This window comes from Anomaloglossus baeobatrachus, chromosome 4 (assembly GCF_048569485.1).
Source record: "Anomaloglossus baeobatrachus isolate aAnoBae1 chromosome 4, aAnoBae1.hap1, whole genome shotgun sequence".
NCBI lineage: Eukaryota > Metazoa > Chordata > Amphibia > Anura > Aromobatidae > Anomaloglossus > Anomaloglossus baeobatrachus.
The window spans coordinates 87,580,773-87,724,951 of NC_134356.1; the positions used below are offsets into that span (position 1 = coordinate 87,580,773).

The window sequence follows — 144,179 nt, forward strand, 5'->3', positions numbered from 1 at the left end:
TGCCTTCTGCACTCTCTGCAAAGCCTGGGATCCCCCTTCTTTCAAAACCAAGATCTTTTCTACTTTTGCATAAAATCATATATCTTTATTAATATCAATTTACAAACATACATATAATCAAATACTAAAAACAATCAAGGTACAAGAAAGAGTAGAGGGGCCAAAGCCCTATTCTCTCCCTACCTAGTCAACGGGGGTCGGCTTCCTAAAAGTAGTGACGCCCCCGTTCCACGGTGGCTACGTCCTAGGTTATCCCTCCCTGGTTCTAGAATAAGTGCACTAACTCATAGGAGTGTATAACCCAAGGCGGTAAGACCACAGAGAGAAGATAAGTGCACAGTCCAGGGTAACTAACTGGTTTCCTTCTGTGCGTTACCTTTCAACGGTTTCCCTTCACCACAGCTCCTGGACCGTGGAATGGGTCACGGGTGCCTTCTGTACTCTCTGCAAAGCCTGGGATCCCCCTTCTTTCCTAAGCAAGCATTGTTGACCTTAGGGAGATCAACATATCCACTGCGGAGACACCATCACGTGTTTCTCAACGCAGTGATTCTAGAGCATTGCCCCCTGGGAAGTATGCAAATAAGAAAGCCGCGGAGACACCATCACGTGTTTCTCAACGCTGGCAGGAAACTAGCCAGGTCTTTCACCGGGAAGGAACAACCACGGGAAGGGCAGTCTCCAGTCAAGGAGATCACCTATACCAAACATGGTATCCATCCACAGACAGCCGTTTCGGGGTATTTGCCCCTCATCAGTGTGGAGTAGGAATCTGTGGATGGATACCATGTTTGGTATAGGTGATCTCCTTGACTGGAGACTGCCCTTCCCGTGGTTGTTCCTTCCCGGTGAAAGACCTGGCTAGTTTCCTGCCAGCGTTGAGAAACACGTGATGGTGTCTCCGCGGCTTTCTTATTTGCATTCTTTCCTAAGAACACGGGTCGAGCCACTAGCTCCAGACCTCGGGCCCCGAACTGTTTGTGTCCTTGCTTGCTTGTTCCTGTGTCCGACCTCACTCAGACGCTGTCCGGTGCTAACTGCCTGTTGTGTGTAAGATGATTCCTAACTTCTCCTGTGGAAGCCCCGCTTCCTGGATTCCTGAACTAGTGGGCAAGAGGTCCCATACCTCATGATGGCCAGCCCAGCCCCTACCCTAGCCCAGTCCCAGTGGAAGAGCTCCCGTGTTTATGTGTTCGATGACTGTTTTGGTGGTGGTTATCAGTGACGACCACCTCCGTATCCGAGATGAATACTGCATCTTGGGTGAGGCACAGTACTCTGTGGTGCCTGAAGCCACAGGGGCGCACATTTACAGGTGGCATGACATACTCCCATGTGACTGTCATCCTAGGCCTATTTAAGGCTCACTAAGACACACAGCTGTGTCTTGGTATTAAGACTTTTAGTGTTCTTGAGTTATGTCCATCTGCGGCCTCTAGTTATGTCCATCTGCTTCTACCACTTGCTTCCCGATCTCCTGTTCACCTGGGGTCTTCAGTGCTTCTACCATTTGCTTCCTAGCCTCCTTTCTGCTTGCAGCCTCCAGTGCTTCTACCACCTGCTTCCTGGTCTCCTATTTTCCTGGAGGCTAAAATGCTGCTATCACCTGCTTCCCTGCCTGTGGCCTCCAGTGCTTCTACCACCTGCCTCTCAGTATCCTACCTATCTGTGGCCTCCAGGGCTTCTACAACCTGCTTCCCAGTCTCCTGTCTACCTGTGGTCTCCAGAGCTTCTACCACCTGTTTCCAAGTCTCCTATCTGCCTGTGGCCTCCACTGCTGCTACTACCTGCTTCTAGGTCTCTAGGCTGCCTGCGGCTTCCAGTGCTTCTACTTCCTGTTTCCTGCTTATCTAACCTGCCTGCTGCACCAACGCCCATGTTGTCACTTGTACCTTGGGCTTGGAGGATCCACCTCAGCATGTAACCTAAAACAGGAATCTAACTGTACCTGCATATGTATGTGATATCAAAATGAGGCAAGCAGAGATTTCCATATGAATGTCAGAAAAGAATATTGATGTACTCCATCAAATAATTTATTATTGAGATATAATTTTGTATCACAACTATTGGAGCATCAAGTGGGGGTATGCTCACTACTGTAAATTAAAGGTAACCTGTCACGTTAGGATTCCCAATTTATGAAAGGCAAAGCAGGCAAATGGGTTAAAGGGAACCTGTCACCAAATTTGGTGACTATAAGCTGCAGCCACCACCAGTGGGTTCTTATATACAACATGTTAGAATGCTGTATATACTGTAAGAGATGAGGCCGCTGTGTAGAACAGAAAAATCACTTTATAATACTCACCTAAATGGTCGCTGTGGTGGAGTTGGTCATATGGGCGTCTCCGTTCAACAATGCTGGCGCATCATCTTTCGGCCATCTTCGTCCTCCTTCTGAAGCGTGTGCCTTCTCAGGGCAGATCAAAGTGTTGCTGCGCTGGACCTCAATACCAATGAGTGTGGATGACGTAGGATGCATCATGCACACAGGCTTCAGAAGGAGGATGACAAAGATGGCCGAAAGAGGAGGCGCCGACACCGGAAAACAGAGACACCCATACACCCAACTGCACTGCAGCGACTGTTTAGGTGAGTATTATAAAGTGATTTATTTTCGTTGTACACAGCGGCCTGGGCTCTTATACAGTATACAGCATGTTAGGATGCTGCATATAAGAGACCACTGGTGGTGGCTGCAGCTTATAGGCCCCAAATCTGGTGACAGGTTGACTTTAATTTTAGCACAGATGATGTCCATGTCACCACTAGCACTTATCAGTGAAAGAAGAAAACAATATCATCATTTCCCTGTGCTCTGCTCCAATTATGAAGGTAGGGTGCAGCAATGAGGAGACATTGCCATTGTCTAATTATGATTGCTATTCTGCCTGTGAATGGTCTGAGCAGAACATCAATCAACTTCTTGAACAGCTCATAGTTGAGCTCCAACCCAATGCCTGGAACAGAGCAAGGCACAGAGTGCAATTATTATGCTTTGCTTATATAGCGTCATCATATTCCTTAGGGCTATACAGATATCATTATTAGGGTAAGGTTCCATTAGTGTATAGCTTCCGATGTGAGAGCATCGGAAGCGATATGTTAAGGACCCTCTTCTGCGGTTGTTAGCCGAGGGTCATGTGACTGTGATGCGATCTTGCGATCGTATTACAGCCTCGGAGAAGAGGGAGGGAACACTTTCTCCCCATCTCCTCCACTGTCTCAGTGTATATCGCCCTGCAGTCGGATGATATGCGAGTTCAGTGCAATGTTTCATACGCACCCATAGATTTGTATGGGTGCATGTGAGCCAAGACCCGCTGCCAAACACAGCATGCTGCGATCCATTCTGCATGCCGATATGGCATGAGAAATCAATCGCAGATGGACACTGCCCCATAGTTTTTCACTATAGTGAGAGCAGTCTGATGTTTTATTGGATTGCACTCGCCTGTGCAAAACGCAAGTGGAATCGAGGCCTTACTGTCCCTATTGGGGCTCACAATCTAAATTTCGTATCAGTATGTAATTAGTGTGTGGGAGGAAATGTGTACCTGAAGGAAACCCTCACAAACACAAGAAGAACATACAATCTCCTTGCAGATGGTGTCTTTGGTGGAATTTGAACCCAGGATCCTAGTGCTGCAAATGAACCATGCCATTGTGCTGCCAATAATGTTCCCCCCCCCCACAAACTGTGTCCTACCCGTAAAAAGGCAAGATCTGGTTGCCCCATTCTGCTCTGCCACCACTTAGTCTAGGAACATTGATCTGACAATACCACTGTCATGGTGACATCTACAATGTGATCTCTACTTTAAATTATAATGGATTTTAGCAGTTACAGTTCTGCTGCCTGTACTTACACTAGACTTGGATCTTTGTGTCTTTATTTGGGGAAGTAACAAATTGGTTTGTTTTATTATTTTTCAAAAGAAACCTGTCAGATCCAGGTTCCCAGACTAAGTGATGGCAGATTAGACTAGTGGCTATAATTAACCACCAGATCTTTTCTTTCTCATAGGAGGCTCACAATATGTGTAAAAAGTACATACATTTAAATGTCCAAACGCCACATTTTACTTTCTGTACAGTTACTACCTATCTAGCATTTCTTGACATGTTTGGGTTTTTTTGGCAGGGCTTAAATGATTGGTGTTGAAAAGATTACCAAAAGGTAATTATAGTGTTTTACAAAATGAATAGTGAAGTGTAAAATAAAAGAAAACATATAATAGCTGAGAATGTGGGAGCTAGAAGCAGCAGAAGCACAATCACCATCACTAGCATCAGCCTTCTGGGAAGTAGTGCTACTAAACACAGGGCAAATTTGGCCTCCGGTAAACATACTAGTAGGGAGCAAGTAGAGTGTTTAATGGAATATATTGTGCATCTGAGACATAGCAAGATTATATTACTTCTGACAGCGACACCATCAGTTTGAGTCAGTGATCAGAGGGTAGGCCATCAATTTTAAAGTCCTGTAAAACCCAAAGTTCACAGAGCACGGAGAAGTTGTAGATTTTACCTGTTATTTTTTACACAAATTTAAATATAAAAAATAACCCCAAATATAAAAAGATACTTTATTCATCATATATTCACCCACAGAAAAAACAAACCACACAGAACATGACAAAATGATATACCTAGGCTGGTATTATCCCATCAATCCCCAAGGTATGCAATTAACCTGTCATATAGTTATTACCTCCGGGATAATATAGCTGTAGAGAGTAGCGCAATAGGGTCTTACCAGATAAACAAGCAATGAAGATTAGGTAAACTTACCTATAGGGGTTCTGACAGTCATAACTCCTATAACCACGTGGTACACAAGTGAAACAGCTGCAGCCCCGAAGGATTAGAAGAGATATAAGTGAGAAGAAATCAGGTATCTTGCCGCGCTATCACCAGTCAAACAAAGTTGAAAAAAATTATTCCATGTCTTTAATAAATTGCAGGGTCAGGTCAATGAATTTCGGAGGTTGCAGCCTTCTTCCTCAGGACATCAAGCAATGACACAAATAATCTCAATCTCAATGTGATTAATTGTGTCATTACTTGTGTCCTGAGGAAGGAGGATGCAACCTCCAAAACGCGTTGACCTGACCCTGCAATTTATTAAAGACTTGGAATAATTTTATCCAACTTCATTTGACTGGTGATAGCGCGGCGAGATACCTGATTTCTTCCCACTTACAGTGGAACCTTGGTTAACGAGAACAATCCGTTCTGGGAGTGTGCTTGTTAACCAAGTTACTCGTTCAGCTAAGCAAGATTTCCCACAACGTGTTAAATGTCACATCCTGGTCCTCTATTGTGCCATTCCACACATGCACAAACACACCCAAACACGTACAAACACACACAAACTCACACAAACACACACAAACACACACAAGCACGCACGCACATATTATGCTCATCTTACCTTTCGTTCTATCGCCGGCCTCCTGGGACTTACTGTTTGCTAGTACGGGCTGTGTATCAGGTAACCATCGTGACGAAGGAGGAACTTCCGCACCCAGTGTGCTGATGTCAAAGGCAGGAGCCGCTTGCCTCTGATTGGTCAGTGCGCTGCCTTAGAGTAGCGACTGACAGGGGAAGTCTCTGCCTCGTCTCGATGCTTGCCGATACACATCCTGGAGCGGCAAACTACAAAACCCAGGAGGCCGGCAATGAAACGGAAGGTACACATATTATGCTCACCTTACCTTCCGTTGCATCGCTGGCCTCCTGGGTCTTGTAGTTCGCCGCGAGGATTCCTCCCTCATCGTGATGTACCGGCGAACTACAAGAACCATGAGGCCGGTGATGAAATGGAAGGTAAGGTGAGCATAGCATAATACTGTATGTGTGTGCGTGCGTGTTTGTTTATGTGTGTGCGTGCATGCGTGCTTGTGTGGACTGCAAGAGCGGGTCATAGCGCGGTGGATGTACGGAACCGGAAGTGTGTGCGGTGAGTATTTTGCTTTCTCGGAAACTGAGGTACAAATTTACAGAAAACTTGGTTTGTTAAGCGAAATTCTCGTTAACTGGGTTGCTCGTTAAGCGAGGTTCCACTGTATATATATAGTTATTACCTTATAAGATTCCCTCTCATTTTCTTCCTACTTAAATAACAGAGAACTGCCTTAAGTTATATGGGTGTCCCCGCTTTAGGTATGCTATCATTAAGGTATGCCATATATCTCTCCTAAACCCTAAATATCTTAACCAAGCTAAACAAACAAGGTAGATAAAAGGAGGCGCCTATGCTCTGGAACACACTACCAAGAATAATCTGATTGATTCATTCCCATCATCCACACCTTTAAGCGGTCCCTAAAAACGCATTTCTTTAGACTAGCCTATCACCTCACCTGCCTGATCTATTCTAGTCCCTTTCTACCCTTTATAAAATTTACTTCCAATGCTTGTCTCCTGTATCTTCTGGTTCCTTCCTCTCCATGTACGTTTTTACACTCTGTACCTGTATAAATTCTGGTTGGCGACCGGTCCACGCAGCTGGTTTTGAATCCCCTATTAAATCGATGGCTTGACCATATATAACAAGTTTTTCTCTTGCCCCCCTCCCCCGCCTTGTCCCCCATTTACCTTTTGTGCCTCCCCTATTTCCTCATAGACTGTAAGCTTACGAGTAGGGCCCTCACTCCTCTTGGTATCTTAATTTTGTTATTTTGTATTGTCTCATATTGTCTGTACATGTCCCCTCTGAATTATAAAGCGCTGTGGAATATGTTGGCTCTATATAAATAAAAATTATTATTATTATTATTATTATTATTATTAAAGAGGAAAAATATGAAGACAGGGATCATTAGCATACAATTAACTGATTAATACTAACATGCATTTCCAGGAAATAAATATACACATAAAGGAACAATTACATTGATGAAATTATTATGTCCCCCATTTAGATACTATAATATATATAATCCCTTGATGTATTAAATCACATATACAAAATGTTCAGTTGGTTAATAAATATCCACAAACCTAAGATGATAAAGGTTAGTAATGTCAAAATCATTGGCAAAACTGCTCTAATTGCTTTTTAAAAAGACCAGCAACATATTTATCCATTTTGTCTTATTTAGATATCCTTAGGATATTTGTTACAGGTTAGTAGGGTTAGAGACATGAACATGTAACTCCAACTATCCTCAAAGTACCCAACATCGTGCAGAATTAACTATCCCACATTGGATATCCTTTAAATCTTCCGCCTGCACTAATAAAGGTGCATGCGGCTCCAGATACCCTCAAACTTAACCGACTTCATGCGGAATCAAATAACTCAGCATGCATATCCTTTAAAGCTTCCTTCTCCACGTGTTTCTCCCTGTCTTAAAGAAGGCACAGGGGTTCCTCAGGAGGCTTTATTAGCAGATACAGTGTCACGCTGAATCTCTTGCGCCAAGATAGCATGGCTGTCGTATTTGCTCAGGAATAGAGATGGGAGAACGGGTGATTAAGGCCTGGACATCTGGATATTGATCCACAAAGCTACAGGAGTATTAATTAGGCCGGGACCACACGGGGACTACTGCGATCCCCTTGCATGACACTCGGCTCGTGCTGGCAGTACAGCAGAGCCGAGTGTCATGCGTGTGTCCTTGCAACTGAGGTCCGTTCGTGCGAGCAGACCTTAGCTGCAGGGGGCGGCCGGCACTCAGGAGGGGAGGGAGGGATTTCTCTCCCTCTCTCCTGCGTAGCCGGCTATTGCCATTCTCGCACTGCACTAGCGGTACACCGGTGTACCACGAGTGCAGTGCAATTTTTCTCTCGCCCCATTCACTTGAATGGGTGCGACAGAAAGAGTCTCGCATTACAATCGCAGCATGCTGCGATTGTTTTCTCGGTCCGATTAGGGCTGAGAAAATAATCGCTCATGTGTGCTCACACACAGGCTAATATTGGTCCGAGGGGAATGCGATGTTTTATCGCACTTCACTCGCACTGTTTTTCTCGCCGTGTGGCTTAGACCTTATAAAGTGATCAGGATCCATGTATGAGAAACTGACATCTAATATACCCATGGACTGTATCTGCTAATAAAGCCTCCCAAGGAACCCTTGTGCTTTCTTTAAGATGGGTGGCAAACGCGTTGAGGCGGAAGATTTAAAGGATATGCAAGCTGGGATAAAAGATTCCGCATTAAGTCAGTTAAGGGTAGCTGGACATTTAGATCAGCGTTGGCACAGGTATGCACTTCACAGCTGATGACACTGCATTGAATAGCATGTTAGCTCGCCCCTGTGGGTGTGCTAACATGCTAAGAGGGTGGAAAAAGAACAGGAAGTAACACCCTTGTGACTAGTCCATGTGCTCATTAGCATCTCATAAAGGATCTTTAGAAATACTTTTTCTAAAGATCCCTTTATCTATGCTAGTGTATACAGGGATAGTTAGGCAGGGATTAACAATATGCACCCAAAAATGCTCTTGGTTCTGGGTGCATATTGCACCTGACAGGTTCCCTTTGAATTGTGGATTTTCACATTAACATGACATTAATTTCAGTTGCAATTTTTAACTGGAAATGTCACCCCTGTCAACAAGGCAAAGCTGAAATTGGATAAAAATTCATAACAAAATCAGCATGTAGCATAGCCACAGATTTGTGGCTGAAAAGTCCTCCATGTGTGCTCTTACCCCATTGCTGATGGCAAATGATTATTTTGTGGTCATCTTTTAGTATCTATATCCGGGTATCAGGGTCTTTTGAACTCAACAGCTCAAAACAACTAAACTTAGATCACCCTAGAATGAAGCTTAGGTTTTGGTTTCTGATATCTATTGAGTTCATGGTTTCAAATAAAAGCTGTAAATTAGTTTAGAATTTTCTAGAATAAATTATTTAAAAAATGTAAAATGTCTCCATTATTGAGGGGAGTAAGTATTGCTCTGAATGGTCATTCATAACATTAGAGTCATCTATTGGTGCATAGCCATAACTGATTCATATCCAAAGAATTTGCTCCCATGTTTTTATTACTACTGCTAACATTGGACACAAATTACTTTATGGTATTTTGTGATTCTTCACATTTTTATTCAATGTGATGTATTATTTGGAAAATCTAATATGTGTATTTGGAAATCTCTGATGCCTCATTTTGAAATAAATGTTTAATTTAGATTCATTTTATTTGACTCTTCAAAAAAAAAAACTTAGTATGTTTTGTCCAACTGAAGTCAGTGGGAGAAATGGTGATTCATGGCTGATTCGTCTCTTTGCCCAATAAAGTAATTGTAACAGACTGAAAAGCAGATTGCAAAATGGCAGCAAAGTAATGTTCTTTTGTGTCATTGTTGCAATCTGTTTCCCACTGACCTTAAGTAGAAGGAAAAAAATCAGACTGTGACAAGCCTATGTTATTACAAGATTTCAATATGTAACATATCTTTGAGTTGTACCTTGCTTTTCTATCTTCATCTCTAAAATGTAAAGTGCTTCAGAATATTTTGGCTCTATAGAAATAAATGTATTTTATTATTTTATTTTATATTTTTCAGCTTTAACACTTCTTATTTACCAGCACTGACTGTGAAGCCCTAATGGGTTAAATATTCTAGAGCCATGACCAGAAGGATCACTGGAATCTGTCCCAAAGCTATGGAGGAGAGCACATAAGCTGGGAGCACACATAGGCTATCCATTCACAGATAAGTGTGCTTCCTTACACCAATGTATTACAGGACTATTCCATCCTAGTAATAATTGAGAATCCCTTCAAAATATGGCATCTGATTAACCCCTTCCTAACTTTGGATGCACTGATATGTCCTAGATCAAAAGGTACTTACCAACCTAGGACATATATCTACATCCTAGCAATCAAGCGGGCATTGGAGCAGTGCCCACTGCAATCGCCATCGGGGACTTGGCGTTCCCGACAGCCGATCCCCAGCCCTCAAAGCCAGGGACAATCTCTCCAATATCCCTGTCTGTTTAACCCCCTAAATGCAGCGATCTATATCGATCAGGGCACTTATGGGATTGGGAGAGGGCTCATTCTCCCTCTCCCCTCTGATCAGGACCCCTGTGATGTAATCATGAGGGCCCGATTATCATCATCATGGTGACCCGAGGTCATCATGACAACCTGACTACAGGTGAAGCCTCTCACAGTGCAGCCCTGACAGTTACACTGTACTGCAGTGATCGAGCCTTGCAGTACAGTGTATCTGCCATCAAAGTACTGTAGGGTAATGTCCCATATAGGAACTAAGTAAAAAAGTAAAAAAAAAGTAAAAATGTTTAAAAAGAGATCTCAAATTAAAGAACAAAAATAAAAAATGTTCCTATATATAGTTATATTTGTGTAAAAAAAAAAAAAAGTACAAATATTTGGGGTCGGTGAGCCCGTAACAATCCAATCTATAAAACTGTCACAGTAGTTAGCTGCTTTAGTGAACACCGTAAAAAAACAAACGCAGCAAAAACTGTCTTTTCATTGAACAGCTGACAAAAAAGTGGAATAAAATGCAATCAAAAAGTCATATATATATAAATGAAAATGGTACATCTGAAAACGTCATCTTGTCCTGCAAAAGAACAAGCAGCAAAACAGCTCCATGACCAAAAAGTAAAAAAGTTATGTCTCAGAATGCAGCAATTCAAAAACTGTTTTTTTGTCTATAAAACAGTGTTTATGGTGTAAAAGCGGCAAAACAAGGAATGAACTATATACAGTACATGTGCTATCGCTGTAATTGTACTGACCTGAATATTAAACTGTCCTCTTACTTTTACGAGGCAGTGAACAATGTAAATAAATATTCATGAATTTCTGTTTTTTCTTCATGCTGCCAAAAAGTGGAATAGAAAGCGATCAAAAAATATGTGACACAAAATGGTACTAATGAAAACTCCATCTTATGGTGCAAAAAACAAGTCCTCACATGACTCTCTCAGCAGAAAAATAAAAAAAAACCTCTAGCCTTCAAAATTCAGTGATGCAGAAAACCCTTTATTTTGTAAAAAAGCATTTTTACTGTATTAGTCGAAAAACCTAAAAAAACCCCAATATAAATGTGGTATCATTGTAATTGTACTGAGTGGTAGAATAAAGCCGCCTAGTCACTTATATCACAAGGTGAAAAAATAAATAAATAAAGTCATTTTTTCACCAGCTCTTGATTTGTTCTTTCTACCTCTTAAAGATTCCAGATTGCAGGACAAATTATATGGTGCATTTTTCCAGTTACCATTGTGAAATAAAATATTTGTGCTTAAAGCAACAGTTTGTGGTAAAAATGTATTTATTTTTTTGACAGCAAAAACGTTATAAAATTCTGTGATGCATCTGGAGGTTCAAGATGCTCATCAAACATCTACAAATGTTTTTTGAGGGGTCTAGTTTCCAAAATGTCATTTGTCATTTGTGGTAGAGATATACTGTTTAGGCACATTAGGGTCTCCCCAAAGGTGACATGGCATCCATTATTTATTTTGGACAATTTTGCGTTGAAAAAGTCAAATTGCGCTCCTTCCCTTCCAAGCCCTGACATGCGCCCAAACAGTTTATTTCCACCACATGTGAAGTATCAGCATACTCAGGAGAAATTGTACAACAAATTTTATGGTGCATTTTTATACTGATACCCTTGTGAAAATAAAATATTTTGTGATAAAGCAACAGTTTTGTGGTGAAAAGGTATTTTTTTTATTTTCACTGCAAAAAATATAAAATTCTGCGAAGCACCTGGAGGTTCAAGATGCTCACTAAACATCTAGAGAAAATCCTAGACGGGTCTAATTTCCAAAATGGGAATAATTATAGGGGAGCTCCACTGCTTAGCACATCAGAGACTCTCCAAATGCGGCAAAGTGTCTGCTATCTATTCCAGACAATTTTGCTTTGAAAAAGTCAAATGGTGCTCCGTTCCTTCTGAGCCTTGCCGTGCACCCAAAGAGTTGATTTCTACCATACATGAGGTATCATCCTACTCAGGAGAAATTGTACAACAAATTTTATGGTGCTTTTTCTCCTGTTACCCTTGTAAAAATAAAAGATTTGGTTATAAAGCAACAGTTTTGTGGTAAAATTGTATTTTTTCATTTTCATGGCTCAATGTTATAAAAGTTTGTGGAACACCTGGAGCTTCATGGTGCTCAGCAAATATCTCGTAAAAATGTTGAGGGTCATGTTTTGAAAATGGGGTTATTTGTGGGGGGAGCTACACTGTTTAGACACATCAGGGGTCTCTAAACATGACATAGCATCCGCTATCTATTCCAGACAATTTTGCATTGAAAAAGTCAAATGGCTCTCCTTCCCTTCTGAGCCCTGCCGTACACCAAAAGAGTAGATTCCAACCACATGTGACATACTCAGAAGAAATTGCACAATCTGGGAAAAGAAGGTGGACAATGATGCAGTAAAGAAAAGAGGCTTCACCCATCATGGGCGTCGAAGCCTGCTAAAGGTGTGAAGATGTGTCCGGAGCGTGAAAAACCCTGTGTGGAGAGGCCATTCATTCTATTGTGAGTGGTGTCTGTTGCAGATGGGCACTGTGAAAGAAAATGCCCTGTCCATTACAGCAAGCTGATGGGGAACGGGCTGCAGCACTGAAGAAATGGGTGGAAGATCTTGCGGAAGCTCTGCCCTGGTAGGTGTGCCCAGTTGAAAAGGGTAAGTGAGATGGAAGAGATGGAACGTCATGAAGTTTGGGATGAGAGAAATGGGCGGTGAGGTGGAGTTCCAGTCTGCAAAGGCCTAGTACATGTGCCCTGAAAGAAGTGGCTTCAACTACAGGATGAAGTACTGCAGCCAGGTGAACTGCTTGAAGCAGAGGTCTCCCATGAAATACGGAACTCAGTACCTGAGCCGGGCCTCTGAAGCAGTGGTACCCAGGTGGCTGAGACCCTGTGACAGGGATGAATGGTCGAAAACCCTGGTGAAAACCTGGAATGTGAAATTGTGAATACCCTCATTATAAGACTGGCCGCAGTGTAAAGAATGTTGGCTGAAAGTTGGAGTCAGCGACACTAAGCTTTGGTCATGCTCCTTGCACCTGGAGTTGAGGAACTGTTCTGCGTTCCTGAAAGCTGTAGCTTAGAGGCTCCATGAGTTGGCCAAATGATTTTGTGTACACTACGCACCCCCCTGCTGTATTGCTGGAGTGTAAACTACAAGAGAGTTCTAAACCCTTTGGCAAGGACCCTGATTTTAGGGACATTGCACACAGCCCCATGGACATTGCCTTTGTCTCCATGGACGTTGACCTTTTGCCCCATGGACTTGGGTCCTGTCTCCATGGACTTTGTCCTTTGTCCACTGCCCGTAGGGACTGTGAGACTGCTACCCGGGCAGCATTGTGCAACATACAGGGACTGTTGATCAGAAACTCCTGAGATGTCCAGGGCAAGGGGCTTGAGTAGGGTGGCCAGTGAGGTACCAGTGGAGGAGTACAAGACATGGACCTGCGGGTGTCTGAGAGATGGGACTATTAAGGTTGTATGAACCCAGTGAGGGAAAAGGAAACATTGAAGTGTGTTGTAACTTAAAAAGGAAGCACAGGACTGTGCCGTAACTTGAAACAAAACCGTCAAAATGTGTGTGTACCCATTGTGACATGATTGCATTGGACAAACCCTAGGTCAACCTATTGGAGGTAGCAATTCTGAAAGTCAAAAGTGACCCTTTAATGAGCCTTGTCATATGACTTAGGATTTATGCCAGATCAAAACCTCAATTTGCAGACATGATGTTTCGGGATGGTTGTCCCTCATCAGTGCAAAGCAAGAGATCTTATCTGGCTGTATGACAAGCTAAGACGACGTCTAAAGGGGAAGCTATTCTCCTTGTAGAGACTGACACACCATTCTAGCATGCTAGTGGTGAGGAGACTTTAATCTGCGAATGGTGTGTCAGTCTCTGCATGGAGAATAGCTTCCCCTTAAGAACCCACCAGATCAGATCTCATACTTTACACTGATGAGGGTCAACATCCCAAAACAGTGTGTCTGCAAATTGAGGTTCTGATCTGGCATAAATCTTAAGCCATATAACAAGGCTATTTAAAGGGTCACTTTTGACTTTTAGGATTGCTACCTCCAATAAGTGGTGCTAGAGTAAAGGGGGCTTTACACGCAACAACATCGCTAACGAGGTGTCGTTGGGGTCACGGAATTCGTGACGCACATCCGGCCTCGTTAGCGACGTCATTGCGTGTGAAACGTACGAGTGACCGCTAAGGATCAAAAATACTCACCTAATCGTTGATCGTTGATACGTCGTTCAAATCCCAAATATCGTTGCTGGTGCAGGACGCAGGTTGTTCGTCGTTCCTGAGGCAGCACACATCGCTACGTGTGACACCCCAGGAACGAAGAACAACACCGTACCTGTGTCCTCCGGTAACAAGGTGGGTGTGTTTTTCCTTTGGCTTCTCTCCGTCCCTCCACTTCTATTGGCCGCCTGCCGTGTGACGTTGCTGTGATGCCGCACAAACCGCCCCCTTAGAAAGGAGGCGGATCGCCAGCCACAGCGACGTTGCTAAGCAGGTAAGGATAGTGTGACTGCTAAGCAGGTAAGTATAGTGTGATGGGGACTAATGATATTGTGTGCCACGGGCAGCGATTTGCCCGTGACACACAACCGACGGGGGCGGGTGCTTTCACGAGCGACATCGCTAGCGATGTCGCTGCGTGTAAAGCCCCCTTTAGTCTACTTCCTCACTGAAGAGACAATTTCCATAGGACATTAAAGTTGTTACCAAGTAAAAGTTTTTTTATAAAAAAATAAAATCAAGAGTCACCTAATTTGCGTGCATGGACTGTCTGAAATGGAGGAGACTGTAGGAAACAGTGAACTAGTGATTGCCACACATCACACACAATTATTGGAACACTGTATTTTCTGTTGCGTGCCAGGGTGTGAGGCTTCCGTAAAAGCTGGCCCATGACTAATGCCCTCTGGCACCCTACAAGCTATATTGGTAATAACTCCCAGCTCTTATACTTATGAATGTAAACTGCTCAATATAATGTTTTACATTGTAGGGCAATCAAGTAGTTTTATTCACTTGATAGCTTGTATGTTTGTAAAATTGAAAATTAAAGTCAAAGTTTGATTTAATTTTAGAAGATGTTTTTATTACTTGTTACACTTTACAGTTTATATACCAGTATTGATCAAAATCTCAAGACAATGTGTTTACTAAAAAAAAAAAAGTAAAAAATAAATAAATGATAAATTGGTTACCAAATCTATCCAGACTTCACCCCTTCATTCAGTGAGAATAGGGCAGAGTAAGCAAGAAATCTCCACCCTCCACACAGTGAGGAAATTGCAGTGAGTAGTTTGGTTGCTATGCATGTTAATGACTTTGCACCCTGGGCTGTAGGATCTGACTTAAAAGAGGACAGGCAAGGAAGGCTGCTTCACATTGGAGGTGGATTCTGCGAAGGCAGGACTGAGGCTCGGAGCAAGCCACCAGAGAATACACAGGAGGGCACCGTGCACCAAACCAGCACCAGAGAATACACAGGAGGGCAACCTGCACCAAACCAGCACCAGAAACTACACAGGAGGGCACCCTGCACCAAACCAGCACCACAGCTATAGGGACATGAAACCCTTGGGAGCAGCTTTCCTTCTCCTTCTCATAGCTCTGTGTACACTACACGTGGAAGGTGAGAGTTGTTATCCTCAGTGATACAATCTACAGACGTAGCAGTGCTGATTCTGTCAATGAAGTGCACTCAGGTATCTCAGCACTACTACATCTCTATATTAATGCGCTTGACCTGATTTAATGACATATATTTTATAAGATAATATTGATTATTCTGTATCATATTTCTTTTTTTTCAATCACTATATGTTTATATTAATATTATCAATTATTTATTGTACATGAGCCATAGTGAGAAAAGTTTACTCATATATTACTCTATCTTTGGTCTCTGACATTATATCCCATTCTAGAATTATTTGCCTTGCTGTTTGAGACAATTTATGGAAACATTAGAACAGTATAACTTCTTTTTTTTTTTTCTTTTTCCTGCATTTATGTTCTCATTTTTCTCTCTAGGGTCAAAATGTAAATGTTCCCGAAAAGGTCCAAAAATCAGATTTTCTGATGTGCAAAAGCTGGAAATTAAACCAAGGCATCCATACTGCGAGGAGAAAATGGTCATGTATGTGATGTCACTTATTTACTGCATCTAGATTGAACTTTGCTTGTCAATACAATCACTTTTTAAGATATATATTTACGTAAAATTAACTCTTTTCAAAATGATAAAGACAAAATGTATAATTGAAGGAGAAATGTTGCACTTGATGGACCTAGGTCTTTTTTTTTCAACCCATGTAACTATCATAGATCACTTGACAAACACATTTGTGCTATATTGCTACATATATATAGTGCTACATATAATTCTCATACACCAACTTTTCCATTATTTAATCTCTTGTTTGCCAAAGGTTTAGGTTATATATGGGATTAATCAGTATATTAGTATGTGATTACTTGTGCAGTAAAGTTCTTCTGCCTCCACATATGTAAATGTAGCAGAGCTGAGTTTGTTTTTTTTACTATTTGAGCTGTATGGTGTAAATTTTCTGAATTAGGATAACACCATAGGGTTGCCTGACATAAAGCCATCTGGTAACTATATATTTCCTGTTCTTCACATATGATATATAGTTACCATGATAAATATACCAAATGGCAAACTCAGCTCTGCTGCATCTGTACAATGAGTGAGTAAATGTGTGACATTAGACTGCAGGGATATGTTGTCATACTATAGTTCTACAGCATACTGAGTATACCCGTTGAATACTGATGATCTTGTATTAGTACTGAGATAGGTTCTGATGGCACTGTGCATGGGGACCGGTGAGGTGACAGGTGTCACAATGTCTCCTGTGATGTTCAGCTGTGAATAGGAAGAATGCATTGATACTCGGCTCTGTAATTATTCTGACATATGTTAACCCTTGCCCTTCCCCCAAAAAAGAAAAAAGTAAAGAGTAAAAAAAACTATAGCTATCTAACCCTAAAATTCTTAGCTCTACCTTTCGTCCCTCTCTGGTTAATTACTAGAAGTGGCAGCCATTAGTGGCTCATGTTACAGACCTGTTGAGGCTCGGCATCCAGCTTTCTCAGGCTCCGAATATAAAATCTGCTTAATTATGTACGGACACATTCTCTGCCTACTGATACAACTGGGAAAACTGGGCAGGAATCTGAAAAATCTGCATCACAATCACTGGGACAGCTGTAGTGAATGTGACCGCCGTTGCCAACCATTTCCTCTAGAACTGGATAGAATTGATAAAATGATACATATGAGAGTATTTTTTAATTTATTTGTTGTTTCACTATTTATTAAAGTTAATATAATGTATAATAACCTGACTGAAGAGGATAAAGTGTTATTTTTATAATTGCATTGTTTGTATATTGCTGCACTTGTCCGTTGTGACTGTACACCACGATGGCATGACCGGTCTTCATCAAAGTAGATGATAGCACCTGTCTGAATTTATAGATAGGGCAGTATGTCAATATACATGTGCAGATCTTAATAATATTTATCTGTGGATTCAGTACAGAGGGTAATCTCCCTGAGATTCCACAGTATACAAAATAATCAGGTAAAGGTATTGTTTGTGTTGGACACCACCCCTCCCATCTTCTCTGTTAGGGCTAATGTGGACAGTTGAGGTCTTGGGTATCTGTCAGTAGGATGGGATCTGGTGCTGCTTTTGGGTATCTGTCAGTAGGATGGGATCTGGTGCTGCTCTTGGGTATCTGTCAGTAGGATGGGATCTGGTGCTGCTCTTGGGTATCTGTCAGTAGGATGGGATCTGGTGCTGCTTTTGGGTATCTGTCAGTAAGATGGGATCTGGTGCTGCTCTTGGGTATCTGTCAGTAGGATGGGATCTGGTGCTGCTCTTGGGTATCTGTCAGTAGGATGGGATCTGGTGCTGCTCTTGGGAACCTGTCAGTAGGATGGGATCTGGTGCAGCTCTTGGGTATCTGTCAGTAGGATGGGATCTGGTGCTGCTCTTGGGTATCTGTCAGTAGGATGGGATCTGGGGCTGCTCTTGGGTATCTGTCAGTAAGATGGGATCTGGTGCTGCTCTTGGGCATCTGTCAGTAGGATGGGATCTGGTGCTGCTCTTGGGTATCTGTCAGTAGGATGGGATCTGGTGTGATGATGCTTTTGGATATCTGTCAGTAGTATGGCGGGATCTGGTGCTGCTTTTGGGTATCTGTCAGTAGGATGGGATCTGGTGCTGCTCTTGGGTATCTGTCAGTAGGATGGGATCTGGGGCTGCTCTTGGGTATCTGTCAGTAAGATGGGATCTGGTGCTGCTCTTGGGTATCTGTCAGTAGGATGGGATCTGGTGCTGCTCTTGGGTATCTGTCAGTAGGATGGGATCTGGTGCTGCTCTTGGGAACCTGTCAGTAGGATGGGATCTGGTGCAGCTCTTGGGTATCTGTCAGTAGGATGGGATCTGGTGCTGCTCTTGGGTAGTTGTCAGTAGAATGAAATCTGGTGCTGCTCTTGGGAACCTGTCAGTAGGATGGGATCTGGTGTGATGCTGCTTTTGGATATCTGTCAGTAGTATGGCGGGATCTGGTGCTGCTCTTGGGTATTTGTCAGTAGAATTAAATCTGGTGCTGCTCTTGGGAACCTGTCAGTAGGATGGGATCTGGTGTGATGATGCTTTTGGATATCTGTCAGTAGTATGGCAGGATCTGGTGCTGCTCTTGGGTATCTGTCAGTAGAATGAAATCTGGTGCTGCTCTTGGGAACCTGTCAGTAGGATGGGATCTGGGGCTGCTCTTGGGTATCTGTCAGTAGGATGGGATCGAGTGCTGCTCTTGGGTATCTGTCAGTAGGATGGGATCTGGTGTGATGCTGCTTTTGGATATCTGTCAGTAGTATAGTGGTCTCTGGTGCTGCTCTTGGGTATCTGTCAGTAGAATGAAATCTGGTGCTGCTCTTGGGAACCTGTCAGTAGGATGGGATCTGGTGTGATGATGCTTTTGGATATCTGTCAGTAGTATGGCAAGATATGGTGCTGCTCTTGGGTATCTGTCAGTAAGATGGGATCTGGTGCTGCTCTTAGGTATCTGTCAGTAGGATGGGATCTGGTGCTTCTCTTGGGTATCTGTCAGTAAGATGGGATCTGGTGCTGCTCTTAGGTATCTGTCAGTAGGATGGGATCTGGTGCTGCTCTTGGGTATCTGTCAGTAGGATGGGATCTGGTGCTGCTCTTGGGAACCTGTCAGTAGGATGGCATCTAGTGCAGCTCTTGGGTATCTGTCAGTAGAATGAAATCTGGTGCTGCTCTTGGGAACCTGTCAGTAGGATGGGATCTGGGGCTGCTCTTGGGTATCTTTCAGTAGGATGGGATTGGGTGCTGCTCTTGGGTATCTGTCAGTAGGATGGGATCTGGGGCTGCTCTTGGGTATCTTTCAGTAGGATGGGATTGGGTGCTGCTCTTGGGTATCTGTCAGTAGGATGGGATCTGGTGCGATGCTGCTTTTGGATATCTGTCAGTAGTATGGCAGGATCTGGTGCTGCTCTTGGGTATCTGTCAGTAAGATGGGATCTGGTGCTGCTCTTGGGTATCTGTCAGTAGGATGGGATCTGGTGCTGCTCTTGGGTATCTGTCAGTAGGATGGGATCTGGTGCTGCTCTTGGGAACCTGTCAGTAGGATGGGATCTGGTGCGATGCTGCTTTTGGATATCTGTCAGTAGTATGGCGGGATCTGGTGCTGCTCTTGGGTATCTGTCAGTAGGATGGGATCTGGGGCTGCTCTTGGGTATCTGTCAGTAAGATGGGATCTGGTGCTGCTCTTGGGTATCTGTCAGTAGGATGGGATCTGGTGCTGCTCTTGGGTATCTGTCAGTAGGATGGGATCTGGTGCTGCTCTTGGGAACCTGTCAGTAGGATGGGATCTGGTGCAGCTCTTGGGTATCTGTCAGTAGGATGGGATCTGGTGCTGCTCTTGGGTAGTTGTCAGTAGAATGAAGTCTTGTGCTGCTCTTGGGAACCTGTCAGTAGGATGGGATCTGGTGTGATGCTGCTTTTGGATATCTGTCAGTAGTATGGCGGGATCTGGTGCTGCTCTTGGGTATTTGTCAGTAGAATGAAATCTGGTGCTGCTCTTGGGAACCTGTCAGTAGGATGGGATCTGGTGTGATGATGCTTTTGGATATCTGTCAGTAGTATGGCGGGATCTGGTGCTGCTCTTGGGTATCTGTCTGTAGGGTGAGATCTAGTGCTGCTCTTGGGTATCTGTCAGTACAATTTAGTCCTTCTAGCCATCACCAACGTGTATTCCCTGACAGTGACAGATTGATCTTTTCTTTTCTGACAAATTTGTCATAATGAAGTAAAGTATGTTTGAACACTGTATTAAACAACACTAAGAAGCTACTGGGGTGGTTGGTGTCTGAGAGGAGGGGGATGTAAACATGAGCTACCGGCAGCAGAGTCTAGCATGCATGGAGAATAAAGATACATGCACATACAGTTAGGTCCAGAAATATTTGGACAGTGACACAATTTTCGCAAGTTGGGCTCTGCATGCCACCACATTGGATTTGAAATGAAACCTCTACAACAGAATTCAAGTGCAGATTGTAACGTTTAATTTGAAGGTTTGAACAAAAATATCTGATAGAAATTGTAGGAATTGTACACATTTCTTTACAAACACTCCACATTTTAGGAGGTCAAAAGTAATTGGACAAATAAACCAAACCCAAACAAAATATTTTTATTTTCAATATTTTGTTGCGAATCCTTTGGAGGCAATCACTGCCTTAAGTCTGGAACCCATGGACATCACCAAACGCTGGGTTTCCTCCTTCTTAATGCTTTGCCAGGCCTTTACAGCCGCAGCCTTCAGGTCTTGCTTGTTTGTGGGTCTTTCCGTCTTAAGTCTGGATTTGAGCAAGTGAAATGCATGCTCAATTGGGTTAAGATCTGGTGATTGACTTGGCCATTGCAGAATGTTCCACTTTTTTCCACTCATGAACTCCTGGGTAGCTTTGGCTGTATGCTTGGGGTCATTGTCCATCTGTACTATGAAGCGCTGTCCGATCAACTTTGCGGCATTTGGCTGAATCTGGGCTGAAAGTATATCCCGGTACACTTCAGAATTCATCCGGCTACTCTTGTCTGCTGTTATGTCATCAATAAACACAAGTGACCCAGTGCCATTGAAAGCCATGCATGCCCATGCCATCACGTTGCCTCCGCCATGTTTTACAGAGGATGTGGTGTGCCTTGGATCATGTGCCGTTCCCTTTCTTCTCCAAACTTTTTTCTTCCCATCATTCTGGTACAGGTTGATCTTTGTCTCATCTGTCCATAGAATACTTTTCCAGAACTGAGCTGGCTTCATGAGGTGTTTTTCAGCAAATTTAACTCTGGCCTGTCTATTTTTGGAATTGATGAATGGTTTGCATCTAGATGTGAACCCTTTGTATTTACTTTCATGGAGTCTTCTCTTTACTGTTGACTTAGAGACAGATACACCTACTTCACTGAGAGTGTTCTGGACTTCAGTTGATGTTGTGAACGGGTTCTTCTTCACCAAAGAAAGTATGTGGCGATCATCCACCACTGTTGTAATCCGTGCACGCCCAGGCCTTTTTGAGTTCCCAAGCTCACCAGTCAATTCCTTTTTTCTCAGAATGTACCCGACTGTTGATTTTGCTACTCCAAGCATGTCTGCTATCTCTCTGATGGATTTTTTCTTTTTTTTCAGCCTCAGGATGTTCTGCTTCACCTCAATTGAGAGTTCCTTAGACCGCATGTTGTCTGGTCACAGCAACAGCTTCCAAATGCAAAACCACACACCTGTAATCAACCCCAGACCTTTTAACTACTTCATTGATTACAGGTTAACGAGGGAGACGCCTTCAGAGTTAATTGCAGCCCTTAGAGTCCCTTGTCCAATTACTTTTGGTCCCTTTAAAAAGAGGACGCTATGCATTACAGAGCTATGATTCCTAAACCCTTTCTCCGATTTGGATGTGAAAACTCTCATATTGCAGCTGGGAGTGTGCACTTTCAGCCCATATTATATATATAATTGTATTTCTGAACATGTTTTTGTAAACAGCTAAAATAACAAAACTTGTGTCACTGTCCAAATATTTCTGGACCTAACTGTATGGTACTGGAGGTGGCTTGTGATACCATACCTGACCTGTGGGACATAAATGGAGCCAGGAGGCTGACCGGTCAGCATCTCCACCCTCATGACGTCTTTCTATCGCTTGTTGTTCGTATTTAAAGTAATTTTTTTGCTAAATCAAATTAGATATAAGATTATAATTGTGTACCTGTTACTCTCTTGGATATTGGATTGGGGGGGTTCAGAGGGCTAAATCCTGCTGCAATTTTACACATTTAAATTTTAGATTTTTTACCTTTAGGGGTTGTCCAATTTCTATCAATTATGATAGGTATTGGCTGCCCTCCATTGCACTTCCAGACACCTCTATTTGTAAATATGTCCTGAAATACCATTTTGAGGAACGAGGAAAACCCCATTTGAACTGAATATACAGATTGTCTCTCCTGCCGCAACATCTTCCATCTCCAGTTACCTGTATCCTAAAGTGGAAATGTTTAGGACTGACAGCAGTTTTGCAGTCCTATGGAGTCAGCATGATGAGCAAACAGTGGCTTACCAGCCCAGGAACGTGCTTGAAAACCAAGTGCTAACCATAAAATTTGGGATAGAAGGATTAATGGTCTTGTTCGGCACATACTGTATAATAATACTTAAAGGGAATCTTTCAGTAAGTTTTTGCTATTTACTATGAGAGAAGCATAATATAGTGCAAGAAAGCCTAATTCCAGGGATGTGTCACTTATTAGACAGGGTGTTGTAGCTTCAATACAATCAGTGTTTATCAGCAGGAGATTATCACTACTGGACTACATGCCTTGTTTATATCAGTCCAGCTAATCTGTATAACCCCCCTCTACCACTGATTGGTATCTTGCTGACTATGCACAGTGTATGCAGGAAACTGCCAATCAGTGGTGTGGGCGGGGTTATACACAGCTCAGTTTTCTGACCATTGCAACATCTATAGCAGACAAAACAGGGATTCTAGCAAAACTGAATCAAGCTGTCCACGTATGTGACACATCCCATGTAGCTCTCAATTTATATAGCAAAAACCTGATGACTGAGTCCCTTAACAAATGTGTTCAGATCACACCCCTATGTAGAAAATAAAACACCTTGCATTTTTATCCATGTGATGTCTCATTATAATCATTGTTATCTTGCAATTTTTGCTGAAATTCATTTGCAACATTGCGTAAAAACTTTCCGAAACATTATCGAGCCTGTGCTTAAATTTGATTAAGGACGCCATTTTCCCATTAACTAAATTCAATACTCTATCTTGATTTGCTAAAAAGTCCTTCACAGGCTTTAATTCACATCACGTTACTAAGTGGCCAAACATCAACACATATAGAATTGGCATCTGCCAACAGGGTATCGCAAAATTAAGATTTTTTTATAAGTTTTTGTCATCTGGTGCAACTCATGTAGGTGTATGTCAAGCGAAAAGCAAAGTTATAGAACCCATCAGTGAAGGATGGTAAGATGCTGGGACATGGGGCAATGCACTCCTTCGCCAGAGATAGTCAGTGTGTATGTATGTGTGTATGTATGATGTGTGTATGTGCATAACTTACTGTTTTCTTCGGGTTGGTGTCCATCACCCCATAGGCAGTGCCCGTCGTAGACACAGTAGACTAACATGTGACACCGGCGTTTGCATGGCAACTCAAACTTGAACAGCATATTTTTTCTACCGCTATGTCAGACATGACCTCACTCCTGATGGTCCTGTGGTTAATATGTTTTGGGATACTCTCAATTAACCTATCCCCACTATCTTGGATCTCATCTGCAAGCTGCCGGGCACCTGTGTCTCTGCTCCCCCACACTTCTTCTCACCGCCGTTTGCTTCTAGGCCCCGATGGCTGTCTACTCACATGACTTCCCTTAGATCGCTCTGGTGAGCTGTAGGTTCCGGACCATTAAGAGGTTATCTACGAGCTCCTTGATCAGCTCCTAACACCGTGTCATATCTTTACTACTCAAACCCTTCTGCAGAACACCCCTGACAAGGTCCGTCTCTCTAACCATCCCACTGGCCATCTGTCAATCCTCCCCTATCTTATCTCACATCTAATCTACTGCTGCTCTTGCCCAACCACTAGGTGGCATTGACCACTACACACCAATACCAGTAATTTTATCAATATACATTAACAGCATAGTTGGTACCTAACATACATTGTCCTCACAACAAAGACAAATAGTAACACCCCATGCCGGGGCCGTGGGGCAATTCATTACCAGGTCGCAGTTCTGGCTCTGGGACATTGCAATGTTGTTTAAATATTAAGGGGATGATAGTTTATTTGTGATGCCACCTATGGTATGCAGCAAGTTAGGTGCTGCCCCTGCAGGATGGGGACCTCTGGGGCAGATGGTGACGCAGCTTGGTTGGTATAGTGTCGAGGGCGGAGGAGGGGACGCCGCGCTCTCCCACTGCTCGGTCCGGCTGCCGCTGCAGCTGCTGCGGCCTGCTGCTGCTGCTGCTCGGTGGCTCGAGCGATGGGACGGATCCTGTGGACTCGAGCGGCGCTCCTCGCCCGTGAGTGAAAGGGGATTGGGTGTTGGGATAGTTTATTGTCCGTGACGCCACCCACGGTTGTGGTGATTGAATGTATACCACCACTGCTCTGGCTGGGGGATCCCGGGAGTGATGGTGTGGAGCAGCCAGTTGTTGTGTTGCCCCTCCGTGGGTAGGGGTTGGTGATCCCGGGGCCCAGTGATGGAGTTGAGATGGTGGACAGGCGGATATGGGGCCTATGGAGGTGCAGGGGCGCAGGGGGCAGCGCTGTGCCGCACGGCACGGAGGTACTCACTCAGCCAGTAAACACGACACAGTTCTCGGTAAACAAACGGCTGGTTGGACGGGTCCCTCGGACGGTTACGGTGCTGCGGTTCCCTGCAGTTAGCGGTGACGGTCTCTTCCCTGCACCTATGTATTGTTGTTTGGTAGCGATGGGTTTCCACCGGTAACCCGCTCCCCAGCTTGGATATGAGCCGGAGGAGCTCCACTCTTGCCCGCAGGCGCTGGCCCTGGGAAACTGGTGCCTTGGCGGTGGCGGTGTCTCCCCTTAACGGTTGGACTGTTGCCTTCAACGGGACTTGGTTGTTGGGAGACAGTCGTCCCCTTCAGTGATGGATTTGGCAAATTCGGCGACTCCTAGCCTTGCCGGGATCCGAAAGGTCCCTGCCCTGGTGCTGACTAATCTTCGTATACCGCTCCGGTACCGCCGGGTCACCACCCGTCCACGGTCCTTTCGGCAACCTCCAATCAGTCTCGCCTGCAGACAGTCACCGCCGTCTGCCAACCTTGCTGTCTCAGTCCGGGGCACACACCCGGACCAGCTTCAGGCTTTACTACTCTCACTTTTTCTGTCACTTCAGCTTCTCTCTTTAGCTCCTCTACCACTTCACTTCCTTCTACGTTCCCTTACTTTTCTTAACTGCTTACTCCTTCACTACCCTAGCTTAACCGCCTGATCCTTCCCGCCTCCAGGGCTGTGAACTCCTCGGTGGGCGGAGCCAACCGCCTGGCCTACCCCCTGGTGTGGACATCAGCCCCTGGAGGAAGGCAACAAGGATTTTAGTTTTGACCTTGTGTGTACCTGCAGGGAATGTGAGGTGCATGTGATGTTGTGACCTGTGACCCCTGGCTTGCCCAGGGCGTCACATTCCCCCTTAGCAAAACGCAGACCATCCTCGGGCTGCCCGTCCAACACCGGTTTTATTTTCCTTTTTGTTTTCTGTGAAAATATGAAAAACAGTAACATATTTACAACTTATGGCATCATCCCACAGCGGGAGGTTCATTTCTTAAACGTTGCAAACAGTGTACGGTTACGGTTTCCGCTCTCTCCCACCCAAGCAACCTGGCCATGATGCTGCCCCTAAAGCCCAGGCAGCACCCCTTGACCCCAGTCCAGCACAAGTTACCCGAGCGGGATCTGTCCTTCCCCTCCAGAGGGTAGCCACCGGTTCCTGTGGTGGCTGGGCCCCAGCCTGCTCTGCTGTGGGCCCTCCCTCCAACCTGCCTCTCCGGAGGCAGTAACTGCAGAAACGGTAATGGTAACACAACTTATTTACAAGCCACTAGCATCTGTGGTTGTCCTGCAAGTTCACGGGCTTGTCCATGGAAAGTTCTCCATGCAACTTTTTAAACGGTGCCGGCAACGGCCGGTTTTCCAAATCACGGTTTCAGATCAGGTGACTTTCACGGTTATCATCTTATCATCATCTTTTTCAAACTTGCAAACAAAACTCAGTCAAACACCTTTCCCCCCCCCTTTTAAAGGACGGTCTCCCTGTACCTAAGTGGGGGTCTACCTAGGTTGGGACGGGTGGACCTCCGGGGTCCGGTGTAAGTAGGGCTAAGCGGTGGGGTAGAGGGAACAATCAGTTCCTCCTCCCTGCTATCGTGTAGGGCAGGCGGAGGCATAGGGGAGTTGGGTACAGGTTCATCCCTGGGCACTGGTACTGACTCATGGCTGACCGCTTCCATCACTTCTTCATCCACGGGTTGTGGGAACAGTATCACTGGAAGAATCACCGCGCCGTTCTGTGTAGGCCAGTCTTCTGGGAAGTCTCCCATCGCAGTGTGGATCCCCTCTTTCGCCTTATCCGCTGGTAGGGGAACCGGTACTTCTGCTGCCGCTCTTAAGGCTGGTGGGCACCTTTTCAGATGGTCCCGGGAAACTGTGGCCAAAGTGCCTCCTTGGTCACGACTGATTTGGTAAGCCTTCCCATCTTCCCATCCTGTGGGCTGTATGACGTACGGGTTCTGTTCCCATTGATCATCCAGCTTGTGGGTTCTCCTCTTCCGCTTCAGTACAACATCTCCGGGCTGAAAAGGGCCAGCAGACGCCTTTTGATTAAAGCGCTGCTCCTGCTGTTCCCGACTCCGACTTAAGTTCTTCTCGAAGTATTCTTGAATCTGCCGGTATTGTGCTCTCCGCCGAGTTTCCCATTCAGCTGTTGAAGGGAGTGCTTCTGGGGCCTCCAACCCCATTTCCAGGTCCACCGGCAGGCGGCCGGGGCGAGCCCTCATCAGATATGCTGGGGTGCACTTTGTTGAGCTGGACGGGATATTGTTGTACATATCGACCAAGTCGGGTAGCTTTTCCGGCCACAGGTTCCGTTCTTCCAGCGGTATTGTCTTGAGGAGTCCCAGGACCAAGTGATTCATCTTCTCACACATGCCGTTGGTCTGGGCATGGTAAGGGGTGGTCCAGATCTTCTTACAGCCGTACAACTGGCAGAACTCGTGGAACACCTCCGCTTCAAAAGCCGGGCCTTGGTCAGTAAGCACCTTTTCTGGATATCCATGTGGTCGGCAGAAATAAGCCTGGAACGATCGAGCGGCAGTTCGACCAGTTAGGTCCTTGACGGGGACAACCAACATGAATCTTGAATAGTGGTCTACGATGGTCAACGCGTAGGCGTACCCACTTCGGCTGGGGGTGAGCTTGACATGGTCTAGGGCGACCAGTTCCAGCGGCTGATGTGTGATGATCGGGTGTAGGGGCGCCCTCTGGCTGGCCTCGTCCTTCCTCCTCAGCGTGCAAGGACCACACTCTCGGCACCAGGCTTCTACCGACTCCCGCATCCCACTCCAGTAGAACTGCTCTTTCAACAGCATCTCCAGCTTCTTCCACCCGAAGTGTCCGGCACCATCATGGTATGCCCGCAAAACAGTAGCCACATCAGCTTGGGGAATAACCAACTGGCAGATTTTCTCATGAGTCTTCGGGTTGATCAGCTCACGGTACAGCTTCCCTTGATGTAGATACAGCCGTTTCCGTTCCTTCCACAAGCGCTGGGCTTCAGCTGGGGTGGCAGGGTCCATCCCAACGGCACCTTGTTCCACCAGGGTCTTGACGAGGCGGACCGCCGGCGCCTGGTTTTGAGCTTCCTGCCACTCTTGACTGGGCCGTGGGTCCAGGTCCACCCGTTGTTGGCGTACATGTACCTTCTCAGTTGGTGGCTGGTGAAATGCAGGCAACTCGATCTCCTCGAGGTCGTCGTCCTCGCACCCTTCTTCTGACAAATGGGGCATTCGGGAGAGTGCATCAGCATTAATGTTGGTACGACCAGCTCGGTACTTGATGGTGAAGTCATAGTTGGCTAGCCGGGCCACCCACCGCTGCTCCAACGCGCCCAACTTGGCCGTGTCCAGGTGGGTCAACGGATTGTTGTCCGTGAAAGCGGTGAATTTTGCTGCAGCCAAGTAGTGGCGGAACCGCTCTGTGATAGCCCATACCAATGCCAGGAGCTCGAGCTTGAAGGAGCTGTAGTTCTCAGGGTTCCTTTCAGTTGGCCGAAGCTTCCGACTAGCATAAGCAATCACTTTCTCCTTCCCATCCTGGACCTGGGACAGGACTGCTCCTAATCCCACATTGCTGGCGTCTGTGTAAAGGATGAACGGGCAGCCATAGTCAGGATACGCTAGGACCTCTTCTCCGGTCAAGGCCGCTTTCAGCTGGCAGAAGGATTCCTCATGCTTTTCTTCCCACACCAGTGGGGCTCCGATGGGTCTACCACCTTTGGTCTGTCCCACGAGGAGATCTTGCATTTGGGCAGCAAACTTCGTGTACCCTTTGATAAAGCGCCGGTAGTACCCCACCAGACCCAGAAACTGCCTTACTTCCCTCACTGTGGTTGGTCTCGGCCAGCCTTGGATGGCAGTGATCTTCTCAGGGTCGGGGGCGACACCTTCTGCACTTACCACGTGCCCTAGGTACTGCACTCTGGGTTTCAGCAGGTGACACTTAGAGGGCTTCAATTTCATCCCGTATTTGGCAAGGGACGCGAACACCTCGGCCAGGTGCTCCAGATGGGCTTCATACGTCTGGGAGTACACAATCCCATCATCCAAGTACAATAGGACGGTCTCGAAGTTTAGGTGTCCCAGACAGCACTCCATCAGCCATTGGAAGGTTCCTGGGGCATTGCACAGCCCGAACGGCATACTATTGAATTCACAGAGCCCCATCGGGGTGGTGAAGCCGGTTTTCTCCCGGTCCTCCGATGCCACTGCCACTTGCCAGTATCCACTGGTAAGGTCAAGGGTAGAGAAGTAATTTGCAGTCCTCAGTGCGGCCAAAGACTCTTCAATACGGGGCAGCGGATAAGCATCTTTATGCGTTATCTGGTTAATCTTCCGGTAGTCCACACACATCCGCATGGTGCCATCCTTCTTCTTGACCAGCACCAACGGGGCAGCCCAGGGACTACAGCTGTCCCGAATAACCCCTGCCTCTTTCATGTTCCTCAACATATCTTTGGCGCACTGATAATGCGCAGGGGGAATAGGCCTGTACCTCTCTTTGATAGGGGGGTGCTCACCGGTGGGGATGTGGTGTTGGACCCCTTTAATCCGCCCAAAGTCTAAGGGATGTTTGCTGAAAACTTGCTCATACTCCCGCACCACCCTGTACACCCCCTCTTTGTGATGTGTAGGGGTATCATCAGTGCCCACATGTAGCTGTTGGTGCCATTCACTTAACTCCCCTTGAGGCGTGTGAGGGCTGGCAGTAGGTGGAGAAACCGGGGGAGCTGCCTCGTGAATCGTGTGGGGGTCTAGGGTGAGCAGTTTGGCAAGGGTGGCATACCGGGGAAGCCTGACTTCTTCCTCCCCACAATTCAGCACCCTCACAGGCACTCTCCCCTTCTTTACATATACCACCCCTCGGGCAGCCATTACGGTGGGCCAGTGTTCAGAGGGCATGGGCTCTATCATGGCAGGGTAGTCACGCCCCTGAGGCCCTACCGCCGCTCTACACCAAATCATCATTTCACTCCTAGGGGGTACAATCAATGGGGCGGCATCCATCACTCTCACTCCACCAATCTCTCCTCCTGTTGAGTTCACATGTTGGTGGTACATCAGGGCTCGGATCTCACGCTGCACAGCTCTCTGCCGGCTTCCCGCCGCCGTGGCGGCCAACTGCTGCAGTAGGGCCAACACATCACCCATGCAGTGCTCCATCACATTGGTTCCTAGCACTATCTTCGGGTTATGGTCACTGGGTTCGTTCATAATCACAATCATACCCTGGTGTTGCAGTTCAGCTCGCCCCACAGTCATAGCCACTTGTTTATACCCCACTTGGGTCAATGGGAGTCCATCAGCGGCAATCAGTGTTATACTAGTATCTGGGGGTGCCAGCTCGTCTGTCCCCCAATATCGCTGGTATAAGGTGTATGGTATGGTGGTTACCTGTGATCCAGTGTCCAAGAGAGCCATCACCGGGATGCCGTCCACAGCCACGGGAATGATGGGACGGGCACCTATATACCGGTCCCGCCAGTCTGGAGGGCCACGGGGTTCTACTCCTGAGGATTGGCCCGTGGCCCCAGGGGTTGCTCGTTTAACGGGCACTGTCGGAAGTAATGGCCAGGCTTGTTGCACTTGTAGCAGGTTGAAGGCCTGTTCCGTGAGTTGTTAGCACTCCTCCGCTGTATCCAGGGAACATCCTCAGGGCTGTCGGCTAGCTGTATCCTGGGTGGAGGCTGGGATCTGGTCAAAGGTTGGAGTGCAGCGAGAATCTTGGCGAGGTCTCCGTCCATGCGGCGGACCTGGGCTGCTAGTTCCTCCATTGTGCTGCTGGAAGCTGCAGGTCTTGAAGAGGCTGGTGGAGCAGGGGCCACCACGACGGGGGCTGTCTCAATGGGCCACGAGGCTGGCTCCAAGATTTCCGAAGCTGGGGGTTGCAGTGCTTTAATGGCCCGCTCCTTTAATACAGCAAAGTCAACATCAGGGTGTTCCAGGGCCCACAGCCGGAGCTGCTTGCGATCCTCAGAGGACTTCATCCCCTGCACGAATTGCTCTACCAGCATCTTGTTGCTGTCCGCCTTATTGATGGTATCTACCCGCTTTAGGGTGCGAAGAGCGGTTTGCAGGCGTAAAGCGTAGTCCCGAATGCTATCCACAGGCCGTTGCCGGCACTGGTAAAACTGCATCCTCAGCTCAGCTTCGGTACGGGTCTCAAAGGCAGTCTGTAGCTTCTCAAATATGGTGGCTACAGAGAGCCGGTCCCCCTCGGCCCAGGTCTCCGCTTCCTGCTCAGCCGCGCCGGTTAGCTGGCCCAGCACTACCGCTGCACGTTGCTTATCAGTTAGGGGGTACAATACTAAAAGCGGATTAAGCTTTTTCCGGAAGACCTGTAAAGCATCAGGTTTCCCGTCATACTGCGGTAGCCAGGTAGCTCCGGGCGCATAGGGCAAGGAGAACGGCATCACCTGGGCGAGAGCGGGGACCGCGGCACCTCCCGCCAGTGCGGCCGGGACCTGGGCAGGCCCATTCCCATCCACGGGTGCCCCTGCGGCTGCGACCGCCGCTCCTCCCGCGGCTCCGTCGGGCGCAGACATCTTGTTTCCGTCCCCCTTAGCTTCTTTCCGGCCCCTCCTCTCTTGGGGCGGGGTTTTTGGCCTTCGCGCCTCTGCTACTCGAGAAGACGCTCAAGCGGGAACTTTTCGCGCCAAAGATGGCGACTTCTGAAATTTTTCAGCCTGATACCTCCGGCGGTCACAAGGCGCACATCTACCCAATGGCAGAGCGGTAATATCCTGTTCGTGACGCCAAGTTGTCGCGGGCGGAGGAGGGGACGCCGCGCTCTCCCACTGCTAGAGTCCGGCTGCCGCTGCGGCTGCTGCGGCCTGCTGCTGCTGCTGCTCGGTGGCTTGAGTGATGGCCGAATCCCGGGGACTCGAGCGGCGCTCCTCGCCCGTGAGTGAAAGGGGATTGGGTGTTGGGATAGTTTATTGTCCGTGACGCCACCCACGGTTGTGGTGATTGAATGTACACCACCGCTGCTCTGGCTGGGGGATTCTGGGAGTGATGGTGTGGAGCAGCCAGTTGTTGTGTTGCCCCTCCGTGGGTAGGGGTTGGTGATCCCGGGGCCCAGTGATGGGGTTGGGATGGTGGACAGGCGGATATGGGGCCTATGAAGGTGCAGGGGCGCAGGGGGCAGCACTGTGCCACACGGCACGGAGGTACTCACTCAGCCAGTAAACACGACACAGTTCTCGGTAAACAAACGGCTGGTTGGACGGGTCCCTCGGACGGTTACGGTGCTGCGGTTCCCTGCAGTTAGCGGTGACGGTCTCTTCCCTGCACCTATGTATTGTTGTTTGGTAGCGATGGGTTCCAACCGGTAACCCGCTCCCCAGCTTGGATATGAGCCGGAGGAGCTCCACTCTTGCCCGCAGGCGCTGGCCCTGGGAAACTGGTGCCTTGGCGGTGGCGGTGTCTCCCCTTAACGGTTGTACTGTTGCCTTCAATGGGACTTGGTTGTTGGGAGACAGTCGTCCCCTTCACTGACGGATTTGGCAAATTCGGTGACTCCTAGCCTTGCCGGGATCCGAAAGGCCCCTGCCCTGGTGCTGACTAATCTTCGTATACCGCTCCGGTACCGCCGGGTCACCACCCGTCCACGGTCCTTTCGGCAACCTCCAATCAGTCTCGCCTGCAGATAGTCACCGCCGTCTGCCAATCTTGCTGTCTCAGTCCGGGGCACACACCCGGACCAGCTTCAGGCTTTACTACTCTCACTTTTTCTGTCACTTCAGCTTCTCTCTTTAGCTCCTCTACTACTTCACTTCCTTCTATGTTCCCTTACTTTTCTTAACTGCTTACTCCTTCACTACCCTAGCTTAACCGCCTGATTCTTCCCGCCTCCAGGGCTGTGAACTCCTCGGTGGGCGGAGCCGACTGCCTGGCCCACCCCCTGGTGTGGACATCAGCCCCTGGAGGAAGGCAACAAGGATTTTAGTTTTGACCTTGTGTGTACCTGCAGGGAATGTGGGGTGCATGTGATGTTGTGACCTGTGACCCCTGGCTTGCCCAGGGCGTCACAATAGCTCTCCACAGGTAGAGCTGGGCCCCAGGGTAGATGAGGGTGGTAGTAGTAGTCTATGATGGAAGGGGTTGCAGAGCTCGTGCGCAGGTGAATAACGGAGAGACACAGGGATGCAGTCTCAAGGTTTTTACTCACTGTGGCAGGTTCCAAGGTTGCATGGCATGCCAGTGACCGCCTTTGGAGTGCTGGAGTTTTGCTGTGATGGGCTCCAGCCGATTTCGGGTAGTTCGGAGGTCAAGTACGGTGCACCTTTCTCAAGTGTACCCTTCCCTGGCCATTATTTTTGCACTTGTTTGATCCTCCTGCCTTGCGCCTTCACACACTGAACCCTGAGCAAGTGCCTGTGGACCCTGTGGGGTGGCATGAAGCTCTATCCCTTGGCCCTTTTGAGTCACCTTCCAGCAAAGTCGTGTGTGGATGTGGCTTCTGTGCTTTCAATCATCTCAGCTGCTGGTTTTACTAGTGGAGTACGTAGGTTCTTCTACTCTAGCCTAGGGACCAGTCCCCGTGTTGTGGCCAAGTACATCCACCCGTAGATTATATGTGGAACAAGGCCACGGGAGGATGTTGCACTTCCTGTGGTCTCTAGAACCCCTTCTGTCCGTGCCCGGGCTGAGCGGTACCAGCTCCAGGCCACGGGTCTTCACTCCTCCACTGCTCTTCTTTCCTTTTCTGCCACTCACTTACTCCACACTCCACTACAGTGTTCCCACTTCGCTACTGGGTTCCCTCACCCTAGACTCCACCCCCCGGCCTGCTTCAGGTATAATCACGCCCTTGCCATGTCTGATGAGGTGTTGCTGAGTCGGGGTGTTGTGCTTTTGTGTGAACCGGTGGTGACCTCCTCCTTACCCAGGATGGTATACCACACCTCTGGATGAGGTGCAGTAGCTCTCTGACGAATGAAGCCTCTGGGGCGCCACAATAGTATAAAACAGTAGGGGGGGGTGGCATGACCACCTCCTAAATCTGCACCAGGGAACATTGTTTATCTAGTGAAACAGTTCTTACACAACAGACCCACTTATTATTTAATACTTTGTATCTTGCATTTTTGCTTTTCCTTTTGTTATCAACTTAGTTCCTTGAAGACTCCCAATGAGCCCCCCATCACCATTTTTCAAACAATATATATCTCAAGTGTATATTTTTCCTAAGGCGATATCTTAGTTTGCAACTTGCCCTAACCACTGCCTAAAGGAGTGTGCTAAATTAAGAGTGTCTGTGTTTGTGTGCAACGACCTGTGTCCTCCTCCTTACCCGGGAATGGGATACCACACCTCTGGCTGAGGTGCAGTACTTCTGTGGTGACTGGAGCCTCAGGGGTGCCACATATTGCTATGAACCTTTTACCTGTTTTCTTTGGTTAAAGTACAAGGGTACAGTATTTGTGGGCTAATCTCTACTTGGTAGGAGAAGGAGAAAAGAGCCAAACACATTAAGATCATACATTTCATTTTTTGAACTGCCATGTTTCTGATGGACTTTGTGGCTGCAATGCTATGGTTATTTATTATGCTCCCGCACTCTCCTCCAACAGTCAAAAACCTGCCCAAGCGTAGGTAACAGTTTTGGCATGTTCTCAAAACTAATTTTAGGGAAAGCCCATTTATAAGAAGCACCTTAGCTGTCTGCTCAGGTAAGGAGAACAGAAATATCTGCTATTACATAGTCAATTAGTGACTTCACTCTTTAACTTGAAATGCAATTTATGGTTTCTTGTCAATAAGTAAACTCATTAACTAAAGTAGGAAAAAAATTCTCAGACCAGAAATATTTTGTCGATTACTAATTGCGAGATCAGAGTAGGGTAGCCCGATTGTATAATTTGCTCATGTCACAGAAACGGTGATCCTCAATTAATACACATACTCACTAACTCTCCAGGAACATCTGGCAAAATCCCCAAAGAATTGGCACATTCCGGTTCATAACAAGTTTCCCAGAAATCAAGGCTGCACCCACATTTTCTTTGAATTGACAATAAACCTTGAAGTCCAGAGGCATATTAACAGGGCGGTAATAAGATGTGGGTGTGATAATGCAAATAGATGCTTGTATGCTGCAATTCTAAAAAGTTAAACCAAAAACTGAGCCGAAACATGAGTTGGCATACTTCCAAATGATAAGCCCATGTTCACTCTGGCCATTAAACAAACAAAATCCAAGATAATAATATAAACATATACCCTGCTGTAATTAAATAAAAACCAATAGTGCATATAAATAAACATAGGGTATTAAGTAAACACTACTTTTGATCAAAAAAGCATTAAGCCATCCCCAGTAGCGTAACTAGACTTCAATGGGCCCCAATGCAAAATTTGTACCTGCCCCCCCCATCCCTGCCCTGTTGGTCAGATGTATGTATACATTTAGCATTCTAAATCTTACAAGTACATACAAGTTGCCCTCTCCCATTATGTAGAAATGTCCCCCATCCTGTTCTAATGTTCTCCATCCTGGGCTCCTTAGTGGTAAATATGTCCCCCATCTGAGTATATGTCCCCATCCTAGCATATATTCCCCATCCTGGTATATATGTTCATCATCCGGGTCTCGGCCGGCTGCTGAGCCGCTCGGATCCGTGCTCGTCGGTGGGTGGCTCGAGCTCTTCCACGGAACCCGGGGGTCACGTCGCTCTGAAAGGGAGGTGGTTTGGCGCTACACGTAGGGACTTCGGTGGGGAGGTCCACAACCGAAGCCGCGGTTGTTTGTAGGGGATTTAAGTTCATGACACCACCCACGGGTTGTGGTGAATGGGTGGACACCACCGCTGCCATTGACTAGGCTCCCGGGGACGGTGTTGTGCAGCTTGGTGTTGACCCCCTCCGTGGGTAGGGGGATGACGGTCCTGGGGGCCCGAGGGAGGTGCTGAGGCGAGGGAATGGATGCGTGCTGGGGTGCTGGTGTGGTGCGGCGCAGTCTGCGGCCCGAAGGCACTGGGCACTGGTGTACTCACTATGATAAAACACGCTGGAGTCTCTGGTAAACCAAACAAGATGATGAACGGTGCCCGCAGCCGGCTGCAGCTTCCCCTTAATAGGTTGGTGGTTTTCGTCTTTTTCGTGCACCTCTTTAGTGTAAACGTTATGACTCCTATGCCTAAGCAACGGTAGTCCGCTCCCCGGCTTGCTGTATATCAGGAGAGCCCTGTGTGCCCGCAGACGCTGGCCCCTTGGGTCTTTATGCCTTGGCGGTGGCTTAACCCTAATGGTTGGGCTGTTGTCTTCAGTCGGGTCTTGTGTGGGAAAGGTACTAAAGTCCAGTCCTCAATCAGTTGATTTGACTTAGCCTAGTTGTTTCTGTGCCTCGTACTGGGTCTGAGTACCCCTCCTGGTGCTCCGGTTTCCAATCGTCTCCCCGGTTCGGTACCCGCGGGCCACCTCCCATCCCCGGTCCCTACAGCTCCACCGGCTGTAATCCCAGCTCCTGCAGGCGGCCACCATCGTCTGCCTCTTTGCAAGAGGTGACTGGGCTCCAACGCAGACACCTAGTGTAGACTTTGGCAGACCTGAGCACAGGTTTGCCCTTGAACTTGACTCGCCTCACTTCCTTCCACTGTCAAAGCTAAAACTCATCTCCACTGTTTCCCGCTTCCGGGCCTGTGAACTCCTCAGTGGGCGGAGCCAACCGCTTGGCTCCAATCCCTGGTGTGAACATCAAACCCGGAGGGTGGTGACAAAGGTTTGTAGTTTGGCTGCTGTCACCTTTCTAAGGGGAGGGGGGGGGTGTGTGTATCCACGGGACTACCTGGGACAACCTGACTAGTCCAGGGCGTCACATATATGTTCCCCTTCCTGGTATATATGCCCTCATCCAGGTATGTCCACCATCCTGGTATATATGTCTGTGACGCCCTGGTCTATCAGGTGGTCACAGGGTATTGTGCATTCTGCCCTCCTGTACAATATCCACCTCCTCCTTGGTTACGGATCCCTGACCTTTGGTGTTGCTAAGAACAAGCTAATCAAAATCCTAGGAACACTCTGCACCACACCCACCAGACACACCAGTAGCTGACCTAAAGGGCATATGGTCGCCCACTTGGGGGGTTGGTTAAGGGGAGTGACAGGAGTGTCAGGAGAGGGGAGTTGAAGAGGAGAGGTCACGGGGAGTGTAGTGTTGGAGGTGAAAGTGAGAGGAGGTCAGGAGCTGGGCTCCTTGAGTTACTAGGTGGCAGACCACGGTTGTCGGTGTCAGCGTTATTGGAGTGAGTGAGTACTAAGGTGATCCCTGACTGTCCCAACGGCACCTTCCCATCACCAAACCGAGTCCCGGGGCATTCCCCCCTACCCGTGAAGGGGTTAAACATCTGGCTTCCCGCACCATCGCCACCGGGTACTCTCCCTTTGCAGCGGTGGTACTCCATCTTACCACGCACTATGGGTGGCGTCACGAACTGTCCATATAATCCCCTGTAAATAACCCCCTTTTTTCCGAGTGGCCGCGCGACCCCGACCCACTGGTCCAGAGATCCCCTTAAGCCAACGCAGATCCGGATCTGAGCAGCGGCGGCGGGCTGCTGACGCGGGGGCGGGACATGTCTCCCATATTTGTATATTCTGTCCCCCTCCTGGTATATATATTTCTTTCCTGGGCCCCTCCTGGTATATACTGTCCACCTCCTTGTATATAGTGTCCCCCCTGGTATATATATTATTCTCCTGGGCCCCTCCTGATATATACTATCTCCCTCCTGGTATATATGTTCCTCTCCTGGGCTCCTCATGGTATACACTGTCCCCCACCTGGTATATATTGTACTTACCACCTCTTCGGGTCCCATGTTGTAGGGCGTCCTCCTCTATAGCTGGCTTGCAGAGGCTGGCATCTTTGATCGGTATCCATGCTATGGCAATGCATGATGTAATTATCATGCACTGCTTCAGTGACAGAGAATGCCATTAAAAGCTGCTGACTTCTGGTTGGCCAGCAGCGTGTATCACATTGCAGGGACCTGACAGATCTCTGCACCACAATGTTTTTCAGGTGGATGGCATCGGATCCACATTCAGATGAAGCAGGGTCTAGGGCCAGCTACACCCCACGGCCTGTTCACTTCAACTGCGATCATTTTACCTCTGGCCAACACATAGCAACAAGGAGTACTCAAATCGGAATGGTACCTAAACTCCCTAATGTTAAACCTTATCGTATGTCAGAACAGAGCTCAATCTGTATAAGCGCGGAGAGAATTTTGAAATGTTGCAAAGTTTTTTGATTTTGTGATTTTGTCAAGTATATATTTTAGAGATGTCCATAAAGATATAGACTAGAGATGGCCATATTGATCTGCAAATGAAATTTGAGTCGAATTTCCTGAAATTCACAGGTTGAAATTTTAAGTTTGCAATTCGATTTATGCAGATCAGCAAAATAATAAATGAAAAATTGCTCAGTGTCATTTCACACGATGTAGAGTCAGAGCGGTCCAATGACCTCAGGTGCGGCCAGGCGGGTGTCTCCATAATGCCCTGCAGCTATTGTCACGGGCGGAGGAGGGGACACCGCGCTCTCCCACTGCTCGGGTCCGGCCGCTGCTGCTGCGGCTGCCGCTGCTCGGTGGTGGCTCGAGCGGTGTGCCGGATCCCGGGGACTCGAGCGGCGCTCCTCGCCCGTGAGTGAAAGGGGTGTATTGGTGGTGGGGATTTGGTTATTGTCCGTGACGCCACCCACGGTTGTGGTGATTTTTGGTAACACCATCGCTGCTCTGTATAGGGATCCCGGGAGCGGTGACAGGGAGCAGCTGAGTTGTTAGTTCTCCCCTCCGTGGGTAGGGGTTGGTTGTCCCGGGGCCCAGTGATGGGGTGGAGGATGGGTGATGGCAGGCCGGTTGCGGGGCCTGGTGAGGTGCAGGGTCGCGGGGGCAGCGCTGTGCCGCACGGCACGGTGGTACTCACTCAGCCTGAGACGATGACACAGTTCTCGGTAAAACACACGGCTGGAGAGACGGTTCCCACGGAAAGCTGCTGTTGCTTTTCCCCGGTAGTTAACAGTGACTGTCTCTTTCCCTGCACCTAGTACTTCTGTTGGTTCCAATGGGTTCCCACCGGTAACCCGCTCCCCGGCTTGGACATGGGCCGGAGGAGCCCCTCTTTGCCCGCAGGCGCTGGCCCTGAGAAACTGGTGCCTTGGTGGTGGCGGTGTCTCTCTCTGCTGGTTGGACTGTTGCCTTCAATCGGGACTTAGTTGTTTGGAAACCCGGAGGTCCCCTTCACTGACGGATTTGGCAAATTCATGGCGACTCCAAGCCTTGCCAGGGTCCGAAAGGCACCTGCCAATGGTGCTGGCTTCTTTTTGTGTACCGGTCCGGTACCGCCGGGCCACCGCCCGTCCACGGTCCTTACGGCAACTCCGATAGGCCACTCCTGCAGACGGTCACCGCCGTCTGCTAACCTTGCTGTCTCTGTCCGGGGCACACACCCGGACGCTCTCCGTCAGTTGCACTACTCCACTTCCCTTTTACTCCTTCCACTTTCACTTCCCTAGCTTAACTCCACTCTTTTCCCGCCTCCAGGACTGTGAACTCCTCGGTGGGCGGGACCAACCACCTGGCCCACCCCCTGGTGTGAACATCTGCCCCTGGAGGAAGGCAACAAGGATTTTTGGGGTCTAGCTTTGATGTGCCTAACCGGTAGGGTGTGGTGATGTCATTACCTGTGACCCCTGGCTTGTCCAGGGCGTCACACTATCACATCACATGGTCTTTTACAGCCACTTGTTAAGGACTATCACAGCCAATATAAAAGATGAGGATGGCCAGTGAGCGCCATTTTATGCTTTTACACCATAGGGATAGAAGTCAGAGAAAAAAACTAATTCCACATAGGCAAAGAAAAAGGCAGCAGTGTGGAAAAATATTTAGTTGCACCGGGGACGGACATGTCATTGCTGCAATCTGTGCGGCCGCACAGAGGCCCAAGATGTATGGGGGGTGATTTTCACTACCAAGGCAGGTTAGATTGTGCATTATGATGAGCTATTGGACTGCAAAGGGCCCATATTTTGTTCTTGCACAGGGGCTCTTTTCTGTCTGTGTCCACCAGTGAGTTGCACCCATAGGGTGAGATATGGCAGTTAGCACCAGCAGTGACAGATTGATTAATTAAACAGAATCTTTTACGAGGTTTTTGCTACCATATCTGAAAGCAGCTTGAAGTAGAGACAGAGACCCTGATTCCAGTGATGTGTCACTTACTGGGCTGCTTGCTGTAGTTTTGATAAACTGGCAGTTTTATCAGCAGAAGGTTATTACCAATTAGTTCTCAACATTAAAGGGAACCTGTCAGGTGCAATATGTACGCAGATCCACGAGCAGTTCTGGGTGCATATTACTAATCCCAGCCTATAGTAACATGCATAAAGAGATCTTTAGAAAAAGTATTTCTAAAGATCCTCTATGATATGCTAAGGAGCGCAGGGACTAGTCGCAAGGGCTTTAGTTCCTGCGCACATGTTGCCCTGTTAGCATGTTAGCACACCCACAGGGGCGTGCAAACATGCTGTGCAATGTCCTTGGCCCAGCGTCATCAGCGGTGATGCACGCACTTGTGTCTGTTGTCACAATCAGAACGTCCCCGGCACTTCCGGTCCTGCGCACTAGACCTCTTTGAAGTCGGGACACGTACACCCAGCTTCATAGTGCGCATGACCGGCAGTGCGGGGCATCCTGGCATTTTGAAGTGGTGACAACGGACACAGGTATGCACGTCACCGCTGATGAGGCTGGGCAATGGGCATTGAATAGCATGTTTGCATGCCCCTATGGGCGTACTACCATGCTGAAAGGAGGGAATGAGAACAGGAACTAATGCCCTTTTGACTAGTCCCTGACCTCATTAGGATAAAGGATCTTTAGAAATACTTTTTTTAAAAATCTTTGTATCTGTGCTGCTAGATACAGGGACGGTTAGGCAGGGATTAGCAATATGCACCCAGAACTGCTCGTGGTCCTAGGTGCATATTGCACCTGACATGTTCCCTTTAATGAGCTCTATATAACTTCACATCCACCACTGATTGGTAACTTTCTGCCTATACACAGTGCAAACAATCCTGTCAATCAGTGGTGTTGGCTGGGTTCAGTCAAGGATAGCATCAAATGTGAATATTGCTTAAGAGTTTTTAAGCTGTTTCTTACAAAACACACTAATTCATTAAAGAAATATCTTTATATTGTAGGAAAAAAAATCCTATAAAAATGAATTCTAAATTGAAATTTGGCTGAGGCGTGAAATGGAAAACCCGTCTGTCACGAAGATATTTGCGATGATGAAATTTTTGTTGTGCAATGCAATTAAATTAAAATATAGTGCATGATGCCACAAGCAAAATAAAAAAAAATACTGATACTGTAAATAGAAATATTGAGAATAACATGCATCTAAAATCAAGGTAACAACAATTAAATCATTCATACAAGTATAATATCCAAACAAAGCAAGAAATAAAAATAGCAATATTATGTTTACAATACATACAAATTTTGAATATATAATCCAATACGTCCAATTAAATGGGTGGTTTACCCATATTCATTATTGGCCACAACGATATTATGCTGAGAAACAAGGTTTCCGTTTGTTGCCAATAGTGCCCGTGAGCGACACTATTATAAATCGCTCTTCCCCATCGCCTGGGCTCTGTGACCTCGGGGATCCGGTGCTGTCACGTCAACTTCCTGCTCACCTGACATCACCACGGCCGGCCCCAGTCTCCGTGAGTCACTGAGCTGTGGGCAGAGTTTCCCCGCTCATCACAGTCCAGCATCACAGGGCAGCACCTCCGGCTCACTCCTCCGCTGCAGAGCGTGCAAGCAGGAGAGATGCTGGGCTGTGATGAGTGGTGAAACTTCGCCCACAGCTCAGTGACTCATGGAGACTGGGGCCAGCCGCGGTGATCTCAGGTGAGCAGAAAGTTGACATGACATCACCGGATCCCCAAGGTCACGGAGCCTGGGCGTCAGGCAATGGGGAAGAGCAGACTGTCATAGCGCCACTCACAGGCACTATTGGCAACAGAAGGTATCTGGGAGAAACCTTGTTTCTCAACATAATATCGTTGTGGCCAATAATAAATATGGGTGAACCACCCCTTTAAGTCCTTTATGCTAATATCCCTGTAGCAAGGAATGAATCGCAATAGGGGGTTCGCTGCCTGGTAATATCATCATGTGCCACCAGACTATCACAGACCAGAAGTCGGTGACAACAGGCCAACATAGAGGCACCACCACATTGTGTTGGGCGATGGAAGAAGAAGAAAGTGCTGCTCATCATGGGAGCGAGGACAGGAGATTGGGGCCAAAATTGTTTGACATTATTAGTGGATGGGATCCAGAATTGTGGGATATTACTAGTTTTTGGGGCCACAGTGGGGGACATTATTAGTGGATGGGGTCACAGTGGGGAATATTGGTAATGTATGTGAAGATCAAGAGAGACATTAATAATGACCCCCATTATGGCCCCGTACACTAAGTGTCCCACATTGTGTCTGTATATATTAAAGAAGTTGTCCAGTTACCAAAACTGTTTGTTTTTTTTTTGATAAATCTTGCTATTATGTGCCTCTAAACACATCTATCATGTTATTTTACCAATATTATCTTTTATCATGGTCTAGCATAACATCTTCATTTCTGGCTCCAGCTCTGATGGAGTTAATCTCTCTCTTAACTTCCTGTGTTCAGTTACTACAACTTCCATAATCCTTTGCAGTAACTAGCAATCTATCTCCCAACCCATTCTGACTGTTCCCTCCCCTCAGATCTCCACCACAACAGTTCCCTCCCCTCCTTCCTGTGTGCACTGCCTAATCATGGTAATAGAGCTTTTATCCTTTGGTCTTTCTGTGCTGCATGTCACTATCTGTCTCCACTATGGGACTTGTAGTGCAGGTGACCGGATGATACATGTCACTAACTGCCCCTCTCTGTGATTTCTGCTGCATAGTACCAACTGTATACACTCTCACCTGCACTACAAGTCCCATAGTGGAGACAGTGACATGCTCTGCTCTGACACATAGTGTGCTGCATGTCACTGTCTCCACTGTGGGACTTGTTGTGCAGGTGAGAGTGTATACAGTTGGTAGTATGCAGCAGAAATCACAGAGTGGAGACAGTGACATGTATCATCCGGTCACCTGCACTACAAGTCCCATAGTGGAGACAATTAGTGACATGCAGCAAACTATGTGTCAGAGCAGAGCATGTCACTGTCTCCACTCTGGAACTTGTAGTGCAGGTGACAGAGTGGAGCAGATTGGTCCCATGCAGCTGTGCTGCTGGTGGGAGTATATGATCACACTGCCGACACCGCCCGTTCTCCTGACAGCTGAGCAGAGCGGGCGGGTGGACAGTGTGATCAGATACTTGCGTGACAGGGGGGATTTCAGTGGAGGAAACCCCCCCTGTACTCCAGACTGGAGCCCGTACCTGCCACAGCTGAATGCTGGAAAGCGTCTGCTTTCACCGCTCCACAGTAAAGTTCTCCGGCTCCTCCCCTCGATGCTGAGCTGTGACGTGCGGTAGTCACCGCCCACAGCCCTGTCAGTCACTGTGAGTGGCGCCGGCATCCTGTGACGTACCCGTCTTGTTTGAGAGCCCGGAAATGCCGGGACGTCAGAGGATGCCGGCGGCCACAGCTCCAGGGGGTCATGTGACTGGCACTGAGCGTGCAGGATAGCGCCGCTCAGTGCCAGAAATGGAAATAGAGGCTATTGAAGAAGATGCAGACAATGGTAAGTGAAAATCATTGGGGGAAAAAAAAAATGGGTGGACCACCCCTTTAATAAAGTCTCTAATTAATAATGCATTGGGCCAAATCTGAGGATGTTACAACCAGTACAGGGCATGTTACTAGTATACGGGTGTCATTAGAGAAAAGGGTCTTTAATGATGTATTTGAGCACAAAGATGGACATTGCATCTTTATGGGGGCACAAAGAGGAATTGTTCTATTGTATGGGGACCACAAATGGGGTTAAAGCATTAGTAATCTATTGAGGTCACAGATGGGGACATTTCTGCTTTGAAGAGGTCACAAAGGTGAGCATCACTGTTTACTGTAGTGTGTTAGATATTTTCTAGGTACTATTACTGTCCTTGGAATAAAAGAGAGGTGCCATCAGAGCATGATTCACTATGTTGCTTTTCTCTGTATCTAGCACAATGTAGTGTATAATTACACTACATACTATCAACAGAGCTTCAGTGTATATTGTCACCAGTGATAACGATATGACCTATACACTATATACTACAGTATATACCGAACTCCTGTGTTTAATGTCACAAGTAATCACTGTATTACCTGTATACTATACACACTATACACTATCTACAGAGCTCCTGTGTATGTCACTAGTGATCACTGTTATCTGCATTTTTAGAGTATACACTGTATAGTATCTGCAGAGCTCTTGCTTATAATGTCACAGGTGATAATATTAGTATTAGTACTGTCGTTTTTGTTAATGATCAGTATGGTGGTATTATCTGGTCACTTTCTGGTGGTAATATGTGATTTTGTCAAGGTGAGGCTATATATATATATATATATATATATATATTTATATATATATATATAGATAGATAGATAGATAGATAGATAGATAGATAGATAGATAGATTATATGCAGAATTGTGGGTATATTGTACCTGGTATATTTGTTGAGTAAAAGTGTGGTGGTTATATCAGACAAATATGTTGACAATATGTGGTCTTGATGTGGTTGGGCAATATGTGGTCTTCATGTGGGGGCACTATGCAGAACATGTCACATGTTGCCGCATACGGGAAAGGACTCTTCACAAATATACCAGTCTCCCTTTAATATAATGCAGCAAATCAGTTATCAGTGTATAAAATACAGGGAACATGTTATGTAATATTTAGTACACAGATACAGTGGAAAGTTTCTTAAGCACAGCAAACATTTCCTTCAGCCTGCTGTGGTCGCGTAAGTTTCAGAACACCATGTAAGTCTCTGATGTGCTCCCTAATATGAAACATTATACTAACACTTTGTACTAATTGACGACAAAACCCTGAAACATGAGCTTAGATGCAGACCGCTGGGCTACAAAAATGAATGCGGAGCCCAGACTGGCATTTCCTTTTAATTAGCAAGAAGAGAATTCTCTGTGTGAGTGGCAGGATTAAATGCCTAACCAGATAATCCACGTTTAGTCCAAGAAGCGCACATTTATCTGCACATCTTGCAAATGAAAATTAATCACAGATTGTTTACTGAATAAATTGTTTTTGCAGTTTTTGTTCCGGCGCCAGGTCTTCCAAATGTTTAACTGCAGATGACCTACATTTTGTCAGGCACAGCTGGTATGCGTGCTTAGTTATCTGACTGCAGCCAAATGTAGTTTTTAAAAGTGCATTTGGGAATCCGTGTAAATCAGTGATGCTAAATGTTATTCCTAAACAATGCTTAAATTGACAACAGACATTATTAGCATGCTTATATGTCACCTATAACGGCGGAGGTTATAGGCAGATCCTGTGATTTTGGCTCCGAGAAGCAGGATCTGTGTCTAATTGACCCAACATGTGTGGCCCAGTAGGATAGTGTGTCGCCAGGGGTTAAGGGGATACCCAGAACCGGGCCAAGGGGTTGCTTCTGGAAAGGGGGCCACGGTGTCGTGACCCGGTCTGTGCTCCCTGGTTCCACAATAAAAAGGGGGGTTGTGTTCGTGACGCCACCCGTGGAATGTGATCAGAGATGACCACCGCTGCTGCAGAACCTCCGGGGTGATGGAAGGCAGCTTGAGATGGGACGGCTCCCCACGGGTAGAGCCTTTTCCCCGGGGCAGTGTGTTAGTCTATGGGGGGAGTGCAGGACACGAGCACAATAAACAGGCAGACTCACGGTTTTGCAGTTTCTTTGTCCTTTACTGATGATGGTATTCAGCAGAGTACTGTCCACGGAGTCTGTGAGGGGTTCAGGGTTTCTCCCACCCAGCCGGGCCGTTTTGGCTTCCTTGCCTGCACTGTGTGTCTGTGGCCCTGCTGCTGCGTGAACTATGCAGCCGGCCCTGTGCTCCTCGGTACCGACCTGACAGGCAACTCGAGTCCTTCCTAGTATGTTCCTGAACTCTCCTATGTTGCTTGTGTCTGTGGTACAGGTGAAAGATCTGGAATCTTCACTTCTCTGGTGGTAACTGTGCAGTATGTAACCTGCAGTCTCGGATCCAGCATCCGTTCTGTGTGCTCCACTGGGATGAACTCAGCAATGCTCTGTCTCCCAGGAATGTTCCTCTGTGTACGCTTTCTCCTTCCCTCAGACCCTCAGCTAGGCCTGGAATTGGTCAGTGGATCCTGAGGTGAGCTAAAGCCAGCTTCCAACCTACAGAGATCCTGTCTCCTCAGTGCTCTGCACTCAACTTCCAAACTGAAACTACTCCTGACCATTTCCTCCCCCCCAGCAGAATGTACAGGGAAGCAGCTTGGTCTCCCCCTTCTGGCCAGGAGGTCTTGGTGTTGTGTGTGGGAAGTTAACCCTTTGTGTGGCAACCCTGGGGTGCCACATTCCCCCTTAGTGAAGAACAGTACTCCGGGACTGTGAAACAAACAAACAAGTTATCACAACAATTATATATATACAGAGTCTCAAAAGGAAAAAATACAAAAACCTTAAAGCTCAAAAAGAGTCCAAAATGTTCAAAAATATATAAGTGTTCATACAGTATAGTCTCTGTAGGTACTGGGCTTTTGGTCTTAACGTTGCAATTAAATAAACATTTCAATCAACAAACACTTCTTAAAGGTGTCTCTACTCTGGTCATAAGTGCAGTAGGCCTCACGGCCCTCGGGCCACCAACAATGTGATCAAGTTGTAACTCTCCGTGCTGCCACCTTACACCACTCTTCTCTCACCTTTTCTGTACAATAAACTGTTACGGTTTTTCATATAAACATTATAACATATGTACATTTTATATGCAATTCCACATTAGTCTTTATATCTTGCTGGTATCTGACCCTGAGTACTACGCTGTGACCTGCGTACTGCTGGTGTACTGGGTGTACTTAGCATAATGGTGTGGGTGGAAGTGTACCTATTTGGTGTTTCTGGTACTTGTGAGGATGGTGGACTGACTGTAGGACTGGCAAGCTCACTGGGACCAGGAATCTGTTCTTCCTCTACGGTTTCAACTTCCAGTTCTTCCTGTCTTGAGACTTCTTGTGGTATGGGTTCTGATGGTGGTTCCACCACTTGAGGGAAGGCGATCATTGGGACTACTACTGCTCCATAGTAATTTGGCCATGTTTTTGGGAAATCTCCTAAGACTGTATGGAATACATCTTCTTCCTTCTTGACAGGTTGTACCTGTATGGGTAAGGTGACTTCTGGTGTCTTCAGGGTTTCAGGACACGGTTTGAGTTGATCTCTTGAAACGACAGCTGATGTCCTTCCTTCATCCTTACTGATGAGACACACTTTGGGATTATCCATACTGGACGGTAAGACTGTATATGGGGTGGTTTCCCACTGATTATCCAATTTGTTTGTGCGCCGTTTCCTCTTGAGAACTTGGTCACCAGGTTGCAATGGGGTTGCTAGAGCATGCTGGTTGAAGTTTCTCTCCTGTCTTCCCCTAGCTTGTTGGAGACTTTTCTCTACGCACTCTTGTACTTGGCGATACTGCTGCTGACGTAGGGTATCCCAATTGGATTCTTGAACTTCTGCATCTGGCTTCAGAATTCCCATATCTAAATCAATTGGCAGTTTACCGGGCCTTGCACGCATGAGGTAAGCGGGGGTGCAGTTTGTAGAACTCACCGGGACATGATTGTACAAGTCCACCAAGTCTGGCAATTTCTCTGGCCATTGATTTCTTTCTGACTCTGGTAAGGTCTTCAACAGGTCAATCACCATATGGTTCATCTTCTCACATAAGCCATTTGTTTGGGGATGGTATGCTGTTGTGCGGATCTTTTTACAGCCATACATGTTGCAGAATTCTTGGAAGATCTGTGATTCGAAAGCTGGACCTTGATCTGCAAGGACTTGTTCTGGGTAACCATGGGGTCTGCAAAAGTACGTCTGGAATGCTTTAGCTGCTGTTCTAGCTGTAAGGTCTTTCACGGGTACCACCACTAAGAAGCGTGAGTAATGGTCCACGATGGTTAAGGCATAGACATAGCCGGACCGGCTTGGTGACAACTTGACGTGGTCTAATGCGACTAGCTCGAGTGGTTGCTTGGTTACTATGGACTGGAGTGGAGCTCTCTGGTTCTGTTGATCCTTTCTTCTGAGGTTGCATGGTCCGCATTTTCTACACCAATCTTCAATTGATTTTCTCATGCCAACCCAGTAGAATCTTTCTCTTAAGAGCACTTCCAACTTTTTCCAACCAAAATGACCAGCACCGTCGTGGTAAGCTTCCAGAACCATCTTGACGTCTCTCTTGGGCACGATGATCTGCCAGACCAACTCATGTGTTTTTGGATTGGTGTGCCTTCTACAGAGCTTCCCTTGGTACAGGAACAATTTACCTCTCTCCTTCCAGAGATGTTGCGTCTCAGCTGGGGCATTCTGATTAGGGTAAGCACCTTGTTGTGTAAGCAGTTCTTTCACTAGCTTCACAGCTGGATCGCTGTCTTGTGTGTCAGCCCATCCGTGGTGTGCTAATGGGTTGAGAGTTGCCTGCTGTTGTTTTTGGTAGACACTCGGTTGGTACTGTCCCACCTTAGGACGGTGAAAGGCCGGCAGCTCAATTTCTTCCAGTCCCTCCGGTTCCTCTTCCACGTTCCCCGAGTGTGGCATCCGGGATAAGGCATCTGCATTCCCATTCTTGTGGCCTGCCCTGTACTTGATGACAAAGTTGTAGTTTGACAGTCGGGCTATCCATCGCTGTTCCAGCGCACCTAGTTTTGCAGAGTCCAGGTGGGTCAACGGATTGTTGTCAGTAAAGATGGTAAATTCTGCAGCTGCCAGGTAGTGTTTGAAACGCTCTGTTACAGCCCAAACTACTGCCAGTAGTTCTAACTTGAAGGAGCTGTAATTCTCTGGGTTTCTTTCTGTAGGCCGGAGCTTCCTGCTTGCAAAGGCAATAACTTTCTCCTTGCCTTCCTGCTTTTGAGACAATACCGCTCCCAGTCCTACGTTGCTGGCATCTGTGTACAAAATGAAGGGTTGATGGTAATCTGGATATGCCAGGATCTCTTCTCCTGTCAGTGCCCACTTCAACTTCTTAAAGGACTCTTCTCTCTCATCACTCCACTGGAAAGGAGGATTTCGGGCTGCAGACTTCTTTGACTGTCCTACCAGGATGTCTTGTAGGGGAGCTGCTAGCTTCGTGAACCCTTTAATAAATCTTCTATAGTAGCCTACCAGTCCCAGGAATTGCCTCACCTCTTTCACGCTGGTGGGTCTCGGCCAATCTCTGATCACGGTAACTTTTTCAGGATCTGGTGCTACCCCTTCTGAGCTCACGACATGTCCCAGGTACTGTACCCTTGGCTTTAGAAGGTGACACTTGGATGGCTTGATTTTCATGCCGTATCCGGATAAGGCTTCAAACACTTCTGCCAGGTCTTGTAGATGCTGTTCATAGGTCTTGGAGTAGACTATGACGTCATCCAGGTACAGGAGGACAGTTTCAAAGTTTTTATGTCGTAGGCAGCACTCCATCATTCGCTGGAAGGTACCAGGCGCGTTGCAGAGTCCAAACGGCATACAATTGAACTCACAGAGGCCCATAGGCGTGGTGAACGCTGTCTTCTCCTTATCAGCCTCTGCCACAGGAACTTGCCAATACCCACTAGTCAGATCTAGGGTGGAAAAGTAAGTAGCGGACTTTAATGCAGCCAATGACTCTTCTATCCTAGGTAATGGGTATGCATCCTTGTGTGTAATGCGGTTGATCCGTCTGTAGTCTACACACATCCTCATGGTCCCATCTTTTTTCTTAACTAGCACTAGTGGGGCTGCCCAGGGGCTACAACTGTCTCTTATTACCCCTGCCTCTTTCATTTCTTTGAGCATGTCTTTGGCGCATTGGTAGTGAGCCGGTGGTACTGGTCTATACCTCTCCTTTATGGGTGGATGGTTACCTGTGGGTATAGTGTGCTCTACCCCTTTGATCTGCCCAAAGTCTAATGGGTGTTTGCTGAATATTTGTTCATATTCTTTCACTACCCTGTATACTCCATGCTTTTGATGGGAGGGTGTAGAATCGGTGCCTACATGTAGCTTTTGGCACCAATCCTCCAGCTTTCCCTCTGAGCCATTGTCTTCCGCCTGACTTGACGGCTTCAAGGGCTCAACGGTGGTGATGGCGTTGTTATCAACCGTATATAGCTTAGCCATGGTAGCATACTTTGGTAGGGTGACCTCATCTTCCCCACAATTTAGAAGGCGTATTGGCACTCTCCCCCTGTGTACCTCAACTATTCCTCTGGCCGTCAATACAGTGGGCCTACTGTCTGAGTACACAGGTTCTACCAGGGCCTGATAGTCTCGCCCTCTGATGCCTATTGCGGCTCTACACCAGACCAGCATTTCAGTTTTGGGAGGAATTACAATAGGTATTGGGTCACTTACCCTTGCACTGCCAATTTCACCTCCTGACATTTCTACCTGCTGCTTCAGCATCAAGGCTTTAATTTCCTTCTGCAGGAGTCTCTGTTGCCCAGGTTTGGCAGTCTCGACGATCTGCTGCAAGACAGTAATTACCTCTGCAAAACAATTTTCAATTACATTCATTCCTAGCAGCATAGTTGGTTCACGTTCTCGTCGGTCAACATCAACAATGATAATACCCTGATTCTGCAATTCTACTCTCCCAATCTTAATGGTCATTTCTCTGAAACCAACCTGTGGTACTAATTCACCATTGCTAGCCCATATATTCAATGCAACATTAGATGGACCACTGCTAACGTCTGAATCAGCCCAGTACCTCTTATAAAGGACATGCGGAATTGATGTTATTTGGGAACCAGTGTCCAGCAAGGCGTTGAGCGGAATGCCATCCAGCACGATGGGGATGACTGGACGTCCCCCCACATACTTGTCGTGCCAGGGTGAGGGACCTTGAGAGTTCATTCCTGAGGAGCGGCCCGCCTCCCCAGGGGATCCCCATTTAAAGCACATTCACGGGCAAAGTGACCTGGCTCATTGCAACGGCGGCAAATGGGCTGTCCATCCGGCTGGTAGCGGTCGCTGGGTCGTCCTCTCGTCGCTTGGTATCTCCTAGGCCTCATCCATGGGACATCCTCCTTGCTGGTCGCCAGCTCAATCTTGGGTGCAGACTTGGATCCACGCAGCTCCTGGACGATTCTAGCCATGGAAGCAACAGTGTCTGTAAGGGCTTCAAGCTTTTGATGTAGAGCCTCATTAGTGATCGGCTCCAGGTGGTTAGCAGCAGCCGCTGACATGGCCGATGTCACCGGCACTACTGGCTGCTGGGGTGCCACTGTAAGGTGTTGAACAGAGTCTATATCCTGCGGCTCCTCCACCTGCTGGAGGCGGATGGCTCTATCCTTTAGCTGGGCAAATGTTAGTCCTGGATCCTGGATCACCATCATGCTCAGTTGTCCCCGGTGGGAAGGGGACGAGAGTCCATCCAGGAATTGGTCTATCAGCAGCTTATCTGCTCCAGGGGCTAAGGCAGGTTCTGCTAATTTAAGTGCTCTGAGCGCCTCCTGCAAGTTTAAGGCAAAGTCTCTTGCGCTCTCTCTAGGTTTTTGCTTGCATCCAAAGAACCTCATTTTAGCCCGGCTGCCAGCAGTGGATTCAAAAGCTGCTTTTAGTCCAGCTATTATATGCTCTACAGTGTCCTTTGCATCGTCCGGCCAGGATGTAGCCTCCCGCTGGGCATTGCCGGTTAACTGTCCCATAAGCATACCAACACGCTGAGCTTCTGTCAGGGGGTACATGCTGTAGTAGATTTTTAGCTTTCCGATAAAGTCATTAAGTGTGTTGGGCTCACCTGAGTACTGCGGCAGCCACACTGCACCCGGGGTGTACGGCATCAGGAACGGCATGATAGGTGCCGCTGCACCGCCGGGTACAACAGCGTCTCCCTGCTGCGACATCTTTGCGCCCCCTTAGTTAATTTCACCAGTCTTCTTGACAGCAAGCCTGGGACACTTTTCTGCGTTTTCGTTCAGGTCGCAGCACCGAGCGCACCTCCTCTGCAAGCAGTGGGCGGAGTCTTAGTTTAAGCGCGATGTTTTCCCGCGCGTAGCAGGTAATGGCGTGATTAAAGATGGCGCCTGGAAAATTTTACCAATGATGTTTTGGGTTTTCCAGGTATCTTTGCAAAGTTTAAAGTCCGTTCTTTGTTGCAACAATTCACAGGGCAAGTCTTTTATGCTACGCAATAAGTCTTTACAGGCGCACGTCACCCGGGTTGCAGCCGGGTCCAGTCCGCATCCTGTTCGTGACGCCAAAAGTTGTGTCGCCAGGGGTTAAGGGGATACCCAGAACCGGGCCAAGGGGTTGCTTCTGGAAAGGGGGCCACGGTGTCGTGACCCGGTCTGTGCTCCCTGGTTCCACAATAAAAAGGGGGGTTGTGTTCGTGACGCCACCCGTGGAATGTGATCAGAGATGACCACCGCTGCTGCAGAACCTCCGGGGTGATGGAAGGCAGCTTGAGATGGGACGGCTCCCCACGGGTAGAGCCTTTTCCCCGGGGCAGTGTGTTAGTCTATGGGGGGAGTGCAGGACACGAGCACAATAAACAGGCAGACTCACGGTTTTGCAGTTTCTTTGTCCTTTACTGATGATGGTATTCAGCAGAGTACTGTCCACGGAGTCTGTGAGGGGTTCAGGGTTTCTCCCACCCAGCCGGGCCGTTTTGGCTTCCTTGCCTGCACTGTGTGTCTGTGGCCCTGCTGCTGCGTGAACTATGCAGCCGGCCCTGTGCTCCTCGGTACCGACCTGACAGGCAACTCGAGTCCTTCCTAGTATGTTCCTGAACTCTCCTATGTTGCTTGTGTCTGTGGTACAGGTGAAAGATCTGGAATCTTCACTTCTCTGGTGGTAACTGTGCAGTATGTAACCTGCAGTCTCGGATCCAGCATCCGTTCTGTGTGCTCCACTGGGATGAACTCAGCAATGCTCTGTCTCCCAGGAATGTTCCTCTGTGTACGCTTTCTCCTTCCCTCAGACCCTCAGCTAGGCCTGGAATTGGTCAGTGGATCCTGAGGTGAGCTAAAGCCAGCTTCCAACCTACAGAGATCCTGTCTCCTCAGTGCTCTGCACTCAACTTCCAAACTGAAACTACTCCTGACCATTTCCTCCCCCCCAGCAGAATGTACAGGGAAGCAGCTTGGTCTCCCCCTTCTGGCCAGGAGGTCTTGGTGTTGTGTGTGGGAAGTTAACCCTTTGTGTGGCAACCCTGGGGTGCCACAATAGAAGTATCTATTTGGCACTGGGGTTAAATATCTACCGTATGTCACAGGGATATATTACTGCATGTTAATAGTTGACTGGAGCTTAAACCTTCCATAAAAACACAGAAAATACCGTACAGTTATGATATGTTTTCCAATAACTCAAATAAATAGTTATGTTCCAGATGGAAGAAAATGGCTTCTCATTTCCGTTTAGAGATATCTCCTGTAAGTTAGTCAATGTCTCGTTGTTGAAGACCATGACTCTACTGTTAGCCAAGGACCGTGACTCTGCTGTTAGCCAAACATTCATTTGTATACACATAATATTCTCTTTTCGACTTTGGCATCACAAAGCAAGGATTTGGTTGATGTCATCGATATACCTTTGGATTGGTTTTACATAGCCATTATATAGTCACAACTCTGGTACCTCCAAAGGTTCTTGATTTTAATAGAAAGGGCGAAATTAGAGATTGCCAGACACTATGACGCATTCACTCAAAGGGTGGGACATATTGAACATCATCACTCAATGGAGAGCATCAACCAATCCAACCAAAATCATCAGTTTTTCTAAGGTTTTTCTGATAGAATCATAGAATCATAGAATATTAGGGTTGGAATGGACCTCCTGGGTCATCTAGTCCAACCCCCTGCTCTAAGCAGAATTCACTAAATCATCCCAGACAGATGTCCGTCCAACCTCTTTTTAAAGACTTCCATTGAAGGAGAACTCACAACCTCTCGTGGCAGCCTGTTCCACTCATTGATCACCCTCACTGTCAAAAAGTTTTTTCTAATATCTAATCTGTGTCTCCTCCCCATCAGTTTCATCCTATTGCTTCTAGTCTTTCCTTGTGAAAATGAGAATAAAACTGATCCCTCTACAGTGTGACAGCCTTTGAGATATTTGTACACAGCTTTTAAGTCTCCTCTCAGTCTTCTCTTTTGCAAGCTAAACAATCCTAAATCCTGTAACCATTCCTCATAGGACATGGTTTGCAGACCAGTCACCATTCTGGTCACTCTTCTTTGAACTTGCTCCAGTTTGTTGATGTCTTTTTTAAAATGTGGTGCCCAGAACTGGACACAGTATTCAAGATGAGGTCTGACCAAAGAGGAGTAAAGGGGGATAATGACTTCACGTGATCTAAACTGTATGCTTCTGTTAATACATCCTAGAATGGTGTTTGCTTTTTTTGCTGCTGTGTCACACTGTTGACTCATGTTCAGTCTGTGATCTATTAGTATACCTAAGTCTTTTTCACACATGCTGTTGGATAGCTCTATTCCTCCCATGCTGTATATGCTCTATTCATTATTCTTGCCAAGGTGTATGACTTTGCATTTCTCCCTGTTAAAAACCATTCTATTAGTTTCTGCCCATTGTTCAAGCTTGTTTAGAATCCTCTCCCTCTATTAGCTATTCTTCCTAGCTTTGTGTCATCAGCAAATTTAACCAGTTTACCCTTAATACCTTCATCTAAATCATTGATAAAGATGTTGAACAACATGGGGCCCAGGACAGAGCCTTGTGGTACCCCACTTGAGACAGTCTTCCAACTGGATGTGCAGCCATTTATTACCACTCTTTGACGCCGATCCCTAAGCCAGTTACGAATCCATCTAACAGTTAACTTGTCCATTCCACACTTGGTCATTTGTTCAATAAGTATTGTATGAGATACTTTGTCAAATGCTTTACTGAATTAAGATATACTATATCTACTGCATTTCCCTTATCCACCCAGTCAGTGATTTTGTCATAGAAGGAAATTAAGTTAGTCTGACATGACTTATTAGTTACAAACCCATGCTGGCTCTGGTTAATCACTTCATTCTCATCCAGGTACCTGCATAAATGTTGTTTAATAATTTGTTCAAAGATCTTTCCTGGTATGGAAGTCAGACTCACAGGCCTGTAGTTCCCTGGGTCCACCTTCTTCCTCTTTTTGAAGATAGGGACACCATTTGCTCTTCTCCAGTCTTCTGGAACTTCTCCTGTTCTCCAAAAATTTTCAAAATTTATGAAGAGTGGTTCTAATATTTCCTCTGCTATCTCATTCAGCTCTACAGCATAAGACTAGCTTAATAGTTTGTTCATTAGAACTGGGGTTGGATTTTTACTGCAGATTTTTTAATTCAACCTACGAAGGAAGGAAGGGAGACTATAAACATAATTCAATTATGTGCTAGGGTAGCATAAAAAGTCCCTTATTCCAGTTCTAGGTCATTTAGTGGATATAATTCACCAGATTCTATAAAATTACCTTCTATTAATTACAGTGCAAGTTTAGAATTTATGAGCCGCAAGTTCCCTCACCTCCCTGCACATAAATGGCAACTTTCCTCTATTTTGCATTGTCAGTTCACGCCACACAAGCAATGGCTACTTCTGACTACAATCTCCTCTACCTAAATAATGACATCTTGAATTATGTGATTAAAGGGAAAGTGTAAGCAGATTTTTACTATATAATCTGAGGAAAGCAGATGGTAGGGGTTTAAACACAGAATTCAGCAATGTGTCTCTTATCACACTGTGCTCTGTTTACTTATAATGAAGTTTTCATCACTAGGTAATTATCACACCTGGACAACAGAACATGCAAACCTGTGCCCCACCACACCCTCTCCTGTGATAAGCAGCTTACTCTCAATAGACAATGTACATAGAGAGCCTGGTGGGGGCGGGGTTAGCTGAGTTCTGCTACATCTAAGAACTTTGAATTTGTCACAACTGAGGCACCCAGTAAAATAAGTGATACATCATTGGAATCAGGGTTTCTTTTCCTATACTATGCTGCCCTTGGATCAGATAGCAAAAACTTGGTGACAGATTCCCTATAACTGGCACAGGAACTGAAGATGCAACTAGGGCCACTTTCTTCCTGCTTCTAAGGTTTGCACTGAGTAGAGTTTATTCATGCAAACGTAGCAATTTAATGGGGTCAGTGACTTTTTGTTAACCCTTTAACATACAGCTCTATCACAAATGGCAGTATCTATCCAAACCCATTTTTCTCACTTGATAGATTTGTGTAAACCAGTATGATGTTGCAGAACCTTTGTTATGTAAGTGATAATTACCACAAATGTTCCTACTTTTCTATCTGCTCTTGTATTACTGACCAGTTACTTCTGAAAATATTGCTAAAATTTCAATCTCAATCTGGCATGCTGATGTCCAAGGAAAACATATTTACTCCATGTGGTTTACTCTGATATTGAACCAAATGTCAGAATAAATAAAGGAGCAAAGCAATGGAAGCCAAATAATGCAATAATAGGTGATCTTATCTATAACATATGCTGACAGCAATCGTCTTGTTTCATTTTGGCTTCATAAAAAACCCGAAGCAACATCTTGAAATCCTTTAGATGGTGCATGGAGAACGGCTTATACATAGAGCTCAGTAATAGACTATGACAAAAAACTAAATCAATCATAAAATGTGAATATTTCAAAGATCCTCAGTAAAGTTCAGGGTTCATACCAGATACCAGGTGTCCGGGGCTTGAACTCAAACACAGACTTTTAAAAGAAAAGTTAGTATCCGAGTTAGGAGTTCAGATACTGTTCAAACGCTAATAATGTATTGCATGCAGAACATGTCTGTGCACTGCTGTAAGCAAAATCAATAAATAAAAAATGACGTGATGTTCTGCCTATTTTTGATAACTAGCCAAGGTAAAGCAGATAGCTGGTGGCTGGTATTGTCAGGCTGAGAAGGCCCATGGTTATTTGGCTCTTCCCAACCTTAAAAAAGCATTATGCAGCTGCCTCAGAGGTGGCACATTGATTAAATGCGCAAATTCTGGCACTTTGCCCAGCTCTTCTTGATTGCCCTGCTGCAATGGCAATCGGTGTAATAATTTTGGGATTGACTTCAGCTGTGAATTGACAGGTAGTTTTAGAAATCGCTGCAACCCTCACTGAATTATTGGGCACCTTTAAGGGACCAAATGGAAGTTACTGCCCTCACACACCTAAAAATATGCAAATGATGCAAATTGTTTAAAGTAAACCTGTCATGTCCCTAAATGCTATGAGGGTAAAACTGCATGTTAATAACATTTCAGTGCTGTCTGGCCTCCTTATTTAAAGTGCGGCTACTGTGAGAAGATGAACCTTATTCCTCCCAGGAGCCGCTGGATTTAAGTAATTCAGATGGGCCTGGAGCAGCTTCAGCTCACAGCATTCTGAGTGGCAGCTTTAAGCATGCTCCAGCACTTTGACAGCTCATTGTGCACAGATACACTGAAGAGCAAGCTGGCAATTAAAGATCTGGAGTGTGCTCACAGTATATAGTGGCAATGACTGTAGCTGCTCCGTGCATGCCTCTATGACTGAAAGCTAGTGGATTCTGGGAGGAATAAAGTTACTTTCAGTATTGCTGTCTAATCATTTGCTACTGCTCCAATTTTTACAACTAAGTAATTGAATTGGTTAATGAGCAATATATAGAGATTAGCTAATATTCTGAAATTCTATTCAGTCAGATTAAAGGAGTACTCCGAGGAGATGAAAATTCTTTTACTGTCCCTGCCTTCATAAACTATAAAGATGAGATGCTCAATAAAGTCCTATATCCTCACAATACCTGTAATTCAGTGTGATCGGTCAGCGGCTCCCTGCTGCTCCCCCTGCTTTCTGGGAAGTTACATCACACATCAGGAGGCGTGACCTGCTCCCTGCCTATCAGTAACATGATAATATCAGTTTCTGTGCAGTTCAATAACAGTGGGCATGGCATCTTCCTCAACACAGAAGCAGATGTTATCAGGGGGCTGATTGTTACTAACAGTAGGGAGCAGGCTACTGATGTGTGATGTAATGTCCCAGAGGGGAGGGGGTAAAGCAGGGAGCAGCTGTCGGGTCACACTGAATTACAGGTATTGTCAGGATATAAGACTGCACTGGGTGTCTTATCTTTATAGTTTATGAGGGTAGGGACATTGGAATATTTTTTTTGTATCTCCCTGGCATACCCCTTTAACTCAAATTATCCATTTTCATAAAAAGACCCTTTTTATGCTTTGCTTTGTAGTATTTAGAAGAAATGAAAAAAGAACAAAAGTTTATACTTGCCTGTTCCTCACCAGTTCCACAGCCACAGATTCCAGCCAGTTCCTCTGCTCGCTCACTCTGGTCACTCTTACCTCTGTGTATTTTCCAGTACTATCCCTTACACAGTCACAGGGGACGTAATGTGTCATGTTATTGTCGCGCCTTTTACCCCCTTTGGCTGTTATAGAGGCCTAGTGGTTGAAGATACACAGACTGACCGGAGGGGACAAGTGAAGGACCGATGGAGAGGAGTGGTGGCAGTACAGGTGAAGGGGGGCTAGTCTCAGGGAGTATAACCTTTAATGAGCTTTAGCCCTTTTATCAATTGACGTTTGCTAGATAAAGGAGAATTGAATTATGAGAAATTGTAGTAAATCTGAATGTTACATGAAATTCGTGATACATTCGAATTTCATACACCTATTTACTCATCTACAATTGCAGAGATTTTAGGTCCATGCAAAGTTTTGCAGTGGAAGATTCTTATAAATTAGTTATATATTAGTTCTATTTCTTTTTTGTTCATTGCTTGCTTTTTCTTGAATGTTATATGTGAGCTTACATATAATTCCTTGAAGAACTATAGCCATAGCAAGCTCTTTATATTAAGATATTGAGGGCTCTCGCGGCAGGAAAGCATGTCTACAGAGCTTTATGTGACCAGATTTGCCTTGGGAAAATATAAATAGAACAACCTATATTATGAATGAAGCGAAAGGCAAGGACATTATGTAATGGAGTGGTCATGTTTTCCTAACTATAAAAGGGCAGGCTAGCGGTGATGCAGCAAGGCTGGCATGCAAAGCATTTACCCACATCTGTTGGTGTTGACAGATCATAGGATTTGTTTCTTTATGTCCTGCCTGTGTTAGAGGAGAGCAATATAGGAAGAGGAATAATGTGTCGTCAATGTCATTTCTGATTTTCCAAATCTGAATTGTTCATTTAACCCCTTAATAACCAAGATGGACAGGGCTCTAATGGCTAACCATCCTCTGTTTAGAGCTGTTTTGGAGTACATACAAATCACCATGTAATTGTGAGCATTTTTATGTTATATTTTATCTTTATTTTATCTTATAATTTATCTTTATTTTAGCATTTTATCATTTATATATATATATATATATATATTTATGTATATCTATATATATAATTGCCTTATTCTGTCTGTCTGTCTGTCTATCTGTCTGTCTGTCTGTCTGTCTTGCTCCAAAATTGTGTCCTTACGGTGACACAAAGCTGATTGGCCGCTGGCTCGATATGGCCCCGCCCCCCCGCACGTATTGGCCGGTCGCCCAGGCTGCGCCCCCACACGGATTGGCCAGCCGCTCGCCCAGGCTCCGCCCCCCCACAGATTGGCCTCTCGCCCCGGCACCCTGCAGGCATTGGCAACTCGGCCACGCCCCGCCCCCCTCACGCAATGCACGCTAGCTCTGGCCCCGCCCCCCCACGCATTCCCCGAACAGACACGGTCACGGAGCTACGACTCCCAGGTGAGTACTGTACCCCCGGGAGCCCACATCAGCGTACGCCGCAAACCCAGCATGGCGGATGGAGCACGTTTGGGAGTGCGCAGCATGGGGGATGGAGCACGTTTGGGAGTGCACAGCATGGCGGATGGAGCACGTTTGGGAGTGCGCAGCATGGCGGATGGAGCACGTTTGGGAGTGCGCAGCATGGCGGATGGAGCACGTTTGTGAGTGCGCAGCATGGGGGATGGAGCACGTTTGGGAGTGCGCAGCATGGGAGATGGAGCACGATGGGGGGTGCGCAGCATAGGGGATGGAACACGATGGGGAGTGCGCTGCATGTGGGATGGAGCACGATGGGGAGTGCGGAGTATGGCGGATGGAGCACGTTTGGGAGTGCGCAGCATGGCGAATGGAGCACGTTTGGGAGTGCGCAGCATGGTGGATGGAGCACGTTTGGGAGTGCGCAGCATGGCGGATGGAGCACGTTTGGGAGTGCGCAGCATGGGAGATGGAGCACGATGGGGGGTGCGCAGCATAGGGGATGGAGCACGATGGGGAGTGCGCTGAATGGGGGATGGAGCACGATGGGAAGTGCACACCTCCCCCCAACACACACACACACACACGCGCGCGCACTGCACAACACACCACACACACTGGGAACCACAAACAACTGCCCTACACAGACACCCACACACACAGACAACGCTGCACACACACAACACCCAACACACAAACACCGCGGCACACACAAATATACGCACATACCGCACAACACACATTGCACAAAACAAACCTCCCCCAAAACACACCACACACACACAAACCGCGCAACACACACACACACAACGCTACAGACACACAGCACTCCACAAACAACGCAACACACGCAACACACATACAACACCGCTCTCACCCCCCGTCACACCCAGACAACACCCAGAACATGTACAGCGCCCTACACAAACACTTGGTAACTACACACAACAACATATATATATATATATATATATATATATATATATATATATATATATATATATATACATATAACAAAAATCATACATGAACTACACAATACGTAAATTCTAGAATACCCGATGCGTAGAATCGGGCCACCTTCTAATATATATATATATATATATATATACAGTTAGGTCCAGAAATATTTGGACAGTGACACAATATTCGCGAGTTGGGCTCTGCATGCCACCACATTGGATTTGAAATGAAACCTCTACAACAGAATTCAAGTGCAGATTGTAACGTTTAATTTGAAGGTTTGAACAAAAATATCTGATAGAAATTGTAGGAATTGTACACATTTCTTTACAAACACTCCACATTTTAGGAGGTCAAAAGTAATTGGACAAATAAGCCAAACCCAAACAAAATATTTTTATTTACAATATTTTGTTGCGAATCCTTTGGAGGCAATCACTGCCTTAAGTCTGGAACCCATGGACATCACCAAACGCTGGGTTTTCTCCTTCTTAATGCTTTGCCAGGCCTTTACAGCTGCAGCCTTCAGGTCTTGCTTGTTTGTGGGTCTTTCCGTCTTAAGTCTGGATTTGAGCAAGTGAAATGCATGCTCAATTGGGTTAAGATCTGGTGATTGACTTGGCCATTGCAGAATGTTCCACTTTTTTGCACTCATGAACTCCTGGGTAGCTTTGGCTGTATGCTTGGGGTCATTGTCCATCTGTACTATGAAGCGCCGTCTGATCAACGTTGCGGCATTTGGCTGAATCTGGGCTGAAAGTATATCCCGGTACACTTCAGAATTCATCCGGCTACTCTTGTCTGCTGTTATGTCATCAATAAACACAAGTGACCCAGTGCCATGGAAAGCCATGCATGCCCATGCCATCACGTTGCCTCCACCATGTTTTACATAGGATGTGGTGTGCCTTGGATCATGTGCCGTTCCCTTTCTTCTCCAAACTTTTTTCTTCCCATCATTCTGGTACAGGTTGATCTTGGTCTCATCTGTCCATAGAATACTTTTCCAGAACTGAGCTGGCTTCATGAGGTGTTTTTCAGCAAATTTAACTCTGGCCTGTCTATTTTTGGAATTGATGAATGGTTTGCATCTAGATGTGAACCCTTTGTATTTACTTTCATGGAGTCTTCTCTTTACTGTTGACTTAGAGACAGATACACCTACTTCACTGAGAGTGTTCTGGTCTTCAGTTGATGTTGTGAACGGGTTCTTCTTCACCAAAGAAAGTATGCGGCGATCATCCACCACTGTTGTCATCCATGGACGCCCAGGCCTTTTTGAGTTCCCAAGCTCACCAGTCAATTCCTTTTTTCTCAGAATGTACCCGACTGTTGATTTTGCTACTCCAAGCATGTCTGCTATCTCTCTGATGGATTTTTTCTTTTTTTTCAGCCTCAGGATGTTCTGCTTCACCTCAATTGAGAGTTCCTTAGACCGCATGTTGTCTGGTCACAGCAACAGCTTCCAAATGCAAAACCACACACCTGTAATCAACCCCAGACCTTTTAACTACTTCATTGATTACAGGTTAACGAGGGAGACGCCTTCAGAGTTAATTGCAGCCCTTAGAGTCCCTTGTCCAATTACTTTTGGTCCCTTGAAAAAGAGGAGGCTATGCATTACAGAGCTATGATTCCTAAACCCTTTCTCTGATTTGGATGTGAAAACTCTCATATTGCAGCTGGGAGTGTGCACTTTCAGCCCATATTATATATATAATTGTATTTCTGAACATGTTTTTGTAAACAGCTAAAATAACAAAACTTGTGTCACTGTCCAAATATTTCTGGCCCTGACTGTATATATATATATATATATATATATATATATATATATACTTTATCTCTATTATACATATTATTATACATTGTAATTCTTTAAAAATATTCTTTACTGTTTTTCTGTCAGACTATTTATTAAATGAATTCTGCAGGTTATTACAGTCATATAGATATCTAATATGTGTAGGGCTTTTTCTTACACATATGTAAAAAAAAATAATTAAAAATGTTCCTACTGTAACTGGGCCATGCTTGTAAGCCATGGTTACAGGGGAACATAGCATAATGCATCAAAAAAGTCACTAGGAGAGTCGATCTGTATGCCAGCAGACAACCAACAATCATGTGATCACCAGATCCTAGAGAAGCATCGTCAGTATGGATGGATGTAACTGTATATAGTACTCATTGCGCAAAAGCGTTGAATAACCACTTCTATCTTCTGTGTCTTCTGCTTTTAATAGACTGCAGGAACTTTAGCACCATCCAATAAATTTACAATGACATTGGATTAAAGGGAATCTGTCACCAGGCTTTCGCTACCTAATCTGAGAGCAGCATAATGTATGAGCAGAGATCCTGATTCCAGCGGTTTATCACTTACTTGGCTGCTTAGTGTAGTTTTGGTACAATCAGTGTTTAATCAGTAGTAAATTATCATTACAGGACTACTTGATGTGCTGCCAGGTAGTCCAGCATATTCTTGAGCTCTGTATAACTGATAGAAACAATGATTTCATCAAAATGACAGCAAACAGCTCAGTAAGTGACACATCGCTGTAATCAAGGTCTGTGTGGCAGATAGACAGAAAATAGCCCCAGTGCAAGAGAGTATAATAGTTCTGTCTATAAGGCCCCCTTCACACGTCCGTGTCTCCGGTACGTGCTAGGTCCGTGCCCGTATGTACCGGAGACACGGGCACACGTATACCCATTAAAATCAATGGGTATATGTGCACGCACGTGTTCTGCCAGTGGCCCGTGCCTCCGTGTGGAGCAGACGTGTGCCGTGTGCTCCACACGGATGCATGTCAGTGTTTCTCCGGCAGCACGGGCCCGCACACGTACCACACGGAAGTAGTGTGGATGCGGGTGCACGTGACTCGCGCCGGAGAAACACACGTGGAATTGTAAAAAATAAAAAAACACATACTCACCTCCACGAGTCCTGCAGTCTCTGCCGCGGCTGTCCCCTGCATCCGACACCTAGTGATTTTGAACAACGCGTCTTCTTCACTGGGGGCCGGAAGCAGCATCAGCGGGGTGTGGCCTGTGCCAGACGCTGTCATTCAGCACCACAGACAGCGCCAGATGATGCAGGTAGGCGGGGCTTTCCATTCTCCAGGAAAGAATTCAACAGGAATGTGCCACAAACACGGCACACGGGGAGCAAACCACCCCTTTAACACGTACGTGAAAAAAATGGATCGTTTTTTTCACGGACGTGTGTAGGGGGCCTAAGAGAAGTTGCTTGCTGCTTTGGAGGTAGTAGTAGGCCCTCTTACCTCTTTGGCCCTTGTGTGGATGCACAGATTGCACCAGTGGTATATCCACCCCTGGTTAATACCCCTGATTAGGCAACAAAGAAACAATTTTAAACACATCTATGTTGCTGATCATATTTCCCAGATAAGTGAGAAAAAGAAGCTTAAAGGGAATCTGTCAGCAGGTTTTTGCTACCTTATCTAAAAGCAGCATGATGTAGGCAAAGAGATCCTGAATCCAATGATGTATCACTTAAGGCCCCGTCACACTAAGCAACATCGCTAGCAACATCGCTGCTAACGAACAACTTTTGTGACGTTGCTAGCGATGTTGCTGTGTGTGACATCCAGCAACAACCTGGCCCCTGCTGTGAGGTCGTTGGTTGTTGCTGAATGTCCTGGGCCATTTTTTAGTTGTTGCTGTCCCGCTGTGAAGCAGAGATCGCTGTGTGTGACAGCGAGACAGCAACAACTAAATGTGCAGGCAGCAGGAGCCGGCTTCTGCGGAGGCTGGTAACCACAGTAAACATCGGGTAACCAAGAAGCCCTGTCCTTGGTTACCCGATATTTACCTTTGTTACCAGCCTGTTGGGATCTCTGGTAAGTTGCTTAGTGTGACTGGACCTTTAGATTACGGTGTGCAACGGTTCTGACACAATCAGAATATCTAGATTTAGCCATGTAGCAGAGCTGAGAATGCTGTCCAGCCCACAATAGGCTCTCAGTAAAGATTGTACATTGACATTGAAGTGTCAATCACACCTGAGGGCGTGCCATGTGTGTGACTTTGTAGTCTGAGCAATGATAAGGGTCCTGCTACTTTAAACAAACATAGGAAATAAATAGATGGGATTGTGACAGGTAAGGCAGCCCTGAACTTTCTGTGTTAACCCTTGCAGCATGTAGGCTTCAGCTTACAAAGCAAAAACCTGCAGACAGATTTACTTTAATGGGTTGTACCAAGATTGCATGTTTTCACTTAACCACACCATAACTAATACTAACTTATTATAGAATAGGCAGACCTGAAGATGAACTTGCAAAGTACGATCATTTCTCTGCTGTACTGTAAAACTTGCTGGGCACAAATGTCCATACAAGAAATGCCTACGAGCAAGAAAACATATCGGTTTTTCAAAATGTTTCTCATTTCTGTACTGTGCAATTGTTATTCCATTTTTGTGGTTTCCACTATAAAGCATATTCTTACTTATCTCATCTTTATGTTTTAGTGTAACCATGCATGTATCTCGGCTCAGAGGACAACAATACTGCTTACACCCCAAACTGCACAGTACAAAGAAGTTCCTCAAGTGGTACACAATATACAGGGAAAAGAACAGGTACGTGTACGATCATCACTAGTGCTACTACTAATACAAATCAGCACCATTGTTACAAATTCTTGGGCTATGTACCCACATGGCATTTTTTTTTTTTTAGCATGTTTCCTTGCTTATTTTAATCAATAAAAGCAAGGGAAAAGCATCCCAGAAAAGTCTATGAGAATCGTGAATTGCTGCACCCAGGCTGCATTATTTTTCCAGCATGTCAATTGTTTCTGCGTTTTTTTCTGCATTTCTACAATCCTCTGCAATGCTTTATCACTACAGGGGATTATCTCCCACCACTTTGCCCCACACACCATGCATACAGCATGGTGTGTGAGGCGATCCTAAGCTCAGTAACCCGGGGTGGTCATGGTGACAACCCTGGGTTACTATGGCAGAGATTAGATCCATAATGCAGCTCCCCATACCCAGAGTGGAGACTGAACCTGCGCCAGCACTGTCCCCATGACTGAAACCAGAACGCTGCCGGGAGGATTAAAGTTCATTTCTTGCCAGCAGCAAGGTTTAATGTCCAAGCACCAGGCAGGTTCAAAATGTTATTAACATGCAGATTAACCCCATATCTGTAGGTTAATTGCATTTTTCCACTTGACAGGTTCCCTTTAAGTTGTGAGCTTTTGGTTTTTTTTTTCTATTGTATGATTGCATTTTAACTCTAGGGAAAAGTTTAGCTCTACACAATTTTTTTAAAGCTTGACCTAATATTTTTCATGAGGAGATAATGTCAATGCAATTGAGCAAAATCATTGTGATGCTAGTCACTACTTATGGGTAGTATAAAGAGTAGTCAGGAAATCCAGGGTCTGGTAACAGGAAGACATGTATGGACACAGGGAGTACACAGAGGTGTAGTCAGGTCACAGTCCGAGGGTCAGAATTCTGGGAAGGTATTCAGGGAGAAAACTGAGACGTGATAAGGTAATGGTCTGAGGTCAAAAGGCAGGAGGTCACAACAGGAACAGGGAGTGGGCAGAGAGGAGTCAAGCAACAGTCTGGTGTCAGGAAACAAAGATCAGAACACAGGCAGGAACACAGGCCAACAGCACAAAAATAGAACCAGAATTTACGACTGACAAGGTTCTGGGTGAGCATACTCAGTAAAGAAGCCGAGTGATTACACAGAAGATGGAACACCCGAGCAATCAGCACCTCCCAGAACCAGCATGGAATTCAACCTGCCAGCCAGAAGCCCAGGAAAACACAGCAGAACATCTCCTACTATGCAAGATGCTCTGCACAGAGGAATCGTGACAATCCTAATCTCAAACATCTCTAGCTTCGGATCACATAACAATGAATGAGAGGCCTAATTCTCTATGTGAGCCTATAACATAAATCTAAAAATAAAACATTCTACTACCACATACTATACAATTTACTTCATACAGTATACTTTATATAGGGCGTAGAGAATATTGAGAAGTAGAAAAACTGTTTTTAAAGTTTAGAATTTTTAGCATTATTCTTTTTATTACATTCTTATCCAAGGAATGCAAGACTTATTAAAAACATCTTGTGAGAACAATTATGGCCTCCGGTTGCACAGAACAGTAGAGTATTTTTGTGTATACCTTTTGGGAGAATAACTCTAGTTTGACTAAATGTTTAACTGTTTCATGTCCAGTTCATTCTTCAGAAGTGAGAACAGACAAACTATAAACACAAGTAATAACTGTGGTTTAGGCCCTGTGCACACGTTCAGTAGTTGGTGAGTTTTTTACCTCAATATTTGTAGCCAAAACTAGGAGTGGGTAAAACATGTAGAAGTGGTGCCCGTGTTTCTATTCTACTTTTCCTCTTACTGCTCCACTCCTGGTTTAGGTTACAAATACTGAGGTAAAAAACTTACCACATACTCAATGTGTGCACGTGGCCTTTTTGCTTCTACATTGACACTTAGGGCCTGTGCACACATTGTGGTTTTGTCACTTTTTTTCTGCTAGTTTTGTCACAAAACCTTAAGGCCACATGCACACGTTGTGCACTTGAGCTTTTTTTACCTCAGTATATGTAGGCAAAACAGTCAGAGGCCCCCTTCACACGCACGTGTCTCCGGAACGTGCTAGGTCCGTGCCCGCATGTAACAGACACACGGGCACATGCAAACCCATTAAAATCAATGGGTTTATGTGCACGCACGTGTGTAGCCATTGGCCCGTGCCTCCGTGTGGAACAGACGTGTGTCCGTGTTTTCCACACGGATGCATGTCCGTTTTTCTCCAGCAGCACGGGTGTCACATGGCCCGCACCCGTACCACACGGATGTAGTGTGGATGCGGTCCCGTGTGACTCGCGCCATGTGTCAGAGGGAACAAAAAATCTTTACTCACTTTCTCCAGCCCTGCTGTCTCTGCCGCTGCTGTCACTTGCTGCCGACTGCTGCTCATTATGCTCATTGCATATTCACTTCGCTGCGGCCGGCAGCAGCAGCAGCGGGGGGGTCGGCAGGGCTGGAGACCGAAGATCAGCACCACGGACAGCGACGCCAGGGACAGGTGAGCAGAAAGTTCCCGATCTCCGTGTGTTATCACAGATAATACACGGAGAACTCACGTAGTGCCATAAACACGGCACACGGAGGGGAAAACGCACCTTTGACATGTCCGTGAAAATCACGCACGTATTTGACAGACGTGTGAAGGGGGCCAGAGGAAAAGAAGAATAGAAACACGGGCACCACTTCTGTATTTCTTACCCATTCCTGGTTTTGACTACAAATACTGAGGTAAAAGACTCACCAAATACTCAACATATGCACGTGGCCCAATGCTATGTGCCCACGTGGCTTTTTTTTGCGTTTTTTTTTTGTTTTCCCTCTCTTGTTATAATTAATAGAGATGATCGAATACCTCAAATATTCGGCTTCGCGAATATTTACCGAATAGGTCGCAGCTATTCGACTATTCGCGAATATTCGATGCGCAATGTAAGTTTATGGGAAACTCGAATAACAACTATTCGGAACTATTTTGGCTTCCCATAGACTTACATTGCGCATCTGTTGCGGGCGGGGAGGACGCCACTGCGCTGCGCTCGCTAACGCTCGGGTCCGGCGCTGCTGCAGCTGCTCGGTGGCTCGAGCAGTGGGCCGGATCCGGGGACTCGAGCGGCGCTCCTCGCCCATGAGTGAAAGGGGTGGTTGGTTTGGGGGATTTAGTCCGTGACGCCACCCACGGGTCGTGGTGAAGATGGGCACCACCGCTGCTGGTGACGAGGATCCCAGGAGCGATGGTAGAGAGTAGCTGGGATGTTGTTTTCCCCCTCCGTGGGTAGGGGTCGGTGGTCCCGGGGCCCGATGATGTGACGGGGAGGCAGGGTTGGTGAGGTTCAGGGTTGCAGGGACAGCACGGCGCGGTGCCGGATGGCACGGGTGTACTCACTCAGCAAGAAAGGTACAAAGTCCTCGGTAAACCAAAAGGCTGGATGGACGGGTCCCGCAGCCGGCTGCAGTGTCTCTCCCCGGACAGATGATGGCGGCTGTCTTTCCCTGCACCTTGATGTTCTCATTTGACTACTATGGATCCCCAACGGTAGTCCGCTCCCCGGCGTATGGGTACCGGAGGAGCCCGTTTGCCCGCAGACGAGGCCCTTGGGTCTCTAGCCTTAGGCGGTAGCTGTATACCTTCACGGTGTGGGCGGTTGCTTTCAATCGGGACTTTTGCTCTTATGAAACCCCTGGGGTTCCGGTCACAATCGGATCTGACTATTGTCGGCGGCTCGAAGCCTGGTTGGGGTCCGATGGCCCTGCCTGTGTGTGCTGGCTTCATTCGCTCCCCAGTCAGTACTGGCGGGCCGTCGCCTGTCCACGGTCCTAGGGTTCCGCGTTGCTCCACCACTCCTGCAGACGGCCACCACCGTCTGCCAACCTTGCTGTCAGTGCCTGGACCACAAACCCAGACACCCAAGTGATCACTCCTCTCACTTCCACCTCCTGGACTAAACTCCTGACTTCAACTGACACTTTTCCCGCCTCCAGGCCTGTGAACTCCTTGATGGGTGGGGCCAACTGCTTAGCTCCACCCCACCTGGTGTGGACATCAGACCCTGGAGGGAGGCAACAAGGGTTTTGTGTTTTGGCTGGTGTCACTGTCTAGTGGGGGTGGGGTGCTTGTTTGTTATCTGTGACGACCTGGCTAGGCCAGGGCGCCACACATCGAATATTTGCATAGCGGCGACCTATTTGTCGGATATTCGCGAAGCCGAATATTTGAGATATTCGATCATCCATAATAATCAATAAAAGCAAGGAAAGAGCATCCCAGAAAAGTCTATGAGAATCCTGACTTGCCGTGCACACGCCGGTTCTTTGTTCCTTGCAAACTTTGTTGTTGAAAAAAGAAGCAGCAATTGTTTCTTCGTTTAATTTCAGCGTTTCTATAATCCCCTGCAATGCTTTATCACTACAGGGGATTATATTGCAGCACTTCGCCTCACACACCGTGCATACAGCATGGTATGTGAGGCTCTCCATAGCTCTTTTACATGGGGTTCTCATGGTGACGACCCAGTGTTACTATGGCAACGATCAGGTCACTGTGGTCGCATTACGGGGACCCGATCGCCAGGGAGAGGTAAGCGATTCCTCTCTCTGCCTTCTGAATGTAATTGCATTGATCGCAGCATTCAGGTGGTTAAACTGCCGGGAGTGGCGCGGACACCGCTTCGGGCAATGAGAGGCGGGTCCCAGCTGTAACATCAGTCGGAGACACAGCAGTGATCGCTATGACTAAAGTAAAGCACAAAAGGAAAGTTTCTGCACCAAATTTGCATCTTCTGGCAAAAAAACACACCAAAGACGTAGTATATTTTTGCCGCAATTTTGGTGCGTTTTTTCCATGTGTTTTACAATTGGTAGAAGGGCTAAAAAACGCAAACAAAAACGCACCTAGAACTGACGTGCTGCAGATTGTTTTCTGCACCAAATCTACAAGGAAAAAAAGAAGCAATGTGCTCACAGCACTTCAGACTTTTCATTAACTTTGTTGGTATAAGGGTAGGTATACAGATTTGTGACAAAACTGCACCAAAAATGCATAAAAACACACTGTGTGCACATAACCTAAGGGTTTCCTGATACAGCAAAGTGACTGAGAATCCTTAAGTCTTGCGCACACGTTGCTTAGCTTCTCCTTGCAGATTTGGTACAGATTTAAATGACCAGCATTTCAATTCTTTCAGTGTTTTTGCTGCAGATTTTACCCGTAATAATGAGTGGGGAAAAATAATCAAAAACAAATGTAAATAATGTGGCAAAAATGTGCATACTTTATGCTGCGTTTTTCCTGCCAAACGGAAATTATTAATGTGTGCATATATACGTATATACCTATATATATATATATATATATATATATATATATATATATTGTGAGACTGTGACCGGGGTTATCTATGACGGCCGGTATGTCTCGCCCCGGTTGTGCTCACTCCATGATAGAAAGCAACTCCACTCCAGGGTTAATGCTGTTTCCCTACAGGCTGAAGGAAGGGTTAAAAGGAAACAGGAACAAGGGCGGGTGTGCCGGGTGTGAGGGAGTGAACACAACTCCCTGAGTTCTCTGCCGGAGAGGCACATTTGTACTGTTGTGGACTTTTGTTTGGATAATAAACCGTGTGCTGTGACCCTTGATGCCTGGATCCCGTGTCTTCTGCTGCGCAGCCGACCACGCTACCTCACATATGGTGGAGAATCGGCGGGCATGCCAGCCCGGTGAGGTGTAGCTTCCATTTCTGGTGACCCGGTAGCACACGTCCTGGATTCAAGCGGCTATACTACAGCCCAAACCCGGCGACGCCATGGAAGAAATACTAAAGCAGCAGCAACAGATCAATGCACACCTGCTCCGGTCGTTGGATCATCAGCAGCAATCTTTGACATTGCAGGAACAAAGGCACCAAGAACAGATGGTTCTCCTGGCCAAGTCGATCCGTGCCGGACCGGCAGCAACAACCCCGGGACCGGGTGACGACGGCAGCGTCCGGAAAGCGGTGAGACAAGCGTTGCAAAAGATGACCCCGGGGGATGATGTGGAAGCGTTCCTGGCGGTGTTTGAGCGGGTGGCCGAGCGGGAAAAGCTGCCGACCCCCCAGTGGGCTGAGGTATTGTCGCCCTATCTGAAGGGGGAGCCCCAAAAAGCGTACCTGGACCTCTGTATCGAGGACGCCATAGAATATGCGACTTTGAAAGCCGAAATACTTGCTCGGTTGGGGGTGAATACCTATGTACGGGCTCAGCAGGTAAATCAGTGGTTCTATGAGGAAGCCAAACCCGTACGCTCCCAGGCCTATGACTTGTTGCATCTCGTAAAGAAGTGGTTGCAGCCTGACACTCTGAGCCCGGCGCAAATGGTGGAAAGGGTAGTAGTTGATCGTTTTGTGCGCACTTTACCTGTCACCATTCAACGGTGGGTAGGACAGGGCGACCCGAGTACCCTGGACCAATTAGTGTCCCTGGTAGAGCGGCATGTGGCTACGCAGGACTTGATACGGGACACTGAGACTTTGCGTACCGCCCGTCGGTCCGGCCCCTCCAAGCCTAGGGTCAAGGACCCACCGCTGACACCGGTGCAGGATTCCGCTACCGTCCCGTCTGAGGCCACGCCCGCCGTCCCTGAGGTCCGGAAGGTTCTGTACCCTAAACGACAACTCGTCAAGGGGGTTTCCTTCCCTATTAGATGTTGGCGGTGCCAGCGGGTGGGACATATGGAAGCCCAGTGTCCACTCACCACGGAGCCCATGGATTGTGGGGTTACCCGGCGGGGTTCAATGTATGCTCAGGTGGTGTGTACCGCTGACCTGGTCTCCCCAGAGACTGAGCCCCACTTGTGCCAAATACAGGTGAATGGATGTCCGGTTACAGGATTGTTGGATTCCGGAAGCTTAGTGACCCTTGTGCGATCAACCTTGAGGGCTAAAGTAAAGGCCACAGGACGTACCGTGGGGGTGGTTTGCATACATGGGGACCGCCGAGACTATCCCACGGGGATTGTCACCATCACAGCACCTTGCGGTCAGGTGCAACATGAGGTGGGACTTATTAACACTCTTCCCTATGACGTGATCCTAGGAAGGGATCTGCCCTATTTTTGGACTTTATGGAAGGGACCTCCTAAGTCCCCTCAGATATTGGTCAGTCCGGGACCTGAGCCCTACAATCCTGAATCCGGGACGCCTGCCGTAGGGGTCCCCTTGATAGGGACAGAATGTGAACCCGATAGGTCGCCCCTAGAGGTATTGGCAGGAGAGGCTGAGACGGTCGAGCCCATCCCGGAGTTGGAGGCGTCCCCGTATACGTTTGGGACAGCCCAACTCCAGGACCCTACATTAATACATGCCCGGAGTCGGGTGACAGTAGTTGACGGGGTGGCACAGCTGCCCGGTGCCCAGGTAAGGTACCCCCATTTCGCTCTTAAGCAGGATTTGCTCTACCGGGTAGATGAAATACGGGGCGTGGGGGTAGAGCAGTTGGTGGTGCCCCAGCCGTATCGCCGGCGGGTCCTCGACTTGGCTCATAAACACCTGATGAGTGGCCACCTAGGGGTCAAGAAAACGCAGGAGCAAATATTGCAAAGGTTCTATTGGCCCGGGGTCTTTGGGGAGGTAAAACGGTTCTGCGAAACCTGCCCGGAGTGTCAGCTTACCGCACCCCTGACCCACTTTCGCAGTCCGTTGGTACCGTTACCCATTATAGAAGTCCCTTTTGAACGGATAGGGATGGATCTGGTGGGGCCCCTCGTAAAGTCTGCTCGAGGGCACCAACACATCCTAGTGATCGTTGACTATGCCACCCGGTATCCAGAGGCGATACCTCTCAGACATACTGCGGCGAGGCTTATAGCTCGGGAGTTGTTTGCTGTGTTCTGCCGGGTGGGGTTGCCCAAGGAGATCCTTACGGATCAGGGGACCCCATTCATTTCTAAAGTGACCAAAGAGCTATGCCGGCTACTCCAGATCAAGCAGTTGCGTACGTCTGTGTATCATCCTCAGACGGATGGTTTAGTGGAACGATTCAATAAAACCCTGAAAACCATGCTAAAAAGGGTGATTTCCAAAGACGGGAAAGACTGGGATATGATGCTTCCCTATTTGATGTTTGCCATACGAGAGGTGCCACAGGCATCCACGGGGTTTTCGCCTTTTGAATTGTTATACGGGCGACATCCCCGGGGATTGTTGGACCTGGCAAAGGAAACATGGGCGCAAGAGCCCACCCCCCATAAAAGTGTGATTGAACACATTTTAGGAATGCAGAACCGCATAAGCGCGGTCATGCCAATTGTGAAGGAGCATTTACAGGAGGCTCAGGCCGCGCAAAGCGGCCGCTACAATAGACAAGCCACCGTGCGGACCTTTAACCCCGGGGATCGGGTGTTGGTATTGATCCCCACGGCGGAGAGTAAATTCCTGGCTCAGTGGCAAGGCCCCTACGAGATAAAGGAAAGAGTCGGGGTGGTCAACTATAAAGTATTGCAGCCCGGTAGGCGGAAACCTGAACAAATATACCATGTCAACCTATTAAAACCTTGGCAGGAACGGGAAAGCCTGATGGTTGTTTTTTCCCCATCTCCCTCCTCTTCGGGTCGTTCAAACCCGGCTCCAGCGACTTCCGGAGAGGACGAACCGGAAGTAAGGATTGGAGAAGCCCTCACCAAGCAACAGAGGCGAGAGGCCAGACGGCTGGTTCAACAGAACCCCGATGTCTTCTCCGAGCTGCCTGGTAGGACCAGTCTGATATGACATGATATTGTCACCGAGCCCCACCTGAAGGTACGCCTGAAGTCATACCGCGTGCCGGAGGCTCGAAGACAAGCCATATCAGACGAAGTGAAGACAATGCTACGCCTGGGGGTCATCGAAAAATCCCGGAGTGAATGGGCTAGTCCCATTGTCCTAATACCAAAACCCGATGGCTCCTTAAGGTTCTGCAATGACTTTAGGAGATTGAACGAAATATCCAAGTTCGATCTCTACCCCATGCCCCGGGTGGATGAGCTGATTGATAGGCTGGGACAGGCGTGATATTTTACCACGCTCGACCTGACCAAGGGGTACTGGCAGGTGCCACTGACGGAGTCCGCCAAGGAGAAAACCGCTTTTGTTACGCCGGAGGGTCTCTTCCACTATGTTGTCTTGCCTTTTGGGTTACATGGCGCTCCGGCCACGTTCCAGAGGTTGATGGACTTGGTGCTGGAACCCCACCAGGCGTATGCATCAGCGTACCTTGATGACATCATTATTTACAGCTCCGAGTGGCAGACCCACTTGGAACAGGTACAAGCGGTGGTAGACGCGCTTCAAACAGCCGGATTGACAGCCAATCCCAAGAAATGTGCGTTGGGACTCACGGAAGCCCGCTACTTGGGCTACGTGATAGGCCAAGGAGTGATTAAGCCCCAAATTAACAAGGTTGAGGCGATCCAGAAGTGGCCTAGACCCCTGACCACGAAGCAGGTTAGGGCCTTCCTGGGTATCGTGGGGTACTACAGGAGGTTTGTAAAAGATTTTGCGGGACTATCAGCCCCCTTGACGGACCTTCTCAAAGGCAAGAAGTCCGTCATGGTGCGCTGGACTCCGCAGGCCGAGGACTCCTTCCGGGCCCTGAAGGGGGTCCTGTGCGGACAGCCCGTTCTTGTAAACCCTGATTTCCAGAAGGAGTTCATAGTACAGACTGACGCCTCGGAGGTCGGCCTGGGGGCAGTGCTGTCTCAGGTAGTTCAGGGGGAGGAACACCCCGTCACCTTCTTAAGTAGGAAGCTCACCCCTCCCGAGCGGAATTATAGCGTAGTGGAGAAGGAGTGCCTGGCGATCAAGTGGGCCTTGGAGTCCCTACGCTATTACCTGCTGGGACGACGGTTTCGCTTGGTGACGGATCACTCTCCACTGGTATGGATGAGGTCCGCCAAGGAACGGAATGCCCGGGTTACCCGGTGGTTCCTTTCTCTGCAGAACTTCCGGTTTACGGTTGAACACCGGGCCGGTAGGTTGCAGGGCAACGCCGATGCCTTGTCCCGCGGCCCGTGTTTGATGGCGGGAGTTCAACCCTGCACGCTTGAACTGAGGGGGGGGGTATGTGAGACTGTGACCGGGGTTATCTATGACGGCCGGTATGTCTCGCCCCGGTTGTGCTCACTCCATGATAGAAAGCAACTCCACTCCAGGGTTAATGCTGTTTCCCTACAGGCTGAAGGAAGGGTTAAAAGGAAAAAGGAACAAGGGCGGGTGTGCCGGGTGTGAGGGAGTGAACACAACTCCCTGAGTTCTCTGCCGGAGAGGCACATGTGTACTGTTGTGGACTTTTGTTTGGATAATAAACCGTGTGCTGTGACCCTTGATGCCTGGATCCCGTGTCTTCTGCTGCGCAGCCGACCACGCTACCTCACAATATATATATAGATATATATATATATATATATATATAGGTATATACATATACCTTGTCAGATGAAGAGAGTATATTCTACAAGTGATAAAACTATGTATTTTTGCACATTTATTGGAGGACAAATGCAATGTGGGTGAGTTTAGTTAAAGTAGATTTCTGTAGTGTTAGATGGGCTGACAGTCCTCTAAAGCAGTGATGCAATACTCCGAGCTGGTCGCTCTTACATTACTATTTTTCCTAAAGGGGTTGTCCCATAAATAAAGTTGATTTTAAACAAAAGATCTTGGAATAATAATAAGTTCCACAATTGAATGTGTTTTTTAAAAAATCCTGAGATGATGTCATATAATGTGCCTCCTATGTACTGTGTAATGTCCGTATGTGACTATACAGGGGCATGATCTGGTCATACAACATCTCCTGGGCAGGGGAGAAAGTAAAGCCTGCTTTACATGTTACAATTAATCGTGCAATCGCATTTGCGATCGCACCCGCCCCCATCGTTTGTGTGACACGGGCAATTAGTTGCCTGTGTCGCACAATGCTGTAACCCCCGTCACACGAACTTACCTTTCAAACGACCTCACTGTGGGCGGTGAACATCCACTTCCTGAATGGGGAGGGACGTTCGGCATCACAGCGACGTCACACAGTGGCCGCCCAATAGAAGCGGACGGGCGGAGATGAGCGGGACGTAAACATCCCGCCCACCTCCTTCCTTCAGCATTGCCGGCGGGACGCAGGTAAGCTGCAGTTCATCATTCCCGGGGTGTCACACGGAGCGATGTGTGCTGCTTCGGGTATGATGAACAACAGGACGTGCGATTTTTAGAAAATGAGCGACGTGTCAACGATGAACAAGAAGGAAAGTATTTCTGCTCGTTCATAGCTGTCACACGCTACGATATCACTAACGATGCCGGGTGTGCGTCACTTGCGACGTGACCCCGCCGATATCTCGTTAGATATATCGTAGCGTGTAAAGCCCGCTTAAGAGAGTATACAGATATAACAGCACTGGATCATAGCTGATTCTTTTTGTGATGTAAAATATTTTCCTGGTTGTTTTTAAAAAATGTTTTACCTCAAAGAATTATTTGTGTGACGCCACAGGGCTGTGGGGTACTCGGTCCCAGGTTTGTGGTGCGCAGTGGGGTCAGTTGTGGTCGCGGCCCGGTACCGTGGCCCTTGAATGCCGCCCCTCAGAAAAGAAAGGGGAATGAAAAATAAAACAAAAGGGGAAAAATAAAAGAAAAGGGGAAAAATAAAAGAAAAGGGGAAAAATAAAATAAAATAATAAAAGAGTTCTTGACTACACCACTTGCGGTGTGCGGCCAGGTTATTTGGGGCCGCCGCTGCAGGTTTCTGCTGGGGCTGGTGGAGTGATGCAGCCTGGATGTTTGGAGCCCTCCGCAAGCAGGGACAGGCCCCGGCAGTGAATGATGAGGATAGTAGTGGGGAACTGTCTGTCTGGGTGCACAGGGTGCTCAAGAACACAGTCCACACCAGTGTTGCAGTTTCCACATGCCTTTACTTTATGGTGGTACTTGAACCTACGGGTTCTCCGTGCCAGCTGTGACCTGGGTTGGCTGACCTCCATGCAAACTCGTTGTGGTTGGACTCCCGTGGCCTGGAACTACTTGGAAGTCCCTTTTCTTTAGGCTTGGCCCTAATGCAGGCAGCCTGGACTATTTAAGGGGTTCAGTCCTCAGTCCCCTCTTTGCTGCTTGTGCTTCATGCTTGTTTGGTTGGCGATGGACCCTGGAGATTTTTTTGCCCGGCAGAGTTAACAGCTGACTATAAAGTGTCCCACTGTCCTAGGGTCTGCACCCCGCCTTGTGCTGAGTACTGTGAGCCTTGGTTCCAGACTTCCACAGGCCTCCCGTTGTTCCTGGAGTTCTGGTTCCGTACTCCACAGTCCCTCACTCCTTTTACAGCACTCAGGTGGTTCTTCAGGTCAGTTTCTGTACTTTCCACTCTTTTCTCCTCACAACTCCTCTACTTCACTTCACTCTCCTTCACTTCCTCCACTAGACTACTCACTACTTCCTGCCAGCTTCCCAACTGACCACTCACCCCTCCCCCTTGCTGGGTCTCTCCCTACAGGTTGGGTGCCTACTATCCAATCAGTGCCCTCCCCTTTTACCTGTTACTAGGTAGTCTCCCAGTCTGGTGTTGGTGTTGTGTATGTGGCCTGAAGGTGCTGGTGTACTTGCTGGCACAGGTATTGCAGGGTTTGGGGGTTTGGGTTTCCACTGGTTACATTTGTGGCACCTGGTACCACAGAGGTGAAACATTTGCAATTCATGTTGTAATGTTTTTATAATTTTTTTACTTCCTCCCCTGTCCAGGAGATGTGGTATGATCAGACCATGTCCCTGTATGGTCAGATACATCCATTATACAGTACATAGCAGACACATATATATAAGATTATCTCAGCATAGGCACATTATTTTTTTTTAAACACATCAAACACAACACATGAAAACTATTATTATTCCAAGATCTATTGATTAAAATAAACTTTGTTTGTGGGGAAAAACCTTTAAAATTCCTGTTCCTGAAAATATTGACCCTTGTAGAGCCTGAACAGTTAAAGAAAAGAGAGAAAATTCTTATCCATATTAAAGTGATTGAATTAAAAAAGAAAAGAAAAATAGCAATAAGATTATTATATGATTGAGGTGTACCACCCCTGTGTCAGCGGCCGAGCCGCTCGGATCCGGAACCGCGGTGGCTTGAGGGATCTCCAGACCCGGGAGGGGGTCGCGCGCAGACACTGGAAGTGAAGAAGGGGAATATGTACAGGGGATTTGGAAGTTTGTGACGCCACCCATGGTGCGTGGTAAGATGGCGTACCACCGCTGCTGTTCGGCGAGCCCGGTGGCGGTAGTATGTCAGCAAGGTGTTTAACCCCTCTGTGGGTAGGGGGTTTTGCCCCTAGGGCCCAGTGATGGTAGTGAAGGGGGTGCCGTTGGGGAGGAAAGGGTTTTCTGCGTACTCACTCAGTCCAAGAATACTGACACTGACAGACTGTAAACCAGAATTCTGAGCACCACTGCAGCAAAGAGGGAGCACGCTTGGATCCGTGGCCTTGGTGTTGCTTGTTAGCCTGTGGCCTTTTCCGTGGCACCTTGTTCACTGTTTGGACCCTATAATGTGGAACTAATTGGGTTCTGCTCACCCATATGGCTAACGGAGTGAGCTTGCTTTCAGGGTTCACGCTTGGGATTTGATGGACTGTGTTTTGGGAAACGTCCTATCCCCTCGTTGCGCTAGTATCCGGATTTTGGAGCGGGTGAGGGATGAATCTTGAAGACTTCACCCCCCGTCGGGTAAATTACCAGGACGCTTGAAGCTACTTCCGGCCTATGATCCGCGTACCCCGTCGTGCCCTGGCCCCGTCCCGGAGATGGCTCAAGGTTGCCGGCTGCCCTCCTCGGCAATCCGGGCCCCTTGACACGATCCCCTGCGACCGGGGTTTCATAGTTTCATAGTTTTTAAGGTTGAAGGGAGACTCTAAGTCCATCTAGTTCAACCCGTAGCCTAACATGTTGATCCAGAGGAAGGCAAAAAAAAACCAATGTGTCAAACAAGCTCCAATGGGGAAAAAAATTCCTTCCTGACTCCACATACGGCAATCAGACTAGTTCCCTGGATCAACACCCTGTCATAAAATCTAATATACATAACTGGTAATCCAGCTCCTACCAGGCCCAGATCAACGTCTGCCACCTAGTAGTCTTCAGGAGCCCTGCTCCAAACCGGTGACCTCTCCCTCTGAGAGTCACCACTCTACTGTACACTATTACTCCTTCCACTCCTTTTTCACTTCTCCTCTCACTTTTCACTTTCCCCTTACCAACCCCCCAAGGGGGAGGACCTATTCCCTTCAGGCCCCCCAATGGTGTGTCTGGTGAGTGTGGTGCAAAGTGTTCCTAGGGTTTTGACTGGCTCTGATCTTAGCAACACCAAAGAACAGGGATCGGTAACCAATGAGGAGGCGGATACTGTGCAGAAGGGCAGGTTGCACAATACCCTGTGATGGCCTGATAGGCCAGGGCGTCACATATACTCATCCATTTTAACCCCTGTGCCTCCAGTGTTGGCCTCCCAGGTGTTCTTCAGTTGGACAGCAAGCGATGATGTCCTGTTGGTCAATCACTTGGCCACTGAGGTCTATGATTTGGTGCAGTGGTTAAGTACAAGAATCAGTGACTGAATTAGATGTGTAGTTTCATGATGTGCCATTACCTTACCACTGTGATGAATTACAGGGCCTCAGTGGACAGGTGAATGAGAAAGACAAGTCATTACTTACTGTCCTGTTTGAGACCACTGGAGAAGCCTGCACTGGAGTCAAGAGGGTTAGAGAGGATTAGCTTATAGAGCTTACACTAATGTTGGAGGAGAGTACAAGGTTTACAATCGCTATTCTACTTCATCACGAAGGTGTTAACAGGCATAAGGGTTTTGTTTTGGACTACTCATGTTCTTCCACATCAAACAACTCACCCATGCCTCTACAGACCTTGGTTTAAAGAGAACCAACCAGCAGGATTTTGCTATATGAGGTAAAGGCAGGTCCATACAGGCACTAAGACGCTGAATCTAGGCATACCTGTTGTAGAAATATCTAATGCTTGGATGATTAAATATCTTTAATCAAAGTTGCAGAAAAGCACTGCACTTTGATTGATGTGTGCAACATTGGCAGGTGGATCAGGTCCTCACGTTTATTCCTCCTCCGGCGTCCTCTGGCATGCCCCCTTTTCTTTGTTTGAATATTGTGCCACCATTGCTGTTGTTGGCAGTGCATGCGTATTGCCATAGTAATCAGGTCTTCATTAAAATGGCGCCGGAATCCACGCATGCATGTACAGCGATCTCCAGTAAAGAATTGAAGAAGCATAGGCATATGCTTAGATTTACTTTTTTTTTATAACTGAGCATGCATCGATGCTAAATAGATTTGAAATAATTTTAAAAAACAGCGTGTGATCTCCTCTATTTTTGATAACCATCCAAGGTAAAGCAGACAGCTGGGGGCTAGTATTATCAAGCTTGGAAGGCCCATAGTTTTGGTTTTTTTAATTAATAAATAGATGAACAAGAGACTAAGGTGGAGTCTTTATTCAAATAAACTATTTTTTTCCAGTTAGTGTTTTTTAACTGTACATTCACAGAGTTAGTAATGGGGGTGTCTGATAGAGGCCTCTCCATTACTAACCCCTGGGCTTGATTCTAGCTGTCAATTTACAAAATATTACCCTAATTGCCAGCACCAGAAATGCACAACTTCTGGGACGGCTGCAGACCACTATTTTTAGGCTGGGCTAGGCCAAATTACCATGGGCATTTGCAGCCTGTTAATACCAGCCCCTAGCTGTCTTTTTTTACTTGGCTGTTTTTCAAAAATAGGGCCCCACATTGTTTTTTAAATTATTTAAAAAATTACTTAAATGAATAATTTTAAAAAAGGCATAAGGTCTCCTCTATTTTTGATGACCAGCCAAAGTAAAGTAGCCTACAGCTGTTTGCTTTACCTACAATAGTTATCAAAGATAGAGGAGACTGCACGTCATTTTTTTAATAATTCTTTATTCTCTTCCCAGCAGTGTCCAAGTCTCTTCCCAATGCCGAATGTGCTGCAACTTTTATTAGTCACTTGTGTGTGTTGGTCACTTTGTTTTTAATAAGCAGCCAAGGTAAACCAAACAGCTGTGGGCTGCAGTCCGCAGCTGTCTGCTTTACCTGCTCTGGTTATCCAAAATATGGGGGACCCCATTTCATTTTTTTTTTATAATTTATTCCCTAAATGTATCTACTTTTGTTTAATTAAAGATGAGCTGAACCCGGTGAACTCTAACATCAATAGGTTCTCTCATCCCTAGTCAAGTAATGTTTTCCTGGCATTTGCCAAACCCAGCCTAATCCATTAGACTGTAGGATGTGTGAGTCATCACTCCAGTGTCCAAGATTGGCATGTTTTACACTCTTCCATCTAATGCTTGGTGATATCAAGCCATCATGCAGCTGCTTGGGCTTGGCCAAGCCATGAAGCTTTTGGTGCACAGTTTTTGTGTTATTTCTTACAGAGGAATCTTGTAACGCTGAAGTTAGTCAGTTTAGTATTACTCTAAAATTCCGTGACTATTTTAGGTTGACCCTTTCCATCACTAATGTTGGTAATGGCAGACGGCATGGCTAGGGGTTGGATTTTATACACTTGAGGAAATGGGAATGAATGAAAAATAGAGTTAAAAAATTATGATGTTTGTTCATATAGTACAAGTTTATCTATTTTTGCTAATGATATTCTCATCTATACTAGATTTAAAGCTTGCAAAACCTTTTTCCAGATAGTTCCTCTCCTGATCCGGAGTGTTATAATGAAATAAAGTTGACTTCTATTAATAGAACCTACGAGTGGAGCTCACACTTTCAGACGGCCAGAGAGCCCCATAGGGGTGAACAGGCCCATGACGATCGGGAGGGTTAGGGTAGGAAAGAGTTAAGTGCTAAGGTTGGAGGCACATAGGGGCTGCCTGATTGGTGGGAGAGTCGGGAAAAGGGATTGGGTGAGGGACAGGATATGGGAGGGTTGGTGTGTGGGTATAAAAGGGGCTGTGCAGAGGTCACTGCCCCTTTTGACCTACAGACAGTGTGTCCCGCCCACCCGCCCTGCAATAATATAAAAAAAAAAAAAAAAAAAAAAAAAGATATATATAAATAAATAAATGAATAAAAAGGATAATAATAATAATAAAATCAATAACGAGTATATATAAAAAAAAAAAAAAAAAAAGAAAAAGAAATTAATAAAAAATGGAAAATAAATGTGAAATATATAAAAAAAAAAAAAAAAAAAAAAAAAAAAAGAAAAAAAAAAAGGAATGTTGTTTCTTTTGAGTTGTTGTCACAGCGGGGTGATAGGTCCGTTCAGAGAGGTTTGGTGTACCGACAGTAGGTTTGTTGGTATGAAGCCACTCAGGGGGAGTGGCTTTGAGTTGGATGGGAACTTGTAGGCGGAGGTCCTGCAGGTTCTGGGGAGGGGTAATTAACGATGGAACGTTAATTACCCTACACCTCGGGTCGGTTTGGTCACGGCCGAGGTGGTCCCCTGGGCCGGTTGGAGGTTACGGCCGGGGGATAGGAATGATGGTTTGGCTCTCGGATGGACCTATCAGGTGTCATTTTGTGGAGAATATGTATATATGTACAGGTTCAGGTGTTAATGGGGTGGCATGTTGAGCCACAAGTTTGGTACATATATACTGTTGAATAAAGCTGTGGCCATTCGGCAATAAAGTTGGAGTCTGTGTCGTTACTAATATGTTTAAATTAAGGGGAAGTTTGTCACTGGAGACCCGTTTATCCCTTATAGATACGTCATGCTTCAGGGCAGTAAGTTCTGATTAGACTAGAAATTTCACTCTAATTATTTTATTTGGAAGCATGTTTCAGTCCATCATGAAGAAGCCCCAGCTGTGGGCAGAAAAAAATTTCCCTGGAGAACCCAGATTAGCTACACATCAGAGAGAAGTAGATGGGAGCTTTATATATAAAGCCTAAATTAGAAAATATTCTCAGACACCTAAAAGCTTCTGTCTCCTGTTTGTAAAGGATTTTAAGTTTTGGATGCATGCTTTAACCAATTCAGTGCTCGTACATGTTACTTTGTTTTAGGCCTCTTTCCCACGTATGTACCTCCGGTACGTGTTTGGCAGTTTTCTCATGTACCGGAGACACATACACACGTGGACCTATGTATTCCTAATGGTTTGGACACACGTAAGTATTTTGGAATGGAATGTGTGTCCGTTCCATACTTACGTGTGTCCGTGTGTTTCTCACGCTGACATGTCCGTTTTTCTCCGGCATCACAGGTGTCACATGGCCCGTACCCGTACCAAAAGGATGTAGTGTGGATGCGGTCCCGTGTGACACACACCGGAGAAACACGTGTCATTATTTTAAAATTAAAAAAACACATACTCACCTCTACAAGCCCTGCAGATTCTTCTGCTGCAAACAGTTACTGCCGTCATTTTGAGCAAGTTAAGGAGGTGGGCGTGATGTCACGGGCGCTAATCTCCGCCCCTCCGCTCGGCCGGAAGCAACATCAGCGGGGAGTGGGAGGGGCTGGAGCCGAAGATCAGTACCCTGGACAGCAGCAAAGACCACGTGAGTATTCAAATTACCGGTTCTCCGTGTGTTATCGCGGATAGCACACGTAGAACACACGTGGCACACACGTACCGGAGAAATGTACTTACCAAACGCAACATGTAAGGAACATACGTGTCTCGCGGCACGTGCGTGTTTTTTCATGGATGTGTGAGAGAGGCCTTAGGAGTAGTGATGAGCGAGTACTAAAAAGCTCGGGTGCTCGAAGCTCGGGCCGAGCCTCCCAAGATACTCGTGTACTCGGGCCGAGCAACGAGCCCAATGTTATCCTATGGGAGACCCGAGTATTTTTGTGAAATGACCCCCCGGCAGCATGGAGAAACCCTAAAAATGGCACAAAAGTCTCAGAAGAGTGCTCAAATGACATGGCAACAGCATGGGGAAGACCCCTTGAAGCATTTATCACTCAAAAGTCACAGCTGTGAACAATTTTGTCCGCGTTTTACGCCATTTTTACGGACTCACCAGAAAACCTTCCAAAATGACCCCAAAATGATTTTTCATGGCGGAAATGTTAAGGGCACATACCCAATAGTGAGATAGAGCTGGTGTATGTTACTTTTTGAGATTAATACATGAAAGATTTTACGTGAAAACATTGTGTGGCACTCCGATGTCCCTGAGAAGAGACGTACATGAAGGCCTCTTGAGTCTAATGTGCCCATTTTGAGGAAGTGAGTCTTTGTAGTATTTTCCTTTGCCAGGGCAGTCCAAAATTGTGAGGTTCACCAATGCCCCTGCATACAGACGTGCATGAGGGCCTGTAAACCTGAAGTGCCCATTGTAAGGAAGTGGGTCTATTGTAGTATAGCCCTTAGGCAGGGCAGCCAAAAATTGGGAGGCTCCACATTGTCCCTGAATAGAGACGTGCATGATGGCCTGTAAACCTGAAGTGCCCATTGTAAGGAAGTGGGTCTATTTCAGTATAGCCCTTTGCCAGGGCAGCCAAAAATTGGGAGGCTCCACATTGTCCCTGGATAGAGACGTGCATGATGGCCTGTAAACCTGAAGTGCCCATTGTAAGGAAGTGGGTCTATTTCAGTATAGCCCTTTGCCAGGGCAGCCAAAAATTGGGAGGCTCCACATTATCCCTGGATAGAGACGTGCATGATGGCCTTTAAACGTGAAGTGCCCATTGTAAGGAAGTGGGTCTATTGTAGTATAGCCCTTAGGCAGGGCAGCCAAAAATTGGGAGGCTCCACATTGTCCCTGAATAGAGACGTGCATGATGGCCTGTAAACCTGAAGTGCCCATTGTAAGGAAGTGGGTCTATTTCAGTATAGCCCTTTGCCAGGGCAGCCAAAAATTGGGAGACTCCACATTGTCCCTGGATAGAGACGTGCATGATGGCCTGTAAACCTGAAGTGCCCATTGTAAGGAAGTGGGTCTATTTCAGTATAGCCCTTTGCCAGGGCAGCTATAAATTGGGAGGCTCCACATTGTCCCTGGATAGAGACGTGCATGATGGCCTGTAAACCTGAAGTGCCCATTGTAAGGAAGTGGGTCTATTTCAGTATAGCCCTTTGCCAGGGCAGCCAAAAATTGGGAGGCTCCACATTGTCCCTGGATAGAGACGTGCATGATGGCCTTTAAACCTGAAGTGCCCATTGTAAGGAAGTGGGTCTATTTCAGTATAGCCCTTTGCCAGGGCAGCCAAAAATTGGGAGGCTCCACATTGTCCCTGGAGAGAGACGTGCATGATGGCCTTTAAACGTGAAGTGCCCATTGTAAGGAAGTGGGTCTATTGTAGTATAGCCCTTAGGCAGGGCAGCCAAAAATTGGGAGGCTCCACATTGTCCCTGAATAGAGACGTGCATGATGGCCTGTAAACCTGAAGTGCCCATTGTAAGGAAGTGGGTCTATTTCAGTATATCGCCTTTGCCAGGGCAGCCAAAAATTGGGAGGCTCCACATTGTCCCTGGATAGAGACGTGCATGATGGCCTGTAAACCTGAAGTGCCCATTGTAAGGAAGTGGGTCTATTTCAGTATAGCCCTTTGCCAGGGCAGCCAAAAATTGGGAGGCTCCACATTGTCCCTGGATAGAGACGTGCATGATGGCCTTTAAACCTGAAGTGCCCATTGTAAGGAAGTGGGTCTATTTCAGTATAGCCCTTTGCCAGGGCAGCCAAAAATTGGGAGGCTCCACATTGTCCCTGGATAGAGACGTGCATGATGGCCTTTAAACGTGAAGTGCCCATTGTAAGGAAGTGGGTCTATTGTAGTATAACCCTTAGGCAGGGCAGCCAAAAATTGGGAGGCTCCACATTGTCCCTGAATAGAGACGTGCATGATGGCCTGTAAACCTGAAGTGCCCATTGTAAGGAAGTGGGTCTATTTCAGTATAGCCCTTTGCCAGGGCAGCCAAAAATTGGGAGGCTCCACATTGTCCCTGGATAGAGACGTGCATGATGGCCTGTAAACCTGAAGTGCCCATTGTAAGGAAGTGGGTCTATTTCAGTATAGCCCTTTGCCAGGGCAGCCAAAAATTGGGAGGCTCCACATTGTCCCTGGATAGAGACGTGCATGATGGCCTGTAAACCTGAAGTGCCCATTGTAAGGAAGTGGGTCTATTTCAGTATAGCCCTTTGCCAGGGCAGCCAAAAATTGGGAGGCTCCACATTGTCCCTGGATAGAGACGTGCATGATGGCCTTTAAACCTGAAGTGCCCATTGTAAGGAAGTGGGTCTATTTCAGTATAGCCCTTTGCCAGGGCAGCCAAAAATTGGGAGGCTCCACATTGTCCCTGGATAGAGACGTGCATGATGGCCTTTAAACGTGAAGTGCCCATTGTAAGGAAGTGGGTCTATTGTAGTATAGCCCTTAGGCAGGGCAGCCAAAAATTGGGAGGCTCCACATTGTCCCTGAATAGAGACGTGCATGATGGCCTGTAAACCTGAAGTGCCCATTGTAAGGAAGTGGGTCTATTTCAGTATAGCCCTTTGCCAGGGCAGCCAAAAATTGGGAGGCTCCACATTGTCCCTGGATAGAGACGTGCATGAGGGCCTCAAAACATTAAGTGTCCATTTTAAGGAAGTGGGTGTATTATAGTATAGCCCTTAGGCAGGGCAGCCAAAAATTGGGAGGCTCCACGTTGTCCTTGGGTAGAGACGTGCATGAGGGCCTCAAAACATTAAGTGTCCATTTTAAGGAAGTGGGTGTATTATAGTATAGCTCTTAGGCAGGGCAGCCAAAAATTGGGAGGCTACACGTTGTCCCTGGGTAGAGACGTGCATGAGGGCCTCAAAACATTGTTCCCATTGCAAAGGAGCGGGTCTCCTGTCGTTGTAATGTCCATTCTGCAAAGAATGGGCGAAAAAATTTACCACTGGGGGTATACCTGAAACAAAGGCCTAAGTATTGCAATTTGTAACGGTCATCATCATGGTGGTGCATGAGGAGAAGGAGGAGCAGTCCAGCGATTATCCAAAGTCCAGAAGTGTGTACCCATGGGTGAGTGGAGGTACATGGCAAACTTTAAATTCCGCTCTCATTTGCTGGTGGTGTGGTGAAGTCTGGCCCAATCCAACCCTTGTTCATCTTGATCAGAGTCAGCCTGTCAGCATTTTCAGTTGACAGGCGGGTGCGTTTATCTGTAATGATTCCACCTGCGGCACTAAAAACACGCTCTGACAAAACGCTAGCAGCAGGGCAGGCCAGGACTTCCAAGGCGTAGAGAGCCAATTCATGCCACGTGTCCAGCTTGGATACCCAATAATTGTAAGGCACAGAGGAATGTCGGAGTACAGTTGTTCGATCTGCAAGGTACTCCTTCAGGATCTGGGCAAACTTAGGATTTCTTGTGGCACTACCCTGCACCTCAGGGGCTGTGGTACGTGAGGGGCTGAGAAAACTGTCCCACATCTTAAAGACTGTTCCCCTACCTCTGGCGGATTGGACTTGTGCCTCTCTCGGCTGTACGCCTCGGTTGTCCACTGATTCATGACCTATGCCGCTAGCGTTTTGTGAGGGGAATGCTTTGCCTACTTCCGTGAGTATGGCCTTCCGAAACTGCTGCATTTTGGTTGACCTCTCCTCCACGGGAATAAGAGACAAAAAGTTCTCCTTGTAGCGTGGGTCTATTAGTGTTACCAACCAGTAATGATTGTCGGCCAAGATGTTCTTAACGCGAGGGTCACGAGACAGGCAGCTTACCATAAAGTCAGCCATTTGCGCCAGACTCTTAACAGCCAGGACTTCAGTAGCCTGACCAACAAGATGACTGAACATGCTGTCCTCCTCCTCCTCCTCCTCCTCCTCCTCCTCCTCATCTACCCTGTCCTCTGGCCAGCCACGCTGAACCGAGGATATGACTGGTGTGCATGTCATATCCTCAATTTGGCCGGAGAGTTGCTCCATGTCTTCATCCTACTCCTCGTCATAGTCCTCCACTGCACGTTGTGATGAGACGAGGCTGGGCTGTGTGTTATCACCCACACCCACTACTGTTTCTTGCTGCAACTCATCGCGCTCCGCCTGCAATGCATCATGTTTGTTTTTCAGCAGAGACCGTTTTAGAAGGCAGAGTAGCGGTATGGTGACGCTAATAATGGCGTCATCACCACTCACCATCTTGGTGGAGTCCTCAAAGTTTTGGAGGATGGTACATAGGTCTGACATCCATCTCCACTCCTCAGGTGTTATGTGTGGAGTTTGACCCATTTCCCGACGGCTTAGGTGATGCAGGTACTCAACAACTGCCCTCTTCTGCTCACATATCCTGACCAACATGTGCAGAGTTGAATTCCAACGCGTGGAGACATCACACACCAGTCTGTGAGCCGGAAGATGCAAACGGCGCTGAAAGCCGGCAAGGCCGGCTGAAGCAGTAGGTGACTTTCGAAAATGTGCAGACAGGCGGCGAACTTTTACCAGCAGATCAGACAGCTCTGGGTATGACTTTAGAAACCGCTGAACCACGAGGTTGAGCACATGGGCCACGCATGGAACATGTGTCAGCTGGCCTCGCCTCAAAGCCGCCACCAGGTTCCGGCCATTGTCACACACGACCTTTCCTGGCTTTAGGTTCAGAGGTGTGAGCCAGTGATCTGCCTGCTGTTTCAGAGCTGTCCACAGCTCTTCTGCATTGTGGGGTTTGTCACCTATGCAGATTAGCTTCAGCACAGCCTGTTGCCGCTTCGCCGAGGCAGTGCTGCAGTGCTTCCAGCTTGTGATGCGCAGGAGGAGGAGGAGGCTGAAGAGCATGACATTCCGGAGCTGTAGAGTGTGGGTGAAACACTGACTGAGGTAGGGCCTGCAAACCTTGGTGTGGGAAGGACGTGTTCCGTCCCTCGCTCAGACTGGGTCCCAGCTTCCACAATATTAACCCAGTGTGCCGTCAACGAGATGTAGCGGCCTTGCCCACAAGCACTTGTCCACGTGTCTGTGGTTAGGTGGACCTTGGGTGAAACAGCGTTGTTCAGGGCACGTGTGATGTTTTGTGACACGTGGTTATGCAACGCGGGGACGGCACACCGGGAGAAATAGTGGCGGCTGGGGACCTAGTAACGTGGGACAGCTGCCGCCATCAGGTCACGGAATGCTTCTGTCTCCACCAGCCTAAAAGGCAACATTTCCAGCGCAAGCAGTCGCGAAATGTTAGCATTTAGAACTGTGGCATGTGGGGTGTTGGCAGTGTATTTGCGCCTGCGTTCAAAGGTTTGCTGAATGGATAACTGAACACTGCGCTGGGACAAGGACGTGCTTGATGATGGTGTTCTTTCTGCGTAGGCAACTGCAGGTGCAGGAGTGGAGGAGGCTTGTTCGCAGGCAGCATGGACAGAGGATTGGCTCGCATGCACAACCAGCGAAGACGTAGCAGTGACATCAGCAAGCACTGCTCCTCGACTCTGTTGTACTTCCCAGAAAGTCGGGTGCTTTGCTGACATGTGCCTGATCATGCTGGTGGTGGTCAGGCTGCTAGTTTTGGTACCCCTGCTGATGCTGGCACGGCAGGTGTTGCAAATGGCCTTTTTTGAATCATCTGGATCCAACTTAAAAAACTGCCAGACTCGGGAAGACCTAACATTTGTACAGGCACCTTGTGTCGTCGTGTTGTTCCGGGGAACGGTTGCCTGACTTCTGCCTGGGGCCACCACCCTGCTTCTTACTGCCTGTTGTGATGCTACGCCTCCCTCCCCCTGTGCACTGCTGTCCTCGCTCTGCATATCCTCCTGCCAGGTTGGGTCAGTTACTGGATCATCCACCACGTCGTCTTCCTCTTCCGCACCCTGCTCCTCCTCCTGACTTGCTGACAATTGTGTCTCATCATCGTCCACCACTTGTTGAGACACGTTGCCAACTTCGTGAGAACGTGGCTGCTCAAATATTTGGCCATCTGTACAGACGATCTTCTCATGACCCACTTCAATATGAGCTGGCGAGAGGCCAGAATGTGTGAATGGAAACGTGAACAGCTCTTCCGAGTGTCCAAGTGTGGGATCATTAATGTCCGAGGAGGACGTGTACTCAGCCTGGTGGTAGGAAGGAGGATCAGGTTCAGAAATGTGCGGTGCAGTATCACGGCTACTGACACTTGACCGTGTGGAAGACAGAGTGTTTGTGGTGGTGCCAATCTGATTGGAAGCATTATCTGCTATCCAACTAACAACCTGTTGACACTGGTCTTGGTTCAAGAGCGGTGTACTGCTGCGGTCCCCAAGAATTTGGGACAGGACGTGCGAGCGACTAGATGTGGCCCTTTGTTGTGGCGAAATTAGAGCTTGCCCACGACCTCGGCCTCTGCCTGCACCACCATCACGTCCACTTCCTTGTTCCTTGCCAATGCCCTTGCGCATTTTGCAATGCTGTGCACTGCTGACGTGTATATTCACTACTTGTGCGTTATATCAAAGTGTGTGGAAATTGCACACAAGTGCACCTGTACGCTGCCACCAACAGGCACACACGTGCGGTTTTAAAAACCAAGCACGGACGCAATAATAACCTAACAGGTTTTTTTGGGGAGCGACAATTACAGACAAGTCAGACACTATCTGGACTGTTTTACACTGTGTACACCAGCCCCAGATATGATGAAGGCTGGTATACGGTCACCACTACCCTGCCTGCCTGCCTGCCTGTATACTGGTACAATAGTCCTGACAAGGACTCTTTTGGTCACTAGCCTGTATTCAGACCTGGCTATACCCTGCCTGTATATAGCAACAATAGTCCTGAGAAGGACTCTGCTACTGTACTCCGACCTGGCTATACCCTGCCTGCCTGTATACAACTAGAATAGTCCTGAGAAGGACTTTTGGTCACACTGTTTGCAGCCCTGCAACTGAAAAAGCTATAAAGGGCCGCAAAGCTTTCCCTGAATCAGCGACACTCTCCCTACACTGACTGTCTGAATAGCTGTGAGCAGAGCACAGCGCGCCGGCCGATATAAAGGCTCGGTCACGCTGTGCAGGCCGGCCAATCACTGCAATTCCACAACTAACAGGGCTGTGGCATTGCAGTGGTCTGCCAGCCAATCCCTGCATGAGGGCTGGCTCTCAAAAGAGCGCCAACATGCAGGGATGAAGACCACGAGTACAGCACGAGTATCGCGAGATTACTCGGTCCCCGCCGAGCAGCCCGAGTACAGCGATACTCGTGCGAGTACCGAGTAGTGACAAGCATGCTCGCTCATCACTACTTAGGAATCAAGCTTTGAAGGTGTAATGTGCTAAAAAATATTAGATATGGATGGTCATCTATGTGATAGAATTTTTATAATCACATAAAGTACTGCAGAAAATGTTGGTGCTATAGAAATAAAAATGATTATTCAGTTACAGTTTTTCTATTAGATTAATGGCATGTAATGGTGTTACTATTACATAACCAGGGTTATGATATCATCCAAGTGCAGTTAGATGGTTTCTATGGAGCCATTGACAATTTGGATAAATGTATGCTTATTTTAAGGGAATGTCTTATTTTTTGTATTTGTGACTCACCCCAGGGCTAAAGGGGGCTTTACACGCTGCGACATCGCTAATGCGGAGTCATTGGGGTCACGGAATTTGTGACGCACATCCGGCCGCATTAGCGATGTTGCTGCGTGTGACAACGATGAGCGATTTTGCATCGTTGCAAAAACGTGCAAAATCGCTCATCGGTGACATGGGGGTCCATTCTCGATTATCGTTACTGCAGCAGTAACGATGTAGTTCGGTACATCGGTATGTGTGACGCCGCATGAACGAGGAAGCTCTCCCTACCTGCCTCCCGGCCGCTATGCGGAAGAAAGGAGGTGGGCGGGATGTTACGTCCCGCTCATCTCCGCCCCTCCGCTGCTATTGGGCGGCCGCTCCGTGACGTCGCTGTGACGCCAAACGGACCGCCCCCTTAGAAAGGAGGCGGTTCGCCGGTCACAGCGACGTCGCCGGGCAGGTAAGTATGTGTGACAGGTCTGGGCGATGTTGTGCGACACGGGCAGCGATTTGCCCGTGTCGCGCAACAGATGGGAGCGGGTACCCACACTAGCGATATCGGGACCGATATCGCAGTGTGTAAAGTAGCCTTTAGAGGTACTCAGCCCCGGGCCATATATTTACGGGGAAAGTACACTGGGTGGCTGTTGCTCAGTTCCATGACCCTGGGGGTTGCTTGAAAGGGGGTTATATACCGGGGAATAATAATAAAGGTTTTGTCATGATGCCACTTGCGGGTTGTGGCTAGGTAGATGGAGCCGCCGCTGCACAGTCTCTCACCACTGGGGCTGATGTTAAAGGCAGCCTGGATGTTGGGCCCTGCATAAGTAGGGTCAGGCCCCAGGGAGTACTGTAGGTGATAAAGTTAGGCGTGGAAAGAAGGTAGGCCACACAAGGGATTGCAGTGTAACTGGTTTCTTTACTCACAGCGTGGCTATGGCTTGCGACCCGAAGCAGGCTGGTCCTCACAGCTGGTCCCCTTAGCCCCAGTGCCGGTGTGGTAACCTGGTGGCTTCTTTCCCCTGCTCCTGTCTCTGGTTGTGGGTCCCCGTGGCTTGGAGCGTCTGGGGGCCTTCTGGTAGTCTTTCAGTCTTTAGTCCATACGGCGGTCAGTTTGAACCCTGTAGGGTCCATGATCTGTTCCAGTCCCTGGTTCTCCAGTCACTGCTGGTGCCCCGAATTGTACGGTCAGTGAGGTCCTGTATGGTCACCTCACCATGCAGATTTTATCAGGTCTGCCTGGATCGTTTGCCTGACCTAGGGCTCTGTACCCCGTCGGTGCTATGGTTCCGAGAGTACTCCACCATACTCCTTCGGCAACCACATGCCTGCGCCTGACAGGTCACTGTTACACACTCCCGTCAGTTCGGTACGTTCATCTCCTTTCACTTCCACTTACTGACTGTCTGATCCCCCTCCTCCCCTGGTTGTCATCTAGTGGACTGGATCGGCTCCACCCCTATGTGGCCATCCATTGGGTCCAACCCTAGCCTGTCACCAGTCATTGGAGAAGGGAAAAACAGGGATTATATATGTGTTTTGGTGTTACTGGCACTGGTCTTCTGGGTCCCTGGGGGTAGGCCCTGCATCTTTGACAGGATGCAGTTGCTTAGGGCTCCTGATGGCTTCAGGGGCGCTACATTTGCATGAATGATTGGGTCGCCCATTAATGAAAAATTAGTATTAACTCCCTTCTCTCACCCACCTCTCTGGCCCATCATCAGTGATTGAAACATGTGTTAACTGCAAATGAATATTCACCACCTTACTCCACCCATATTCCTGCCGACCCCTCTGTTCCGGTATCAGTGATTCAATCAGACTTCCGTATTAGTGACTGAGGATCATATCACAATGTTCGGACTGGCCAGCAGCTCTTCCGTCCACAGCATCTTAGCATGTCTTTCTATGCATTTCTGTCATTATTGGACTAAACTTGGATGACATAATTTTGTTCTTTTCCATCTTTTCCTCATGTGAGAGAATTGGATCACACTATGCTGACTCTGAACAGAGTATGATCAGATTGTCTTAGTATAATCGGTCAGATTCTCTCGCATGTGACTACAGGTTTAGGGGATGATTCATCAAGCAGAATTCTGCCAAAAACTGATTTAAATTTTGCTAAATATTTGGTGCAACTTTAAATTTTTATCAATTTTGTTGTATTTATATTTATACAAGCCTCAAATAGCTCTGGCTGCTTTTTTAAAATGTGTCCAACAAATGTGCCAGACTAAAGGGGGCTTTACACGCAGCGATATCGCTAGCGAGAGTACCTGCCCCCGTCGTTTGTGCATCACAGGCAAATTGCTGCCCGTTGCGCACAAAATCGTTGGGAGCCATCACATGGACTTACCTGCCTAGCGACGTCGCTGTGGCCGGCGAACCGCTTCCTTTCTATGGAGGCGGTTCGTGCAGCGTCACAGCGACGTCACTAAGCGGCCGCCCAATAGAAGTGTAGGGGCGGAGATGAGCGGCCGTAACATCCCACTCACCTCCTTCCTTCCTCATTGCCGGCGGCCGCATGTAAGCTGTAGTCCCCGATAGCGATGTGTGCTGCCTTGGGAACGACAAACAACCTGCGTCCTCAACAATCAACGATTTTTTTTAAAATGAACGACGTGTCAACGATGGACGATTTGGTGAGTATTTTCCATCGTTAACAGCCGCTCGTCGGTGTTGCACGCAATGACGTCACTAACGATGCCAGATGTGCATCACGGAATCCGTGACCCCGGCGATATATCGTTAGATACCTCGTTGAATGTAACGAGACTTTTATTCCTCATAATTTTGCCACAAAAGTAGAGTAAATACTGAAAGAAATATATGCCTGGTGTACATGTGAAAGATTTAGCAAATTCATTAGGGGCATACACCTTTTAATGAATTTGGTGCATCTTACTCCAGATCTCCCTCCATGAGGACTGGTGCACAAAACTCCTTACTAAATTGGGGCCTAAGATTTTAAACCACTCATCGTTTGTCATGGTTGGCACCTATCCAGGAGGGGTTTTCACTCACTCTCTTTTTGATGACCACTTTTCTGGCTTTTTATATGTTATAAAAAATCTGGGTTTCGCCAGGTAAAGAAATAGTAGAGCAATATTGGATGAGTAGAAGAGCTGATATATTTTTGTTTTTAAAGATTATTCTAGAACACTGATTTTGAAAAAATGGGTGGACAATGCATAAAGCCTTTTTGTTATCTACAAAATTGACATCAACAATTTCATTATTTTCCTTTAATTACACATTCATATTTTCAGGTTTAATGAATATTCTTCCATGCATTTTAGAGTTTTTTCATATCTCTGTTTTTCAAGTACCATCTATGTTCCATCCGAATATCTCACATGGATCACATTGACATATAGAGTTGAGCGAGTACCTAACTATTCATACTCGCTATGCTCATAATGAGTACTGTCTAATACTCATATATTCATTCTGAATAGTGTGTGCAATGCAAGTCAATGGGGAAAACTCGCAAAGTAACGAGTAACTCAAACATCGTACTATTCGTGCGAGTAGCAAATTGTGCGCAATTTAGGTTACTCGTTACTTTACGAGTATTCCCCATTGACTTGCATTGCACATGCTATTCGGAATGAATACATGAGTATTAGACAGTACTCGTTATGAGTATAGTGAGTACGAATAGTTAGGTATTCGCTCAACTCTAACCACATACCCATTCTAGTCTATTGTGATGTTCACATATCTGTGTTTTTTGGAGACCCCTATGTTCATTACCTTATCAATTCACAGTAAGGGTATTATTATTTTCATCTTTCTGTTTTCCCTGATATCCTCCTGTGGGTTCACATCATGGTTAAAATAGATGCCGACAGACGAGAGGCCACATGCTGGCATCAGAATGTGGCATGTAGCAGTGACATCAAAAGCTGATAGGCCAGTGGCTATTAAAAGTCACTGTTTTATGCCATGGACTTACTCAAATGTCAATAAATGATGATTTTATTCAGAATCAAAAAAGCCAAGCAAAGGAATAGAACTTCTTTGGGGTAAACAAGTAATCTCTGACGTTTCGGCCTATGGCCTTATTCACAGAGTTAACTATGAAAAATGAGATACAAAAAATAAACGAGAATAATTACATAAAGAAGGAATCACATTTCTTTACAATCAACTAGGGAAGAACACAGATACAGCTCTTGTCCATAGTAGAGGTACGGGATTTTTTAGAGGGAATATACATATACAAATAAACATACAGTCATATGAAAAAGTTTGGGCACCCCTATTAATGTTAACCTTTTTTCTTTATAACAATTTGGGTTTTTGCAACAGCTATTTCAGTTTCATATATCTAATAACTGATGGACTGAGTAATATTTCTGGATTGAAATGAGATTTATTGTACTAACAGAAAATGTGCAATCCGCATTTAAACAAAATTTGACAGGTGCAAAAGTATGGGCACCTCAACATAAAAGTGACATTAATATTTTGCAGATCCTCCTTTTGCAAAAATAACAGCCTCTAGTTGCTTCCTGTAGCTTTTAATGAGTTCCTGGATCCTGGATGAAGGTATATTTGACCATTCCTGTTTACAAAACAATTCCAGTTCAGTTAAGTTTGATGGTCGCCGAGCATGGACAGCACGCTTCAAATCATTCCACAGATTTTCAATGATATTCAGGTCTGGGGACTGGGATGGCCATTCCAGAACATTGTAATTGTTCCTCTGCATGAATGTCTGAGTAGATTTGGAGCGGTGTTTTGGATAATTGTCTTGCTGAAAAATCCATCCCCTGCGTAACTTCAACTTAGTCACTGATTCTTGCACATTATTGTCAAGAATCTGCTGATACTGAGTTGAATCCATGCGACCCTCAACTTTAACAAGATTCCCCTCGGTGCCGGCATTGGCCACACAGCCCCAAAGCATGATGGAACCTCCACCAAATTTTACTGTGGGTAGCAAGTGCTTTTCTTGGAATGCCGTGTTTTTTTGCCTCCATACATGACGCCTTTTTGTATGACTAAACAACTCAATCTTTGTTTCATCAGTCCACAGGACCTTCTTCCAAAATGTAACTGGCTTGTCCAAATGTGCTTTTGCATACCTCAGGCGACTCTGTTTGTGGCGTGCTTGCAGAAACGGCTTCTTTCGCATCACTCTCCCATACACCTTCTCCTTGTGCAACGTGCGCTGTATTGTTGACTGATGCACATTGACACCATCTGCAGCAAGATGATGCTGCAGGTGTTTGGAGGTGGTCTGTGGATTGTCCTTGACTGTTCTCACCATTCTTCTTCTCTGCCTTTCTGATATTTTTCTTGGCCTGACACTTCTGGGCTTAACAAGAACTGTACCTGTGTTCTTCCATTTCCTTACTATGTTCCTCACAGTGGAAACTGACAGTTTAAATCTCTGAGACAACTTTTTGCATCCTTCCCCTGAACAACTATGTTGAATAATCTTTGTTTTCAGATCATTTGAGAGTTGTTTTGAGGAGCCCATGATGCCACTCTTCATAGGAGATTCAAATAGGAGAACAACTTGCAAGTGGCCACCTTAAATACCTTTTCTCATGATTGGATACACCTGCCTATGAAGTTCAAAGCTCAATGAGGTTACAAAACCAATTTAGTGCTTTAGTAAGTCAGTAAAAAGTAGTTAGGAGTGTTTAAATCAAGAAATTGATAAGGGTGCCCATACTTTTGCACCAGTCAAATTTTGTTTAAATGCGGATTGCACATTTTCTGTTAGTACAATAAACCTCATTTCAATCCAGAAATATTACTCAGTCCATCAGTTAGAAGAGATAGGAAACTGAAATAGCTGTTGCAAAAACCCAAATTGTTATAAAGAAAAAAGGTTAACATTAATAAGGGTGCCCAAACTTTTTCATGACTGTACATATATATAAGCCGTATGTCAAGTCCAGAGTAACTATCATTGAACATTGGGAAAAATAGGGGCTGGAGAGTGGAAAAAGGGGGGGGGGGGGGTAGAGAGCTGGTATCAGCATATTCTGAGAGATATGTGTACAAAAGTTAGTATCGGTAGGGAAGGAGTGTTTAGAGACAATGAATTCAGGTATAATACCTGTCCCCGATGGTTCATAGTTCCAAAGAAAATAGCTGAAACTTTTGGACTCTTTGGAACTATGAACCATCGGGGACAGGTATTATACCTGAATACCTGAATTCATTGTCTCTAAATACTCCTTCCCTACCGATACTAACTTTTGTGCACATATCTCTCAGTATATGCTGATACCAGCTCTCTACCCCCCCTCCCCTTTGTCCACTCTCCAGCCCCTATTTTTCCCAATGTTTAATGATAGTTACTCTGGACTTGACATACGGCTTATATATATGTATGTTTATTTGTATATGTATATTCCCTCTAAAAAATCCCGTACCTCTACTATGGACAAGAGCTGTATCTGTGTTCTTCCCTAGTTGATTGTAAAGAAATGTGATTCCTTCTTTATGTAATTATTCTCGTTTATTTTTTGTATCTCATTTCTCATAGTTAACTCTGTGAATAAGGCCATAGGCCGAAACGACAGAGATTACTTGTTTACCCCAAAGAAGTTCTATTCCTTTGCTTGGCTTTTTTGATTCTGAATAAAATCATCATTTATTGACATTTGAGTGTGCAGTGTAACTATATATGTACTTGTGTGGGACCTTCCCCATCACTAGCACCTCATCCCCCTATTAGTGTGCACGCCTTTCTTTCTATCATCATTATGCCACGGACTGTTAGCGTGCAGTCATGTTTAATGGCTGTTGACTGGCCCCTTCTATACTCAACATGGGGGCCCACCGGGGGATTGTGCGGTGTCCTGCCAGGCCTGCTGGACACTGTATATATAGATTGCATCGCCATTGCATAGTAAACTTCAAAAGCAACATTGAACAAATTGTATATTTCAAATAAAACATATTGAACAATGATTCAAACTATTTTGTGCTATGACAGTGATAGTATGTGTAACGGTTGGTCAGTCTCAATAAATGGATCAACAAGAAGTGTCACACGAGCCTTGTCTCCACGGCCAAAGTTCAAGTTAATGATATTTCTATCATATAACAATTTCTAAATGCAATAATTCATTTACACATAAAATCTGCTTTCTTTTTAGGGTTTATGAAGATTAAGAGGAATCTCCACTCACAAGATACCATGACAGAGGCAACCAACTGCCCCAAGAGAAGCGCAAGCAAATCAACAACTTCTTTCCTAGTTTTCGGATAATCTCTGCTTCTATTACAATACACACTCTAAGAGGGGTCCATTTGTACATTTATAGTCATACAAAAATAAGACCTTTTAAATTTATAGTTGTCTTATACTTTCCTGAATTTTGCTGTACCTGTCTTCATGATTCTGAAAATGGAAAGATTTTATGTTATAATTCTATGATATCATTTGTGTGTTTGCTAAAGATTAATAGTCTGTATGAGCTTTATAAGTTCATTAAGTATGTTGTTAAAAGGGAAGATTCTTTGGTTCACCAATTTTCTTTTTACATATTTATTTCAATTTTCCCAATTTTCTTTTGCATTTTGAAGAACACTTCCACAATATTTTAGTGACATATCACAGGTGAAAAATACAAAATAAGCTCAATCAATTTTTTAATTATTACCAAACATTCCTTGGTAGATCACAACAGTCCCTTTTTAATGAATATTAATATTTTTTTATTTTTTAGTTTGGTCAAAATTGAGACCCAGTCTTTTAAAATAGTGCATCGTTCTTTTCATAGTAAATTTAGGATTATTTTTATTTAAAAAGATGAATTTTAGAACGGTCACGTGAATCACGTTTTTATTGGAATTAAAAATGCTAGTTTGTACCTTACATAATATTTTAAATAACTTCTTTATTCACAAATTGGACTTAAAATAGATCATTTGTATTTTTCTTTTTATAGTCATTGTAATGTTTTTGTAAGTACGTAAATGGATACATTAATTATGGCCAATTAAAAGGACACACAAAAAATTATTGCAGAAAAACTACTATAAACCTTAACTTATATCTATTTAACGTAAAACAGTCTTTCAAATCTATCAAAGAGTTGACTATACATCCGTTTGCTAAATCTATTTTTTAAAGACAGAGTTTTTGCTTTTCATGTATTTACATAAATCCAAACATAAAGCAGAAAGATACATTTGAAAACCATTTTAAACTTTCCATCAATTAATTTCCTTGGGAAATCAAAAAAGGATACTAAATTTTGACAGGACAGGATAGCATAGAAGGCTATGCTACTGAACATTGTCCATTCCAGCATACATTGGTATCTAATAGTATGCCAAGATCGATTGGCACGCGTTTCATCACTAGTCAGCTATGTACAGTATGTGGCAGAATACATTTACATACTTTTTTGTTATACAAATGTAGAATTGAGACAGAGCTGATATGTTCTGACTTCAAGTTGTCACTTCAGGGAGGAAGGAGACAAATTCTAGTGCCACCTCTTGGAAGTAGCAATCCTAAAATTCAAGCCTTGTCATATGACTTAGGATTTATGCCAGATTAGAATCTCAATTTGCAGACACAGTGTTTCGGAGTTATTGCCCCTTGTCAGTGCAAAGTATGAGATCTGATCTGGTTGTATGAGAGGCTAAGATAGAGTCTAAGGGGTAAACTAAATCCAGACACATTCCAGTTTCATATGATGGTAATTTAGCATTTTTATTATGACCACAATACCTGGACCCCCATAGTTCAACTGTCCATAAAGTATCAAACCTTACAGTGATCGCTGAGGTCTACACATTACAGACAAAGAATGACCCCTAACTATTTTTCCAGAGTAGTATCCAAATGCTATTTTAAAAAAGTTTTTACACATTGTTAGTCTTTATACAGTCACTGATTCTACAAGTAAAAGCCTGATAGTATTTCATTCAATATTGAACCATATGATCCTTTCTTAAAGAATGTAGCTGGAGAGATGAATACTTTATAAAATGTAAATAGACAATGTTGATAAAGGTTCGTACTATAAATGTGTATATTATCTATATGTGTATTGCACCGTTAAATTATCATTTTATTTAAGTATATTTAGTTTGTAGATGAGTTGCATGTTGGTTTCTTATTCATTTTTTAAATAAACTGGGGAAAATTTCTTGTGCTTTTTTTTTGTGCATTTCTTTTTGATATTTTTAGCTGTATATGAAGGTTGTTAATGACAATTTCATGTATTAAAGCTATAATGGTGGGTAAAGGACCCATGACACCAGAGGTTTAATCCTATAATGACCATCGATACAACTTTCAATTGCGGCCATTAAGTGGCCTTAATCCTTAGTGCTGCCTTTTCACTGTTCTTAGGATTGAGTGAATAGTGCCAACCACCAGGCAAAAACCCTCGGATAGCAGCTGACACCCTGTGGCATTCAGCTCGACCAGTTTTAGAACTGGTTGGTGATGATCAACAGCTTAAATGCCACTGTTAATCACAACAGTGGTATCTAAATGGTTTAAAGGGGGTTAATAACCCCTATGACACCATCGACCCTCACATTCATAATCGCGGTTGTCAAGTAGTTGCTATGGTACCCCAAGGTTAACTGATCATCTCAGAATATGGTGGCCTGTTAGATCCTGCTATAAGCACAGTCTAACAGGCACTGTAAGTGAGACACTGACAGGTCTCAAACACTGCAGTGATGGAGTACTGCAATGCATGACACCAGTGATCAAAGTAAAAAATATTCATGTGCCACAGTGAAACTAAGGCTAGTTTCCCACTTGCGTTCAGCGCATTCCGTCACTATGGAGAATAGCACAGTCCGTTAACGCACTGCGCTATTCTCCATAGACTTGTATGGACGACGCACTGTAACGCAAGTGTCTGCGTTGCATCCGCTGGACGACGCAGCGTCGTTATTTTGACGCTGCGTCGGGCGGATGGAACGCAGCATGTAACGTTTTTCTGCACTTGGCGGAGTGTCAAAAACGCAACCTGCAGGAATCCGTTAGGCGTCCGTTGTTTTTATAATGGATGCCTATGGTGGCGGATTCCATTAGAATGCGTCATTTGACGGATTCCGTTAACGCAGCTGTCTTTACACAACTGCGCATGCTCAGATGTGTAAAGTCAAGGAAAAAAAACTACAACGGATTGCGTTATTTTGTACGATCTGTAGCATGCGTCGTGCCACTATATGCAATGCATCCGTGGCATGCGTCACACAACGCAATGCTACGGATCCCGTCCAACGCAAGTGTGAAACTAGCCTAAGTGAAAAGGTAAAGAGAAATAAAATATGATAGAAAAGTAAATAAACAAAATCGTGCACAAAAATAACAAAAAGACATTTTGAGACTAAAAATACAGTGTTTACGTAAAAAACCCCTCATACTCATAACTGGTATTGTGGTATTATCACATCCAGAATGACCCGAACTACAACATTATCTCATGATTTATTCTGTATTTATTCTGTGTGGCAGAAAAAAAAATATAAAAAATGGTGCTTTTTCATCATACTGAAACACTAAAAATGGATTCAAAGTGATCAATAAGTCATATGTAACAAAAGAAAAATTGGGATAAATGAAAATGCCAAATTGTCCTACAAAAAACAAGCCCAAATATGGCTTATTCTGCAAAATGATAAAAAAAAAATCAGCTCTCATAATATGACGATGAAAAAACAAATTAATTTTGTAAAATATTGTTTTTAGTGTGTAAGATTAGCAAAGCATAAAAAAACAAAATCTGGTATCGTAGTAATTGTACTGACCTGTAGAGTAAATTGGTCTTATCACTTTTACCATATGATGAGCCAGGGAAACAAAATGTATACAAACGACAAGTGAGTTACTGTTTATTAATTTTGTGTCTGAAAAATCTAAATAAATAGATTAAAAAGTGTTATTAACCCTAAAGTGATACCTAGGATTGTGTCAACTCTTCACACCCCAAAATTTAAAAAGTTATATTTTTACTGTGTGATGGTAGAAAAATATAAAAAAACCTATATAAATCTGATAATAAATCTGAAAAACAATAAATAAAGAAAGATGATATTGCTGTAATCGCACTGACCAGAAGAATAAAGTCATCTTATCTATAATGCCACACAGTGAACTACACAAAAATAAAAATAAGATTTATTTTTGCACTGCTGCCTATTTGTTCATTCTACCTCCCAAAATTGGAACAGGGCTAGGTTCACATTTTTCCTGCGCTCTTCACTGAGCACTTACGCCAGGGTTTCTGTGTAAATCCCCAAAACTGCAATTCAGACAAACCCCCGACAGAACCACACATAATAATGAAGCTGTTGAAGTCACTTTAGACTCTATCTAGTCTCTGTCTCTGGCGGTGTCCCATCATTTTAGAAGTGTGGACAATTACAGCTCTGTGCATGCCAAAAAAGTTGGATAACATCAGAAGAAATGCCAAACAGAGTCCAAAGTGTCTCCTTCTGCCTTCGATCACCAGGCGATGCAGTGTTCCTGCCATGGATAGTGCTGGTGATGGGAGAGGAGTCGATGTCAGCGGCGCTGGTGAGCGAAGGCTCCTCTCATCCACTGGACTGCGTTTCCTTGGGATCTGCAGTACCACTGGCTGACTGTAGGTGGCGTGTGTCTTCCAGCTGAAGTTACCATCATTCACCTACAACCAATGGGAAGACACCACACCCTTCTTATTTCCCCTCACGTCTGCTGACCACTACGAGAGATAGTTCTGTATTACTGGTTCCTGTCCTGCCCTGTTCTGTTTAGCGATTCTGGTGTTTTGACTTCTGCTTGTTTCCTGACTACCCTCCTGTCTGCTGTGTATGTACCTCGCTGCCCGATCCATATTTGACCTCTGCTTTGTATTCTGATTACGTCTTTGCCTGCCGATTCTGTCCCTGTTTTGCATTTCCCGGTTCGACCCTGCCTGACTACTACTCTGATTGGACTGCAGCCTTAGGGTACCTTCACACTTAGCGATGCAGCAGCGATCCGACCAGCGATCTGACCTGGTCAGGATCGCTGCTGCATCGCTACATGGTCGCTGGTGAGCTGTCAAACAGGCAGATCTCACCAGCGACCAGTGAACAGCCCCCAGCCAGCAGCGACGTGCAAGCGACGCTGCGCTTGCACGGAGCCGCCGTCTGGAAGCTGCGGAGACTGGTAACTAAGGTAAACATCGGGTATGGTTACCCGATGTTTACATTAGTTACCAGCCACACCGCTTAGCTATGTGTGCAGGGAGCAGGGAGCCGCGCACACTGAGCGCTGGCTCCTTGCTCTCCTAGCTACAGTACACATCGGGTTAATTAACGCGATGTGTAATGCAGCTACATGTGCAGAGAGCAGGGAGCCGCGCACACTGCTTAGCGCTGGCTCCTTGCTCTCCTAGCTGCTGTACACATCGGGTTAATTAACCCGATGTGTACAGCAGCTACATGTGCAGAGAGCCGGAGCCGGCAGCACAGGCAGCGTGAGAGCTGCGGAGGCTGGTAACTAAGGTAAATATCGGGTAACCACCTTGGTTACCCGATGTTTATCTTGGTTACAAGCTTACCTCAGCTGTCAGACGCCGGCTCCTGCTCCCTGCTCGCTTCATTTGTCGCTCTCTCGCTGTCACACACAGCGATCTGTGTGTCACAGTGGGAGAGCGCCTTTGAAGAAAACGAACCATGGCTGTGTGTAACGAGCAGCGATCTCACAGCAGGGGCCAGATCGCTGCTCAGTGTCACACACAGCGAGATCGCTAATGAGGTCACTGCTGCGTCACAAAAAGCGTGACTCAGCAGCGATCTCGGCAGCGAGTTCGCTGTGTGTGAAGCACCCCTTACACAGGTAGTGATCACCTTGGGCCCTGTGTAATTCCAAATCCCTGTATAAGGATTAAAGGGTTTCAAGGTTCTAGGGTCCTGTTTGGTGAGTGGCTTCCCTCTAGCCTGTCCATTACAGCCCGTCTGAGTCTGTGGATCCAGGCAGGTGTTACACCCTGGATGTAATCCATGAGGGGTTTAGTTTCCAAAATGAGATCACTTGTCTGGGGGTTTCTGCTATTTTGTATGTCAGGGGACCTGCAAATGCAACATAGCATTCACAGTCTATTCCAAACAAATTTACGTTCCTTTGTTTCCGAAGCCTGCCATGTGCCTAAGGAGCATTTTTTTACCACATATGGGGTATCATCGCATTTGGTACACATTGCGCAACAAATTATGGGGTCTGTTTTCTCCTATTATTACTTGTGAAAGTCACAAATATGGGGCTAAAACATCATTTTAGAGGAAGAAACAACATTTTTGTTTTCACAGCCACATTCACATCCACAGCTCATCACACACTTAAATAATGATTTACTTTCTAAAATTGGGTCACTTGTGGGGTTTTGAGCTATTTTGGTACCATCAGGTCTCTGGAAAAGTGACATGGTGTCTGAAATCTATTCCCTACAAACAGAACATTCAGCAACATATGGTATATCACCACGTTAAGCAAAAAAAGTTGAACAAACTGTGAAGTTCATTTTTTGTTTTACCTGTTGCAAAAAGTGTAAAATTTGGGGCTAGTAAAACATTTTGCAAAAAATGAACATTTTCGAAATGATACAATAAAAATAAAGTAAGGGCTCTATACTTATCGAGTTTCCGACGCCGCTGTAACTGCTTCTGGGGACACTCACTCTTCTTCCAGTGCCGCTTATTAGCCTCATACATATTCACTGCTGCCCCCGCCCACCGTCAGTGGCATCTGTGATTGGTTGCAGTCGGATGTGCCACAAGCCTGTGTGAAAGCGTCTGACTGCAACCAATCACATACCCTGTCTGCGGGTCAGTATCATGGTAAAAAATAAATAAATAAATAAAAAAATTGGCATAGGGTCCCCCCATATTATGATACCCAGCACAGATAAAGCATACGGCTACAGGCTGCAGCCCATAACCGTGCCCTTATCTTGGCTGTGTATGAAAATAACAAGAACCGCATGTGGAAACTCCTCTCTGTGATGAGCGCCGTCCTTCTATCCAGCCCAGTATGGGTGACATGGCCTATGTCATCCTCACAGGCATGAAGTTATACAGGAAAACCGGGTGTCGTGCCACGCTAATCACCATTCCAGAAGGCAGATATTAATAATCCATGTCTTTTTATTCAAACAGAAGATACAAGTCTACGCATTTCAAGGGTCACAGTCCCCTTCCTAAGGACAAATATCAAATGACAGGATAATCTTATTTGATATTTGTCCTGAGGAAGGGGGCTGTGACCCTTGAAACGCATAGCCTTTAATCTTGTTTGAATAAAAAGACATGGATTATTAATATCAGCCTTCTAGAATGGTGATGAGCGCGGTATGACACCCGGTTTTCCTGTATAACTTCGCATCTCAATCCTTCGGGGCTGCAACTGTTTTCACCCTGTGACTACGCTAATATAGGAGTTGTGACTGTCACAACCCCTATAGGTGAGTGTTCCTACATTCCTTCTCTTTGGTGTTTATCGGTTAAGACCCTATTTGCACTATTTTTCCACAGTCCTCTTTGTGCAGTTGAATCCACACAGACAGGCATTGCAGTCCTGTGCAGGTGCACATTAATCTACCCTGCAGGCTAGTATTGTAGTGCGCATGCGTGAGTGGTGTTTAACCTTTTCTTGTACCTGCACTTTACAGTACTTTGATCTGCCCTGAGCAGGGCTGATCAAAGTGCACCTGCACAGGACCACAATGCCTGCCTATGTGGATGATGTAGGACACTTCACCAGGCTGGATAGAAGGAGGACGGGGATCGCAGCAGAGAGGAGGCGCTGTACCGGAGAGCAGCGACAGCCATCATATGCCGCCCCAGGAGAGCTGTTCCTGCTTGGGGACACCACAGTGCAGGGAATCTTCTGGCCACGGGTAGGTCAGGTTAACTTCTATGGGATTCGTGACGCCACTCTCGGTAATTGCGGTCAGTGGGTGACCGCCACTGCAGTTTGGGGAGCGCCTGGGGCTGATGGTAAATGCAGTCAGATGTTGTAGCCTCCCGAGAGTGAGGCTGGCCCCAGAGCTCAGTGCAAGTGTGTAGTACCACAGGTCGCAGAAGAACTCACACACAAGCAGCAATGTCTTTCAGGGTTTTTACTCACTTTCAGATTGTAGCTGTGAGTCAACCCGGGCGATGCTATGATGAACCAGAAGGAACCAGGTATCCCTTCGGCTGATGTAGGGGTGACTGCTGACTTGCCCTTCATGTTTTGAGGTGACTCCTACTTGTAGTATTACTGGAATTTTCCAGGGAAGTTGCAACTGCCGTTCTCCCCATTCTGGCCCGTTTGCGGGCAGCGTGGACCAAGATTAAGATGGCTCCAGGCTCTGTCCTCCTTATGGGCCCCCTCGTTGCTGCTGTAGCTGCGGACTCTGTGTAGGTTGGTTGGTGAGGCACATAAAGGGCCCTCACCAGCAGGTTTGGCAGGCCAACTGAATGGGCCCCTGCTCTGGGGACCTGTTTCCCCGTGCGGGCTTGGACTACCGGTGGTCCCCTTACTCAGCCACCTCTTGCTACTGCCCTAGGTGGTTTTCAGGCGGTACCACTGGATAGCCTTTCGTCCCCGCCAGCAGCCACTGACTGGTACAGTATCTTGCAGGGCCCTGCTCCACTCCTCTGCCCTCCAGACTCAGCTGTACACCTCCTGCTCCTTCGGCTGCCTCTGCACAACTCCCTGTTTCCAGTCCCACACCCACCACTAGCTTGGATGTGAGGGCCACGCCCCCTTCGTGGGTCTGCCCATGGGTCCCTTCTAAGCTGTGTGTGTTCCTGGTTACTTTGCGTCTGTGTTTGTCCACACCCTAGTCAGCCTCTGGGATTACCTGGAAGTACTGACCCCAGCATGGGTGCAATACTCTGTGGTGCCTGACCAGGTCAGGGGCGCCACAATCAGACTAGACCACCCCCTATGGGAGTATAAGAGAAGTGATTTTCACATTCTATAGAGCGGCCTGGGCTCTTATATACAGTATTCTAGAATGCTGTAAATAAGGGCTCACTGGGGGTGGTTGCAGCTTATAGGGGCCAAATCTGGTGGCAGGTTCCCTTCAAATAATGAAGAAAAATAATGTCATCTAGTCAAGAAAGAGAAGTGCAGTCATCATGTGTCTACAGAAAATCGGAGGACTAACTTTGAGCTGATTAAAGCTGTCTGGCTTAACAGACACATGAGCATAAATGCCAATGTTGAAAGTCACGTTTGATTGCTCATATAAATCATCTGGCCATTAATAAGCCATACTAAACTTGCAAATTTTGAAAATACTTCTAATATAATATATAAGTTAAAATTAAGAGTGAGCTGGTATATTTGCAACCCATGCTATGTAAGTAACATTTTAATAATGGGGAACAATTCGCAACTAAATTACATACTTAATGAATAGAATGAATAGGAATAGATCTGCTGTCACTTTTAAGGATTCTTTTCATGTATAGGTTGGCTAGAATAGTCCAATTATTGTTAGAATAACAGTAGCTTTGCTTAATAAAAGTGCTGTATAAGGTTAAAAGGATTGTCCCATCTAAGACATTTTGGTCAATCATGGCATATCCAAAAAATATGCCATGAATGTGGTTCCCACCAGTAGGAACTAAATTTATATTGAGAAATCTGCTATGTCGACTTCTGTAAGGAATAGACTGGGCAAACTCTGAAAATTGCCAAGATTGTCATAAAGAGTTGTCCAATCTGGGATTTTTATGTCAATTTGTCATTAGAAGTCAGGCACAGAGAAAGCACGGGTCCTGCTAGTTACAGCCAGTCTTATAGCCCAAAGATACATTCCTAACTTAGCTAATTGCTTATTCAATGACATTTCCCCGACAGCTTGGGTGGATGCCTGTATAGATTAATTATTTTTTTGCATTTTCTTTTGCCGTGTTCCTGCCAGGTCTCATACTCAGGAGACGTAAACACTCTGAGGTGAGAGTATTTTCTCTGCCTAAGGGCTCATGCAGATAAGCATATAAATCAGACATGTGCTGTCTTAAGTTTAATCGGATAACACATTGACAGCACACTTGCCCATGTTGTGTAGTTGGGCTCCACAACATTTCTGCCTATATAACAGAGAATAGTAACCCATGTAATCAATACATATACAGTCGTGAGGAATCCCTTTTTTATGTAGGAGATACATACCTAGGGGATAGTTAGGGAAAAAAAAGTTTACTGCACTTCTGCAACCATGCCAAAGACACTGGATGTGTAGTGTTTCATTATTTTGGTTCAGGAGATAAGTGACCCCTTCTATAGTGAGAAGCATAAAAAGGGAGCAGGGTGGTCAGAAATGTGTCAGAACCTATACCCTGAATATGTCATCAGCAATTCCGACCTAAAATCAACGATACATACGTTATTTAAATATGTCTACCTATGGCAAAAAAGTAATGTCCCCTTTTTTTGGTCTGTTTAGTCCACATTGATGTCTTTGTATATGCATGGTTAAATGTTTTTTTTCCATTGTTTTCTAATATTTTTCTTTTAGAAACTCAGATGAATATGTTGCCAAACATTGGCAGTACTTCTTTTCTTATTTAATTTTATCTGGGTGGCTGATGGTGACAGGGTGGTGACTTTAACATTAGGTATAGTACTTGGACAAAGTGTAATTTCCTGTGACAACACAGGTGATTCTTCCTCAAACTGTAAAGGGACTAGTCGGAAACAATGGCTTGAAATATGTGAGGCCTGGCATGCTGTACGGATGGACTCTCCTGCCCTCCTACCGCGACTGTCTTCCCTGATGTACTAGCAGGTGCCAGCCTAAAGGCCCAGTCACACACAACGACTTACCAGCGATCCCGAAAATGATGTGACCTGATAGGGATCACAGGTAAGTCGCTGGGAGGTCGCAGGTGAGCTGTCACACAGTCAGATCTTACCAGCGATGCAGGAACAATACAGGTCACAGTAGCGGCCTGTATAACGATCTCAGCAGTCACTGTGACCCTGTCACACAGTGTCAAACACAGCGATGTGTCCTGCCCAGCAAGACATCGCCTTTGAAGAAAATGACCTGGACCATTCAGCAACGACTAGAGATCTCACATCAGGGGCCTGATCGCTGGTAGGTGTCACACATAACAAGATCGCTAACGGGATCGCTACTGCGTCACGGAAACCGTGACTCAGCTGCAATCTTGCTAGCAATCTCGTTATGTGTGACAGTACCTTTAGGTAGGAGTGCCCGAACTTCTCCTTTTACGTCTCTCTGACAGACTGGACTTACACTCTGCTGCAGTCGAGCCCCCTTGAAATATCTTTGCTTCTCTCTCTCCTTTCACCTTCTGTCTTGTCTCTGTTCTGGTTCTGTCACCTCTACCCTATACACTCCACTCTCCTGACCCTTCTGGCCCCTCTTTGCTCTTCTCACTATCACAGCATCTCATTATCTGACTAAACAGAAAGTTACTTCTCCCTATATCTCTTCCTGTGCTGGTGAGCCATCCTCTCACTTAACCCCTGCTGCGCTGTCACTCCCTATCCATCCCTTCTCTTTAAGGGACCCGGGACCCATGACACCTGGTGACAACTGGCCATATTACACAGAAGAATGCATTACATTAACATAAAAATACCATACAATAGTCACAAACATTGTTTCCCTAGTCACCACTTCAGTCTGGGGGCAGTAGGGCACTAGACATCATATTACATTTCCTCCCTTACATGCCACTGTACCCTACATTCCTAGACAGTCCCTATACAGGTTATTCACCTGTCGCCAAGCAGAAACCTGAAGACCTGAGAGACCCTACAATAGTTCCTGGCTAGGGAGTAGGCTGGTAAGGGATGCTAGCCCCACTGTTGCATTGAAACAACACACCAGAGAAGGAAGACAGACAAGAGGAAAACACTACAACAAACTGCTGCCGTCAGCACCAAGACTGCAGCCACCAAAGCAACTTCAACAGAGGGATTCAGCAGCTCCTTCCACCTCCTGGCTCAGCATCCAAATGGCAAAAAATAACCGATACCCTCTGCTGGTAGCAGAGGGTATATAAAGGGACTGGAAGTGGTCCAAAACCGGTAACACCTGACCGGGAATCAGAAGCTGATGTAAAGCAAACTGACATTAACCCTATGACTGCCAAAGAAAATGAAAACACGATTAATATTGAGAGTCAAGAAATTGAAATGACCCTCAAGTCCTGGATCTGTCACAAGTCTCAAATAGCAGAGAGACGACCGTGACATGACCATGCCAAAAATGCACTGAAGCTCCCCTAATTTTCTTTTTGAAATTAACTAAAACAATGAAATGTATACTGCAGGTGTAAGATTATATGGGTTAAATTCCCTATGTAACTAATAAGTTGTTTAATTAGCATTTTGTGGCTGACAGACTCCATTTAAACTTTAATGTACTCTACATGAAATCGAAAACTAGAAAGCTAAAAGACAACTGTAGAACGTCATATATTTTTGAGGCATGTGAATGACCAGAGGACTTGCTTAAAGTTTTAACAACAAGCTGGAATTCTGGCTTAGCATTCACATTTGATGTACTCTACCATGGTGCGCACCCATGTAATAAATGTTGTTGTTTGTCTTTACATACTGTAAGAACATCCCCAGTTTGATTTATAGAACCTACTTTCAGTCATAAAAATTCTTGCAATAAATTTACCATATGTAAAAATTAGAGAAATAAACTTTATTCAATTATGTTAATTAGCTGGTAGGTGCTCGGAGGGCATGCCAAGTCTTAGCAAGTGCTCCAACTTTTTTCACTTAAGCCTGGGCTGCACTGCATTTTTTTAAAGCGCTACTGACTGGATTTAACTATTCAGCTACTAGACTATCCAAAGCAGTACATTTGAGTTACATGCAATTGGGTGGACTGCAACTGCCACTTAAGAGTTAAAATCAATCAGTAGAACTACAAAAAGTCACAGTGTAGACCTAAACCTGGACTAACCTCTGCCTTTGACTTTCATTGATGGTTACACTGTTATGACACCTCAAGATTCAAAGAGACAGGATAGACAAGTTTAATAATGAGAACCTAGAGAATTTGCAAGGACTGGGATAGCTCTCAGGTTACCTGCACCTGTCATCTACCAACTTAAAGTAGTTTTCTGCAATATTTCTAAATTTGTAGAAGAAAAGTTACCTGTCATGGTTGTACCCCACTCTCGGAAGACCTCTGGCGAGTCTGGGACCAGAAGGTCACAACTCTTTATTATGCATAGGTCTGAAGCTTGTGTTTAATATATCTGCTTTCTTTAGGTGCTGTAGGGGTTAAGGACTCTTTCCTATCTAGCAAAAATAGTTTAAAATATCAAATTACTCACAATAGCGTAAAATGTTACTTTGTGCAGAACCTTACGCCGACAATAATGGCCATATTAAAATCAAAGTACAGTCACTTGTCGCCGATTTCTGTATCTTTGCAGGAACACATAGCATAATATAACATGAAGAAAAACAAAAAGCCAGCACTAAATGTGCACTACAGCACTAAACATTCCAAACTGTACTTATTATAAAAATTTTGAGATTTTTGGCAAAAAATTGCAATTTCTTGAGCTGCCTCGCCACGTCACGGCAAATCTCATTTGGGGCAGTCCTACACTAAAATATTTTTATAAAATGTGCCATACGGCCTCACATATGAATAGTAGAACTGCTCTTAGCAGCACTCACCTGGTCTATTTCAATCCCGTACCCATGACTGAGTCATGGCTGTGGGCGGGACAGGTCCAAGCAAATGCTGCATGAAGTAAATAGCCTGTGGACAAGGCCTGATGACAATGTGAACAGTCACCAACCGCCAAAATCTAGACAGATGGAATACATCCCAAATTGGGGTGCATAGCAAAGTGGGGGTCAGCCACCGACCAATTCAATGAAGAAAAACAAAAAGCCAGCACTAAATGTGCACTACAGGTGCTGTAGGGGTTAAGGACTCTTTCCTATCTAGCAAAAATAGTTTAAAATATCAAACTACTCACAGTAGCGTAAAATGTTACTTTGTGCAGAACCTTACGCCGACAATAATGGCCATATTAAAATCAAAGTACAGTCACTTGTCGCCGATTTCTGTATCTTTGCAGGAACACATAGCATAATATAACATGGCAGAATATATTGGATCATATCATTGTATTGCAAGGGTCATTATATACTTCACAGGCAAAATACAGTTTGATATGAATGCAAGAAAGGCGTAGTGCCTAGACAGTTGGTTTTGGATTACCCCCTTACAACTCATTAGAGACTGTAACATAGTAACTTTTACCTAAAGCTTCAAGGAAGCGGCTGAATAATATGTTATAAGAATTTAAGACAAGCCAGATTTATATTTCCAGAATATTCTATGGGAAAATACAACTGAAATAAACAAACATTTTGCAACTCAAACAAGAATCATTTTGCAAATTTAGCTTTTCTTCCATCAGTATATACAGTTGAGCTTTATTGAAATTCTTCTTCTTCTTTGAACACTCAGTCTCAAATATCTGATCCTAATTTTGTTATTTTTAAGCAGACATTTTCTTTTTATCTGGTCCAGATGTTTCCTTTAAGGCGTCTCAGATGTCATGTAATAGTTTAAAAATAATCATATATGGAAAACAAAATTCCAATTCTGTGGAAGCTGCGGAGTCTAAACTGTTCCTGTTTGGTATCAAAATTTTTGTGTAGGCTTTGACTGGAAGGATAATAGACTACAGTTAAATGTGAAAGATCTGAGCGTCCCAGGGGCAGGCAAAGCCAAATGTGCTTCACACAGGATTATTGGTTTGAAGTATTCATTTTTCGGGAGCTTGGAGACTGATCAAAAGAAAGCTAAATTTAGGAATGTTTAAGAGTAGACATAAAAATGAATCAGACTTTTTGTTTTGCTTTATACATATGTTAGAGGGAACACTCTAGAATGATCAGTGGTTGCCTGCTCATGACCTAATTGGTGTGGATCAAGTTAGTGATGAGCGAGTACTAAAAAGCTCGGGTGCTCGAAGCTCGGGCCGAGCCTCCCAAGATACTCGTGTACTCGGCCCGAGCAACGAGCCCAATGTTATCCTATGGGAGACCCGAGTATTTTTGTGAAATGACCCCCCGGCAGCATGGAGAAACCCTAAAAATGTCACAAAAGTCTCAGAAGAGTGCTCAAATGACATGGCAACAGCATGGGGAAGACCCCTTGAAGCATTTATCACTCAAAAGTCACAGCTGTGAACAATTTTGTCCGCGTTTCACGCCATTTTTACGGACTCACCAGAAAACCTTCCAAAATGACCCCAAAATGATTTTTCATGGCAGAAATGTTAAGGGCACATACCCTATAGTGAGATAGAGCTGGTGTATGTTACTTTTTGAGATTAATACATGAAAGATTTTACGTGAAAACATTGTGTGGCACTCCGATGTCCCTGAGAAGAGACGTACATGAAGGCCTCTTGAGTCTAATGTGCCCATTTTGAGGAAGTGAGTCTTTGTAGTATTTTCCTTTGCCAGGGCAGTCCAAAATTGTGAGGTTCACCAATGCCCCTGCATACAGACGTGCATGATGGCCTGTAAACCTGAAGTGCCCATTGTAAGGAAGTGGGTCTATTTCAGTATAGCCCTTTGCCAGGGCAGCCACAAATTGGGAGGCTCCACATTGTCCCTGGATAGAGACGTGCATGATGGCCTGTAAACCTGAAGTGCCCATTGTAAGGAAGTGGGTCTATTTCAGTATAGCCCTTTGCCAGGGCAGCCACAAATTGGGAGGCTCCACATTGTCCCTGGATAGAGACGTGCATGATGGCCTGTAAACCTGAAGTGCCCATTGTAAGGAAGTGGGTCTATTTCAGTATAGCCCTTTGCCAGGGCAGCCAAAAATTGGGAGGCTCCACATTGTCCCTGGATAGAGACGTGCATGATGGCCTGTAAACCTGAAGTGCCCATTGTAAGGAAGTGGGTCTATTTCAGTATAGCCCTTTGCCAGGGCAGCCAAAAATTGGGAGGCTCCACATTGTCCCTGGATAGAGACGTGCATGATGGCCTGTAAACCTGAAGTGCCCATTGTAAGGAAGTGGGTCTATTTCAGTATAGCCCTTTGCCAGGGTAGCCAAAAATTGGGAGGCTCCACATTGTCCCTGGATAGAGACGTGCATGATGGCCTGTAAACCTGAAGTGCCCATTGTAAGGAAGTGGGTCTATTTCAGTATAGCCCTTTGCCAGGGCAGCCAAAAATTGGGAGGCTCCACATTGTCCCTGGATAGAGACGTGCATGATGGCCTGTAAACCTGAAGTGCCCATTGTAAGGAAGTGGGTCTATTTCAGTATAGCCCTTTGCCAGGGCAGCCAAAAATTGGGAGGCTCCACATTGTCCCTGGATAGAGACGTGCATGATGGCCTGTAAACCTGAAGTGCCCATTGTAAGGAAGTGGGTCTATTTCAGTATAGCCCTTTGCCAGGGCAGCCAAAAATTGGGAGGCTCCACATTGTCCCTGGATAGAGACGTGCATGATGGCCTGTAAACCTGAAGTGCCCATTGTAAGGAAGTGGGTCTATTTCAGTATAGCCCTTTGCCAGGGCAGCCAAAAATTGGGAGGCTCCACGTTGTCCCTGGGTAGAGACGTGCATGAGGGCCTCAAAACATTAAGTGTCCATTTTAAGGAAGTGGGTGTATTATAGTATAGCCCTTAGGCAGGGCAGCCAAAAATTGGGAGGCTCCACGTTGTCCCTGGGTAGAGACGTGCATGAGGGCCTCAAAACATTGTTCCCATTGCAAAGGAGCGGGTCTCCTGTCGTTGTAATGTCCATTCTGCAAAGAATGGGCGAAAAAATTTACCACTGGGGGTATACCTGAAACAAAGGCCTAAGTATTGCAATTTGTAACGGTCATCATCATGGTGGCGCATGAGGAGAAGGAGGAGCAGTCCAGCGATTATCCAAAGTCCAGAAGTGTGTACCCATGGGTGAGTGGAGGTACATGGCAAACTTTAAATTCCGCTCTCATTTGCTGCTGGTGTGGTGAAGTCTGGCCCAATCCAACCCTTGTTCATCTTGATCAGAGTCAGCCTGTCAGCATTTTCAGTTGACAGGCGGGTGCGTTTATCTGTAATGATTCCACCTGCGGCACTAAAAACACGCTCTGACAAAACGCTAGCAGCAGGGCAGGCCAGGACTTCCAAGGCGTAGAGAGCCAATTCATGCCACGTGTCCAGCTTGGATACCCAATAATTGTAAGGCACAGAGGAATGTCGGAGTACAGTTGTTCGATCTGCAAGGTACTCCTTCAGCATCTGGGCAAACTTAGGATTTCTTGTGGCACTACCCCGCACCTCAGGGGCTGTGGTACGTGAGGGGCTGAGAAAACTGTCCCACATCTTAAAGACTGTTCCCCTACCTCTGGCGGATTGGACTTGTGCCTCTCTCGGCTGTACGCCTCGGTTGTCCACTGATTCCTGAACTATGCCGCTAGCGTTTTGTGAGGGGAATGCTTTGCCTACTTCCGTGAGTATGGCCTTCCGGAACTGCTGCATTTTGGTTGACCTCTCCTCCACGGGAATAAGAGACAAAAAGTTCTCCTTGTAGCGTGGGTCTAACAGTGTTACCAACCAGTAATGATTGTCGGCCAAGATGTTCTTAACGCGAGGGTCACGAGACAGGCAGCTTACCATAAAGTCAGCCATGTGCGCCAGACTCTTAACAGCCAGGACTTCAGTAGCCTGGCCAACAAGATGACTGAACATGCTGTCCTCCTCCTCCTCCTCCTCCTCCTCCTCCTCATCTACCCTGTCCTCTGGCCAGCCACGCTGAACCGAGGATATGACTGGTGTGCATGTCATATCCTCAATTTGGCCGGAGAGTTGCTCCATGTCTTCATCCTCCTCCTCGTCATAGTCCTCCACTGCACGTTGTGATGAGACGAGGCTGGGCTGTGTGTTATCACCCACACCCACTACTGTTTCTTGCTGCAACTCATCGCGCTCCGCCTGCAATGCATCATGTTTGTTTTTCAGCAGAGACCGTTTTAGAAGGCAGAGTAGCGGTATGGTGACGCTAATAATGGCGTCATCACCACTCACCATCTTGGTGGAGTCCTCAAAGTTTTGGAGGATGGTACATAGGTCTGACATCCATCTCCACTCCTCAGGTGTTATGTGTGGAGTTTGACCTATTTCCCGACGGCTTAGGTGATGCAGGTACTCAACAACTGCCCTCTTCTGCTCACATATCCTGACCAACATGTGCAGAGTTGAATTCCAACGCGTGGGGACATCACACACCAGTCTGTGAGCCGGAAGATGCAAACGGCGCTGAAAGCCGGCAAGGCCGGCTGAAGCAGTAGGTGACTTTCGAAAATGTGCAGACAGGCGGCGAACTTTTACCAGCAGATCAGACAGCTCTGGGTATGACTTTATAAACCGCTGAACCACGAGGTTGAGCACATGGGCCACGCATGGAACATGTGTCAGCTGGCCTCGCCTCAAAGCCGCCACCAGGTTCCGGCCATTGTCACACACGACCTTTCCTGGCTTTAGGTTCAGAGGTGTGAGCCAGTGATCTGCCTGCTGTTTCAGAGCTGTCCACAGCTCTTCTGCATTGTGGGGTTTGTCACCTATGCAGATTAGCTTCAGCACAGCCTGTTGCCGCTTCGCCGAGGCAGTGCTGCAGTGCTTCCAGCTTGTGACTGGTGTGGAGGGCACAGTGGATGAGGATGCGCAGGAGGAGGAGGAGGCTGAAGAGCATGACATTCCGGAGCTGTAGACTGTGGGTGAAACACTGACTGAGGTAGGGCCTGCAAACCTTGGTGTGTGAAGGACGTGTTCCGTCCCTCGCTCAGACTGGGTCCCAGCTTCCACAATATTAACCCAGTGTGCCGTCAACGAGATGTAGCGGCCTTGCCCACAAGCACTTGTCCACGTGTCTGTGGTTAGGTGGACCTTGGGTGAAACAGCGTTGTTCAGGGCACGTGTGATGTTTTGTGACACGTGGTTATGCAACGCGGGGACGGCACACCGGGAGAAATAGTGGCGGCTGGGGACCGAGTAACGTGGGACAGCTGCCGCCATCAGGTCACGGAATGCTTCTGTCTCCACCAGCCTAAAAGGCAACATTTCCAGCGCAAGCAGTCGCGAAATGTTAGCATTTAGAACTGTGGCATGTGGGGTGTTGGCAGTGTATTTGCGCCTGCGTTCAAAGGTTTGCTGAATGGATAACTGAACGCTGCGCTGGGACAAGGACGTGCTTGATGATGGTGTTCTTTCTGCGTAGGCAACTGCAGGTGCAGGAGTGGAGAAGGCTTGTTCGCAGGCAGCATGGACAGGGGATTGGCTCGCATGCACAACCAGCGAAGACGTAGCAGTGACATCAGCAAGCACTGCTCCTCGACTCTGTTGTACTTCCCACAAAGTCGGGTGCTTGGCTGACATGTGCCTGATCATGCTGGTGGTGGTCAGGCTGCTAGTTTTGGTACCCCTGCTGATGCTGGCACGGCAGGTGTTGCAAATGGCCTTTTTTGAATCATCTGGATCCAACTTAAAAAACTGCCAGACTCGGGAAGACCTAACATTTGTACAGGCACCTTGTGTCGTCGTGTTGTTCTGGGGAACGGTTGCCTGACTTCTGCCTGGGGCCACCACCCTGCTTCTTACTGCCTGTTGTGATGCTACGCCTCCCTCCCCCTGTGCACTGCTGTCCTCGCTCTGCATATCCTCCTGCCAGGTTGGGTCAGTTACTGGATCATCCACCACGTCGTCTTCCTCTTCCGCACCCTGCTCCTCCTCCTGACTTCCTGACAATTGTGTCTCATCATCGTCCACCACTTGTTGAGACACGTTGCCAACTTCGTGAGAACGTGGCTGCTCAAATATTTGGCCATCTGTACAGACGATCTCCTCATGACCCACTTCAATATGAGCTGGCGAGAGGCCAGAATGTGTGAATGGAAACGTGAACAGCTCTTCCGAGTGTCCAAGTGTGGGATCATTAATGTCCGAGGAGGACGTGTACTCAGCCTGGTGGTAGGAAGGAGGATCAGGTTCAGAAATGTGCGGTGCAGTATCACGGCTACTGACACTTGACCGTGTGGAAGACAGAGTGTTTGTGGTGGTGCCAATCTGACTGGAAGCATTATCTGCTATCCAACTAACAACCTGTTGACACTGGTCTTGGTTCAAGAGCGGTGTACTGCTGCGGTCCCCAAGAATTTGGGACAGGACGTGCGAGCGACTAGATGTGGCCCTTTGTTGTGGCGAAATTAGAGCTTGCCCACGACCTCGGCCTCTGCCTGCACCACCATCACGTCCACTTCCTTGTTCCTTGCCAATGCCCTTGCGCATTTTGCAATGCTGTGCACTGCTGACGTGTATATTCACTACTTGTGCGTTATATTAAAGTTTCTGGAAATTGCACACAAGTGCACCTGTACGCTGCCACCAACAGGCACACACGTGCGGTTTTAAAAACCAAGCACGGACGCAATAAGAACCTAACAGGTTTTTTTGGGGAGCGACAATTACAGACAAGTCAGACACTATCTGGACTGTTTTACACTGTGTACACCAGCCCCAGATATGATGAAGGCTGGTATACGGTCACCACTACCCTGCCTGCCTGCCTGCCTGTATACTGGTACAATAGTCCTGACAAGGACTCTTTTGGTCACTAGCCTGTATTCAGACCTGGCTATACCCTGCCTGTATATAGCAACAGTAGTCCTGAGAAGGACTCTGCTACTGTACTCCGACCTGGCTATACCCTGCCTGCCTGTATACAACTAGAATAGTCCTGAGAAGGACTTTTGGTCACACTGTTTGCAGCCCTGCAACTGAAAAAGCTATAAAGGGCCGCAAAGCTTTCCCTGAATCAGCGACACTCTCCCTGCACTGACAGTCTGGATAGCTGTGAGCAGAGCACAGCGCGCCGGCCGATATAAAGGCTCGGTCACGCTGTGCAGGCCGGCCAATCACTGCAATTCCACAACTAACAGGGCTGTGGCATTGCAGTGGTCTGCCAGCCAATCCCTGCATGAGGGCTGGCTCTCAAAAGAGCGCCAACATGCAGAAATGAAGACCACGAGTACAGCACGAGTATCGCGAGATTACTCGGTCCCCGCCGAGCAGCCCGAGTACAGCGATACTCGTGCGAGTACCGAGTAGTGACAAGCATGCTCGCTCATCACTAGATCAAGTGCATGCGTGAAAGAATTACACCAGACAAAGGATCAGATGTGAAGTCTCTTCTTGACCAGAGATTGGAACCAAAAGAATGCTTTATTTTAACAAATATTTCAAAAGACTGACCTGCACCTGTATAAGGATTGTGAACACAGCCTGGTTTATAGGGCGGAGTGCTCAGTCAGAAAAAAAAAAAAACCTCACTGCAAATATTTCAAAAGACTGACCTGTACATCCTGCAAGTGTGTACAGGTGCCAGCTGAAAAAACCTAGCAAATACAAAATGGATACAGCCGCACACTAAATGCCATCAATGTATAAGGGAACTCTGGTACTGCATTACTGCTATATGAAAAAATGAGATTTTTAGTTTATGAATTGGCCAATGCATGTAAGCCCGGAAACCACTAACCACCAACCAAAAAAAAAAAACTCACTGGCACCTATACACACTTGTAGAATGTGCAGGTCAGTCTTTTGAAATATTTGCAGTGAGTTTTTTTTTTTTTTTCTGACTGAGCACTCCGCCCTATAAACCAGGCTGTGTTCACAATCCTTATACCAGGAGTCCTAGCTGCCCAGACATGGAGGTTAGTCCAGATAGTGGCATTTCAAGTTAGATTTTTAGTCTAGCTGCCCAGACAAGGATGTTTTTAACCTAGATAGTGGCATTTTAGTTAGGGACCCGGAATATTGAGATTTACCTTGCCGTTTGGTTTCCGGGCTTACATGCATTGGCCAATTCATAAACTAAAAATCTCATTTTTTCATATAGCAGTAATGCAGTACCAGAGGTCCCTTATACATTGATGGCATTTAGTGTGCGGCTGTATCCATTTTGTATTTGCTAGGTTTTTTCAGCTGGCACCTATACACACTTGTAGGATGTGCAGGTCAGTCTTTTGAAATATTTGCAGTGAGTTTTTTTCTGACTGAGCACTCCGCCCTATAAACCAGGCTGTGTTCACAATCCTTATACCAGGAGTCCTAGCTGCCCAGACATGGAGGTTAGTCCAGATAGTGGCATTTCAAGTTAGATTTTTAGTCTAGCTGCCCAGACAAGGATGTTTTTAACCTAGATAGTGGCATTTTAGTTAGGGACCCGGAATATTGAGATTTACCTTGCCGTTTGGTTTCCGGGCTTACATGCTTTATTTTAACAGACCCCCTGCTTATATAAGCTAGGAAAAGGGGCATGGTCGGTTCTACAGTTGGCGTGCTTTGATGTGTCCATTGGTCAGTGGGTTGGTCAATGGGTTAGTCCATGAGCTGATCCGTGGGTCGGTCAGTGGGTTGGTCAATGGGTTAGTCCATGGGCTGATCTGTGGGTCGGTTAGTGGGTTGGTCAATGGGTTAGTCCATGGGCTGATCCTTGGGTCAATCAGTGGATTGGTCCGTGAGGTCATCAGTGGGTTGGTCGTCTTATCCCATTTGGACATTCCTTGCATACCAGGGGAGGATGTGTAGAACAGCAAATGGCGGCTATCTTTAGATCTCTGTCACGTGTATGATCACAACAGGCTTATGTGGGGTGAAATGATTTAATTGGACATTTTTTTCCACAATCCCCTATGTCTTCAGGTTAATTAAGTATTTGATTAAATGGCACTCCTCAACACATATACAAAAGAATTGGAAATGAGGTGGCAAGCACCATTTATTTGTTGCCTGAAATCTTTGACCTTTGATCTTACCAGGGTCAAGGATTCATTTTAATTTCCTATACACTATATAAACACTGCTTGTAATAACAAACAGAAACATACTCACTTTCCATCAACTCTGTGGATTTAGCGCAGCTTGCTCCAGAGATCTGCGCCAGCTCCAGAAGCATCATCTAAATTTCAACAGTACCACTGAAGTATTGTGATTGGCAGCAGCGGTTTGGTGATTAGAACAGCATGCCTTCAGAGAAATATCCTACCATGCGCTCTTTTAGTCACAGTCCTGTTGATCATAGTGAATATTTTAATTATTTTTTAACTCCTTCCTTCCTTACAGCTTAATTAGCCCTTGAGCAAAGTTAAGTACATGCCTACTCATCTCATCCTACTTCCGCATGTGGCCCCCATAATATATTGTGTCTCTGTTAATGGGCAGGGGGAACCACATTTTTACATTTTTAATTCTTCAGTTGGAATCAGTTATGGAGTCCTCTTGAGCCTCAGATTTCATCAGTATGCCTCAGCTCTTTGACCTTTCTTCCATAGTAAGTATTTTGGATCCTTTTCTAAGGCATCTTCATGCTCTTCGTGCTGAGAGCTGTAAGTCTATATTTCTCAGAATATTTGAAGAGGAATTTCACAATGCTGTTAAACCCCATACCACAGGCAGCATTCTAGTGATCTAAATCTAGACCTGTAACAGAAAATATGTTTATCTGTTCTTGTTTATTTCTGTTTTTGCCTGAAATACTGACCAAATTAATTATAAATGGTGCATGAAAATCAGCATCAGTTTGGCCCACCATGACACTGGACACAGAGCAGGACTGCCGGTAACTGTTGCTCTGTCGCTAAAATGGCCACCAACTTATTGGCCAGCAGCCGACGTCAGTGCGCGGTATATGGCAGTGATGTCATATCCAACTGAAAAAAAATCCAGCTTCAACAGATAGATCCGCTATTTTTCTTATTTTTATCTTTTCATATGACATAAATATGTCAAGATGACATGACCAGCATCAACGACGCGTTTCAATATGTGTTGTTTTTATTTTCTATGCTTTCTTTTCTACGTGTGTTGGTTTCTAGGGGGCTATGTGGGGGCTCACACTGTATATAGTGAGGCTTTATTGGGGCTCACACTGTAAATAGTGGATAATTGTGGGACTCATGGTATATATAGGGAGGATATGTGGCGGCTCATCCTTTATATAGGGGGATTTTGTGTGGACTCAATCAGTATATAGTAAGCTATGTGTGGGCTCATGCTGTATCTAGGAAGCTCTATGTGGGCTCATCCTTTATATAGGGGGATTTTGTGTGGACTCAATCAGTATATAGTAAGCTATGTGTGGGCTCATGCTGTATCTAGGAAGCTCTATGTGGGCTTATCTTTTATATAAGGAGGTTATGTGGGCCTCACTGTATATAGTGGGACTATGTGGGGAATCATTCTATATATAGGGAGAGTGTGGGTGGGCTCATACATTATATAGGCGGCTATGTGATGGCTAATACTGTCTATAGAGGACTAAACTTGTATTGAATGAGGTGGCGAACTCATGGCCCTCGAAAAAAAATGCTCCCCGCATCACTTTGGCTGTATACAGCCCCCGGGAGTGCTATAGCTTATAGAAAGCCACAAAGTGTCCCTCTGAAAAGGGACTGTCCGGCCATAGCAGGTGTCCCTGTTCCACCACAACTTTCTCACTCAGTCCCAGACTCTACGATTTACCCACGCCCATGCAGCAAGTCGAAATAGGCCACCTCCCTGGTTGTGGACATCTCTTGGTACCTTGCCCCACTCATTCTGGACCCACTGACATTAAGCATTCTTGAGACTTCACCCTGCCAAGTAACTCACCAGCTGCTGCACCTGGCCTTCTGGGTTTAATTCTCAAGAGAGGACAGCTTGGCGGCCATTGTGTTCTGCATTGGCAGTGCCTCAGCCAAGATGCAAACAACTCTCCACTTTTTTCTCACCCAACGAGCTCTTTCTTTTTTTTTTTGAGCACAGGAAAGGTGCTGACCTGTCTTATTAGGAGAGTCTACATCGTCCAGACTACATCATCCAGGCTGTGGCCACTTCCAGCTCTTCCACCCATTTCTTCATAGCCACTGCCCATTCCTCATCAGCAACCTTGGAAGGGAGAGCTCTCCCTCTTCGGTACACCCACCGGCGGTAGGCACCATTGAACACAGGGCATTTGCTAATCCCCAGCTTCACATACAGGGTCCAGCTTCATGCTCTTTTTACTCTGTACCACCCACTATGGGTAAGTCTTGCTTTCAGTCCCAGGCCATGTCCTGCCATCTTTGTTTAAACTGCCATTAGTCATTTAGTCTTAGGTGCCTTCCCAACAGCCCTTGGATTGGTAACGACCTTGTTCATAGCGCCACTTGAAAGAAGGCATAGCCGTCGGCTCCAGACTTCATGAAACTACCTCAGGGTTCCCTTACTGGAGCTGACACCATAGCCTTGTCTTCTCTTACTTGAACCCTATTCAGAACTAGCACCCCACAAGGCCCGCAATTCCATCCAACCCACATGACACCTGTCACTCCTCATCTACTTTGACTTAACCCTGTCCTAGCTAGGTTGCTAGGTTTTGGCAGCTGGTAAAGGGCCCCGGCTCTGCTACATTGAGAACTTACACTCCGCTACCGACATTCCCATGTTAACACACATTCATAACAATCAACGCAATATGATACATCTAGTATAAAATACCTTTCGCAATACAGGTAGACAACATATAGCATAAAACAGAGTAGGGAATCTGCTGCTCTGCAGAGAGCGTGAGCCGAGTGTCATTATATTGTTCTCCGATTCTCTTGCATGCGAGAATCAGATCCCATGTGCGAAGAAAATGGAGAGATTAACTTCTTCATCTTCTTTATATCCTGTCTCAGCGGATATCGGACTGCACTCAGACATCATCAGTGCAGTCCAATGTTTCATACACACCCATAGACTTGTATGGGTGTGCGCCATCTGAGATATCATGCCAATCGCAGCATGGAGCAATTTTTTTCTCAAATCATATTAAAACATTGGAGTGAGTGCTATCTGATAAATCATAAGACAGCACTCAACTGAGTTATACGTAAATGTGAGTGAGCCACTGTTTTCCATGTGGTGAACAAAAGGGAAGTTTTTTAGGCTATGTTTACAAATTGCATTTTTGCTGCATTTTTTCTACAGGCAAAACCTACTCTCTTGGCAGTAAAGAAGCTTCTTACTAAAAGCAGTTTTTGCTTCTTTTTTTTGGTGTAGATTATTTGTCTTTTGTTTACAGTACATGTTTAATAAAGTTAATTTAATTCACCAAAAAAGCTGCAAAAATGCATACTCATTGCATCTATAGTGAAAAAAACACTGCAAAAACTGAAATGATTGACTTGCTGCAGTTTTCAAAAACGCAGCAGTTTACCAATTCAGTATTTCTGAAATCTCATAGATTTTGCTGGTACTGTAAAAAGCCGCTTTCAGTTTTCATTAAAAATAAACATGTGAACATAGACTTACTGTACAGGATGGCACTGTGTCACTTTTTTTCTTTATCTGGAGCGGGAAGTTGGGGAAAAGTGGGAAATGTGTTTTTGAAGTGTTCAGCTATACAGGTGTCTGTGTGTTATTTTCTGTAGAGACAAGTCCTGGCTGGAAGAAGTGATATTGGTCTGTAACGGATGAAGTGGAAAAGTGAACATGAATGACTTCAACGGTAAGTCATTGTATTACATGTACACACAAACTATTCACTATATAAAGAGCTCCTGTGTATAATGGTGGTAATATTAGTGTCGTTATTATTATTGTGGTTTTTATTCATGATCAGTATTGTATTATTCAGTCACTCTGTGGTGAAATATGTGGTCTGGTCATGGTATGGTGGTATTTGTCCCCTGTATGTGGTATTATTCAGTCACTATCTGATGGTTATATGTGGTTTGGTAATGCTATGACAGAATTTCTCCCTTGTATGTGGTAATATTCAGTCACTAAAAGGTGTTAATATGTGGTCGGGTCATGGTGTGGTGATATTTGTCTCTTGTATGTGGTATTATTTGATCACTGTGTGGTGGTAATCTGTAGTCTGGTCAGGGTGTGGGGGTATATCTCTCTTGTATGTGGTGCTATTTAGTTACTGTGGTAGTGATATGCGATCTGGTCATGGTGTGGTGGTATTTGTCCCTTGTATGTGGTACTATTCGGTCTCTACGTGGTGGTAATATGTGGTCTGGTCATGGTGTGGTAGTATTTGACTCTTGTGTGTGGCATTATTGGTCTTGGAATAATGATTTAGTTCTGTATGGAGGTCATTTGTTTTCTCTAATATTAATGGGGAGAAGATTCTTTATTTCAATTTTAAGCCCTTGCTATCCTGTGACTATTACACAATTGAAGAGATGCACTCACAGAGGTTCTCCAGTAAAAATATGTAACCATCTCTCTACAGGATGTGATACCTTATTGATTGGTGGAGGTCTGAATGCTGGGAGTCACAATGATAGGCAACATGGGGAACTATTATCCCCATTAAACTGGAGCTTGTGTTTGATTCGATCACTGATCCATTCATTCCCTCAGTGGCTGTGAGGGCTGTATTTGGCTTTTTACTGCAGCCCTAAAGAGAATGAATGTAGCTGTGGTCAGATATCCGATCTGCCGCTGCATATTAAAATGGAATTAAAAGTGCCCTGTCAGGAATAAAGGTTCCCTATTCTTCCAATCGGTGCGGTTTCCAAAGGTTGGATTCCACCAATTAATGAGAAATCACCAATCCCGTGAATCCCATGCATTGGTGAGAACTTGTTTTCAGCAAAGAATCCCATTAATCCATTAATGCAAACTGCTGTAATTATACATCCCAGTTATTTGTGTGTGCACAGGAGATGTGCAGGAGCTGCATCTATTTTACAATCGATGCTCCACAACAACGGGGATAATGGCTAAACAGGTATTTGTATATAGCTGTAATGTGGGCCCCTAGAGACAATTACTCCTGTCAATCAACTTAGCTAAATACTCTATTTCAAGATAGGACCCTATGACGATACTTCCGTTAATTACACAGGCATTTAGTCCCCAGCTGTTGTTAAGGGGGCCATAATTTACTGTGATGTAATCCAAGTTTTACATCTACACCTTAACCCCGTCTGCATCTAAATCATAAGTCATCTTTCATCAGCATGCTATTGTTCCACACTGGACCAGTAAGAAATAAAACACTGATCGAGGTAGAAGATATGACTGATGTCATGATTCGCCTCCCTATCCACATGGCTAGGGGGCGGAGTCTTCTCTCGGGCCTCACTTCCGGCCCCTGGATGCCTTAAAAGCTGACACTTCCAGTGAACCAGCGCCGGCTATAATCTTAGCTCTGCTTTGCCTGTGATTGCTGGTCCTGTGAGTGATATCCTGATCTGTCTGTTCCTGTGTCCCCGTGCCCTTGTCTGTGTTCTGTCCCCTGGTCGTCCCTCCTGTCCTGTGTCCCCCCTCCTATTTCCCCACTCGGTTGCTTCCTCCGGTACTGACCTTAGCCTGACTTTGACTTCGCTTCTGCTCGCTCCTCCGGTCCTGCTTCTGCCCGTACGGTGTTTTACCCAGCCTGTCCGACTATTCCTCACATACCCTGCAGTTCTGCCTCTCAGCTGTGCTGATTAGGCAGTGCATGAGAACGCTGTGCATTTCCTTCCTGGTTCTCATTGCTCTGTGTAGTGTTGTCTGCTGCAGAGCTCTGGCTCCCCCTAGTGGCAGCATTACAGTATAGCCGGCCCCAAAAGGCTTTATCTCCCATAGGGAAAAAAAAAAAAAGCCATTTAATTCTTGGTAGTGGGATCCAACTTTGCAGGATAACAAACTGTAATGGATCCACTCAGTACTTTGTGTGAGCAAGTAGCCAACCTTACGCAGCTGGTGCAGGATTTGGCTACAGAGCATCGCACCCTGGTAGCTTCACACAACATTCTGCAGAGTGAGGTTTCTGCTTCTGCGAGGGCCACCTCAGTGGCAGTTATCTCACAAGCCGTAGGACAGCATAGTCCCACTGATGTCCAACTGACCTCCCCCGAACCCACGGTGATGCTCCCCGATAAAGTCTCGGGGGAGAAAAACCTATTTCGGACATTTAGGGAGAGTTGCAGGCTTCTTTTCACTCTCCGGCCTCGGTCCTCGGGGAATGAGACCCAGCGGGTGGGGATCATCATGTCGTTACTTAGAGGGGGTCCCCAGACCTGGCATTTTCCCTACCCCCTTCGGCCCCGGAACGGCATTCGGTTGACCTCTTCTTTGACTCCCTCGGGGTGATATATGACGAACCAGACCGTGTACGGGTGGCTGAGGACAGGATCATGTGTCTCACTCAGGGAAACCACACTGCTGAGCTATATTGTTCAGAGTTTCGGCAGTGGTCCAATGAGGTACGGTGGAATGATTCTGCACTCAGGTGCCAATTCCGGAGAGGTCTTTCGGACTCCCTGAAAGACGCTTTGGCTCTGCACCCTCCTCCCAGCACCTTGGATGATGCGATGACGGAAGCAGTTCATATGGACCGCAGATTACGGGAAAGAAGGGGAACCATGCGTGAGATTCCGCCCCCTCTACCTAGGGCACCTTCTTTGCTGGCTATGGAACAGATGGAAGTTGGAGCCATCAGTCCGGATGAGAAGGAGAGGAGAAGACGCCGGGATCTCAAGCTGTGCTTCTATTGTGGACACCATGGACACTGGAGGAAAGACTGCCCGACTTGCCCCTCCACTAAACAGTCGTCGGGAAACTTCTAAGTCTGGGTAACGGTCGAGGAGGTTGCCCAGACTATCAGGTACCTTTCCTCTCCTCCAATAAGATACTTCTGAATGTCGACCTCCGGGTCAAGGAGTCGGTCTGGTCTGCTACTGCCTTTGTTGACTGTGGGTCCGCTATGAACTTCATTGACTCTGAGTTGGTCCAAAGATTAGAGTTAGGGACAGTGAAGGACCCATTCAACTCCTGGCAATTGATAAAACACCGCTGCCTCAAAACCTCATTCGGTTTGCTACAGAAAAATTTACTCTGGTGATCGGGTCTCTGCATTCTGAAACTATTTCTTGTTTTGTAATGGCCAATCTCCCTGCTGGATTAGTGTTGGGGTATCCATGGTTAAAGTTACATAATCCCGTTATTCATAGGGAGCGTCGTACCATAGTCAAATGGAGTCCTGCTTGTCATAAAAGGTGTTTACAATCTGTACCTCTGTTCTCCGTAAGTCCTGAGGGTCTTCTGGAATACCTGAGGGACTACGGAGACGTATTCTCAGAAACAGAGGCCGAAGTTTTGCCGCCTCATTGCCCATATGACTGTGCCATCGATTTACTTCCCAATACCAAATTGCCCAAGGCCCGTTTATATCACCTCTCGGGTCCAGAAAGGGCTGCTATGAAATCATACATATCTGATAATATACGTAAAGGGCATATCCGTCCTTCTTCTTCCCCTGTGGCTGCTGGGTTCTTTTTTGTAAAGAAGAAGGACAGAGGATTAAGGCCATGTCTCGATTTCCGAGAATTAAACAAAATTACTGTGAAAAACACGTATCCGCTTCCACTCATCCCTGATCTCTACAACCAACTCTCTGAAGCCCGGTGGTTTACCAAACTAGATCTCAGGGGGGCCTATAATCTTATCCGTATTAGAGAAGGGGATGAGTGGAAAACGGCCTTTCTGACGTCAGAGGGGTTATTCGAGAATTTAGTGATGCCTTTTGGTCTAACAAATGCCCCTGCGGTGTTTCAAAATTTCATCAACGATATCTTCTCTGATTTTCTTGGTCGTTTTGTGGTCATCTATCTCGATGACATTTTGATTTATTCTGCCGATAGAGATACGCATATTATGCATGTTCGCTCAGTATTACAGAGATTACGGGATAACCATCTGTTTGCCAAGCTTGAAAAATGTGTTTTCTCTGTTCAGGAAATAGCCTTTCTTGGGTTACTCTTTTCTCGTGATGGGTTTAAAATGGACCCAGGAAAGGTGCAGGCTATCGTGGATTGGGTGCAACCCAGGAATATCAAGGCGCTACAACGCTTTTTGGGTTTCGCAAATTATTATCGAAAGATCATTAAGGGGTTCTCTCAAATTGCCAAGCCATTGACTGACCTTACACGGAAAGGGGCAGATCTGCAGAACTGGTCGCAAACAGCTGTCCAGGCCTTTCTTGAGTTAAAGGACTAGTTCATGTCCGCCCCAGTCCTGGTACAGCCTGACCTCGAGGCGCCGTTTGTTGTGGAGGTGGACGCCTCAGAGGTGGGGGTGGGAGCTGTTCTCTCTCAGGGCCCTGCTACTCTGACTAATCTGCGACCATGTGCGTTCTTCTCCAAAAAATTCACTCCGGCTGAGAGGAACTATGATGTGGGTAACCGTGAATTATTGGCGGTAAAGTTGGCATTCGAAGAATGGAGGCATTTTTTGGAGGGTGCTGTTCACCGTATTACTGTCATCACTGATCATAAAAACCTCGCGTATATCGAGTCTGCCAAGAGATTGACGCTACGACAAGCGAGGTGGGCTCTTTTCTTTTCTAGATTTCATTTTTGTATTACTTTTCGGCCGGGGTCTAAAAACGTGAGGGCAGATGCACTGTCTCGTAGTTTGGACCCGGTGTCACCTCCAGAGCCTCCTTCCTCCATTCTTCCACGAGGGGTGGTGGTCGCTGCCTTGTCGTCCGAGTTAGAGGCTGAGGTCAGGGAGGCCCAGTCCTCAGCGCCATCTTCCGCTCCAGACACTAAACTGTTTGTCCCTTTGCACCTCCGGTTACGGGTACTTCAAGAGTTCCATGAGTCCGTACTTAGTGGCCATCCTGGAGTTACAGCCACTCGCAGGGCTGTTGCTCGACTGTTTTGGTGGCCATCTCTTCACTCAGATGTTGCTTGGTTTGTGTCTCACTGTGCTATATGTGCCCGTGCTAAGGTATGTCGTAACCGGCCGGCCGGGGAACTGGTTCCATTACCTATTCCTGAAAGACCATGGACCCACTTGTCCATGGATTTCATTACGGACCTCCCTATCTCAAATGGTATGACTGTGATCTGGGTGGTGGTGGATCGTTTTAGTAAACAGGCACATTTTGTTCCCCTCTCCGGTCTACCTTCTGCTGCGGCCCTTGCCAACCACTTTATTGACCAGGTGGTTCGGTTACATGGGTTGCCCCTGAATATTGTGTCTGACAGGGGGGTACAATTCATTTCTCGGTTTTGGAGGGCCTTGTGCAGGCGGTTGGGAATTGAGTTGTCCTGCTCGTCCGCCTATCATCCCGAGTCCAATGGGCAGACGGAAAGGACAAATCAGACCCTTGAGCAAATCCTGTGGTGCTTGGTTTCTGCTCAGCAGGAGGATTGGTGTACGTTTTTGCCCCTTGCAGAGTTTGCATTCAATAGCAGAGTCCATCAGACTACGGGAACTTCTCCCTTCTTCTGTAATTACGGGTTTCACCCTCACTTCGGGACCTTCTCTAGAGTGGATTCAGGGTGTCCAGGGGCCGACTCCATCGTTCAGCATCTGGGGGAGGTTTGGAAGGAGGTACGGTATTGTGAAGGCTCAACAGTCCCAGAAACGCCAAGCGGACAAACGCCTTTCTCTGGGACACCTCTTTCAGGTGGGGGACAAAGTGTGGTTGTCCACTCGGAATATCAGGCTCAGGGTTCCGTCTGCTAAGTTGGGTCCTAAGTTTATAGGGCCCTATGAGATCATCGAAGTGATCAACCCGGTGGCCTTTCGGTTACAACTGCCCCAGACCTTGCGTATTCTCAATGTGTTTCATACCTCCTTGCTTAAGCCATTTGTTCCTTCGGTGGTGGATTCTCAGACCCCTCCGGCTCCGATACTGGTGAACGGTGAGGAGGAGTACGAAATTCAGCGTATTATCGACTCTCGTTGGGTTCGTAGTTCCCTCCAGTATCTTATTCATTGGAAGGGTTACGGTCCGGAGGACCGATCCTGGGTGCCGGCTCGAGCCGTGCGGGCCGATCGGTTAATTGTGGCTTTCCACCGAAAGTATCCTGGGAAGCCTGGGGGTCCGGTGGCCCCCCCCTTGAGGAGGGGGTACTGTCATGATTCGCCTCCCTATCCACATGGCTAGGGGGTGGAGCCTTCTCTCGGGACTCACTTCCGACCCCTGGATGCCTTAAAAGCTGACACTTCCAGTGAACCAGCGCCGGCTATAAGCTTAGCTCTGCTTTGCCTGTGATTGCTGGTCCTGTGAGTGATATCCTGATCTGTCTGTTCCTGTGCCCCCGTGCCCTTGTCTGTGTTCCGTCCCCTGGTCGTCCCTCCTGTCCTGTGTCCCCCCTCCTATTTCTCCACTCGGTTGCTTCCTCCGGTACTGACCTTAGCCTGACTTTGACTTCGCTTCTGCTCGCTCCTCCGGTCCTGCTTCTGCCCGTATGGTGTTTGACCCAGCCTGTCTGACTATTCCTCACATACCCTGCAGTTCTGCCTCTCAGCTGTGCTGATTAGGCAGTGCATGAGAACGCTGTGCATTTCCTTCCTGGTTCTCATTGCTCTGTGTAGTGTTGTCTGCTGCAGAGCTCTGGCTCCCCCTGGTGGCAGCATTACAACTGCCTTTATTGCGGAAGTTCGCATACATTTAAAGAAACCAGTTGGCTAGGAGCCAAGAATACGTAACATGTCTCCTATTGGGTAAACCGTAAAAGAGCTTATTCTGTGATACATGTATACTGTATACGTGTTTCCTCATTTATATTAAGCTATGTCAGCATGATTCACTTGTCCCATGAAAGTCCCAGACTGTCTGGTGAGTCTTATGATGTATGAATGCAAATATAGGTGTGGTACATATTTCAAACGCCATCTTAAAGTACTGTTTTTTTGGATATCTTCATATAACTCTTAATACTAATAATAGTTCATAATCATATCCATAACACTGTTTCTTTTAAAATGACTCAACTACAGTATATTTAATTTGTAAAATTGTACAATCCTCATGTTCTAATATTTTCATGCAATTGTATCTTATTTTTGTTTTAACTATCTTTGAAAAACCATTAACCATAAAAAAAAATACAAATATACAAAGTTAAAATAAAAATATTTTCCCCTTTCAAATATCTTCTACATCTGTATATCTATAATATTGAACTTTTTTTTTAATCAAAATAATGAGAACAGACTTTGAAATATTTCTGGATTTTTAATTCCTTACTTTTCTATTACATACATCTATATACACTACAGAACATTGAAAATGTAACAAGAAAAAGAAAAAGTCATGCAGTTATGGAAATCATAGCATAGATAGACATGTTAATGATATGCAAATTATGGAAAAATGGAAACAAAATTTTAAAAACATGTTGATTTATTCAGTATAGTGAATGATCGCCACACACAGAAATTCATGCTCTTACGCTATGTGCCCACGGGACAATGTACCTGCGGATATATCCGCAGGTATGTCCGCAGGTTTGCCGCAGCAACTCCCCGGATTCCAGCGAAATATCTGCGGTAAACCTGTGAACATTCATGTGACTTACCTGCGGAAGTCCCGGCCTCTATCTCCATAGACATTAATTGACATGCAGTTATGTGTGGCTGCGGGAAATCCACAGCATATTCAGATATAGATGTCCACTGAAGTTTGCCAGTGAACACCTGGATGATTCTGAGAGTGATTGGGAGAAGGTGCTGTGGTCGGATGAGACAAAAATTGAGCTCTTTGGCCTTAACTCAACTCGCCGTGTTTGGAGGAAGAGAAATGCTGTCTATGACCCAAAGAATACCATCCCGACTGTCAAGCATGGCGATGGAAACATTATGTTTTGGGGGTGTTTCTCTGCTAAAGGCACATGACTTCTTCACTGCATCAATGGGGCAATGGAGCCAAGTGCCATAAAATCCTGAATGTCGACCTCTTTCCCTCCACCAGGACATTAAAATTGTAAAGGAATCCAGCTCACCCACGTCTGACCTCACCGCGCCTCAGACTCGGATCCGGCCCTGCCCCGGCCGCACAGCAATGAAAATGAAGAGAACGATCCAGCTGAGTGACCAGGTGATTTATTCAGTGCAGTTCAGACAAGGCATGGTCGTGGTTACCTTGTCTGAACTGCACTGAATAAATCACCTGGCTTCACAGTTGAATACTTGGATGAGTGCTATCTGATAAAACTATCTATTTGTTTTATTTGACTTCTAAAAGTACATGAGAGGCATGACATCTAACTATGGACCACCAAAGGACAAACATGGTTGTGGTAGCACATGCTAGTCCCAGAGCAGTGCTTCTCACACTGTGAGGCTGGAGACATCTGTCGGCTTGGAGTCTCTGGTCCTGTCCCCGGTTCTCCCTTTGCTACTGAGTCCCGAACTTCAAGGTCAGTGAGGTCCTTGATGGTCCCCTCACAGTGCAGATTTTATCAGGTCTGTCTGGAGATTTTGCCTGATCTAGGATTCTGTACCCCGTTGGTTTGTAGTTCCGGGAGCACTCCACCGTACTCCACCGGCAACTAACCGCCTGGGCCTTCAGGTCACTGTTCTCTCCTGTCAGTCCGTCTGCTCACTTTCACTGTCTCTCCTCCACTGTTGTCCACTGTTTGACTGTCAACTGTCTGCCCCTCCCACCTGATTGTCTAGTGGACTGGATTGGCTCCACCTTCAGAGCGGCCATCCATTGGTCCAACACTAGCCTGTTCCATTCTATGGGGGATGTTGGGGAAAAATAGGGATTATCTGGAGTGTTTGTGTGTTACCGGCACTGGTCTTCTGGGTACCTAAGGGGTAGGCCCTGCATCCTGGTGAGGATGCAGTACCGTGTAGGTCCCTGATGGCTTCAGGGGCGCTACACATACACTTTTCATGAAGCCAGGGAAAGCACTGCTGGCCTTCACCTGGCTCTCCTCTTCAGTCACATAGCTGTCAGTATGCGATATGCGTACTCCAGCTACAACCCAACTTGACTGTTTCCAGTGCAGTCAATGCATGTGCATTACGCAAAGTCAGTAACAGTCTAATCAGATTCTGGCCAAAAGTTTGCATATCGCATACTTCTGGTGATGTGCCTGCCTTTTCCAGCTCTGACACCGAAGAATCCGCACAGTGTGTATGATGTGTGGATTCACAAGTGCGTAGTGAGTGACTACAGACTTGTCATTTTAGACTGGAAAAACCCTTAAATTGTGTAAACATTTCCCTCCTTCATTAGTTTTTAATTGATTTTATAGTATAGCATTCTTTTTTATTTTCAGTACACATGAATATTTTATGCTACATTGTCATTTGTATCCTTGCATTTGTTTGAAGAGTCAGAGTATTTTGTAGATGGGAATTCTTTGCATTTTCCTGAGCAGTATTAGGAAAAATGTTGGTGTGTGTTTGTACTCTCTGCTTCAAATATGGCTTTGGTGGCTGTGTGGTTGATGTCATTCGCATCAATTGGCCGTGGAGCTACTCGGAACTGGGACTGTTCTTGTTCAGGGAGGTCACAGCGGCAGGGCCCGACTCCGTGACCCTGGCGGTGTTGTTTTAAATAGAATGGCAACTTGAGGAATGATGAATCATGACGCCACCTGTGGTCTTCGGCAAGGTATGGCCAACGCTGCTTTAAACGGGACCGCTGGGGCAGATGGTGACACAGCTTAGATGGTACAGCTCCAAACAGGTGGAGCTGGGACCCCAGAGCAACCGTAGGCAGTTTTTAGCTAGTAAGGTGTTGGAACAACGCGAGGCTGGCGGCGCAGGCAATAAGTCTAGGACACAGCGGGATGCAGTCATTAGTTCTTTTACTCACAGTTGTCAGTTCCAGATTATCACGTCCGGATGTTCAAATGCTGCTGTGACGCCCTGGACTAGTCAGGTCATCCCAGGTAGTCACACACACACACACATACACCCCTCCCCAAGTAGGTGACAGCAGCCAACCAAGAAACCCTTGTCACCACCCTCCAGGTTTAATGTCCACACCAGGGGGGGAGGAGCCAGGCAGTTGGCTCCGCCCACAGAGGAGTTCACAGGCCTGGAGGCGGGAAAGACACAGAAGTTCTAGAGTAGTGTGAAGAGTAGCCTTGTCAGTGAAGGAGGGAGGACGAGTTCAAGGGCAGACCTGTGACCAGGCCTGCCAACAGTCTACTCAGATGGCTGGGTCGTAGCCCAGTCACCTTTGGCAAGGAGGCAGACGGTGGTGATTGAGGACTGGACTTAAGGACCTATCCCACACAGGACCCGTTAGAAGACAACAGCCCAACCATACATTGGAAAGCCACCGCCAAGGCATAGAGACCCAAAGGGCCAGCGTCTGCGGGCAAACAGGACTCTTCCGACAATCAGCAAGCCGGGGAGCGGACTACCGTTGCTTAGGCATAGGAGTCAAACATTCATATAACAAGGTGCAGGAGAAAGGCGGACACCACCAACCCGTTTAGGGAGAAGCTGCAGCTGGCTGCGGGCCCCGTTCATCATCCCGTTTGGTTTACCAGAGACTCCAGTGTATTGTGTCATAGTGAGTACACCAGTGCCTTCGGGCCGCGCACCGCACCAGCATACGCCCGCACCCGCTCCCACGCCTCCGCACCTCCCTCGGGCCCCCAAGACCATCACTCCCCTACCCACGGAGGGGTCAACACCAAGCTGCGCAACATCGTGTCCAGGAGGCCTAGTTAACGGCAGCGGTGGTGCCCATCTATTCACCACAACCCGTGGGTGGCGTCACGAACTTACATCCCAAACAAGACCACCGCGGCCCCGGCCGTGCAACTCCCCGTCAAGTCCCTGCGTGTAGCGCCAACCCCCCTTGCAGAGTGAAGTGACCCCCGGGTCCATGAGGAGCTCGAGCCACCACCCACTGTACGAGCACGGATCTGAGCGGCTCGTCGGTCGCAGCCGAGCCCGCGGGGCGGTACACTGCCCTGGGAGTGCTAAGTCCTGCGGTGATGGGATCCAGCCGATCTACAGGTAATTAGGAAGCACAAGACCAGTGTTCCTTTCTGTGTCCCTTTCCTGGTTGTTTTCCTATGCTGGCTTTGCCATCCTGCCCTGCGTCTCATACACAGTGCCCTGATCCAGTGTCCGCGGGTCCTGTCTGGGAGGCTCTTCTGCCTAATTCCCTGGCCCTCTGTGATAACCTTTTCAGTGGATTCATGTGTGGCTGTGGCTACGGCACATAAAGATACTTTAGCCTCTGGTGTGCTAGCTGATCCTGGTTATTCTCCACTAGTCTAGGGGCCGGTCCCCTTTGCGGCCTTGTCTTTCCACACCGGTGCGTCAGATGTGGATGCGAGCCCACATGTGGATCTCTCACTTCCCGTGGCTCTAGGACTCTTTCTTTCTTTCTTTCTTTCTTTCTTTCTTTCTTTCTTTCTTTCTTCCTCCTTGTCCCCAGCTCTAATCATCAGAACCTCTCTCCTCCGCGTTCTCTTCCTAAGTCCCTAGTTTTACTTTCCTTCTCCACACTTCATTCTATCTGAATGTATGTTTCACCCACCAACTAACTCCACCTCCAGACTGGCTTCGGGACTGTGCTCTCCCTAAGGATCAATCTCGCCCTAACCATAGCCTGAAGTAGCTATACTAAGAGTGTGTGTGTACTATGGTCTGTGTGTGCCTTCTTACCAGGGATGGGGTCCTACACCTCTGGCTAAGGTGCTGTACCTCTGTGGCGACTGGACCCTCAGGGGTGCAACACAATCCTCTATAGAGTGATGAGATTACAAGGGCACTTATTAAAGGGCACTTATTAAAATACAGTGTGGGAAAACTTCAACTTTTTTTTCTTATGTATGAGGGGCTGCCTTAGTGATATACTAAACTCATCATCAAAATAATAATAATAATAATAATAATAATAAAAAAAATTAAAACTAACCAGATTTGTCGTCACCCACCACCGCCAATGAGCTCTTATATACAGTGTTCTAGAATACTGTATATAAGTGCTCAGGTCAATCTGTATAATGTAAAAATCAGCTTTAATTTTACTGACCTATGGGGTGGTTCAGTCCAATGGGAGTCGCTGGTCTCAGTTGGGCATCTCCTATCTTCTTGTGATCACCATCCTCCTTCCCTGCTTCATGTGGATGACGTGTCCTATGTCATCCACACTGAGGCCTCCATTGCACTCCTGCACAAAGGCAATTCTCTCTGCTCTATTGAGGGCAGATCCCATTATGGTAGTGTGCATGTGCAGGTATTTTATGACCTTTACCTTCACCTGTGTATTACAATACTTTCTCTGCCCACAGAAGGGCAGAGAGAAGTGCGCGTCCGCAGGAGCGCAATGGCAAACTCTGCATGATGTAGGATGCCACACAAAGCAAGAAGGAACACAGAGATTGCAAGAAGGTAGGAAGTTCCGGACCCAGGACAATGACACCCATTGGATTGGACCGCCCAGCAGGCTTCCATTGCGCTTATGTGCACGCGCAATTCTATCTGCCCTGCTGAGGGTAGATCATTTTAGTTTAGTGCGCATGTGTAGGCATTTTTTGACCTTTCCCTTCTTCTGCATATTACAATACTTTCTTTGCACGCAGCAGGGCAAAGGATAATGCGCAAGAGCAGAAGTGCAATGGCGGACTCTGTGGATGACGTAGGATGTTACACATAGCAAAAAGGAAGACAGAGATCGAAAGAAGGTAGGGGGTTCCAGACTGAGTCCAGTGATGGCCTTTGGACCTAACCGCCCAGCAGGTGAGGATAATAAAGGGTTTTTTTACATTATACAGATTGGTCTGTATGATCTACAATACTATATTTAAGAACTTACTGGTGGCAGCTGCAGCTCATAGGGGACAAATCTAGTGACAGGTTCCCTTTAAAAAGCTGCATAATAGGACAACAAGGACTTTTGTATGGAAAACTTGCTGATGTTCTCTTTAACTTTGTGTTATACATAAATGTAATAATGGTTTCAAGAATTTGTATTAGCTTTAGACTTCAACACATTTTACCTGCCCTAAATACACAAATAACAGTATACAAGGCAATTGCTGTGTATCCAATTCAATATTTTACGCTAAAAAATCTCAAAGTTAAATCCCTTTAATGATTTGTATTGATCACTAAAGAAGCAAATTAGAAACGTTGCTTGTGACTGTTTGGATTTTTGGTTTTCAGCGTCACTGCAGCTCTTTATGTTTGGCTTTTTATCATTATCATTTGAATACAAATACTGGACACTCATTCTTGATGCCATTGTGAATCGGATCCTCTCTCCTTTGATTGCATAATTATCCTTTTCTAAAGCATATGAAAAACTATCTGACTAATATGTTTAATGTCTGCATGAGCGCACAAATGAAAATAACATACTTCTTGTTCTTCTTGCGAGGCCATTCAGCAGAGGGTTATCATATGCCAGGCAGATCAGCTGCCTATTGTTTTGCTGCAGATTCACATTGGTTGTGGTTTCATTTTTCTGCTCGGGTCCTTTGTTCCATTTTGTCATCATATGTATTAAGTTATCTTTACCTCTGCATTCTTCTGGAGGGCTTTCATAGAGGGAATGTTCAAAAGGTCTTGTTAAAAAAGATTAAAAGCTTATTGTAGTTGGGCAGACTTTGCCAGGCTTACACAGCTGTGCCACAGAACTTGATAATGGGCATATTCAACACTCCCATTTGTAGCACCCCTTCATTTTGCATTACATTAAATTAACAATTCAGCTATCAAGTTCTGTGTTGATAAGATCGCATGGCTTACACTAGCAGCTGTGTAAATTATAATTACCGTGAACGTAATTACAGCATTGTTTATCTTCTCTAAAATCCACAAAATACAAAGAAAATAGAGTGATATGAAGAGCATTAAACTTAAAGCAACCAACCTTACAAAATATCAGATAATATCAAGATAAAAAAATATTATTTGCCTCCCATGTTATCTTTTTGCATAAATTACATTATATTGTTTTAGACTAGTTTTAGTATATTGTTTTAGAGTAAGAGTAGTTTGTTGTAGAGTAACCAATGTGTTATTTTATATATATATATATATATATATATATATATATATATATATATATATATAATAGTAGTACCCGGCGTTGACCGAGATAGTAACTGTCTGTCTCTCTCCCAGTCTCTCTCTCTCTGTTTCTTTCCCTGTCTGTCTCTGTATGTCTCTGTGTATCTGTCTGTGTCTATGTCTCCGTGTCTATCTCTCTGTGTGTCTCTGTATCAGTCTCTCTGCCTCACTCTATCTCTCTCTGTCCTCCAGGCAAATCGGACATAACACTCATATTTAAACCCGGCACACTGGGGACGCAACTAGGAATCCCTCCCCTGATGAAGATTAATACCTCAAATATCGAAACGTACATAGGGCGTTTTTCCTGAGGCTTCCCCCCGTGGCTGGCTATGGACTTTGTTCCTTCTATCATGTGGGCATTACGCCCTTAACTTTACTATGTAAGTATACTGACCAGTAATCAGGTATCATGGGCCATTTCTGATTTTGTGCATATATGGTACATTCACTATGATGGGCACCTGCCTTATATGTAATGGCCTATTGATCCTGGGAATGTGTATGTAACACTGTCTATATCCGGTCCAGATATGTTTTTAAGTGCTTTTATAAAGATGTCCACTTCATGTCCTGAATAAAATTTGTACTTTTTTTGCACTATAAAAACTCTCTTTTTCTTGCACTATTATGTTTCTGGCTATGTATATGTCTCTGTGTGTCTATCTCAGTGTGTCTGTGTGTGTGTCTCTGTCTGAGTGTGTCTATGTGTCTGTCTCTGTGTGTCTCTGTCTCTGTGTTTGTCTCTTTGTGTTTCTCTATGTGTGTGTGTCTCTGTGTGTTTCTGGATGTGTTTGTGTCTCTGTGTATATGTCTCTGTTTCTGTGTGTCTCAGTGTCTGTCTCTGTGTGTATGTGTCTCTGTGTGTGTGCCTCTGTGTGTCTCTTTCTCTGTGTGTCTCTGTCTCTTTGAATGGGTCTCTGTGTTTTTTTCTTTCTCTGTGTGTCTCTATCTCTGTGTGTGTGGCTGTGTCTATATGTCTGTTTCTGTGTGTCGATGTGTATGTGTTTGTGTTTCTGTGCATGTGTCTCTGTCTCTGTGTGTCTGTCTCTGTGTGTCTGTGTGTATGTATCTCATGTGTCTCTGTCTTTTTGTGAGTGTCCCTGTATCTGTCTCTGTGCGTCTGTGTGTCTTTTTGTGTCTCTGTCTCTCTACATGTATGTGTATCTTGGCCTCTGTGTGTATGTGTTTCAGACTCTGTGTCTCTTTGTCTGTCTCTGTGTGTCACTGTCTCTGTGTGTTTTTGTCTCTGTGTGTCTCTGTGTGTTTGTCTCTGTGTCTGTCTGTGTGTCTGTGTCTCTGTGTCTGTCTCTGTGTGTTTTTGTCTTTGTATGTGTCTCTGTCTGTGTCTCTGTGAGTGTCTATCTCTGTGTGTCTCTCTGTCTCTGTGTCTGTATCTGTGTCTGTCTCTGTGTGTTTCTGTGTCTCTGTATGTGTGTCTGTGTGTGTCTCTGTGTGTTTGTCTCTGTGTGTTTGTCTCTGTCTTTGTGTGTTTCTGTGTGTGTCTGTATTTCCTCACAAATAAGCTGTCTTATACTAAGATTGTCCTTTGTTGCCTATAGCAACCAATCACAGCTCCTATTAATAACCTGTAGCTCCCAGCTACATTGACTATACAGTAAGAAGGTTTTTTGGCGAATAACAGTAAAGTGTGGGGTTAAATTTTCTCCTCAAAACATGACACAACTCCTCAGTCTATGACATTCCCTGAGTCAAATGAGGCAGCTGTGCAAAATTTTGTGATTGTAAATGCGACTGGGTGGGTTCCTTTAGCGGACATACATACATGCATACACGCATACACACATACACTCAGCTTTATATATTACTAGAAATTGTCCTGATGCTATCACTTCGGGAGTGCGGTGAAATTAACATCTGTCTATGCTTAGTGGTGCTGACAGGAGCAGTGGACATGTATCACATTGTTTGTACTTTCCAATATATCTGTTGTATGTCATCCCTCTGCATTTGTGTGTTGTATGTGTTGCGTTATTTGACCGCTTTCACCGCTTTCACCTCTTCCTTGTTGTGTGCTGTATATTGGTATCTGGTGTTGTGTTTCTTGAGCTATGATCACTATGTGGTGTCTCCCCTGTGTGCTGTGTGTGTTTTTACAGTGAGTGACCATAGTTAATGTTAGTCATGGCAGCAGGCCGACTCGGGAACTCTCGCGGTTGTCCCTATCTTCAAGAGGTTGTAGCAGATCATGGCCTGCTCTGGATTATCCACGGATATTTTTGGGGCTAATAAAATGTGTTAAAGGCTGTGTGTATTTTATTGGAAATAAACATAATGTGTATGTATTTTTATTTTCTTTTTCTCTCTCTCTCTCATTAATGCCGGCATGTCTCATCATGTCTTGTCAGTGCCGCCATGTCTCATCGCTCGCCGCAACATCGCTCAAGGCATGGCGATGTCAAGCAAGGGCGGACATACCCGGCCACGCCTCCATACTGCTCCGTGACATCGCAAATGTGTAATTTAAAACACCAACACCTCATTATACTTGGATGTGTTATGGATAGCACAATGGTAGACTGGGAACAGAATTGTGCTTACTCAGCCCACAATTTGGGTTCCAGCTGCACTGTTGTCCTTGGTTACCATGGCTATTGTCTCGGGCGGAGGGTACGCGCTCGCCACGCTCGGGTCCGGGACTTCTGCTGCTGCTGCTCGGTGGCTCGAGCAGTGGGCCGGACCCGGGGACTTGAGCAGCGCTCCTCACCCGTGAGTGAAAAGGGGTGGTACGTTTAGGGAGATTGTTCGTGACGCCACCCACGGGACGTGGTGATGATGGCACCACCGCTGCTGGTATAACGGGGTTCCCGTGAGAGATGGTAGGGTGCAGCTGGGATGTTGTCCCCTCCGTGGGTAGGGGGTTGGTGATCTTGGGGCCCGGTGGTGTAACGAAGAGGCTGGATGGCTGGGGTGCAGGGACTGCGTGGCGCGGTGCCGGACGGCACTGGTGTACTCACTCAGACAATCACTGACAGAGTCGCTGGTAAACCAAAATGGCCAGATGGACGGGTCCCACAGCCGGCTGCAGCGTTGTTGTTGTGCTTTCCCCGGACGGCTGATGGTGGCTGTCTTTCCCTGCACCTGTTAGAAATGTTCTGACTCCTGTGGTTGCCCACCGGTAGTCCGCTCCCTGGTGTATAGGTGCCGTAGGAGCCCGTTTTGCCCGCAGGCGCTGGCCCTTGGATCTCTAGTCGGTGGCGGTGGCTGTATATCCTCACAGTGTTGACTGTTGCCTTCTGTCGGGACTTGGTTGTTGGGGAACCCCTGGGGTTCCTGTCACACTCGGATTTGACTATTGACGACAGCTCCAAGCCTGGTCGGGGTCCAATGGCCCTGCCTGTGTGCTTAGCTTCACTCCGCTCCCCGATTCGGTAACGGCGGGTCAACGCCCGACCCTGGTCCTTACGGCATTGCAGAGTTCCACCAACTCCTGCAGATGGCCACCACCGTCTGCCAACCTTGCTGTCAGTGCCTGGGCTCCGATTCAGACACCTGAAGTGTTTACTCCTCTCACTTTCACCTCCAAAACTGATCTGACTCATTTCCCGCCTCCAGGCCTGTGAACTCCTCGGTGGGTGGGGCCAACCGCCTGGCTCCGCCCCACCTGGTGTGGACATCAGACCCTGGAGGGAGGCAACAAGGGTTTTTGTCTGACTGTTGTAACTGTCTAGTGTGAGGTAGCGCGGTCGGCTGCGCGGCCGAAGACACGGGATCCAGGCACCAAGGGTCACAGCACACGGTTTATTGCACAAACCAAAAGTCCAATACAGCATACAGTTGTGTCTCCGGCAGAGACTCAGGGAGTTGTGTTCACTCCCTCACACACTAGGCCACCACGCCCATGTTCCTGTTTCCTTTTAACCCTACTTTCAGCCTGTAGGGAAACAGGATTAACCCCGGAGTGGAGTTGCTTTCTATACATGGAGGGAGCACAACCGGGGCGAGACGTACCGGCCATCATAGACAACCCCGGTCACAGTCTCACATACCCCCCCCTCAGTTCAAGCGTGCGGGGTTGAACTCCCGCCATCAAACACGGGCCGCGGGACAAGGCATCGGCGTTGCCCTGCAACCTACCGGTCCGGTGTTCAACCGTAAACCGGATGTTCTGCAGAGAAAGGAACCACCGGGTAACCCGGGCATTCCGTTCCTTGGCGGACCTCATCCAGACCAGCGGAGAGTGATCAGTCACCAAGCGAAACTGCCGTCCCAGCAGGTAATAGCGTAGGGACTCCAAGGCCCACTTATTCGCCAGGCACTCCTTCTCCACTACGCTATAATTCCGCTCGGGAGGGGTGAGCTTC

General features: G+C 46.3%; 1 protein-coding gene across 1 annotated transcript; it reads left to right on the forward strand.

Annotated features, from left to right (window-relative positions):
• The first annotated feature begins 15,348 nt into the window (after window positions 1–15,348).
• Window positions 15,349–101,189, forward strand: CXCL14 (C-X-C motif chemokine ligand 14). Its single transcript, XM_075344455.1, has 4 exons — window positions 15,349–15,661; window positions 16,063–16,168; window positions 65,439–65,549; window positions 99,183–101,189. The coding sequence occupies exons 1-4, from the start codon at window positions 15,598–15,600 to the stop codon at window positions 99,196–99,198; spliced, it is 297 nt and encodes a 98-aa protein (XP_075200570.1). The 5' UTR covers window positions 15,349–15,597; the 3' UTR covers window positions 99,199–101,189.
• The last annotated feature ends 42,990 nt before the right edge of the window (window positions 101,190–144,179 follow it).

What these genes read in the sequence shown, in the direction of transcription:
- CXCL14 (XM_075344455.1), top strand. Translation starts at nt 15,598, where the DNA reads ATGAAACCCTTGGGAGCAGCTTTCCTTCTCCTTCTCATAGCTCTGTGT. An exon ending in GTGTACACTACACGTGGAAG is followed by an intron (nt 15,662 to 16,062) that starts GTGAGAGTTGTT and finishes TTTTCTCTCTAG; the next exon opens with GGTCAAAATGTAAATGTTCC. An exon ending in TGCGAGGAGAAAATGGTCAT is followed by an intron (nt 16,169 to 65,438) that starts GTATGTGATGTC and finishes TTTATGTTTTAG; the next exon opens with TGTAACCATGCATGTATCTC.